The sequence below is a fragment of the Lampetra planeri genome, chromosome 4 (assembly GCF_965212315.1).
Source record: "Lampetra planeri chromosome 4, kcLamPlan1.2.h2, whole genome shotgun sequence".
In the NCBI taxonomy this organism is placed as follows: Eukaryota; Metazoa; Chordata; class Hyperoartia; order Petromyzontiformes; family Petromyzontidae; genus Lampetra; species Lampetra planeri.
The window spans coordinates 32299740-32431429 of NC_136110.1; the positions used below are offsets into that span (position 1 = coordinate 32299740).

General features: G+C 52.0%; 1 protein-coding gene across 5 annotated transcripts; it reads left to right on the plus strand.

The window, feature by feature from the left end:
* Positions 1 to 4015: 4015 nt before the first annotated feature.
* On the plus strand, positions 4016 to 96436 carry LOC144717975 (collagen alpha-1(XII) chain-like). 5 transcript variants are annotated; one of them, XM_078593830.1, is made up of 55 exons: positions 4016 to 4124; positions 4744 to 4817; positions 9472 to 9581; positions 14488 to 14607; positions 16553 to 16699; positions 18287 to 18370; positions 20760 to 21026; positions 22800 to 22982; positions 23271 to 23444; positions 23691 to 23984; positions 24645 to 24806; positions 25098 to 25259; positions 26119 to 26409; positions 26738 to 27076; positions 27748 to 28020; positions 30847 to 31122; positions 31238 to 31433; positions 31573 to 31700; positions 34163 to 34315; positions 34902 to 35021; positions 35364 to 35528; positions 39246 to 39407; positions 40964 to 41124; positions 41916 to 42045; positions 42440 to 42585; positions 44242 to 44371; positions 48013 to 48126; positions 48269 to 48391; positions 55820 to 55969; positions 56558 to 56674; positions 58055 to 58201; positions 58936 to 59010; positions 60037 to 60176; positions 60594 to 60717; positions 62140 to 62283; positions 63619 to 63783; positions 64259 to 64297; positions 66261 to 66399; positions 66515 to 66657; positions 66853 to 66962; positions 67755 to 67913; positions 68077 to 68154; positions 69816 to 69902; positions 74470 to 74523; positions 74960 to 75055; positions 75622 to 75675; positions 76352 to 76405; positions 76727 to 76780; positions 77235 to 77306; positions 80011 to 80046; positions 81216 to 81282; positions 83433 to 83624; positions 84422 to 84499; positions 86905 to 87060; positions 95918 to 96436. In XM_078593830.1, the coding sequence occupies exons 3-55, from the start codon at positions 9503 to 9505 to the stop codon at positions 96196 to 96198; spliced, it is 7590 nt and encodes a 2529-aa protein (XP_078449956.1). In that variant the 5' UTR covers positions 4016 to 4124; positions 4744 to 4817; positions 9472 to 9502; the 3' UTR covers positions 96199 to 96436. The 5 variants fall into 5 exon arrangements, with proteins under 5 accessions (XP_078449956.1, XP_078449955.1, XP_078449957.1 ...); XM_078593829.1 differs by lacking the exon at positions 4016 to 4124 and having other exon boundaries at positions 4693 to 4817; XM_078593831.1 differs by lacking the exon at positions 4016 to 4124 and having other exon boundaries at positions 4693 to 4817; positions 48013 to 48069; positions 95918 to 96435.
* Positions 96437 to 131690: the final 35254 nt, after the last annotated feature.

The following is a 131690-nucleotide window of genomic DNA, read 5'->3' on the forward strand; positions in this document are numbered from 1 at the left end:
GCGGGAGCGGTGGGGGAGCGGTTAGCGCGCTGTGTTACAAACCTGGCGACGCGAGTTCGATTCGCGCTCACGGCCATCACTAGTGCCTGGTGCGGTATGTTAACATCGCCACTAGGGAGACAAAGGCGGCCGAGAGTGGTGCTGGCCACCCACCCCCTCGTATGTTATGCAGGCCATAATAGGTGCTACTCACTGACAAAACTTGCCCCAACAGTCTTTTCAGGCTATACGGGGAAACTTTGTATTTGTTGTTGTGACCTACAATGTGGTGGCTGATGAGACGGAGCAGTGAGAGTCTGGCAGACCGACGCCTCAACACGGGAGGAGGACTGAATGGACAGGAGTCAGTTACACGGAGAACGAGGCAGAGAGATGCTGATTGTGTTCAACATTGACTTCTATTTGTAGTCGTGGCACATCGCCAGAAGGGGAGTCAAGGATGTAATGCATGGGGAAAGGATCGGAAAGAGGGGAGAGAGAGAGTGGGGGATCAGAGGAAGAGGGATGGAAAAGGGATGGAGAAACGTGAGCAGAGAGGGTCGGGAGAGACGAGGAGGGGGGAACGGGGAGGCTGCGTCAGGGCCTTTGCTGCTGCTGCACGGAGCGGCGTCTGTTTCCACAGTGGGCGGGGGGAGGAGAGGGAAAGGAATCAGAATGAAAAAGGGCCACTGCATGAAACGTCGCCTATTATATGTTTTTCCTTTGAAGGCCACACACAGTGTTGTTCCTGACAGGCAGCGTGTTGAGTTGTTATTGTTGGTGATTGTGCACCACTGCCAACGCAATCACCACGGCAAGGCGACGTTTCTTTGCCGGTTCCCCGTCGGATCCCCGTCGCCTCGTGGGGAGCGATGCGGGCAGTGGCCACGAGAGGGCGAGCTCGGCCCGCGCGGCCTCCTGGGCCCTGTAGAGGAATCCGGTCAATTGAGAATAATAATAATAACGACTTAATACTTTCGTGATATATCGAGGAGAGTCACAGTAGTCGGGCTGCAATGGGTGTTTGTTCGTAAGACGTTTTCACGTGGGGAAGAGGAAACCGGAGACAACCCACGCCTTGCGCGAGGGGTATCAACGCTCGGTCCCCGTACAGATGGAAACAGATGGAGATTAGTCCACTTGCTGTACTGCCTTCTCCTGACTCATAAGAGATGTGCGGTGATCCACCAACCCTCGCTGCCTCCACAGTGCTGGGCTACGGGCCACGTGCCACCACCGAGGGCGAACTGTCCATGGACCCTCAGCTGCGCTCACATAAAGATCACACAATGATAACGACAACTCAGCAATGCGCTACCTTTCGTTATTCCACTGCTGGATGAAGGCCTCCCCACGCCGTGTCGGTTGTTTGATCATACTTCACCACACTCGGTCAGTGCGGGTTGCGAGAATGCGGGGAGCATCGACGTCAAAGCACAGCAGCACGACAGTGCGGCAGTGAATCTTTGCTGCTCTGATCTCCGCTGTCCCATCACGGAGCGGTGCAGCTGCAGCCTGCAGCAGCAGCCTGTAACAGCAGCAGCCTGCAGCATGTAGCCTGTAGCAGTAGCAGCAGCCTGTAGCAGTAGCAGCAGCCTGTAGCAGCAGCAGTCTGCATTGAGCAGCAGTTTGCAAGAGCAGCTGCCTGTCGCAGTAGCAGCAGCATGCTCCTTTTGCGAGGTCATCTGTTCAGGCACCACCCACTCAGCCAGGCTCATCACCGCTGAGCTTGCACCACGCACGTCAGCACGGATTGCTGAATGGTGATGTTAGCGAGCACCTATTAAGTCCGGGACGGTGCACGAGGTGGTGGTGTGGCCAGCAATCACCCCGACCGTCTTTGTCTCGCCAGTGGTGACGTGTATAGTTTATATATCGTAACATGTACAGTAGAACCTCTGGTCACGAATGCTTCTGACCACGACCAAATCGGGTTCCGACCAATAAATTCACGACATTTTTGAATCTGGTCACGAACACAAACTCGGGTGGCGATCAAACACGGCCGAGTTCCCCTTCCGCGCCATTTTTTTTGTTGAATTACACAAAGCGTAACAGTTATGTACATAACTTTTGTTATATAAAATTCCTAGTAAGATATTTATTTTGTGAGTGTAGTCATACCCATCCCCCCTCATCCAAGCCGTAATTTCGAGAGCGAAAGCGCTGAGTACGTAAATCGCTAACATAAGAACCCGTTAATCTCTTCTTGCATCATTCATACGATGATGCGGTGAAGTAAACGTTCATACGATATTACGGTGAATGCTTCCAAAAACAATACTGTACCCAAATATTACTGTTAACTTACTTTCAATAGAAACATGAATTGTTCATACGAATATTATCTCTCTCTCAGAATCGACCGACTGATGTAGCAGACGAAAAAATCATCTTGTTGAACGATTGTAAACCTTGACGCGGCAATGTTAGTTTTCTCTGTTGTTCAAGGTTTTCTCAGTGTTATTCAATGTGTTTACATTTAGTTTACTATTACGCTGTGAATTCTATGGCATAATTAACTATTTTTGTGCATTAAAGTCTTTAAAAAACAATATTTATATACAGTTCGTAGGAGTTTGGAACGGATTGATCATATTTACATACAATCCAATGGCGAAATTAGGTTCGAGTCACGACCAAATCGGGTTGCGACCAAAGTTATGGAACGAATTATGGTCGTGACCAGAGGTTCTACTCTACTAATTTTCAGGCTGAGTCGACCTAGGCAGGGACCACGACCAGCTAATATATCACTGGCCGCAGATGTTAGCCGTGGGCTGGAATTGAACTCAGGATTGTGAAGGGGGGGGGCTCATAGTGCTCTCACCATTGCTCAATCGCTTCCCACAAGTCAAATTAGCATTTACTCGGTGCAGTTAACGCAGCTGCTTTACAGCGACGATGTTGGCCGCGTGAGTGATGATGGAAGTGTTTTTGTGCACGGGCTGGAGAGCGGAGATCTGGTACAGTCGGTGCCTCCTTCTGCTCGCCTGTAACCAGAAAAACTCGAAACCCGACATATTTCCGATTTTGTTCCACAACCATCGGTGCTGCCCGCAGGCGGGTAGCGGTCTGATTTGTTGCGGTATAGAGAGCGGCTCGCGGTCGGGAGGGTGTGAGTTCAGATCCTGGCTGGGGGTTCACTCAGCCCATAATTCTTCTGGGGTCGGTTAAATAAGTACCACTCGGTGGGCGAGAAAACAGTGATTGTTGTTTCACAGATAGATGTTCCCTCCGCCAAAGGAATGTGGAATTTACGGCGTCGGAACTGGAAACACTTGGGGTAAACGTATTACAACACCAGCAACCGCTTTCTGATGGAGCGCGACTCATCCATCCACCTCGGTTCGCCTCCCAGCCACGGCGAACATCAGTGGCGAGCGTTATCCCAACCGGGTCCCACACTTCATCAAACCCGGCACTGGCCATTGTGGTGAAGTATGGTCAAAACAACCCCCTTGACAAGGGGTCAGCAACCAAAGTAACAAGAAGAGACTTTTTTCCAATTCGGCAAAAACCACCATCCGCAATAATTAACGAGCCGCAATGTGCTGTGGTGCACACGAGACGGCGGCGTCCTCAATAAACGACGTCACGAAGCATTCTTTAAAGAGCCACCGCGCATGCTGCTCGGGAGCTGGAGGCTGCCGAGCCCTGTCCTTGACACGGCTTTGCTCATCCAGCAGTGGATGCACAAACAAGAGGCGAATGCTCATGGTGACTGCGGCTGCGAACACCGTGGCGACTCGATCCGCCTGCTGAGTGATCAGCGAGCAGCAGCAGCGCCACCCGCCGCCTCGGAACAGCGGCACCACGGCTCCGATTCCAAATCATCCTCCACGGCCCCGCACTACCCCGCTGTGCAGGCTTTGTCATCCTGCATCGCTTCTCACCCCCTCCCCCACCCCTTCCCTACGTCCCTCCTCCCTCTCAGTCTCCCTCCTATTGATTCGGCACGTGATGCCGAGTGCCTGAGCGGCGTTTGGATCTGTACGTTGCGTGGTGAATAGGAGTGGGTGGGGGGATAGGGAGTAGTGAGGAAGAGGAGTAGGGAGGAGGCGCGGGAGGGAAGTGGGAACGGACTGGGGATACGGCGGTCTGGGTGCACGCGTGTGTGTACAGAGGAGGGGTAGGGTGGGCTGGTGAGTGGCTGTGTGGTTGGGTGGGTGTGTGTGGTTGGGTGTGTGTGGTTGGGTGGTTGTGTGTGGTTTGGTAGGTGGGTGTGTGGTTGGGTGTGGTTGGGTGGGTGGGTGACTGTGTGGTTGGGTGTGTGGTTGGGTGGGTGGGTGATTGTGTGTGGTTGGGTGGTTGTGTGTGGTTGGGTGGTTGTGTGTGGTTGGGTGGTTGTGTGTGGTTTGGTGGGTGTGTGTGTGTGGTTGGGTAGGTGGGTGTGTGGATGGGTGTGTGGTTAGGTGGGTGGGTGATTGTGTGACCGGCTGGCTGTCTGGGTGGGTAGCCTTGGTGTGGTTGGGCGGCCTTGATGTGGTTGGGTGGATGAGTGGCTGTGTAGTTGCGTGGGTGAGTGGCCGTGTGATGGGGTGGGTGTTTGGGCGGATGGTTGTCTGGGTAGGTGATTGTGGTGTGGTTGGGTGAGTGGCTGTGTAGTTGGGTGGGTGGGTGAGTGGCTGTGTAGTTGGGTGGGTGGGTGAGTGGCTGTGTGTCTAGGTGGGTGGATGCGTGGCTGGCTGTCTGGGTGGGTGGGAGGTTGTGTGAGTGGGAGGGAGGCTGAGCGAGTCGGCTGCTGCTTTGTGTCCCGCCCAGTCCGTGCTGTTGGAGGCACACGCTGCAGAGGCTGCTGCTGCTGCTTCGCCCGCGCGTCTGTCTACCCCGTGCAGGTACAGGATCAGGTGTCTCTGCGGCCTCTCTTTGTCTCTCCGTGGCTGTCTCTGTGTGGGGAGCGGTGGCGCAGTGGTTTGCGCGTTTCGATACGGACCCAGCCTGCCACGCCATTTCGTTTTGCAGGCACGGCTAATATGAGTGGCGAGCGGTATCAGTACTTGGACTGGTCCTCACCATCTTAAGTCGACGCCGCCTTAAACGAGTGCCTTGGTGGTGAGGTGTGTGTGCGTACATCGGCAATGGGGAGACAAAGACCGAGGGCGGATCCCAACACCGCCGTCCACTCGTGCGTTGTGCCGGGCGTTATAGGTGCTCGCTAACACAGCACGTGCTTGACTGTTCATGGGATGCACGTGGGTATTGATGCAGTGAGGCTGCATCACAAGGCTGAGTGAGTGGTGAGTTTGTAAGCGAGAGAGTGGTAAGGTTTACGACACGGTGTGCAATTGTGGTGAGTGTGCAATTGTGGTGAGTGTGCAATTGTGGTGAGTGTGGAATTGTGGTGAGTGTGTGTGAAAGGGTGAGTGGTGAGTTTGTGAGCGAGAGATTAGTGAGGTGTACGCTGCGGTGTGAGCGAGTGGGTGAGCAACATGCGGGGACCACACGCGTTGCGTCAACTTGGGCGCAACTTCCACCGTCGCCACAGTCCGAGGCTCCCACTCAATCCGTCGCTTCGGGGAACGAATCCGTTGAGCTCCGAGCTCTCATCCACAGCTCCCTTTCTATTCATCACCACGCTTCACCTGGATAACCCCTGGAGATGGAATATGCCCGATGCGAGGGTGTCCCGGGATGTCAACTAACGCTCAGCGAACACGCAGTGGGCACGTGCACGCACGGTTGAAATTACTAAACCTTCCACAATAACTCCGCCGCTCGTCATCATTCGCCGTGGTCTATAAACTGCTGGATGAAGGCCTATTTTCACACCGTCGCCATCCCTCACAGTCCAGCGAATGCCACGATCCATCTCCCTTCTTGCGACGTTTCATAACTTACGTGGTCGCTCCATCTCGGCGGTGGTCATGCCTCTGGAGGGTGTTCCATCACCCACCAATATTGTTCGCCATCCCCAACCCGAGCTCCCCTTGAGCTCCTCACCCATGAGACTCGTGTCGATGGTTACTCGCCTGGTTCTCAACAAAGTCGCGTGTCTGTGTGCGGTGAGCGGTGGCGCACTGGTTAGCGCACTCTGCTATGAACCAGGCCCACCTGGATCCGATTTGCGTCCGCGACCACTGTCAGTGGCGAGTGATATTTTAGCCGGTCCTGGACCCTATGTCGACTCAGCCTGAAAGTGAATACGTGGGGCGCTCCGATTAGCACGGTTGACTACGTACGGCGCCAAATAAATTAAACTCGCATAGCACTGGCGAAACAAAGACAGCCAGGCATGAGTATTGGTGAGTGCGCCGTGCCTGTATTGCCAAGTGCTCTCTAACAGCACTTTACCCACATAGATGGCAAGTTATATTCGGGTGCTTGTCGCAGCGAGCGAGGGGATTAGTCAACGTGTGGTATCATTCGATCGCTACGTTAACGCACGAGGCCTTGTGAGACAAAGGCGGCCGGGTCACGCCACGCTCGGTCTCTCCAGTTTGAACGAAATTATTTGTTCGCGTGTCACATCGCCGACGATTGTAACCCCAGCCGTTGGCAGGTACTATACTGTACGTGGTCCCGTCATGTGAATGGGGAATTGCTGTTACTGGCTTGGGCCCGCACACCGCGCCGTGAGAGGGGAGTCAGGCGAGCTGCGATGAGCGCTGTGAAGTGCCGCAACGCAAGTGCCGTTGCAGCGCAATTAGCGGCTCGACATCAGCCACGATCAAGCCACTGCTGGGTGAAACCTCCCCAAGCCGTCGCCGCCTCTCACAAGCCTGCCACGTAATCATCCATCTATCGATTTGCGCTAGAGCCCGATTTCATTGCTCCATCTCCTCGGCGAGCGCCTTAAACATCAAATCGGGTGACCGGGATGAAGGGTCCGACTGGAGCTGCCGTGCCACGCGGTGTCCGTGTCAGCGCGGCGTGCGCGCGAGCGCCCATTGGCTGCTCGCGTCGACGCTCCGCGTGGGCGAGCGAGGCGAGGAGGAGGAGGAGGCCTCGGGCGACGACGCTGGGGGCGAGCGGGGAACCCGGCCACGTGGCGCAGCGGTAGCGCCAGCGGCTCGCAGCAATCGGAAGCCTGCGAGTACAAATCCTGGATGGCATGGGTTGACTCAGCCCCACCATCTCTCCCCTCCGGAGTCGATACAATAACTACCAGCTTGTGTTGAGATGCCAACAGCGGTTGCGAAATGGATAGATTCGCCTCCCGACATAGGAATGTGGAATGGTCATCATTGGATCTGCAGGGTTGTGAACGGGAGATGAGTACAAATGACTCAATGCTCATTTGAGCCGGAACTCGCGTTTTTTATAACTTTCCACAGCGTTTCTGGAGGTTTTTTGTTATTCATTCGTGGAAAAACCCGCACGGCTCTGGGCTTTGTAGGCAGCCACTGCGCGTCTCCGTGTTCACCAATCAGTGTGGACCAGGCAGGGCGCCTGCTTAACTTCTGTCTCTCCACGTACACACACGCGGTATATATTTTACCCATCCCATCAGCCAAACGGCCTTCTGGGGAGTCAATCTTCTCAGCAAGATCGGTTTAGCACAAGCTAACTCTGGACCGGTTTTGATACTCGGCGAAGAAGAAGGACGTGTTGCTGATGGGATGTGAGAAAACTCTTAATTGTATCATGTAACGAGAGGCAGATGTGTGAAGGAGGCGAATTAATTGCATATTTATTTTGTAACATTCTTCACGACCACGCTGATGATGATTGTGTGTGGACCAGAGGGTCACGCGAATTAATCTAAGCATTTGCCCTGTGATATCCGCTTCTGTGGGTCTCATTGCTCTGCTCTGGCACCGAATGGATTCGGAGCACGAGCGGGGCAGCGTTGATGGAGACGATTTGAACAGAACTACTCGCTTTCCTTTTAGCCGTGGGGGAGGGTGGGTGGGGCTCGCCCCGATCCCCGCTCACCCCCCGTGTGAGCCTCGGCTTTTGTCAAATCAACACCGTGCCGCGCATATTTCGGCACGTCCAGACCGGGTCCTCGGGCCGCACCTTGGCCTGCCGAGGAGCCACGCGGAGTGGGGGGGGGGGCTGGATGGGGGGTGAGGACGGCCGAGGAGCCATGAGGGGGGAGGTGGGGGGATCGTGGGGGAGCCACGAGGGTAGGTAGACAAGGACCGTCGATGAGCCACGTGGAAGAGAGAGAAATAGACGAGGACGGCCATGTGGCCATGACGCAAAACAGTCATAGGCAGCAGCAGCAGCAGAGAAGTCAATCATTGACGTGCCGGTTTTCTGTTGGCGCTGGAAACCAGCTTCTGTGAGGATGATAGAGGCAATGATCTGTTGGCAGCAGCAGCAGCAGCTCCTGTTGGTTTGGAATCCTCCGGCTCTTTCGGGAGGCAGTTGAGGGTCAATAATGGGGGTGTGGCGAGCACGGCACGTTCCACGCGCGGGGAGGTGGAGGACGCGAAGGATCGTGGCCTGGAGCTCGAGGGCGAGTCTTGTGGCTTTCCGGGTTTCAGGATGGCAATGACTTTGACTTCCATGCTTTCAGGATGTTGCCTGTCTTGTGGATGGCGCACCAAACCCATAAACATCACCAAGACTAATAACCCAAACTAAAACCCTAGCCCTAACCAATAACCAAGACCATTAACTCTCACCAAAACCCTACCCCTAAGACCAATAATCCTAACCAAACCCTTCGAGCTAACAAAGACCCTTAACATAACCCTAAACAAGATATCTCATCATTAAATCTCCTTTGCCAGTACCAAAGTTTAATAATAGAGTTTTCCCCCTTTTTTTCTTGCAATAAAACTGAAACCTTTTTACAAGGAATCATGTGTGCATTAACCACAATACTTGTGGTCAAAATGCAAACAAAAAACACACTCCCTATTGTAAAAAGGTTTCAGTTTTGTTGCCAGAAAAAAGGGGAAACCCCCTATTATTTTACTTTGGCACTGGCAAAGGAGGTCTAATGATGTAGATGCTTACCCCGAGCCCTCATTACTCTGATAGTGCATTGTCTTTGAGCTGTACGCCATTTGGCGTGCTCTGGTCTAGCACCAATTGAGATGAGGCTCAAAAGAAAGCCGTCTCTGGTGTGGACCAATCAGTTTCAAGGACAATGCCAATATATTATTAGATATCTTCATAGGGGTTTTCCCCTTTTTTCTGGCAACAAAACTGAAACCTTTTTACAAGGAATCATATGTGCATTAACCAATACATGTGGAGAAAATGCAAAAAAAACACTGATAATATATTTTCTCCACAAGTATTGGTTAATGCACATATGATTCCTTGTAAAAAGGTTTCAGTTTTGTTGCCAGAAAAAAGGGAAAAGCCCTTTTAAGCTATCTAATGTAACCCTAACCCTTACTACTGATGTCAGCCGTAGCCAGACATCGAAATTGGATAATTTCGGTGTAACTGCCATTTTGCAGTCACCCCCAAACACATCCCAGTGGATGATATAATTGCCCAGGTTGATGTATCCCTCAAAGGCTTGGGACACATCGCAGCAGATCCCACACCGGCACTGAACTTGGCTTTGTGCTCTGGCCATGGCAGGTCGGCCTGCGTCGACCTCCCAGCAGCGACCATGAGACTACACGTGGCGAGTTTCGTGGCCTGGGCCTGTCTCCTCTCCCTCCACCTCACACCGCCCACCACCGCTCAAGGTAACATGCAAACACGTGGACATATAATGCATGCACACATGCCCACGTTCGTGGACAGTGCATGGACAACACTGGCATACGAACACGCAGACACATGAATGCACACACTCATGCGCGGACAAACACGTGAACACGTGATTCAACATGCGAACCCGTGGAAACATTCACAAATGGACACACGCGCACACACACTTCAACACGCGCACACACTTCAACACGCGAACACACGCGCGCGGGCACATGAACACGCGCGTTCATTACCCATTGGCCGTCACGCTGGCACGAGCCACAGGCGTCAGGCCCCGGCCACCCCGGGGCAACTCGACTCCCTCAGCAGTCACGTGGGTGGCGCCCGGAGGTTTCAATGGTTGGTGGAAGTTCACGCGGCTGCTGCCCACTGCTCTCGTTGAGCGTGGTGCTCTTTGTGCTTTATTAAAACGTTGACACTCCACTTGGGCTCTCAACGCCACGAGACGGCGAGAGGTCACAGCTGCCAGCAGCGAGCAGTGAACTGCCCTGCGTGAGAACATCCTACAGAAGATGATAATGGGGCTCCTGGGACAGACGCGTCACTCGGCCTCTTCCTGCACATGAGAGGTGTCAACAAGCTCGCGTGGGTCGTGTCACACGTCATTGTAGTCGACTTAAATCCAAGGAACAAAAGCAAAATGAACACAATCGCAGTTGCTGAGCACAGGTCCAGTGGCCCCAAAACGCCTCGCGGCAAGCAACAAATAGCACCCTTGAGGTTGAAATATATATATAAATAAAGACCTTCATCTGTAAACCTCTAGGGTGCTTCCCGACAAGGTAGAAAGCTGAAATTTGTTACATAGGTAGCTTTTAGAATAGAAACGACTAGAGAAATCTAAACATCCGAGATTATTCATTTTAAGGCCCCCAAATATCGATTTTAAGTGCCCCATGAGCATGTTTGTGCCTGGTGTCATTCGGACACCGTTCAAAATATAAGATTGAGTGTTTTTGTTTGACAGAGCATGAAACATCAAATCACATTTAAGCGAGAACCATTGTTCTATCTTTTATTGTTTGACATGTTTCGGATTCAAACGGTTTTGAACGAAAAAAAAACGCATTTTATGATATTTAAATCTGAATAATTAGAAAATGGTAAAAGGTAGAGAAGCTTTCCCTCAGAGTATTAAGTTCATACATTTTTTAGATTTCTAATAAAAAAGAACAGAATCTTTAAATCGAGCAGTTTCTGATGGGTATGTCTTTAAATATAAGAAGTTTAATCAAGTCGTCAACAATCTTTGTGTTTTTTTTTTGTGGAAATGTTTTTTAAGTAGTTGTTCGTGTCTGATCTTAGATACTAATTTTAAAAATCATATCAGGTCAATTATTATATTTGTTGAAAACTTTTGCCGAGCGAAGGACAGCCTTTATGAACAAGTTGAATAATAAGAGTGATCACACTTCTTGAATTGAGCAAGGCTTTACACAGCTTGTAAGGAGAGACGGCGGTGAGGACATTCCAGAGTCACTTAGAATCAATAGATGTGGTCGCTTGCAGGCCTCCCATCATCACGTTTAGTTTCCTGCTGCAGTCAAATAAAAACCAAGGCCGTAAAGCGTTCCCCTCACCCCAAGACGATTCCCCTCTAACTTTTATTTTCTACGCTTTTGAGTTGAATATTTAACAGAGCATTGATGCGTTTTTAATCGCCCGCCGTGGAATATAAAACAACAACCACCCACACAGCACGGAGCCCGAGCCAGGCACCGACTCTGCCAGGGGATCGTTGGTTGACGGAGATCCAGCCACGAGTCTGGCTCCGCTTGCCGTGACTCACGCGTAATCCGCGGGGCTGCATCCACTGAGCCGAACCAACCGCACTGGCGTCGCCGAGATGGCAGCTGGCAAGCTCAAACTGCAGATGGGCCACACGGGTGCAGATCGACGACTGGTGGATAGATGAATGGATGGACAGGATTAGATAGACGGATGGACAGACAGGAAAGATGGACACGATATTTCCCAGGCATAGCAATAATGGCCACACCTTGTGAGCCGAGTAAAACTGATTCAATTCCTCACCCAGAGAGTCAAACCGAACCGTAGACTGGAACCAGATATATCAGTTCTAATTTTCTAAGTTTGAACGCAAATCAAATTTGTTGCCCCGGAACGAAAATACAATTTGGTTGCTGGGTGTATACTAATATCTGGAAACTGGTTAAATGAACTGTACTGTTCAATGGATTTTCAATTAACTCTAACCGTAGCCAAAACCCAATAGGTTTGACTCCCAGAATTGAATACTCACAGTGCCTCATGCTGGGTGGGTAGAAAGGCCTCGTGCTGGGTGGGTAGCGATACCTCGTGCTGGGTGCGTCATGGCCCGGCCGGAGAGAACAGACCGTGCCCACAAGCGGAACTCTCAGCTCGGCGAGACGCCGTCAGGCGAAGATGCCAATAGACGGAACACTCGCAGAACACAGCCACGGTGAAGCGACGTTCCCCACGGCCGAGAACGGAAGCTGCCCGGAGCGAACTGAGAGACGGAGCCACGCGCCACGTTCGCGGAGTCGGAGAGATGAGACGTTAGGTGCAGTGGCCGTGAATCCAGCGGCCGCCCGGCGCTGCCTGGTACCGCGTGCTGCTCACGAGGGGGCAGGGGGCGTCGCGTGCGCTTCGCGGGGCGGGGGTCGCGCTGCGTATAAATCCATGGATCCACGATGGTCTGGACCCGAGCGCCACGAGGGGGAGGCGATGCCGGAAGAGAAGAGGCGGCGCCGAGTGATGCCTTGAGCCACGCCGAGTCGGGCGACTCGCGCAGAGGAGGACACCTCGGGGTGACAAAGCTGCTGCTGCTGCTCAAGTTGGTGAGACAACAGTGGGTGGTGGTGGTGGCGTGGACCATGGTGGCGGCGGTGCTGGCTATGGTGGTGGTGGTTCCGGCTATAGTGGTGGTGGTGCTATAGTGGTGATGGTGGTGGTGTTATATTGGTGGTGGTGCTCTAGAGGTGGTGGTGGTGGGACCTGCTGATGGCTCTACATCACGCATGCTGCTCGCTCCTGGTTGCTATGTTTGATTCTTTAAATATGGTTAATTTTCAAACATATATTTAATAAGCTTAATAATAGGGGTTCCCCCCTTTTTCTGGCAACAAAACTGGGGAAATAGGGGAAATCCCTATTATTATATTTTTGTACTGGCAAAGGAGGTCTAATGATGATTTAATAAGCTTATTTAGTATATCCTCAATTATCGACAACATTAAATACGTAACTTAATTTTGCCAAAAATGTAAGATATATTTAATACACACTCAATATATTACTTTAAGTCAAACATGTATAACTAATCCAACATAGCAGAAGTTATGCAATATATGTTTCCATTAATTTAGTATCTGCAAAATACATGTATGAAGAATATTCATGAAAATCAAAGATATACAGTACTAAAAATCAAACGAAGCAACATACATATCTCCATACACGGCCATCCACTGTCACGCGTGGGAATCATCCATGATTCAATATTTTCGGCGTAATGCGTCCATGTGAAAACCTTTAAACAGCCACTAGAGGCCGCTACAATTCCCCACAGTGTAAAGAAAATAATATATTCTTCAATCGATTCACGATCACGGATCGAGATAATTCTTCGACAGCCCCCCCACCCTAACCCTTGATGAACTGTAACGCAGGGTCACAATTCAATCCGGTTCTTGTTTACCCCGTCCCATTTCTAGAGTTGCGTCCAACCCCTCCCCTCCCTCGGGCAAGGGCCTCCTCGCTGGGGCGCTGTGCCAAGCTGGCAGAGCCTCGCTACGCTCCGTGGGCAGCAGGGGGAGGGATTCGTGCCCAGTCTGTTCGGGTCAGCAGGTGTCAACAGTTAGCAGGCGGCGGCACCGGTGTGTGCGGTGAAGGGGAACGCGTCCGGAATCGCAGCGGCGCTCTCCCGGCCACGCGACGGGCAGAGCCGACGATGACGCGAGGCGCCTCGCCACGTCGAGGCAGCGGGCGAGAGTGGTGACGTGGCTGGCCAAAAAATAATTTCGCGAGTTTGCTGAGCAAAGCTTTTCCGACTCTCAAGACCGTCTTTCAGGAGGGCCCTGCCAAGTTATTGCAGTAGGGGAGGTGGGGGGTGAGCAGCGACGTTGCTGCTGCGTGTGGAATCCCAAGTGTGTGATTAGCGGGTGATTTTTCAACATTGGGATGATTTGGCCAATACCAGTTCCACTGTGTGTGCACGTTTAGCTATGGGGAGGAAACCCGAGAGCCCGGTGGAAACTCATGCAGAACAGTAAAAAAACAGACAAAGATCCCCCTATAGCCTTGAACAGATTGTTGTGGTAAGTGATGTTAGCGGGCACCTATACAGGCCAACACCACGCCCGGCCGCCTTTGTCACCCATTGCTGATGATGGCACATCACACCAGATGCTTTTTTAGACTGAGTCGACCTAGGGGAGGCAGGAGAGATCCAGGACCGGATCAAATATTACGACTGTTATTGGTGGTGAGTGGGAATCGAACTCGGAACCCCAGCCGTGCGGTAACCCACTGTGCTGCCGCTCTCCGTGTACACACACACGGGGAGATGTGTGAACGGCCTCGTATGTTTACTCCGGGTTCTCTAGTTTACTTCCATACAAAGCCAAACTGGAATTGGCCAAACATCCCAATGTGGCAACACCCTCATGACAAGGAGTCTTGAGACTCAGCGAGGCTATCCCAGGCAAATTAAGGTCCACCTTGATTTGTTTTTACAACTTCGCTGAGAAGGGAAATCGATGGGGAGGCATCGCCGCACTTCTTGGCTCATCACTCGCAATTCCAGCGCGGGTGCTGGCGCACGCCGTTTGTATCACCGTGACCTCCTCATCCCCGACATTGCGGCTCTCTCCCCCTGGCTGTCGCTCCACACAGCGGTGCCGGCGCCGGCCAACATGCAAGTGAGCGTGCTGTCCAAGAGCAGCGTCAATGTGTCGTGGAAACCAGCGCGTGGGCGGTTCAAGGGGTACCGCCTCATTGTGCTGCCCAGCTCGGGTCAGTACCCTGCCAATCTCTCTCTCTCTCTCTTCCTCTCTCATTTTCTCCCTTCCCCTCTTCTCGTCATTCCCCTCTCTCGCTGCCCTCTGAACTCACCCGACCGTGACCTCTCTGACCACTGGGCTATATGCGAAGGGTTGTATCAACTCCTCGACGACAACTGATTCTTCCGCTTAGAGGTTTGTCTGATCACGTGCGCCCAAATCGATTATTTATGATTTACGTTTATATGATTCGCGATTATTTGCTAATTTCTTCTTAAGGACAACGCAGTGAGAAAAACTGCACAGATGAGAGAGAAAAATATTTCAATGTTATTGCTTGTGCGGATAATAGGAGTAGATGTGGCGGATATTAGGATCTGTCCTGAGTAGATCTCACATCGGGGAGGTGGAGAGAACCCTCACTGCCCGAGCACGTGCAGAGCGGAGAGAGGGGGGAAGTTCTTCAGAGGGAAGAGAATTCTTTGTTGCACATGAGACTTGAGCAGGGAATCATAGAGCAGCGCACAAGTCGTGCTCCATGGGTTTTGGCTCAGGGAAGCAAAGAGAAAATAAACTTGAAAAAAATAATATAATTACACTCGGGCGGCATTACAGAACGCCAGCACGGATTTGTTCTGGGCCTGGGGGGTGGGTTTCTGGCTCGGCTGGAAGCGTCTGGCTCTGTGCCCCCCTCCCCCGCCCACCCCCCCCCCCATTTCCCCCCACCCCGCGCTGTAATCGCTGTGTCTCGCGGCGCCTCCTCCATCGGTCGGTGTGGGCGACTCGTGCGCCGCCCGCTCACGGGGCATCCCTCTGAGCAGCCTGGAGTTGGTGTGGGGGAGCGAGCCCCCCCCCTCTCCTTCCCCTCGCCACGCGGCGACAGAGCGGCGTCCTCGGCTCCTCAACCTTCTCTGGGTCACGGCGCTCGCTTCCCATGGCTCCCCACGTTTCTCTCTGCCAAGTCTTCAATCCAGCAGTGGAATGACCATGGCCACTGCTGCTGTTGCTGCTGCTAATGATGGTGACATCCTCTTCGCGCTTCCAATCCTCCTCGCGCTTCCAATCCTCCTCTTGCGTGGCTGCCCCCTACATCTCGGTCTCGCCACGTGGCAGTGCAGGGTCACCGATGGTGGTACTCTAATGCCTTCCCTTCTGGTCGCATGTCCAAGACACGGGAGTCGGTGTCGTTCTCTGCGTCTCGTGCTGACCCAATCTGTTCAGCATTTGTAGTCTCAACGCTTCTAGGATCAACCTCAGCTGCATCATTGCGAACAGCGTTGGTTCAAGCAAGTCTGACTGCTGATGAGACATGTTGAATCCAGTCCCGAACTTGCATGTCTTGAACCAATGCTATTAAAATGATGCACTCTCCAAACGAAGGCCGTGTGGCTGATGGGATGTAGAAAAATAATTTTAAATGTTTCGTGTTGGGCCAGATATGTGAAGGAGGCGTGGTGTCCCATTATTAAAATGTTCGCTTACGTTCTGCACAAACGACGCTAATGATTCAATTTCGACCGCGAGTGATCGCCAGTGCCTCCTAGAGCCTGGTCTGGCTGCTGGTGCTGATGCTGAGGTTCGAGCGAGCGGTGTGGATCTCGCCAAGAGAAGAGCCGCCATTTTAGCGAAGTGCACATCCATCGCTGGTGTCGCCAATCAGTGCCCCCCCACACACACAGGAGGGTTCTAGAACCCCAGCCATAACAGTTGCCCCTCCCCCCCCCGTTTTGGCCATGCAACGGAAGACTCGGGTTGTCACCAGTCTGGGAATTTGTATTGTGTGTGAGAGTGTGCCAATGTGTTCTACATTCTATGATGGGTGCCCAGTAAACATGCATCGTTGGCCCAATGTCGGTCAGAAGTTGGCTCAATGTCGGTCAACATTGCACGTTCACTGTGCGTGCCAGTGTGCTCGATACATCTTGACGGAAAGCGTGCATCTGCCGCTCGCCGAGCAGGCGAGGGCTCCCCACAGGAGATGACGCTGGCCCGCGATGCCACGGGGGCGGTGGTGCGTGAACTGGAGGCCGGCGTTGAGTACATGGTCAGCGTGGCCGCGTATGGTCCTCACGGGGAGAGCACGCCGCTCGTCAAGCAGATCGTCAGTGAGTCCGCAACCTCCTCCCCAATGCAACGACTCACGCACACATGCACGCGTGTAAATATGCACACGCGTGTAAATATGTCTTCACCTCGCACCCTGTGTCTGTGCATTTGCTTGGCGAGGCTGCGGCGCAATGGTGAGCACACTGCGCTATGGACCCGACACTCCGAGTTTGATCCTCGCCGACGTCCATCATTGGTGACAAATATCCGAATTCGACCTGGGCCTCCCCTAGGTCGACTTAGCCTTAAATAAGCACCTGGTGGGGTGTGTAAACATTAGCACTCTGGAGGCCGGGCGTGGTGGTGGCCACACCCTCCTCGTATGTGTTCTGCCGGCCTTCATAGGTGCTCACTAACAGCACTTGCCCCAACAGCCTGGTAAAGGTTATACAGGGGATATTTGTCTTTTGTGGGTATGTGAGACAACCCCCTTCACAAAAGTCGAAAGCCCCCCACGCCTTGTGGAGGAGTGTTTTTTCTGGCTCTGAGGCCAAGGCTAATGGCCCATGGCATGCCTGGGGAGGCGCATGGGTGAGTGGGTTGCTGTTGTTCATGAACAATTCGCTGTGCCGTCTGTGTTGGTCTTTGTGTATAAATGTTCACGTCACTTTGTGATAGTTGTCTGTGTATGGTTACATGTGTTTCTTCGTGTCTGTGTCACTCATGGCCCTTTACCTGTATGCCCCCACGGATTTTCATCTTCAGTAGGGACGCAGGCCACCACCTCCACCACCAACATCGCCATCACCACAATCATCATTATCATCACCACCATTCCTTGCCTGCTATTGATTGATGGGGAGGTGAGCCTACAATAGACTCAGACGCACGGCTTCCCTCACCTCGTCGCCACGATCCTTGTTGTTTGGCAGTTGCCTGTCCCAAGTTAAGAACTGGTCCACTCCTCGGGCTGACTGGAGCCAGAAATCGCCCTCCGGAGCTCCCGTGTTCCTCAGGTCCAAGCAATGCTGGTCCAGCTTCTGAAAGACGTATGGCAGCCTCCACTGCTCCCCAGCGAACGTTTGGCTCTTCCACGTGGCCAGCCACAGTGGTTTATTGCTGTTTCTGGAGAAACCCCAAGGGGCGAGGGGGGGTATGGGGGGGGGTATTGGGGGGGGGAGTTGTCTCCTGGCTTCAGAATCTGGGGTTTGACCAAGAGACGTCATCGACCCACGTTCCCTCGGGGTCTCCGGCACAAGCTCAGTTTGTTTTTTCCGTGGTTCTTTGGTCAATAATTACGGCTCCTCGTGCCCGCGCCCCCCGTGAGCCACCTCAGTGGCTGTAAGCGCCATGAGGATAAACGGCTATTTTCAGCCTTTTCCTCCGATGGCTCACAGCAGCACACACCACAGTGGACCTTCAGTCCCCATTCCTCGCGTGATGTACGCATTACAACACCCCCCAGAACCCTTCGGTAATTCATCAGCACGTTCCACGAGAGGGACCACCTTATGAATGTTCTTGAGAAGTCATCGAGCGGTGTGGTGGGACGAGCAGGACGTGGCTGACATCTCCCTCACGCTCCCTACCCCCCATCCCTCCCCCTCTTCCTTCCCCCTCCACCCCTCCCTCCCTCCCCTCTCCAGTTGAAACAACATCAGCCTCTCTGGCAGAGGCGCCGAAAATTCAGAAGGAAAAAGAAGAGAGCAGCAGCCCCACGCACATCAGAGGTACACATGCGTGGGTACACGTGGCAGTGTGTGTCAGCTTTGTCTTGTGAGTGTGGGTATGTGCGTGTTAAAAGGGCATGGTGCAGGCCACCCACTCCCTCGCGTGTCCCGTTCAGGCCTTCTTAGGTGAAACTCGCTCACAGCACTTGCCCCAACAGTCTGTTAAGCCTATAAGTTTGTATTTTTTACACCGAGACGGCAGGGAACGCGTGGGGCAGAGGAGAGGCGCACGGCCGAGGTGGGAGCCTGGGCAGGCAGCGGGAAGAGGAACACATGGATGTGGAAGAACATGAATAACAACCCTTCCCATCATCGACCAAGACCTCGACTGTGAACCTCATAACCTCCGGCAATTCAAATCCCGATGCCATCCCATGTGGGATCGCGATGCTGCTGTTGTCGCCATCCTCCTGGAATGTCACCACCCAGATCCAGAGGAACGTTGCTGCTGCTGCTGCGCGAACAGAGGTAGAACAACGCGGTCGTCCAGAATCAACTCCTCATTCAAGACGCAAACATCAACTCATCTCTTCATGGCTTTGGCATTCCTCCTCCTTGAAGACACTGGTGGAACCATCAACTGCATCTGCACATGAGCAGACTTATGTCCACATCTTCTTCCTAAATTGAACATTCCAGACAGGAGCCACAGCGGTGCGATGATGGCCATGCAACACAAACTATGGACCATGCAGTAAACCCACTTTGGTCTGCGCTCCTTCAAAAGAGGAGGAGGAACAGGAAAGTGACACAAACCCTCTGCTGAGCCATCTCATCGTGGCCGGCACCGCACCTCGAAATTGGCATCGAGCTCCTGAACCATCTTGCGGCTGCCGTGCGCAAGAAAAGATTAGGAGAGCACGTGGGTTATTCGGCATTGACGGTGGTGCACAGGGACATAATCACACATCAAACAAGTCCCACCGCTCTGTGTATTGTCTTGCTCTACGTGTTGTATACACGTGTACAGTTGCACACGCATATATAATACTAAGCTGTGACATACGGGGCATTGACATGACCGCTCATGCATGAGGGAAGGAGGGGGGAGGGAGCAAGTGAGTGAGGGGGAAAGGGGGAGGGAGGAGGAGGGGAAAAAACCCCAAAACGCGGAGCTCCCCCAGGAGATTCCTCTCGTCTGGGCTGCTGCGAGGTGGCTTAAGGTTGAGCAAGACGCAAGGAGGAGGAGGAGGCGAGAGGGGAGAGCGAGGGTGGGAGATGTGAGTTTGTGGAGTTTGGGGTGAAGGGGGGAGGCGAGGCGGGGCCGGTTGGCCGCGTGCTCTGCCTGGGGGAGACTCGGCGCGGATTGCCGCGATGTGTTCGCGGTCACGGAGCCATCTGCCGCCGCTGCTCTTGAGTGGCGTGGGATTTGCCGATTCGCGAACCCCGGTCCATTACATCCGCTCGGCCCGGTCCGGGTCTTGGCTCTTGCCGATGGCCATCCCACGGGGATGGGGAGCAGAATCAATGCAGGACATTGTGAGATTCCTCTTCTTTAATTTTGCCTCCGTGGTTAATACAGTAATGTGGAATCTTCACCTATTGATGGACTCGCCATGCCACTTAAGGGGGTTGTTAGTCCGTAGATCACCACTCTCATCAGCGCAGGTTGGAGAATTGAGGGCCCAGGACCGGCACAGATATTACTTACCTGCCTCACCTCAACCACCGCAGCCTCCTTAGCTCACCCTCCTCACCTTACCCTTATAATACCTCGCAATCACCTAGGGGGACAAAGGCGGCCTGGTGTGGTGCTGCCCCCCCCCCCCGCCCCACCTTGTGTGTCGTGCCGGCCTTCATAGGTCCTTGCTAACAGCACTTGCACCAAGAGTCTGTTACAAGCTATACGGGGAACATTTCTATTTTACGAGTGAGGTGGTGGGAAGAGGAATCTCAGGAACAGGTCGATGAGGTCACAGTCCGCACTGCCGGTCAGGGAGAGGAGACAGTGGCTTTATAAAGGAGCAGACGAGGACAGCATCTAGCAAAGAGAAGCCGGCCACAGAGGAGGAGGTGGGAGATGAGGAGTTGTGGGCAGTGGAGGCAAATTGGGGTCACGTGGCGGTGAGAGACACGAGGCGAGTCCGCAGCTGAAACGTGGCGGAGTATCATGCACGGCGTGTCGACTCGGGCGTCCGTGAGAACACGTGCTCAGCGCCACGGGAATGATTAGCTGGCCTTGACGCGCGCACGTGAAGCCAACCCCTCCATCTCCCCGTCCCTCTCACCACCTCCCCTGTTTCTCCAACCATCTCACCATCTCTCTCACCATCTCACCATCCCTCTCACCATCTCCCCATCCCTCTCACCACCTCCCTGTCCCTCACCACCTCCCTGTCCGTCACCACCTCCCCATCCCTCTCACCACCTCCCCGTTTCTCCCACCAAGGCTGCCCGCCGGACGTGCCCGCGGAGCTGGTGTTCGTGGTGGACGGCTCGCAGGGTGTGAGCCGCGCCAGCTTCCAGCGCGTCAAGGCGTTCGTGTCGGCACTCATCTCCGCCTTCACCTTGGGGCCGGACCGCGCGCGCGTCGCCCTTGTGCAGTTCTCGGGCGACGCGCGCCTCGAGTTTGCGCTGCACCGCTACCGCAGCAAGGCGGAGATCTACAAGGCCCTGCGCGCCGTCACACTCAAGGGTGGCAGCGCCACCAACACGGGTGAGCGGTGCCACGGTCGCCCCGGGCCCCCCCCCCCCCCCACCCTTCGTTGACTACGGGAGATGTCCAGGGCCCCAGGCAACCATTCGCCCGGTAAACACGCAACGTTGGACAAACGTTGGCTTGTGGTTGAACCATAATATTGGTCGCTTTCGCGACCAATATTATGGTTCAACGTTGGCCCAACGTTTTACGTTAATTGGGGAAGTTCACGATGTTCATCTTAACTTAATTTTGTAGTTATTCACGTGAGTGCTCGTGTTTACGCAGGAGCATTTCACCGAGTCTCCACACTCCCTTCTCAAGAGGGTGCTGCCAAGTATTTGCAATAAGCAGGGGCCACGATGTTGCTGCTGCTGCTGCTGTGTAAATCCCAATTGTGTCATTTAGATGTAATTATCCTGCAGTGGGATGTTGGTTTGACATCGTATGGCTCTTTGTTTAGCCCTTAACGTCAAGATGCGCGAGTCTCTTGGCTCGCTCGTAGCAACTCTTTGCTTGTGCCACCTGTCGAGTTGGGTCCATGCCGACCCTGACCCCAGGGGGCCCCCGGTGGTGCCCTGAGGCTCTGTCCAGACCCCCTCGGCCTCGCCTGGGAGGAGGAGGAGGAGGGGCACAGCCCGTCGGCTCCCGGGGCCCTGAGGGCACGTGCTCTGTGCCCGCTGTCCTCCTAGGGTGGCGGCCTTGCTGTTGCTGCTGTTGTTAATGTTGTTGCTGCTGTTGGTAATGTTGTTGCTGTTAATGTTGTTGCTGTTGGTAATGTTGTTGCTGTTAATGTTGTTGCTGTTGGTAATGTTACTGCTGTTAATGTTGTTGCTGTTGGTAATGTTATTGCTGTTAATGTTGTTGCTGTTGGTAATGTTGTTGCTGCTGTTGGTAATGTTGTTGCTGTTAATGTTGTTGCTGTTGGTAATGTTATTGCTGTTAATGTTGTTGCTGTTGGTAATGTTGTTGCTGCTGTTGGTAATGTTGTTGCTGTTAATGTTGTTGCTGTTGGTAATGTTACTGCTGTTAATGTTGTTGCTGTTGGTAATGTTATTGCTGTTAATGTTGTTGCTGTTGGTAATGTTGTTGCTGCTGTTGGTAATGTTGTTGCTGTTAATGTTGTTGCTGTTGGTAATGTTGTTGCTGCTGTTGGTAATGTTGTTGCTGTTAATGTTGTTGCTGTTGTTGCTAATGTTGTTGCTGTTGGTAATGTTGTTGCTGTTGTTGGTAATGTTGTTGCTGTTAATGTTGTTGCTGTTGTTGCTAATGTTGTTGCTGTTGGTAATGTTGTTGCTGTTGTTGGTAATGTTGTTGCTGTTAATGTTGTTGCTGTTGTTGCTAATGTTGTTGCTAATGTTGTTACTGATGTTGTTAATGTTGTTGCTGTTAGTAATGTTGTTGCTGTTAATGTTGTTGCTGTTAATGTTGTTACTGCTGTTGGTAATGTCGTTGCTGCTCTTGGTAATGTTGTTACTCGTAATAATAGCAAAGGTTTTTGTGTTAGTAAATCGACAACATTTTAATCGAAAACATTTGCTCTCCAACACACCGGTGGGCTGAAGTAGTCACTATTTGGTGTTTTGTTTACGTGACAAATCCCTTACAAATTGGCTGTGCCGGGTGGTGGAGGGTTACGACGCATTTCTACTTTTATTATCAATAATATTGGTCGCGAAAGCCTACGTGTTAAAATGTTGTTGCTGTTGTTTGTAATGTTGCTTTTGTTGGTAATGTTGCTGTTGCTGCTGTTGGTAACGTTGTTGTTGCCATTGTTGCGACGGCACGCAGGCGAGGCGCTGCGCTTCACCCTGGCCTCGGTGCTCACGGCGGCGTCGGCGGAGGGCGGCGGTGCGCGGCGACGCGTGCCGCAGCTCGCCGTGCTCATCACCGATGGCCCGGCCGACGACGGCGCCGACGTCGCCGAGCACGCACAGGAGCTGCGCGACGCCGGCGTCGAGCTTTTCGCCATCGGTGCGAGCACTCGCCTTCTCGCTGAACCGCTCGCTCGCTCAACTGCTCACTCGCTCAACCACTCGCTCGCTCAAGGACTTGCTCGCTCGACCACTCGCTCGCTCAACGACTCGCTGGTTCATTAATTCATACACTCTCTCACTCACCCATTTACCTGCTACCGGCATTAGTCTGCTGGGAGTGGGTAATGACTACTGCTGCTGTGTGCGAACTCATTTGATCTCGATCTTCGTGCCATTAAAATGAGTTTGTTCCGCTGACCGCCTTCCCGTCGCCTCTCTGCGTCAGGCGTGGCCCAAGCGAACAAGAACGAGCTGCGTCTGGTGGCGTCACCGCCGCTCTCCACGCACGTCTTCTCCGTGCGGGGGTTCGAGCAGCTCGAGTCGTCTCAGGGCGTCGTCATCGGCCAGATGTGTGCCGGCGTGGAGGCGCAGCAAGCGCGCATCGAGGAAGAGACCAGCCGTGAGTGACCCCGGTCACCAAACGTCGCTTGCGGCCGACCACCGTCGGCCAAGGTCGTCTGCCATCGACCGCAATCGCCAGCGATCCCGCGGAATCGCCTAAAGCTTATCACGATTGCCCAAATGAAACCGATTGCGAACCCTTAAGATCACCGCCATTGTCTCGTTTCTACCTCTCTCCCCTCACTGCCCCCCCCCCCCCACCCTTTGCCCCCCCCCCCCCCACCCACCTCACCGCCCCCCACAGAAATCCTACCTCCCCAGAACCTGCGCACACTGGAACGGACGGGCGACTCGATCCGCCTGGGCTGGGACGCGCCGGGCCCCGAGGTGTCGAGCTACCGTGTGTTCTACCAGCCTGTGGGCGACGACGAGGGCACCGCGCGGCGCGAGGCGACAGCGCCCGGGGGCGCCACGCACGTGCAGCTGTCGCGCCTGCAGCCCGACACCGAGTACCAGGTCAGCATCTACGCCGTGTCGGGCCAGCGCTCCAGCGAGCCGCTCATCGTCACCGAGAGCACCACCGAGGACCATGGACGAGGTGAGACACACACACTCGCATAGAGACACACAGACTAATGTAGAGACACACAGACTCGCATAGAGACACAGACTCACATAGATAACTATAGACCACTATAGACCAATCCTGAATGTATATAGCCATTCCCACCAGGTCTATGATCACAAACTGTGCAGTGCAGTATTATATGGTAGAGTTCAACACCGCTACCAGACCTCGAACAAATCAATTCCTTGCCACCCACGCACCACTCCCACCCTGTCTGGGTCCAACCCAGAGAGCTGGTTACCCTGGTGTGTGGGGTGCTGAGGGTAGCGAACTGGCAAGTGATGAGCATAGCGGACTGGCAGGTGATGAGGGTAGTAAACTGGCAAGTGATGAGGGTAGCAGACTCGCGGGTGATGAGGGCAGCAGACTGGTGGGTGATGAGGGTAGCAGACTGGTGGGTGCTGAGGGTAGCGAACTGGCAAGTGATGAGCGTAGCGGACTGGCGGGTAATAAGGGAAGCAGACTGATGAGGGTAGCAGACTGGTGGGTGATAAGGGCAGTGGAATGGCAGGCGATGAGGGCAGCAGAATGGCGGGTGATGAGGGTATCAGATTGGTGGGTGAAGAGGGTGGCGAAACTGGTGGGTGAATGTTCTGCCTGTGCTGTGGGGCTCTCCTTCCGCTGCCTCAGGGGAACTGACCCCGCCAGGCGACGTGGTGCTGACGGAGGCGTCATCACGCAGCATGCGAGTGTCCTGGTCGCCCGCGCGCTCCTCTGTGCAGCACTACCGCATTGAGTACCGGAGCCTGGTGCCCGGAGATGCCAGCGACGAAGACGAGGAGGATGATGAGGGTGAGGACGGGAGTCATCGCCCCATCCTCCTCATCCTTTTCCCTCCCACCATCAACATTTTCCTCCCTCTTCCTGACTACCTCCCTCCTTCCTCCGCCTTCTTATCCACTTGCTCATTGTCTCTTCCTATCTCCTCCTCCCCCCCCCCTGCTCCGGCTGATTGTGGTGATGGTGGTGGTGGTGATGATGGTGGCGACAATAGCGGTGGTAATTGTGGTGATAATGATAATTGTGATGATAGTGACGATTGTGATGATGATCATGATGGCGACCTCTGCCTCAATCACGCAGACCGGGAGCGGCCGAGCCTGCAGGAGGCCGAGGTGGATGCGGCAGTGACGATGCTGGCGCTGAGCGACCTGCAGCCTGAGACGCGCTACCGCGTGCACGTCGTCGCCGTGTACGACGGGGGCGAGGTCGTGTCAGGGGCCGTTGAGGAGACCACGCTCGATGGTACGGCCACTGCCTCCACTGCGGCACCACCACTCCCTATGCCGCCCACACGAGGCTCCGGCCGATTGGCTGGGCGGGTGCAGCAGAGGTGGCCGGGCGCTCGTGCACCGGGGACACATAAACTTGTGGGGAGTGGTCAGCACGCTGTGCTAAGAATGCGCTCATGACCAACAACAGTGGCAAATATTTGAGCCTGTCCTGGGCCTCCCATAGGTTGACTCAGCCTTAAATGAGTGCCTGGTGCGGTGTGTAAAACATCGCCACTAGGGAGACAAGCTCGGCTGGGCGTGGTGCTGGCCACCCACCCCCTTAGTTTAACACGTAGGCTTTCGCGACCAATATTATCCAGCCAATTAGTAAGGTTTGTCACGTTAAAAATAATGCCAATTCGTTACTAGTACAGCACACTGGTGTGTTGGAAAGTACTCGAATTGCAAATGTTGTGGGTTTACTCTCCAACACAGCGGTGTGCTGTACTAGTAACGTGACAAACCTAACTAACCTTACTAATTGGTTGTGTCGGGTGGTGGCGGGTTTAACGACAGATTTATATATTTACGTGATCTAACCCACCCCCTCGTGCGCTGTGCCGGCCTTCAAAGGTGCTCGCTGCTAAAGGGTTAGGTTTTAGGTTTTATTGCGGCACAGGTAAAACCCTTTGGGCAATAAGCACTCATTTATAACCTGGTTACAGCAAAAACACGAACAAAACCTGGTGAAGTTCTTGGTGGCAAGGTCGTGTATTGACACGGTCCGACCAGCACAAAGAACATACCGCGAATAGAATGCATTGCATACAAAAGAAAGATTTATAATTGCAAGATTGCAAAGCGGCTACATGGGGCGTCTCCGTGTGCAGAGCGGGGCTCCCCGAGCGGCCTGGAGGTGGAGGAGCGCTTGTCGGACAGCGTGCTCGTGCGCTGGCTCCCCTCGCCGGGCCGCGTGCTCTCCTACCGCGTGCGCTACGCGCCGCTGGAGGGAGGCGCGGGGGCGGCGGAGGGCACGGGTGGGGAGCGTGCGGTGAGCGGCGAGCTCGTCGGCGCGCGGCTCGAGGGCCTGGCGCCCGGCACGCGCTACCGCGTCACGGTGATCGCCGAGTACGCGACCGGGCTCAGCGACCCACTCGTCGCTGACGTGGAGACGCTGGGCGGTGAGGGCGGCCGCGGCGTCATCACCGTCGCCATCACTAATTGTCGTTATCATCAATCATTGTCATTACCAATCATAATGGTCATCACCAGTTAGTGCCATCATCATCGTCGTCATCATCATCACCAATCGTCGTCGTCATCATCATTACCGTCATCGTCGTCATCACCAATCATCGTCGTCGTCATCATTACTAATTATCGACATCGTCACCAATCATCGTTGTCACCTTAATGATCATAAATCGTCATCGTGAGATGAGAGGGGAGAGACAGGCAGTGGCCAACATGCAGCAAATCCCCGTTCTCTCTGCCCCTCCTCGCACACAGAGACGGGCGGCGTGACGGAGCTGCGCGTGCTGGAGGCCACATGGGGCAGCCTGCGCCTCACCTGGAGCCCTGCGCCGGGCCCAGTAGCCCGCTATAACCTGCGGTACTCGGCATCGACGGCGGAGACGGAGACCGCGGGGGGGGAGGAGGCCGGCAGCGGGCTCTGGGACGTGGGCGCGGGGCCCGGGCTGGGCGAGCAGCAGGCCATCCTGCGGCCCGATGCCACAGGGGCTTGGATACGAGGCTTGAGGCCGGAAACGACGTACGCCATCTCCGTGATGGCGGAGTACGCGTCGGGAGAGGGCGAGAGGGCCTCCGTGGAGGGCACCACGCTGCCAGGTGTGGGCCCTGGACATCTGTGAATAAGAACTTTGTATCTCATCAGATTCTTCCAGTCTGAATAAAGATTCTGATTCTGATCAAGTCTCGCTCTGCTGACGTGGTGACACTCGTCCCGCTTTCGTCAGCTGTCATCTACTCAGTTTAAAATGTTCTGGCCTCATACTCGACTTCCTACCCTTGGGGTCTAGCCCCCCCCCCCCGTCCTTTGATCCGTCACTGCCATCTATTCTGGCCACGTATCCATTGTATAGGAGCCCGCTGTCCTTGACCTGGTGGCCTTGATTTTCTCCTCTCTATCCAGGACTCCGGGATTTTTTTGTCACTCTTTATTGATAACAACAACAAAAACGATGAGTCGCCGTTGTGGTTGTTGTGGTAGTTGCTTCTTTTGGTATAAACGCCCTCCTTTACACCAGGGCATCTTATCGGAGAGCTTTACACGTGATAAGTGACTCACATCATCACATCTCATCTTCAACACATTAGGAACGGGTACACCCCGTGGCAGCACTACCTGTGTGACACAATTTTATTCGTGGGCTTCTTCAGCCGAAATTAGGGGTCAGACTTGGTGTGTTTCAAGGCCACACAGGGTTGGTCAGATCGCTTGCGAGTCGCAGCCAGGACGTCTTGGATTTAACCCCACGGCTGTGGCGTTACACTTGCAGAGATGGGGCCGGTGTCACTCCTGGAGGCCTCGGACGTGGCGGCAGACTCCGCCACGGTGTCGTGGGCACCGGCGCCGGGCCGCGTCGAGGCGTACAGCATCGAGTTCCGCTCGGTCGCCGGGGACGAGCACGGCGCTCGTGACGCGGTGGCGCGGGCGACATCCGGCGCGCTCGACAGCCTCACGCCCGGCACGGCATACCAGGCCGTCGTCACGCCCGTGTACGCCGATGACGAGCGGGGCCCTCCCGCCTCCGTCAACTTCACGACCGAAGGTGGGTGCCGGCACCGTGCCACGATTCGTCAGATAAAAGTCGAGCTCATAAAATCGTTTCGTTTTTCGCATTACTAGTGTTGAGTAGTGAAATACGCGGTGCGCACAATGAACCGAGGGCAACTCAGGGCAAACAGGTGCGCGTGAGGTTTACACGGACAAACCGCCAGTTGTTAAGGGGCGAAGCAGGTGCACACGGGGTCGACCGGTTGTGCACGCTGAGACCGGAGGTGTTGCCAAGGAGACGGGAGATGAGGGTTGATTGATGGGCCAACAGGCGCCAGCCTGGTGAGAGCTTAAAGAAACGCGTGAGAGGTCTCGGATAATTAGCAGCTGAATATAAGGGCGTGTGCGTGAGCGGAGCAGGGAGTTGTTGCCCGGGACCAAGTGTGAAGACATTTCGCCGCTGCCGCTCCAGCCGTCAACAGGACCTCAACCCTCACGCCGTCGCCGGGCGGGTGGTACCTGACCCCCCCGCCCGGACCAGATGGGTGAGCGGGTCTGAGGGAGCGTAGGTGAGGGCAGCGGTGGCAGTGTAGAGTTGCTGCGTGCGGAGACGCTGCGTGGGGAGACGCTGCGTGCAGAGACGTTGAGTGCAGGATAAGCGAGGTGAAAGGTAGATAAGAGTGGGGAGAAGTTACCGTATAAATAGCTCTAGGAGTACCTACAACTGGTGCAAGATTATGTGAATAAAGTGTAAGCAGGTGACATGTTACAACGTGTCGGTGTGAGTAATTTTTGAAGACACTACATTAGTAACCGCGTGAGAGAGAAATAAAAAAAACGGTTAATACTGGTTAAGTTTTCTATCCGAGAAGTGTAGGGAGCTCCCGTGGTGCACTGATCAGCACCACGATGTTCAGCACCAATCTAACAGCAATGTTTGTGGTCTCAATTTGGACTTTGGCACAGCTGGTGCCTGACTTTTAGCACCAGTTATCGATTCTGCAAATGGTTACCGGTTTACCATTTGGCGACCGTACTGGAGAGCGAAGTTCACAGATGGGGAGGCGGTGACGTGGCGGGGGCAGCGGGGCTAAGGGGGTCCCGCACGCTGGTGCAGCCACGCTCCAAACGGCACCAACAAAAAAATATCCCAGAGCGTGGACATTCTTTTGGCAGCGAGTAAACCACGTTTTGTTTCACACGCGTTCCCTGCCTGTGCAAAAAGTGAAATCCAAGCCGTACTTGAGTTTCGCGAAGTGCACCATTTAGCGCTTGTTGACTTTGAGATGGCTGTGAAGATTTGCTGACCAGCGGCGTAAATCACAGAACCACTGTGACATCCAGACCACCTACCCAGGTTCTCTCTCCCTTCTACTATCTCCCACTGTCTCTCACTCTCTCCACTCTCTCAAACCCTCTCCTACCCTCCCTCTTGTAAGTTTTCTATATTTTGTAAAATAAATGCACACGTATAGTATTCGTGATTGCGGTAAAGTTATGGATTTGTGTTGCTACTAGAGTTAAAAAGTATCACGTTCACTTTCCCGCTCTCTCTCTCATTCTCCGGCTCTCTCACTCACTCTCTGGCTCTCACTCTCTGGCTCGCTATCGAGCGGCGCATTCCACCACGTCCGGTGCGATTGTCCCTGGAGCGTTTTCTGTTCCGCCAGTCGGAATGCGCCTCATCCCGCGTCGCTCGCGATGGACGACATGCGGGTGAGCGATCGTGTCCTCGAGTTTGATATTTTCTCTTCGGCGGGGTGACGGCAGTATGTCCTGGCAATGCGGCCGCGTGAAGATTTCTTACTTTAAAAATAGTTTGCGCAGTAGCGAAATCAAGACGACAGTGGTAAACGTCGGGGAGGAGACTCCTGTGCTGGAGGAGGCCTTCGTTAGCTGCGAGAGCCGCAGCGTAGGGGATGATGCCACACGGCGGGGCTGGATGTCGTAGCAGGGAACCAATTGTGACGTCGTTTGTAATGCAATGAGAAAGCGCAACGGGTGGGGTGCTGAGTGTCGGGTCCCATGCTGGGAGCCCTAACTCAGCGTTGCCAAGCCTTTGAGCCTGCATGTCAGACCCACAACGTTATCCTAACGCAGTTTTTGCATTCACATTCGTACAAAGGCAAAGGTTCCCCATGTAGCTCCCACAGACTGTCGGGTGAAGAGCTCCCCAGGCCATCATCATCTCTCAATGTTGTAACGCACCACTCCGTCTCGCTCCTGCATACGAGTCATTCTATTGCTCCATCTCCGTGGTAGATGTCCTGTTGGTCGTCACTTCGTCGTTAGTATCAACCAATGGGCATTGTCCGTTACTGTCACAACGTGTCCTGCATAGACACGTCCCTGTCATAGTAATGTGGAATTCCCACTGCTGAATCTGTAGGGTTTTAAATGCTCATTTGGCCAAGATGGCATTTCTGATTAAGTTAAATGAATACCGTGAGTGTTATATCAAAAGTGATAGAAAACATTCCTAAAGCCTATAACATATCTGATTGGTGTATTGCTGCTTGGCCTGAATTCTCACTTGGGGAATTCAGGCCAAGTACTTTGAAGCGAAATTGCCTAAAGGAGAATTTGGGCTCTGCGCCAAAATGACAGCCAACTGATGATGACGTTGTGCGGGACCCGCCAGATGTCTCGGGCGGAAGAGTGGGCGCCTCAATCGGAAGTTCGCGAGTTCAAATCCTGGTCAGGTGGTATAGACTCTACTCTGGGCTCAATAAAATTACTACCGTCAATCCATTGCTGGATGAAGCCCTCCCTAGGCCGCCACCGTCACCACTCGCGGTCCCGCGGAGCAATATTCCTGAGCTCTCGTACGCGATCTGATCTCGTCGCTCCGTCTCCGCGACGGGCGTCTCTCCCTCCACAGATTCGGCAGAGGCACGCGCGCTCCGCTTCTCGCACATCACCCCGGCGAGCGCGCGAGTGCTCTGGAGCGCCGCCCGCGGCGCCGTCACGCAGTACCGTTTATCGTTCCGTGCCGCCAGCGGGCCCGGCAAGGCGGTGGTGCTCAAGGTGCCCGGTGATGCCACGGCCATCCCGCTGCGTCGCCTGCGGCAGAACACCAACTATGACGTGCTGGTGTACCCCGTGTACCGCTCCGGGGAGGGCCAGCCCATCAAGGGCCGCTTCTCCACCGTGCCTAGTACGTGACCGCGCCTCCGTTGCGTCCACCACCGCCACCATCGAAATCGTCGTCGTCGTCATTGTCGAGGTGGTTTGATGACGTCTCCGCCCTCCCCCCCCTCCCCATCTTCAAGCGGTCAAGTTCCGACCCCCGCGCGACCTCCGCGTGACGGACGCATGGGCGAGCAGCCTGCGCGCGTCGTGGCGCCCGGCGCCAGGGCCCGTGGTGGCGTACCGCGTGGCCTACGCTGCCGAAGACGAGGACGCGGCCTTGCCTCGTGAGGTGATCGTCGGGCCGCACGACTCTACGGCCGTTATTGATGACCTCCGGTAAGAGGGGAGAGGGGGTCATAGGTGGAGCAGGGGGGTTTGGAGGGGGTCAGCGGCTGTCCATCGTCGCATGGAGCCGACGGTGTCAGTTTTGGCGTGAGTGTTTCTCACCGAGTGTTTTTCCGGCACTACGGTGCAGGCCTGACACGGCGTACGTGCTGAGCGTGCACGCCATCTTTGCCGATGGGGAGAGCCTGGGCCTCGAGGGGAAGGCCTCGACTGGCGACATGGAGCCGGAGCCACCGACTATGGAGCCGGAGCCCTCAGGTAAACCCAGGGCCTGGACCGTGGCCTGCACCTCGGGCTGGACCATGGGAATTTATCGCAGGAAGATGCAGCATTGTCAGGGGAATCGTTTGAATAGGCTGCATAATGTATTGAACAGCTGCACTCTTGCCTTGAGTGAGGCATCGTGTCTAACCCACAGGAGGTTCTCACAGCCAGCTTCACGATCCAAGTCTGCATTAACCACACGTACTTGTGGTAAAACATACAAACGTTCTTTGATAATGTTTGCATTGTCCTTGAAATTGAAAGGCTTACACCAGGGACAGACTCCTTATGGTCTTGTCTCACCAGTCTGAGACCAAATGGCGCCAAAAGATAAACGGCACACAGATAGGCGCAAATATCAAAGCATTAATGGCTCGTGTTGAGCAGTTTATATGACGTGTATTTTCTCATCGAAAGACATCTCTGACCTTTTTTTAGGCCAGTGTGATCCAGCGGTGTGTCCAGTGATGCCAGCTTGACTCACGCCCCCAGGGATTGGGCATGCAGCGCTGAGTCTGTCAAATTCTGTGATGAAGCCCGGAGCAATTTAAATCGGGCAATGGCGGTGCGAGCAAAACGCTGCCTTTCAGCCGAGTCGTTTTGTCCTCTGCGCACTTTAACAGATCGCGTTTGACGCTTTGAACAGGGATTGCTCTTGAGTAACAGCATGTACTGCATGTGTTGCATTAATGTAACGCGTGTGTGTCCGTCTGTGTCTTTGTTTGGCCTTGATAGGTGCTCCACTAACCGCACATTACCCAGCGGTCTGCCGGGCTGCGTGTCTTTGTACCCTAACTGAAGTTCACACGCTGTGATCGTTACACGCGTGCGCATAACGTGTCGCGACTAGAATAAACGTGCGTGCATGCGTCGGTGTGTGCATGAGTGCATGCGTGCCACGGGTGAGAGCGTCAGCAACAATTAAAAACCGAGCAAGTGACCCCACGTTGCGCCCCAGTGGACGTCTGACCCTCACGTGAGAAATGACCGCACGCTTGCGCCAAATGTACATTTATGCCGAGTGTCTGGGGAACAATAAACGTGATGACGCGCGTGTGATTTTATTTCTGTCGCGTGTGTCAGCGGACGTGTATTTTCTTTTTTAAACCCCAATTTTCCGTTGTTTCCTCGCGCACGGCCGATCGGTGCCGTCGCCTTGGTTATGCGCACACCACGGTGGCACTCGTTCTAACCGCATGGCCACCGCCTGACCAGTGAGTACCTCCACTCAGCCCCGCCACCACCGCCACCACCGCCACCACCCCGCTCCCCCATGCATGGCCACCGCTGTCATCAGCGCGGAGCGGAATGGCAGTAACAGCAGCAGCAGTAACAGCAGCAGCTCGCTCATGCGGTGACCACAGGCCCACCGCACACACAGCATTGCACGTTCGTCGGGTACCGCATACACACACACAACACCGCCGCACCCCACACAGGCACAACATCGCACACTCACATCATCACACATTGCACACGCAACTTTGCACCATTGCTCTATACAAACAAGACCATCACACGATGCCATCAACATCAATCGCATGACATTCTACCCTTTTGCGCTTATTTTAAATGGTCAAATATTTGTTTGTTGTTGTGTTTGTATACAACTCTTTGTCAAATCAAATCTGTGAATTGCATGCCTCATATTGCCTGTCATGTCTGCATGCATTGCATTCAGAGTGCCCCTTTTCTCATGAAATTGAATTAATTCATGGGCCCATTCACGAGCCCATAGTTTCCCTAGCGCATTCTCATGCACGATAGGGATACCTGTCTCCAGCTCAAAATACAAGTTGCTTCACGTTTGTGCAGTTGGGAATGCGGTACAATGTCTCTACTCGGCACAATGTCTCTACTCGGCACAATGCATCCATGATGAGTCTGCTGCATTGAGGTTGCTTCACTTACAATCTGCACCCAGTTCATCAATCGCAGTACCAGTCATCCAGACATTTGAATATTGTATAAACCGACCGTGAGGTGCACAGAACATCGCACGGGCAGCTTAACACAACATCTTGAAATGCATTACAATTTGGCCGATTTTAGGTTTCACAATTTGTAGTTCTGTACTTATTTTGTGTGACCAGGTGAAAGCTCAGGAGATCAGGTTCGGGGTCTAATTTGCAAGAGCGAATTGGGTCACCAAAATGTCAAAAGCGAAAACATAAAAGTGCAGTAATGAAGCAAATAGAAGACGGCGCAAAAACAACGGCGGTGCAGAATCATTTGGGCAGACTTCACAGACCGCTCGTGTGCATGCCTGCGTGTGAGCCTGCCTGTCTTTGTGTGTGTACTCGTGTGCACGTCTGGTGCGTGTGTACATGCATGCATCTGTCTTAGTGTGTGATCGCGTGCGCTTGCGTGTGTGTACTCGTGTGCACGTCTGGTGCGTGTGTTCATGCTGCATCTGTCTTTGTGTGTGTACTCGTGTGCGCTCTGCGCTGGCGCAGGCGGGCGCTTTGCGTGCTCGGCGCCACATGCTGACATCGTGCTGCTGCTGGACGGCTCGTGGAGCATCGGGCGCCACAATTTCCGCCTCGTGCGCCAGTTCCTCGAGGCGCTCGTGCACGCCTTCGACGTGGGCGCCGGCCGCACGCGCGTCGGTGCGATCCTCCTCCGGCACCGCCGCCACCACTGCCGCCACCACCGCCACTACGGCCATAGAGTAAAACTTCTGTGGGCTATGGTGCTTCCTCGCCTCTGGAGGATGAGTCGCCGTCGTCACCTGCGCGAGAAGAACAGCAGCCGATTCGTGTTCGATCTATTCGAATCCATCTACCGGCGCAGAAATTGCTCAATTTTTTTTTTTAATCCTCAATCCACATCGCAATATTATTGCTGTTGATTCATCGACATTTTTTACCAATTTTACCCCCACCCCACATCCTGCCTCTAGAAGGCGGGAAACCCCTTGCGAGCCACGCAGAGCGTGGCATGGCTAATGATGTTGATGGGCTCGCCACGCCCTGTCTCCCACACCTCCCATCCAGCAGCACACGTGGGAAGATGGTTGAGACTTTTTGTTAACCGATGAGTCCAGAAAATAAACCGATAATCCGTTGAGTGACGTGTATCTGTAGCTGTTAAAATCAACTGTGGTGTAATAACTGGCAATTGATTCGAAAAACGGTTGTTGGTTGTGGTTACGGTGTACGAGCCATAATTGTAATGGCACTTTCTCTCCCACAGGCCTGGTGCAGTACAGCGGGGACCCACGCACTGAGTGGAACCTCAACTCGTACCCCACCAAGGGGGCCGTGGTGCAGGCCATCAGGGGCCTGCCCTACAAAGGGGGCAACACCCTCACCGGTGGGAGTCACAGCGGCGCACTTCCACACGCTCTCATTCACACAAACACAAATATCTCCCATATAGCTCTTTTAGAAAGCACCTTCGGAGACCGGTGTTTGTAGTGAGCGGGCATCGAACTCGGGTGGCCGAGTTTGTAGCACAATGCGCCAACTGCTCCACTGCCGCTGCCCACGCTACATACAGAGACACGCACAGGCACGTGCTCACGCGTTCCTATTCCTGATTTGTATTGAGGGCCCTGCTCCATTTGGTCCTTTGCCGAATCCGTTACTGAATGTAGTCTCGTGTTTCTGTGGCGGGTTGGGGGGTGATGCGGCGGTGGTGGTGATTGTGGGGCAGGCCTGGCGCTCTCCTACATCCTCCAAAACAGCTTCACGGTGAAGGCGGGAGCACGGCCCGGCATCCCCAAGATCGGGATCCTGGTGACGGACGGCAAGTCCCAGGACGGTGTGAAGGGGCCCGCGAGCAGCCTCAAGGACGCTGGCGTCGAGCTCTTCGCTATCGGTGAGCAGCCACCGTGCGGGGTCACGGCCACAGCCACCTTGGGGGGTCACGGCCACAGCTACTTTGGGGGATCACAGTCGCAGCCATCGCACGAGGTCACGACCGCAGCCACCGCATGAGGTCATGACCGCAGCGCTCTGGGGCGCACATTGTCTCAAGGGATCGTGACACTCTGATTGTGTGTGTAACTGTACACAAACACGGATGAGTGCACGTGCTTCCATACACGCTTAGCTTGCCCACTTTTGAACGTCGACAGCACGGGAAGATGACGTCAGTGCAGTGTAGTCTTGACGGGCGAGCTCGTGTAAGCAGCTGGTGCAGTGAGTTATCTACAGGAGGGCTTTGTGCTCCTTCCAGGTACACAGAGCGGTGTTACTGGCTGTGCTGTAGAAAAGGACATTGAGTCAAGTGTTCGGATATCTAGAGATGTCTGCTGGCCTCCTAAGCTGGGGAAAGAGAGGAACAGGCTACTTTTGCGCAAGTGTGTCACCATCGATGGGAGAAAGTTCCGCACGCCTGGACAAGTCCAGATGCGTGTTCATTACATCTTGAGTGGCACCAGACGACCCCCTGGGGCCACTGGATTTCACTCTCGTTTGATTCACGAGCTCCGCCCCATGTAGAAACCTAATTTGATGGCTCGGAGTGGAGCGGAGTCGGTGGAGAGTAGTGAGTGGAGTGAGTGGAGTGAGTGGAGTGAGTGGCCATGCATATCGAGCTCCAGGTTTGTCTTTAGGATGCAACAGCAGCCCAGGCCACAAATGGGGCTCCCTCCCGCAGAGCGGTGCTCTGGCCGTTCTGTTGTCTGTGGCGAGGATTTATTTGCCTCTCATGGTTTAGCTGTCGGGCGAGGTTTTCTGTCACTGCTGCAACGCTTCTCTCTCACTCACCGACAGCACTCCGAGCTGGTAAATACCTGTGATGCCGTGCGTTTGGAATGCCAAGCCTAGCGATGATTATTTTAAGCGGGCTCTTATGTAACCCTCTTTCGTGAGCATCTCTCAAGCCTTCACAATGTCTGTGCTCCTCCGTACGGGTCAGAGCTCCCACTTGTTAGCTACGCGAAGAGATGGATGGGACTCTCCAAGGCACAGAGGAGAGTCCTGTGTTCTGATAGATTAGGGTCACTTCTGGTCGAGCATCCTGCTTCGAATGTTGCAACCGACCGCCCGGAAAGGTTTGAGTCCCTGGGGTTTGTCCTTTGCTTGTGCGAGCAGGTTATCCCCCCTCAGCTCCACGGTTCCACAAAAGCATCATCCCATTCTCCCCACGTCCCTCGCCTCGGTGGATACAACCAGTCCCTCAGATTAAACATTCCAGACGCTGGGCAGCAGCAAGTCCGGCAGAGCCACGCCCCCTCCCTCTTCCCTCATGTCTGAGTCATCAGCTCTGTGTGTGCTTCCCGATGAGCGAGGTAATGCAATGTTGGTTGGGATAGCCCTAAAGTGATATCCTGTTATAGAAAGCTATCATCATATGTACGATTATTCTGGGTCTCAAGGGGGGAGGGGTCGATTGCCCCCATTGCCCCTCCCCATGGATCAGGACACTACCGACTCGCTGAGCTGGGCAGCAATGGCAGTCGGTCCGTGGTGTTCATATCGTCATGTGACGAGGACGTTACATTCAGAACTCTGCAGTGAGCAGTGTATCACCTTGTGACAGAGAACAGCTCCCAAAATATGACGTTGCAGAGCTGCTTCTGAATTGGTCTCTCGGGGCACAACGTGCATATGCCCTGCAGAGTGTTCATCGTCATGCCAAAGCGGACGTAAACTAAATTACACGATGACCTAAACTTCATCATGGGACCTCCTTTGCCAGTGTACCAAAATATGAGAATAGGTTTTCCCCTTTTTTCTGGCAACAAAACAGGTGTTAAGATGTTAAAACACCAAACTGAAACCATTTTACGAGGAATCATGTGTGCATTAACCACAATACTTGTGGTCAGAATGCAAACAAAAAACATACTCTAATAATATTAGCATTTTCTTGGTTCTTTCGGTAAAGTCACGTAGAAGGGAAATAATAAAATAATAAAAATAAAACATAATAAAATTATTCTCACGACGTTTCGGCCACAACGCAAGCGGCCGTCCTCAGGTGAAGGTGAAGGTAAATATACGCTGCCAAGCCTGGTGGTGCCCATTCAGACGCTGTCTTTCCAACAGACCTGTTCTTCACCTGAGGACGGCTGCTTGCGTTGTGGCCGAAACGTCGTGAGAATTATTTTATTGTTTTATTTTTATTATTTTATTATTTCCCTTCTACGTGACTTTACCGAAAGAACCAAGAAGATGAATCCCTGCAGTCACGAAAGCTTTAAATCGAAATATTAGCATTGTCTTTGAAACTGATTGGTCCACACCAGAGACACCTTTTTTTCGAGCCTAGTCTCAAATGGTGTTAGACCAGAGGACGCCAATAGGCGTACAGCACAAAGACATTTCACTATCAGAGTAATGAGAGCTCAGGGTGAGCAGCTTACATCATGGGACGCCTCTTGGCGTCCTCTGGTCTAACACGCCTCGAACACAAAGCTGATGGGCCTCGAACACAAAGTGACCATCTGGCCGGAGACCCCAGTGAAGCTGGGCTGGCCGTATCACAGCACAAGGTTTGTATTCAGGTCTAGCAGCAGCAGCCGCAGCGCCAGGGTCACCGTGGGGTGCGGATCATAGACGGCATCGATCGTGGCCCATTGAGGCCGCCGCTGTGCACTGCGTCGCGTGGACAGCTACCCTGGCTGGCGGTGCACGACGGCCGGTGAGCAGTTGCTAGAAGCACCGTCCGGTCAAACGCCTGATGCGAGCGGCAAACGTCGCCTCAACGTCGACAAGGACGCCGAGATGCGTTACATCAGCTCGACGCTTGGAGGATGTCACAGCTGTTCACGTGAAGGGACCTCAAGATCGTGGTGTTCTGGAGGAGAGAGGGAGGGAAGCATTGCGTACTGCAGTGTAGTGGTTGAACAGATTGTTTGAGGAAACTGCCCGTCTGGTAGAATGGCTGCTTGACGTGGCTGAGGTTTTAGGGTTAACGCAAGGGTCGGCGGAGTGAAAGGCGACCCCCCTCTCATGCCGCTGCTCCTGTATTCCCTGGCTGCATTCCAGCGCACGCGTGGCGTTACGTCACGGCTGGCAGCTCCTGGAGGAGCGCTGCCGGCCCAGCAGCCGCCCTCGCGGTGCAAAACTTTATCCTTTCCTTAGTTAAACCATGAAGCGAGCCTTTGTGCTTTCGCTGCTGACACTAATGGCTTTTAGCATTGCGCTCCGGCATGTTCCGGTTTCATTGTTATTACGATTATTTTACCCAGGAAAGCCTCACTGAGTCTCAAGACTCTTTTTCAGGAGGGTGCTGCTGAGTGTTTGCGGCAGGCAGTGACGCGTTTCCCAGTCAAGTAATTAGCGGTGACATTTATCATTGGACCGTGTTGCCAGCACAAAATGGCTGAATGTTTTAAAGCGATGTCACGGGGACCTTTAATATCCACCCCGTGACAGAAAGATTGTTACAAGTGAAAACCTTCACGGTGAACGCAAACGACCCCGAGAAAAATTACAGCACACCGCATCCAGTATACATGTCACTAAGGCTGCGACTGTGCTTCTTAGCCACCTGCCACCTACTCCAGTCTACACAGTGACCTGGAGAATATTTTCGCACGCAGCACACCACATCGAGTATATATGTCGTTGTGGGCGTGTGTAGGCGTGAAGGAAGCGGACGAGGCGGAGCTGAAGGAGATCGCGTCGGAGCCGGACGAGATGCACGTGCATAACGTGGCCGACTTCGCAGCCATGAGCTCCATCGTGGGCAGCCTCACCAAGACCGTGTGCACGCGCGTCAGCGAGCAGGAGCGGGAGATCGTCGGTGAGCGCCCTGCCACGGGGAGCTGGGGACAGCGAGGGGGGGCACGCGAGGTGGAGGGGCTTTAGCTGACGGGTAGGACATGAGGTGGAGGGGCTGTAGCTGAGGGGTAGGACACGAGGTGGAGGGGCTGTAGCTGAGGGGTAGGACACGAGGTGGAGGGGCTGTAGCTGAGGGGTAGGACACAAGGTGGAGGGGCTGTTGCTGAGGGGTAGGACACGAGGTGGAGGGGCTCTAGCTGAGCGGTAGGACACAAGGTGGAGGGGCTGTAGCTGAGGGGTAGGACACGAGGTGGAGGGGCTGTAGCTGAGGGGTAGGACATGAGGTGGAGGGGCTCTAGCTGTCGGGTAGGACATGAGGTGGAGAAGCTGTAGCTGAGGGGTAGGACACAAGGTGGAGGGGCTGTAGCTGAGGGGTAGGACACGAGGTGGAGGGGCTGTAGCTGAGGGGTAGGACACAAGGTGGAGGGGCTGTAGCTGAGGGGTAGGACACAAGGTGGAGGGGCTGTAGCTGAGGGGTAGGACACAAGGTGGAGGGGCTGTAGCTGAGGGGTAGGACACGAGGTGGAGGGGCTGTAGCTGAGGGGTAGGACACAAGGTGGAGGGGCTGTAGCTGAGGGGTAGGACATGAGGTGGAGGGGCTCTAGCTGACGGGTAGGACATGAGGTGGAGAAGCTGTAGCTGAGGGGTAGGACACAAGGTGGAGGGGCTGTAGCTGAGGGGTAGGACACAAGGTGGAGGGGCTGTAGCTGAGGGGTAGGACACAAGGTGGAGGGGCTGTAGCTGAGGGGTAGGACATGGGGTGGAGGGGCTGTAGCTGAGGGGTAGGACACGAGGTGGAGGAGCTGTAGCTGAGGGGTAGGATACGGGGTGGAGGGGCTGTAGCTGAGGGGTAGGACATGAGGTGGAGGGGCTGTAGCTGAGGGGTAGGGCACAAGGTGGAGGGGCTGTAGCTGAGGGGTAGGACACGAGGTGGAGGGGCTGTAGCTGAGGGGTAGGACACGAGGTGGAGGGGCTGTAGCTGAGGGGTAGGACATGGGGTGGAGGGGCTGTAGCTGAGGGGTAGGACACAAGGTGGAGGGGCTGTAGCTGAGGGGTAGGACAGAAGGTAGCGAGTTCAACTGTATGTCAGTGCATTCCTATCTGCTCTCGTGTACTTACGTCCGTGTGTCTGTGTACGTGTCTGCGCGTGTCGGTTTGGATGTGCGTACCTCCCGCCTGCGTGAGTGCGTGTGTGTGTGCGCGTGTGCGGCTGCGCTTGGGTGTGTGCGTGCGTGTGTACGTGTACGTACATGTGCGTGCGTGTGCACGTGCATGTGTACATGTATGTACGTGTACGTACATGTGCGTGCATGTGTACGTGTACATACATGTACGTGCGTGTGTACATGTACGTGTGTGCATTTGTGCGCGCATGTGTGTGTGTACGTGTGCGTGCATGCGTGTGCGTGCGTACGTGTGTATGTGTACGTGTGTGTGTGTACACGTGTGCGTGCGTGTGTGTACACGTGTGCGTGCGTGTGTGCGTACTTGGTGGCTCGCCCTGCACCGTGGGCGTAGCTGCGGCGAGCATTGCCGATGCCGGCCCCCTGGCCCCGCGTGACCTCGTGACCTCGGAGATCACGACCACGAGCTTCCGCGTGTCCTGGACGCGCGCACCGGGCCGCGTGCTCATGTACCGCGTCGTCTTCTACCCCACCAAGGGCGGCCAGCCTGACGAGGTGCGGAAAAGGTTCCCTGCGTAGTCCACGCAGGCCGTCGTGGCAAGTGGCGTCAGCGAGCGCCTATGAAGGGCAACACGGCGCACGAGTGGGCGGGGTGGCCGGCACCATGGCCGGCGGCTGCCTTTGTCGCCCCAGGGCCAATGTTTCAGGCCGAGTTGACCTAAGGAAGACCTGGAACCGGTTCAGATATTCGTCGCCGATGTTGGCCGTGAGCTAAAATCAAAATCGGGTCGCCGGGCTCGTCGCGCATTGCGCTCACCACTGTACTACAGCTCCCCACTCGGACACATGTGCGCACACACGTAGATACGCATGCACACACAGATATGCATACATTTACCCTATGTCCAGGAGGACATCCCAAATACACATGCACATGCAGACTGTGCTTGTATTAACTTTTGTGTGTTGGAAAGTGGTAGTGTAGTGGTTAGCATGTTTCACGATGAAACCCATGGCCCAAGTTCAATTCCCGCCATCTGAACCATTCCTAGGCCTCCCCTAGGTCAACTTAACCTCAAATAAGTATCTGGTGCATTACTTAAACATCACCACTCTGGAGACAAAGGCGGCCAGGCGTGGTTCTGGCCACCCAACGCCCCGTGTGCCGTGCCGGCCTGCACAGGTGCCAGCTAACAGCCCCAGCCCCAACAGTCTTGGGGCTGCACGCCGGATCTCTGTCTGTGTGCTCGTGCATCCGTGTGCTCGTCCCGGCTCGCTTACCCGTGGCTCGCTTACCCGTGGCTCGCTTACCCGTGGCTCGCTTACCCGTGGCTCGCTTCCTGCAGGTGGTGGTGGACGGCTCGGCCAACTCGGCCGTCTTGCACAACCTCCTGACGGCCTCCGAGTACCAGGTGGCCGTGTTCGGCGTCTACGCCAGCGCGGCAAGCGAGGCCCTCCGTGGCTCTGAGTCCACCCGTGAGTCCTCCCCCCCCCCCCACGACTCCAGCCGTGAGTCCCCCCCCCCCACCCCCCCCCACGACTCAACCAGTTAGTCCCCCCCCCCCACCACGACTCCACCCGTGAGTCTTCCTCCCGTGACATTTTCCTTTCCATGAGTGACGATCAATCCACTGCTGCATGACGAACTTCCCATTACGAGTGTGTGGCTGTACCGTGTGTGTGTGTGTCCAGTGTGTGTACTATGTGTGTGTGTCCAGTGTGTGTACTATGTGTGTGTGTGTGTGTACAATGTGTGTATGTACTATGTGTGTGTACTATCTGTGTGTGTGTACTATGTGTGTATGTACTATGTGTGTGGACTGTGTGTGTGTGTACTACGTACTATGTTTGTGTGTGTGTGTGTCTACAGTGGACCTGCCCCCTATTCGGGACCTGCGGATCTTTGACGTAACGCACAGCAGCATGCGCGTCGCGTGGGAGGCGTCCCCAGGTGCTACGGGTTACCTGCTGCTCTACTCGGCCAACGCGGGCGGAGAGGAGGGTGATGCCAAGGAGGTGCACAATCTCACCACCACCATCATCGCACTCCATGCTCTATTCACTGCTGGACGAAGGACTCCCCAAATCGCCACCATCTCCCATGGCCACGTGATGCAACTGAGCTCCTACGCATCAGCTGATTTCATCGCTCCGTCTTCATGGTGGACGCGTGCTCTCTCATTTGGCTGCCGCTCCATTGTTAGTTTCAAGCACCGACCTCCAGCGACGCATCATGCCCAGAGAGCCAGGGCAACATTGGCGTCGGCTCTCTGATCCACATGTTCCCATTCCCGTCTCTCAGTGTCATTCCAAGTGTCTACATCTCCCAGCGTCCCCTGCCTGCCATTGGGCGTTTAAGCGTGTTTACAACTCGGGTTTGCTTCCGCGTGGTTTCGCTGTCAGAAATTGAGCAATGTTAACGGAATGTTGCTTGCGGAATGGCGATGATCTCTTACCTGGCACTGCGTGTAAGGGGGCCACTGAGCAACCACAGTGGGGGGGGGGGGGGGGGGATTTTTACCAACAAAGTTGACAGGCACAAGATCAAAGGCCCAAGACGCCAAGCAGCCAGCAAAAAACAGCACCATCAAAGAGTGCAACAGGTTTTTTCAATTGATAAAGATTATTATATATCGTCCGCTCATCTTGCTGAGCCAGGCACCAGCCACTTCATTGGCTGCGTGGAGGGAGGGTGGGGCCGGTCAGGGGCCATCCGTCGACAATGAGCGACAACCCGGCCTGGCGCTGAGCACAGCCGGAGTGGGCGGTGGTCACGACGGCCCCGAATGTGCAGGGAGGGTGGCCGCACGTGGACGCCCAGACCCCATTGAGCAGCAGGGCCCGTGGCCAGGGAGACGAACAGCAGCGGGGTCGCCAATGAGGAAGGGGTTCTCAATATTTGGATGAAATCATTCCTCACGACGCTACCTCGAGGAACCGGCAGCCGAGGAAGTGGGGTGACTCATAGCGTCGTCCATGCAACGGTGCGCGCAGTTGAGCCTAGTGCTTGCGCAACACTTGGCGGTTGAAGAGCGGAGGGCGATAGCAGCAGCAGCAGTGCACCTGCACCCCAGGTTGAGCCGGCGGGTGTTTAAGGTGATTCAGAAAGAGAAGTTTATTTTCCAAGTAAAGCCCATTGAGCTATTTTTCAAGGATGACTCGGCCGGAAGAGCTGAGGAAGAGAGTTGATGATGATGATTCCAAAGTGGATCAGTGAAAGGGAAGAAACAGAAAGAGAATTGAGGTGGCCTGCAGTGTGGTGAGTTGATGGGTGAATGAGTGAGCGAGTGAGTGAGAGAGAGTGTTGTTGTGACCTGCAATGTGGTGGCGGTAGTGGTGGTTGTGGTTGAACACTACGTGGTGGACGAGACGAGGCAGTGAGTGTCTGGCAGTCCGAGTCGCCAACGTGCTCACCGTTCCTGGAGAGCACCTTGGCATGCGGTCACATTCAGTCATCTCAGTCAGTCTCTACATGATGGCCTCAAAGTGCACTCAACCTAACACAAGCAATGTGGTGCCATACCTGTCGCTAAGTGGGACGAGTGGCATCTTGGAGTCGTCGTTGCTCCGTTCGTTTAGTCCTTTTGTGAATTGTTGTATCTCTGCTCTCTTCTCCTTGTGACCCCACCCCCCCCCACCTCGGTGCCTTCGCCCCTTCACCACCATCGGCAGCAAAAAGTGGGAGCGGGGTTCACGGAGATCGAGCTGAGCCGACTGACGCCGAGCACGGAGTACACGGTGACGCTGTACGCCATGTACGGCGAGGAGGCGAGCGACCCGCTCACTGGCCAGGAGACCACGCGTGGGTCCCTCTTCCTATCGCCCCCTCCCTCCATCCCCCCACCTCCATCCCACCCTCCCTTCATTCCTCCTCTACCTTCAGGTCACTCTACTGGCCTCTATAGAGTTCTCACCTGGTTACACAAAAACAACTTGAGGTTAAACTCTGACCCCTCTCTCTCCTGCCTTTCCCCTCTCATTTCGCTCCAGACATCTCACTCGCTCCACTACTTCCCTCCCTCCCTCCCGTCTCCTCCTCCCTCACCCGTGATGAGTGAGCGAGTGACCGGAGTGATTTGATGAGTGCTGGGTCATCAATCACCCTGACTGCTGCTGCACCATGCATCCTGTCTGGTACAGCAGTGAGGTAGGGACTGGGCGCAGCAGGCCAGACGAAGTAGCAGCAGCAGCAGAAGGTCAGCAGCAGGAGGTCAGCCGAAGCCGGGTTTGTGCTGAGTGCTGTACCTGCAGCAGTGGCAGTCGTAGGGAGATTGAGACGAAGGCAGGGATGGTCTGTCCAATCAGGACATGCGCGTGTTGTGTGCTCGGTGTGTGTGCATGGTGTGTGTGCATGGTGTGTGTGTGGTGTGTGTGTGGTGTGTATGCGGTGTGTGCGGTGTGTGTGCAGTGTTGATATTCGTTGTTGTCACGCGGATTGTGCATGGTCAGTGCCGATGTCCGGAGCTCAGAACTTGCACTTCTCCTGCGTGTCCGAGTTCGATGAGGGCCAAGTGCCGCTCGTCACCGAGGCGACGCGTGGGTCCCCCCCCCCCTCCTGTTTGCATGCACTCGCAAGTTCCAGATACCCGTGGGCATGTCCGCGTACATGCCACTTGAGAAAAGCTCTCTTACAATCGGCCTTGCCTTTTGGGTCATGCTGCTCCAAACCCCGCAGCTCACCGGGGCTGCGGCACGTGGGAGACGGATCCCAGACTCCCCAGCAATGCGTGGCAGGAGGCGGTGCCGACACTCGTTCTCACCAACTACTGGCACGGAGATGAGCAGGGGAAGAATCTGCATTGGGCGACCATTTGAAATGTTTTCAAATTTTACTTTTTCATGCGCAGAAGCACTTCTCCCATTGGGTGGGGAGTCTGGAGGCAGCCGTAGGGTTGTTGGTTTTGGCTCGCTCAGCTTCCCGTGCCCGGGGGGCGGGGGGGGGGCGCCAACGATCATGAGCCCAGGAAGCCTCCCACCTATTTTCCAACCCCCAACCACCACTACCAGCACCAATAACCATCCCCACCACCACTACCACCACCACTAACCATCCCCACCACCACCACCACCACCATTCCCACCACCACCACTACCAGCACCACTAACCATCATTACCATCCCCACCCCTGTATAAGCACTACTGTCGACATCACATTGGGGAATCGTCAGGGTTCTGGTAACATTGCTGTGCCACCGTCAAAAGCTCAGTGAAGCCTCATGTGCGTAGGTGAGTGGAGCTATGGGTGAGCAATGGGGCTATGGGTGAGCGGGGCTGTGGGTGAGCGGGGCTGTGGGTGATAGTAGCTATGGGTGAGCTGAGGCTTTGTCGAGGTTCACATCAAAGTGTTATGCTTCCCAAATAGGCATCGTGTATTGAACATTCCACGTTCGTATGGCGTGACGGGTTTTTCCATGGCCCAACCACTGCCGTGTGGGGTTGCAACTGAATGAAGAAGCCTCCCTTTCACGAGTGCCAGATGTTCCCTTGCTTGTGTCGAATCACGTGAGGCAGGCTGCCTTCTGTCCCACTTTTGGAAAAACGTCTCCACGGCAAGCGGAGTGTGGAGGGGTGGGGGGCGTGGGCGGCGGTGTGGGGGGCGGGGGATATGGGTTGATCTTCATCTTTCACACCATCCATCCGCCGCACGGCCTTCTGGCAATGAATTGTTTAAGCAGCATTGGTTCAACTCAAGCAAAACTCTGCACCGGTTCACACCTTCAGTGGGTCATTGGTAGAGTTAGACTCGCTTGAACCGATGCCGCTGAACAGAAATGTCCAGAGCGACAAACACAACGTGTTTAGCGTTTACTGAGAACCGACTCGTCACGTGCCGCCTCCAGTCTAACTAGTGACGTGGAGACTATTCCCACACCCGGCACACCGCATCCAATCTAGCGCGAGTCATGGCCGTGGCTACTAATCACGTGCCACGTCTCAGTATACCAGCGACGTGGAGAATATTTTGTCAGAGATTGATCCCCGGTGACGCCATGAGCACAGGGGCAGGTTACGATTGCTCCGTTTCAGGGGCACTCAGAGGTAGGCACGCGGATGTCTGCACCATCGATTAATAATGATGATTTAGTACATTTGGAATTAATTCCAAAGGCGCAAGGCTATCGTCCTGAAGGCACTGTTGTGTTTCAGATTTGTAGTAGTTTGACAAGAGGGGGCGTTGTTGCTGCTGTATGCGATGCCATTTGATTTTTTTTTCTAATTTGTCAAATTTGGACCCAACTGCTGCTGCACTCTAAACCCTATTGGGTGCAGCAGTGAGGCAGGGACTGAAGACTCCACCCCAGATGTGGCAGAAGCAGCAGCTGTGATAATTTATCCAAGTTAAAGACGAAGGCATTGCCATGGACAAGAAATCCAAGCTTCCTCAATGACTCCTCAGCCAGATGAGTGACACGGCCAATGTTCCTTAGCCGAGACAGAGGAAGGACACGGTGGTTGGGTAGGGTGGGGGTTCTCGCAGCGCAGAGGCCGATAGGATTCGGCGCTAGGATTCAGATTCGGAGTTAGGATTCGGCGCTAGGATTCAGATTCGGAGTTAGGATTCGGCATTATGATTTGGCAATTTGGCGCAGCTTCGCTGGCATTTCCTGACGTTGGCAGCGGTCCGAGGTGCCGGGAGCGGAACGCGCGACTTGTCTCGGCCAAGACAAACGGCCGTCGCCGGCGCCGCAGGCTCGCCGCCAACACACCGCGCTAACTGCTTGCAGGCCACCTGCTTGCGGTGCAGCGCCGGAATGTGTGACGGGTTTGGAGTCGGCGCACACATTGAGTAAATATACTGCGTGCTTGCGTGGATGCGGGGGAAATAATAAAAACGTAACTAAGAACCTTTTAACTGGTTGGTTTTCGTAGAAAATATTAGGATTCTTAATTTAAAGTTTTGGATTGGGCCATGTGATGATCTGGATAAATTTGTCGTTAATCCCCTCCACCATCCGATGCCGCCAAATAAATGTAATTGCCCCCCGTGTACACGAGCATTTGAAGCCTGTACATGCGGCACGTTCGTTTGTTTGGCTGTGTTAGGTGGTGGAGGTTCTTATGACATAAATTTGAGTAAATACGTGGCTTAATTCAAAAATCGTTATGATTCTTATGCTTGTAACCACATTGGTGAGGAAAAAAGCCTTACATTGACTTTCAGGCGCCCCGTCAGGAGACTGCATCAACGTCCAATTAAAACTCGTCAAGGACTTGGCAGTGACGTTGTGGTGATGTCACCAGCATAAAGAGCCGCTTGGCGGTAACTTTAAAATACTGTATCTTTTTTTTGCTTATTAAGGAAGTCTAAACAAAACTATGATTGTAGGAGCCGGGACACGGGCCGCGTGGCACAGCGCAGGGGAGCAGCTGGGTGAGAGAGGAGCCGGTCGCGTTGTTGAGTGGCAGCAGTAACCAAGCCTGTTGCACTTTGTCATTGGCAGTTGCACGAGGAGCCGCTGCAGCCACGCCAAAGATGCCCACAGGCAAGATGCCCACAGGCAAGCCCTCCTCGTTCCACCTCGTTAAGGAAAGAGTCGACGTTAGCTCATCATCGGGTAGGTCGGTCGCTGGGTGGCTCGGGGGGGGGGGGGTAGGTGGGGTCACAATTCCCAGCCTGAACAGGTGCTCGCTAACAGCACTTACCCCACCAGTCTGTCAAAGGCGACACGGGGAACCTTTGTCTTTGTGTGTTTGCAGCCGGCCTGGCGGCTCCCAGCAACCTGCACGTGTCCGAGGAGTCGTACGACCGGTTCCGTCTCTCCTGGGAGGTCCCTGGGGACTCCTCCGTGCTGGGATTCCGCGTCGTGCACCGTCCCTCTGGTACGCACCGCACACGCGCGCTGCACTCACGGCAGCGCCCGGCGCCCGTGGAGGGATTGCTTCTGCCATAGGAATGTGGAATTTCTACTAAACTCACAGCAGCACCCATTGCCTGTCGATAGACCTATCCCTGTCATAGGAATGTGGACTTTCGAACATTGGCTCAGGGCCGCCAAGAGTACAATAGAAAATCGTGCAGATTAATACGGCGGCGTATTAAAGCGACGCCTTGTGAAGGCGCTGGGCGGACACCGTGGGGCGTGTTTATTGCACCCAGAGAGAGGTGGTGCAGCCAGTCGTAGGTAGGAGAGACGCGTGTGAAACATGCACACGTATGCTCAACACATGTTTGTCCTTAATTGTATGTAATTAGCAGTAGCAATGATAAGCACCAGCCACACAGAGATGCACTCTGCGTGCAAGCGTATGTATGTGTTATTCTTAGGTTTTTTCGGTAAAGTCACGTAGGTAAAACATCAAAATTAATGAAAATAAAATAGAATAAAACAAAAATCACGACGTTTCGGAGGCAACACAAGTCTCCGTCATCAGGTGGGACCGTCACAGCCAGATTAGCTGCATCAAGTGAGGCAATGATTCAAGATGTAATCCCTTATAAGCAAGTTTGGAGGGGGGAGGAGAGGGGGGGGAGCTCATCAGAATGTGGTAGCCAATGAATGGAACGTATCGGGAGGGAGGGGGGGCGGGAGGGGGAGGGCCAAAAAAATGGGCGACGGCTTGGACGCGGTTGCTGCACACGCCAACACAATGGACAGAGAGGGGGAGGGGAGGTCTGATACACATGATAGAACAAAGGGACGAAAATGCCCATGTTTATACCAATGCTGGCTGAACAATGAAGAGAGTACTGTTAAAAATAACTGGGGATGTTAACACTCGGTAAAGTAAAGTAAAATAGTGCTTGTCAGATAAGATGATCCAAAAAAGTGTAATTAAGTCTTTTTTGCGTGGTTGATAACATCTTTCCAATGATTACTCAGTTTGTACCCATCATCACGGTTGAAATTATGTCTGTGTTTGTATATTTGTATGGCTTCGTGTACAAACCTTTGATGGTAGCCGGGAGGTTTGCAGAGAACCTTGGTCTCGGAAAAGACAATTTCATGAGAGCCCACCGAGTTGTAGCAATGATCGGCAACGGCAGAAGAATCAGTTCTGCCGTGTTTCAGATCTGACTTGTGCTCGCGGACACGATCAGAAACATGACGTTTCGTTTCTCCAATGTAGCAATCACCACAAATGCAACTCAATTTGTAGACTCCAGAATACTGTAAGTCAGGAACGACATCCTTCACAGATGGAATCAGATCACGGATTTTATGCACTGTACTGAATCGGACTTGGATCTTATGTTTGTTTAGAATGTTGGAGATCTTTTTGGTCACGCCTGCTATGTATGGTAACGTGATGGTTTTGGTCGGAGTTTCATGTGGCTGTTTCTGTGTGGTGGGAGAGACAGCTTGGCGGATAGTACGGTCAGAGTATCCGTTCATCCTGAGGGCCCGATGTACATGTCTTAATTCACCGGTCAGGTGGTGTTTGTCAGAAATGCCATGGGCTCTGTGGTATAGCGTTTTGATGAGAGAATTATTTTGAGATGGGTGGTGGTGGGAATCCGGTTTCAAGTAGGAATCTGTGTGGGTGGCTTTCCTGTAGACAGAATGTCCCAAGGATCCGTCAGGCCTCCTCTCAAACAGAATATCCAAGAATGGTAGTTTTCCGTCTTTCTCCACTTCCATGGTGAATCTGATGGATGGGTGTCTAGAATTGATGTGGTCCAAGAAGTGGTTCAATGCTGAGAGGCCATGTGGCCAGATGATGAAAGAGGTATGTGGATGACACTTTCGTCATCTGGAAGTGGAGAAAGACGGTAAACTACCATTCTTGGATATTCTGTTTGAGAGGAGGCCTGACGGATGCTTGGGACATTCTGTCTACAGGAAAGCCACCCACACAGATTCCTACTTGTAACCGGATTCCCACCACCACCCATCTCAAAAGAATTCTCTCATCAAAACGCTATACCACAGAGCCCATGGGATTTCTGACAAACACCACCTGACCGGTGAATTAAGACATGTACATCGGGCCCTCAGGATGAACGGATACTCTGACCGTACTATCCGCCAAGCTGTCTCTCCCACCACACAGAAACAGCCACATGAAACTCCGACCAAAACCATCACGTTACCATACATAGCAGGCGTGACCAAAAAGATCTCCAAAATTCTAAACAAACATAAGATCCAAGTCCGATTCAGTACAGTGCATAAAATCCGTGATCTGATTCCATCTGTGAAGGATGTCGTTCCTGACTTACAGTATCCTGGAGTCTACAAATTGAGTTGCATTTGTGGTGATTGCTACATTGGAGAAACGAAACGTCATGTTTCTGATCGTGTCCGCGAGCACAAGTCAGATCTGAAACACGGCAGAACTGATTCTTCTGCCGTTGCCGATCATTGCTACAACTCGGTGGGCTCTCATGAAATTGTCTTTTCCGAGACCAAGGTTCTCTGCAAACCTCCCGGCTACCATCAAAGGTTTGTACACGAAGCCATACAAATATACAAACACAGACATAATTTCAACCGTGATGATGGGTACAAACTGAGTAATCATTGGAAAGATGTTATCAACCACGCAAAAAAGACTTAATTACACTTTTTTGGACCATCTTATCTGACAGGCACTATTTTACTTTACTTTACCGAGTGTTAACATCCTCAGTTATTTTTAACAGTACTCTCTTCATTGTTCAGCCAGCATTGGTATAAACATGGGCATTTTCGTCCCTTTGTTCTATCATGTGTATCAGACCTCCCCTCCCCCTCTCTGTCCATTGTGTGGGCGTGTGCAGCAACCGCGTCCAAGCCGTCGCCCATTTTTTTGGCCCTCCCCCTCCCGCCCCCCTCCCTCCCGATACGTTCCATTCATTGGCTACCACATTCTGATGAGCTCCCCCCCCCTCTCCTCCCCCCTCCAAACTTGCTTATAAGGGATTACATCTTGAATCATTGCCTCACTTGATGCAGCTAATCTGGCTGTGACGGTCCCACCTGATGACGGAGACTTGTGTTGCCTCCGAAACGTCGTGATTTTTGTTTTATTTTATTTTATTTTCATAAATTTTGATGTTTTACCTACGTGACTTTACCGAAAAAACCTAAGAATATGATTCCTTGCAGTCACGAAAGCTTCAAATCTGGAACGTATGTATGTGTGTATGTATATATATATGTTGAACTTGAACTTCATTCACACCTTACGGAGCCAACCGTGCTTATCGGAGGTGCAGGGGAAGGACAACAAACTAAACACATCGGTTCTAAAGAGATTCGTTTTCAATCTAGTATCTATTTATGTATGTTGAACTTATTTCGCACTATAGTGGTGTGAGCGAGAACCTACTGTTCAGTCACCACACTGTAGGTCATAATAACACACTCGCTCACCCACTCACCCACTCACCCACACACTCACACACTCACTCACCCACTCACTCACCCACTCACCCACTCACTCACACACTCACACACTCACTCACCCACTCACTCACCCACTCACTCACCCACCCACTCACCCACACACTCACTCACTCACCCACTCACCCACACACTCACCCACACACTCACCCACTCACCCACCCACTCACCCACTCACACACTCACTCACCCACTCACCCACACACTCACCCACACACTCACCCACTCACCCAGACACTCACCCACTCACTCACTCACCCACTCACCCACACACTCACCCACTCACCCACACACTCACCCACTCACACACTCACTCACCAACTCACTCCCCGCACTGCAGGACACCTCACTTATCTTCCTACTTCTCCTTGCCACAGTTCCTCTCTTTTCCCCAATAACCTTGCTCAAACTCAAGAAACGTGTGACACCGTCATCGGTTCCAGTAAAAGTGCTGTTTGTTGCTGGCCGCTTAACGTGGCCCTTTGGGCTTGCGCTCAGAAGCGGCGTTTAAAGCGTGAACGTGGGACCGGCGTTCCCGGCTCCGGCACTTGGCTCGACCGCCCCCCCTCCCTCTCTGTGTCATGATCTCATTCACCACTCGACGCGCTCATTATAATCACCGCTCATAGTTTCCGCCTGACGTCAGCTGAGGTCACTCGGCGGCCGCACCGCTGAGAATCTTCCCCCCCCTCCCCGCGCGGCCGCGAGACGTGGGACATCCCCCGTGCTGCTGCCGCACCCGTCTGACCCACTTTCCATCGGCACCGTTGCAGGCTCCTGCCAAGAGATAGTTCCCAGTGGCGCAGAAGTTGTGGCCCTAATCCAGATGGTGGCTGGTTCGATTCCATCTCTCGGCACAGTAGTTTACACATTGGCACAAGCTTCTTAACTCCCCCCACCCCCCCCCCCCCACCGTGGGCTCTGTCCACCGAGCAGAATAAAGGGCTCACGACTTTAAGTCGTTTGGCAGGACACCTACGGTTGGGTCACCGTGGAAGAGTAGACCAAGCACCCTCCGAAAGCGGGTTCTCTATGGGTTCCTCTAGTGCAGGCAGCTCTACCAGCAGTTGCATGAGTGAGCGATTGCAGGGCTGCCCCTTTCTCTTCCCCTCGCGTCTCCTCCGTGAGAATTCATGTTGAGGGGCGGGGTGGGGGGCTGGGTAGCAGGCACTCTCCCCCCCCCCCCCCTTGAGCAGCGAGGAGGACTAGACGAGCCGTGACCCCCCCGGCCCACTCCGCGCTGGGGTGAGGTTCTTCATCTCGGAGACTGCCGTGCCGGCTCATGACCGATTTGTGCAGCACCATGGGAGTTCCGGTGCGAGTCCAGAACAGGGGTCGGGTTACTCGCAGAGGGCCAGTGCTCCGCATCGCATCTTTTGCACGCTCGCGCGAGCACACGGACACCCACGCATACACATACATACACATACATACACATGCACACACGCACAAGTATGCACACACATAGGAACCGCATGCACGCACACACAGTAGAAACAGCACACACGGACGCATGCTCTCCCTCCATACACAGATACACACACACGTAAAATCCCCGCGCAAGACACACGTGCACACACACAACCCCCACATGTGCACTGTCAGCATCGGTGTAGAACTAGCCTGGAGATTTGCTCATTTCTGAGAAATATTTGCCTCCTTCCCATATCTGTTCCTCCACATAAATATATAAAAGTATTATTTTACACATCCCATCACGGACCTATGTCTGGGAGTGCATCATTTCAGCAGCATTGGTTCAACACAGGCCAAACTATGGACCAGCTTTGACAATCAGTGTCTCATCAGTTTAGCCAGGTTCTCTTGAAACATTCGCGGCAAGTGACATGTAAACGCTCATCATCATCTAGTAATAGGTTTTTACCCTTTCAACTGGTACATCATCATCATTGTGAGCCATGGTCTATCCGCCGCTGGATGAAGGTCTGCCCACGACATCGCCATCTCTCACAATCCTGCGATACCACAATCCATATCGCTCCTGTACATGAGCTCACCACATCTCTGCATCTCCACGGTGGCCGTCATCTCCAGTGTGTCTTCTCCATGAGCTGCCATTCCACGACGTCTCACTGATGGGCCGTCGTCCCTGTTGGCCACGATGCGTCTCACGCCGACCCGCTCTGCGTTCTGAGTAATGCGGCTTCTATCGCTCCAGCCCGTTCCTCGGTCCAGGTGCCCCTATTTCCATCTCCCACCTCTACTCGTTTCTCTGCGCACGTTCTCGAGCTTGCGGTGTTTCGATCGCTGCAATCCCACGGCTTTGGCACGCGGGTCAGAAACGCGGAGGGAACGAGGGGTGAGCCCAGAAGCCTGGGTGGGGGCATCGTCACCAGGCAGTACCGTGAGCGCCGGTTCGCCAAGCGCTTAGAGCGAGCGCCTGGGAGGAGTGATCACCTTTCATTCCGGCGTCTTTAGGAACGTAACTCAGATCAACTCGGAGGAGCCGTCAACAGTTTTCCGGTCGTGGCTCCCACACTGCTCCCGTCCCCTCCCCGCTGGTCTTGGCCGTCCGCAGGTGCAGGTCACTCCGGCAGAGCGCCCCCTCTAACCCCGTGACCCCCGTGACCCCCGTGTGAATCACGCCGAGCGGGTTTGCTCCTTGGCCTGTGCCCTCCCGGTGCTGTGGCCGTCATGACGCTTATTTCAGAATACTTTTTTTTAATACAGTTGATGAGCACAGAACCCAGTTACCAAAAACGTCAAGCATCTCGAAACAAACAGCACTATCACAGTTTAAATATATTAGTGAATACATTTCTTGAGGTTGGGGAAAAGGGACGATTATTGGAAGAAATTCCGAAGCGGAGCAGTGCAAGGGAAGAAGCAGAAAGAGAAGTGCAGTGTGGTCAGTGGGTGGGTGAGTCTGTTTTTGTGACTTGTGGTGGTTGAACACAGTGTGGTCAGTGGGTGGGTGAGTCTGTTTTTGTGACTTGTGGTGGTTGAACACAGTGTGGTCAGTGGGTGGGTGAGTCTGTTTTTGTGACTTGTGGTAGTTGAACACAGTGTGGTCAGTGGGTGGGTGAGTCTGTTTTTGTGTCTTGTGGTGGTTGAACACAGTGTGGTCAGTGGGTGGGTGAGTCTGTTTTTGTGTCTTGTGGTGGTTGAACACAGTGTGGTCAGTGGGTGGGTGAGTCTGTTTTTGTGTCTTGTGGTGGTTGAACACAGTGTGGTCAGTGGGTGGGTGAGTCTGTTTTTGTGACTTGTGGTGGTTGAACACTGTGTGGATGCGACGAAGTAGTCGGTGTCTGCTAGAGGAGTGAAGTTCTCGGCAATAGTAACCATGGTGGTAGTCGCGAAAGAATAGTGGTAAGGAGGGGACTGGCAATCAACACCCTGGGCAACTTTGCAAACGAGATGTTCCATCTCAAGGGATTACCCACGTGGAATGCGTTCATAAGCAAACAGAAATAACCTCGGCCAGGTTTATAACAGTTGAGCTCCTCCTGTGGCCGTGCTCGATGTCGAGGCTCCACCACCCTGGGCTCCACCACCCTGGGCTCCACCACCCTGGGCTCCACCGTGGTCGTCCTGCGGTGGTCTTGCCGTTGCGTTGGCTCCCTGCCTCGGTGGGACGCCAACGCGTCGTTTGTGTGACGATTTGCAGCAGGAAACATCGTGGAACGCATCCCTACCCTCATTCCCCGTACATGTCTGTGTCCCTTGCACACACGTGCTGACAAACGCACACTCACTCGCACACGTACACACTCACATGCACACTCACTTGCACACATACACACAAACACACGCACACACGTACACACAAACACACGCACACTCACTCGCACACGTACACACTCACATGCACACTCGCTTGCACACATACACACAAACACACTCACACGCACACTCGTACACATACACCCAAACACATGCACACACTCGCGCGCGTGCACAGCGGGAGGCGAGGAGAAGGTGCTGTTGGTGGGAGCGGGCGTCAGCTCGGTGTTGCTGCAAGGCCTGCGCGCCGGCACGGAGTACAGTGCCCACGTGCACGCCACCTACAGCACGGGCGAGAGCGTCGGACTCACGGGGCTCGCACGCACACGTAGGGGCACGCACGAACGAGAGCACACACATTTGGGCAAGCACACGCACGCACGAGCCGACACACGCACGAGCCCACACATGCGCACCTCCACCATAAGAGTGAGGAATGTCTGCCACTGGCCACTGCCTGGGGGCTGCCAGCAGGAGATGAGTACCGCTGCGTCCATGTTCATTGAGCAGGAAATCACTTTCGACTTCCTTCATCTGGCCACCCGCCCGTGGTGGCCCTGAGTGCTGTTCGCGAATAGGGCCTCTGAAGGCCGACACAGCACATGAAGGGGTCGGTGGCCAGCACCATGCCCGGCCACCTTTAACTCCGCAGTGATGCTGTTTTCACACCACACATCGGGTACTCATTTAATGCCGAGTCTACCTGAGCGGGAATTAAACTCGGATTGCTTGGTTCGTAGCGCGACGGTCTGTTTACTCCAGAGGGGAGGTGCGGGACCGATGTTAGGCTATCCGTGGCAGGAGTCGAATCCGGGTTCGTCGTAAGGCGCGCGCTCCGTTGCTGCGCTCCTCCGCGTTGTGCCGGCCGGGCGTCACTGGCGTGCCCCGCGTCTTCGTCCCCGCCTCTTTCTCGCAGGGCACCTGGGCATCAACCACCTCTTCGTGTACGATGTGAGAGCCACGGGGTTCTGCGTCGAGTGGCAGCCCCAGCGCGACGCCACTGCCTACCGCGTCGTGCTGCAGGAAGCTCTAGGTGACACCTCGCACCCTCAACGAATCGCCTGGCGATGCTGCCAACAATGTCGTCGTGTTGGCAGTGGTGCACCAGCACAACCAACACAACAACTCGATAACTGTCCTGTGTGCGTGTGGCCCTAATAGCTCTTCTTGAGTGAGAGCACGAGCTTTTAAAATATGGCCCTGCATTGATATGAAAATAAAACTTAATATGTATTTGCTCTGCTAAAATATCAATTCTAATTTGTTTGGTCTCAAGGGGTAGGGGGGTCTGGGGGAGGGGGCATCAGCCCATCACGTGGCCCCAGCCCCCCACCTTGGCTCGGCCACTTGAGAAAATATCCTTGGGGGCGGCCTCCGGCCTCTCAGGCCCCTTGGGTCCATGAGCCTCGCATCCTTCACCGCTGTCTCCTGCAAAGCTCTCTCAGCGGAGGTGCCAGAGATGATTTGTGGGCACCGTGGTCACAGACATCGGTCGGACGAGCACAGCCAATGTCAGGATTCGTAATGGATGATTTTGGGCTGGGCCACGTGGTGGTCGTGTAACCCTCCACCACCTGACGCGACCAATCAAGTTAAATAGTCATATTTCGATTTAAAGCTTTCGTGACTGCAGGGATTCATCTTCTTGGTTCTTTCCGAAAGAACCAAGAAGTTAAATGGTCATGCTCACAAGAACAATTTTTACGGCCACATGCAGTGATCATGGGCAGCTGGAACAATGATAATTGGCACATTAAATAAAAGCCTGCGCTAGTGACAATTTAATTGGTTTCACTGTGTCTGGTAGCGCAGATTTACACAACACAAATTTGGCCAGGTTATTACATAGCCTAACCCAATAAATGTATTAAGAATCATTGGACAAGCTATACAACTTTAATACATCACTATCGTCTGCAATCGAACCGAGGTCCTTCTTGCTCTGAGGCACAAGTGTTACCACTGCACCACCACCAATTAAACTACTCTAAACCACACTGGGTTAGGTCGCATTTTGATCTGGCAAAATTTGTGTCTCAACCCTCCACCACTCGACACAGCCAGCCAAATCAAACTGTCGCCGGTATGAGCATCGACGAAATGTATGCAGCTTTGTAAGGAATTCAACAGCTGTTATCATATAGATAGACTTGCCCCCGCCATAGAAACGTGTAATTCATAATATAGTTTTTTTTAGTTAGATCGCGTAAAAAAACCTTATGGATGATATTGGTCGCGAAAGCCAACGTGTTCAACAGAAAATTGTAACGTCCACCATTGCCCCTGCCCGCCTTTCAACAGGGCATGAGCATCAATAATGCTCTTGTGTATGGTGCAGGATAGAGTGGAGTTGAGATGTGTATGGTGCAGAATTGAGTGGAGTTGAGTTGTTGGGTGTTGCTGCTGGCCTCAGGCGGTCCCCAGCAGGACGTGACGCTGTCCTCCAGCGTGAACGCGCACTGCTACTACGAGCTGCTGCCTGGCACCGAGTACCGCGTCGGCGTCCACGCGCAGGTGCGGGAGGCGGAGGGCCCAGCCGTCAACGTCACGCAGCGGACACGTGAGTGGCGCGGCACGATCCACATGCGGCACTGGCACCAGCAATGGTGTCGCGCTGCCAACACGAGCACCGCCATCACCACCACTACTACCACCACTATCACCGCCACTATCACCGCCACTATCACCACGAGCAGCGTCACCACCAGCACCACAGGCAGCACCACCAGGGCTGCGCCAGCTCGCGGCAGTGCTACCTACTCGATACAGGCTCATGATGGGCCGCGTCACGTGATCCATGATAGCTCCTCACGTTGCCAGGCGCTGGTGGCACACAGGTGGCCTGTGATACAGCACTGTGGAGGTGGTAGTGAGAGCTGGTGGATCACTGCACATATGGCTGTGAAGTTATTTTCCTACCCGTGGGCATCGAGGAGATGCTGTACCCTAGCTTGCCAGGAGAAGGTGGCATGGCAAAAATATGGTCTCCACCTGTTCTCTCTGCATGGGATAGAGTGTTTCCCCCTTGCATGCATGGGTTTTCTCCGTGTGCTCCGGTTTCCTCCCACATGTAATTGGTCGATAACACCTTAATATATAGAGGACCGCAGAGCTTGGACAATCATTGGCACCGGCTCGCCGCGTGGCTGCTTCCCTGCTTGTCTTTTTCTTCACACTTCTGAGTTGTCCTCTCGTTACACGAGTGAGTGAACACTGCGGCGGCGGCGCATTGCGAGTTGACAATGTTACGATGATTATGATTGTTGTTATCGCTTTGTGTTTGTGATGGACCAGGCTCTGTGGTGACCGAGGCGCCCTACACGACGCCCATCGGGGCTCCTCCCACCACCGCCCCGCAGCCTCGTGAAGGTGATCCTGCGTTCGTGTGTGCGTTTGTGCGTGCGTTCGTGTGTGCGTTTGTGCGTGCGTTCGTGCGTGCGTGCATGCGTGCATGTGTGTGTGTGCGTGCCCTCGTGGTGGCGAGTAGTAAAGTGCGTTGCGCTACAAACCCCACAAACCCAGATTGCAGCTCACTGCCAAAGAATTTCTACAGGCTCATTATATGTATATATGCATTCATAAATATTCTCTGCGCGTGTGTGTGTGCGCATATATATGCGTGGGGAGCAGTAGTGTAGCGGTTAGTGCGCTGTGCTGCAAACCCGGCGACCCGAGTTCGATTTCTCTCTCGGCCAACACCAGTGACGATTATCTGAACCGGTCCTGGGCCTCCCCTAGGTCGACTCAACCACAAATTAGTACCTGGTGCGGGGTGTAAACCTTGGCACTGGGGAGACAAAGGTGTGGTACAGGCCACCCACCCACTCGTGTACCGTGTCAGCCTTTATATAGGTGTCAACTCACACCACTTGCCCCAGCAAATTAATTATTAAAGGTATACGGGGCATCTTTGTATTTCTCTTCATGTGCCCTTGCTTGCCCCTGTCAACTGGGTTCATTGTTACTCAGCACAGGCCCCGATGCCCGAAGTGACAAGTGGCCAGCAACAAGCAGCACCATCAATGTTGTAATAATAATGGTATAACATGTCTCTTGAATTGAGATCAGTTATTTATTGCAAGAGGTTGGTGGAAATGGATAGTAATTGGAGGGCATTCCAAGGTGGAGCAGTGTGAGGGAAGAAGCAGAAAGAGAAGTGTTGTGGCCTGCAGTGTAGTGGCTGCAACTCTGGGGACGAGTCAAAGCAGTCGGTGATTAGCAGACTGAGTCCTCAACACAGCAGGAGGAATTGGCGAGTGAGGTTTAGGGTCACAAAAACTGCTGCACTAGCAATTGAAGAGCGACAAAGAGGCGACTGGTGACCGGTGAGCGAGCGAGCGAGTTCCCGGAGTGGATCGGTCACGGGGGCATCTCTGTCTGCGTGGGTGCACTCAGAGTGCCGCTCGGCCCGCGCCGACCTCGTCTTCCTGGTGGACGGCTCGTGGAGCATCGGGGACGACAACTTCCACAAGGTCATGAGGTTCCTGGGCAGCCTGGCGGGCGCGCTGGAGAACATCGGCCCGCACGGCACGCAGGTGAGGGCCCGTAGCGGCCGTACGCTGCCGCTCGCCGCCCGCTCGGCTCGTCGCCAATGCTGTGCCGTGGCGTGGTGTGACGCGGTGTGACGTGGTGTGGTGTGGTGTGACGCGGTGTGGTGTGACGCGGTGTGGTGTGACGTGGTGTGACGTGGTGTGACGTGGTGTGGTGTGACGTGGTGTGGTGTGGTGTGACGCGGTGTGGTGTGACGTGGTGTGGTGTGACGTGGTGTGGTGTGACGTGGTGTGGTGTGACGTGACGCGGTGTGGTGCACCGCCGTGTGGCGTGGCGTAACGCGGTGTACTGCTGCGTGGCAGGTGCGGTATCAGAGACGCCAGACAGTGATGATCTTGGTCACGACGATGATGCCTTGGCATGACTTGTCACCGCACGACGTGCCGTGGCGTGCCCTTCAGGTGGCCATGGCCCAGTTCAGCGACGACGCGCGCACCGAGTTTAACCTCAACGTTCACCGCAGCCGGGAGTCTCTGCTCGACGGGATCCGCAACGTCCGCTACAAGGGGGGCAACACTAAGACAGGTGCGACCAACACCCCCCATCCCGCTTAGCCACAACTCCCGTAACAAATGTAATATTGAGTTGGGTTTATTCAGAGCGTCATCATTTAAGCAATTAATGATGGGTGTTTGTTATACATGTGGGAGGAAACCGGAACAGCCGGAGAAAACTGACGCATTTGAGGGGGCAACACTCTATCCCGGTATGAGTCTGTGGGTTATTTTAAGTGAGTCCATAAGTCTCAATGTGAGTCTATGGCTGTCTATGGCAGTGTGTGGTTTCTATGTTCATGGATCTCTATGTAGCACTACAGGTCTCTATGTTAGTCTATGAGTTTCGAAATTATGACAGTATATGGCTTGTCTAAGTGAGCCAGTGGGTTTCTGTGTAAGTTTATGCGTTCTTATGTGAGTTTCTGGGTCTCTATAACAAAAGACAGCGCCTTGGCACCATTTCCGCGCCATTCCTCTCTGGGAGTTGTTGGAAGATGACTTCGTGGTTGCGGGCTCGGCTGAGCGCCGCCAGGGCAGGGAAACGCGAGACGAGCCGCGTCCGCTGGCGTCCCCCGCGTCCCGCACGTTCTGCCAGGGGGGTGGGTGGGGGGGGAGATATGAGAAACTTGCTCCATAGAATTGTTCTGATTTCCGCGCTGGGAGATAGAATCGAATCATTGACCCCGGGGTTGCGAGCCCAGTGCGCCACTCACTATTGCGCCGCCAATGCCAATGAAGGTCACGAGTGTGGTGTTTATTTCTGTAAGAGCGACTGGATGTCAACATGCAATGCGGTAGAGCGTGGTGGGCTGCAGTGCTCCTAAAGTTCATTCCCGTTGTGTAAACTCTGCTTGTTGATCTTTGTTCTGCTCAATGGAGATGTTTGGCTTTTTACATCCTCATGCCACGTTCAGGGCCTCGTTTTCCAGCAAGCAGAGCTCGTATTGATCCAGCTCATAACCCACAGCTCCCTTCACCAGTAGACGCCACAGTCACATCATCAGCATCATCAGCAGTAGCAGCGATGATCTATCCATTGTTGGATGAAGCCCTCATCATCAAGCCGTCACCATCTCTCACGGTCACGTGATGCAACAATCCACCTCGCTCCTGCACACGAGCATCAGCTCTCAGTGCTCCAGCTCCTTGGTGGGCATCTTCCCAAGTGTTGAAGTGTCCGCAAAGGTGGCGTGTGGAGATGGACGTGTGTGGAGGTTCACGCGTGTGAACTGCACATACACAAAGGGGGGCACGCGGATTGGGCAACATAGCGAGTGGAGACGCCATCACCCTGTGGAGGGGCATGTTGATGAAACCACGCCTCCTTCTCAAGGCCCAAGACTGGAGCAGATGTTCACAATTCTGGCCACTTGCCTAATCATGCTTGCTATATAACTAACAAGACAAACCACATGTCCACTGAATGACCGGTGAGTTGGTCACCCCCCAGGGCGGGCCATGAAGCACGCACGCACGGAGATGTTCGTGTCGGAGTCTGGGATGCGCCGCGGCGTTCCCAAGCTGCTCGTCGTCATCACGGATGGGCGCTCGCAGGACGAGGTGACGCGCGTTGCCAAGGACGTACAGCACGAGGGTACGCGCGCACACACACACGCACACGTGCACACAAACGCACACGTGCACACACACGCATGTCTACAAGCACGTGCACACACGTGTCTACACGAACATACGTATTCAAACAAACACTCGCGCTTCACCAGGGGCGTACAGAATGAGGGTACGCACGCACGCACACACATGGGTTATTCTAAGCAACAACGGCAAGGATCGCCCACATAACCTTGAAAAGACTTTTGGGTCATGCGCTGCTAGCGAGCACCTAAGATGAAGGCCGGCACGGCACACAATGGGGTGGGTGGCCAACACCACGCCAGTCCATCTTTGTCATCTCCCCCCCCCCAGTGCTCATGTTATACATTTCCGCACTGGTCCTGAGCCACCTCGAAGTCAATTCAGCTCTAAATTGAGTACGTGGTGCAGTGTGTAAACATCATAATTGGGGAGACAAAGGTGGCCGGGCATGGTCCTGAACACCCGCCCGCTCCTGTGCGGTGCCGATTTTTATAAGTGTTCGCAAACGGCACTTACTCCAACAATCTAAGGCTGTATGGAGGAGCTTTGTTTTGGTGGCATAAGACGAATAAATGCATCTTTTGGGCTGCAGTACAACTGCAATTGTTAGAATTGTGGGCAGTTGGAAGCGATTTGGTGAAAGTATTTCTTTAATTTGTTTCCAACTTTGCCAAGAGTTGAGGAAAATCTATATCGACAGCTGCGCTGTGGCGCACGGAGGAGAGGTGTGCGTGCCGGTGAGCGCCAGAACGCACCGGGGCATGCCGCGGTGTACCGGGGCATGCCGCGGTGTACCGGGGCATGCCACGGTGGTCTGGGAAGCGCTGCCGAGAAGCGCGGCCACGTGTCCCACAATGCAGTCCGGCTCCGATTGCTCCAACTGTGGAATCCTGGTTCCTGTACTGGCTGTAGTGTTCCAGTTAGAGTGTACTGGCTGTGGTGTTCCAGCTGTAGTATTCTGGATGTCGTGTAGTCAGTTGTGAAAAAGACCAGACAGGGAGAGGAGGGGTGAGGAAGGGGGGGAGAGGGGTGGGGATGGGGGGGAGGCATCATAGTACTAATGACCAGGCCAAGATGTCGGGGTTGAAGGGTGATGATGAGGGGAGGGAAGAGCGGGAGAGAAGGAAGGAGCTAGCAGCGGTGAGCTGTATGGAAGAGCGGAGTCTGTTTTCGCAGTGGGCGGTGGGGGGGGAGAGGGGAGGGGTTCTGAGTGAGCGTCACCACAACGAAGCTGCGTGCTTTATGGGGGGAGGCTCGAGCCACTTTCTGCAGCTGGAGAGATGAGGGGGACACGGATTTCTCTGTGTGGTGGTGGTGGCGGTCGCGGGCGCAGGCTACAGCGTCTTCTCTATCGGCATCGCGGACGCCGACGTGGCAGAGCTGACGAACATCGCGAGCCGGCCCAGTGAGCGGCACCGCTTCTTCGTCGACAGCTTCGACGACTTCAGGAAAATCGAGAACGAGCTCATCGGCTTCATGTGTGAAGCGGCCTCTGCAAGTAAGTGCACCCTCCGTATAAATGCACATGAAAGAAATTAATATAATTTTTTACACGCGCAGTTTTTTGTTCACTCGCAGAAAGAGAGAGTGATTCAGAGGTGCGCGGAAAACCACAGAGACGGGGGAAAGCGGCCAGCACCCGGCTGTGGCCTTAAAAAGATAGAGTACACAAAAGATGGAAATTAACCCGCTTGCTGTACTGCCATCGTACTGTGCTGCTCAGACAGGAGAGGGCCACCTCGATATTCACCGGTAGGGAGGGAGTTTCACGTTCCAGGCGGCACGCAGCAGGGCCACCGGGCACGCAGCAGGGCCACCGGCGCCCCACCGCAAACGACCGCGGCGACGCAGCAGCATGCGTCGCCGCGTTCTGCCCATATGTGGGACGTGGGGGGGGCGTCTTGTGACGCCTGCACGTGTTTCCTGCCTTGTGACGCCTGCGCGTGTGTCCATGTTCCCTGTCTTCTCCGCAGCCTGCCCTCCAGTCTACCTCAACGGATACTCCGTGGCAGGTGCGGTGCCCCGCCCCCCTCTCGCTTCACGATGGATTCTTTCAAGAATTAGTCGCTGACCACAGGCCCAACAGTGGCCAACAACAAACAACACCTTTGTGAAAGCCGCGATAGATAAGAGTGTAACGCATGTCTGGAATTGAGCAAGGTTATTGTTGTAAGAGCTTGGGGAAAAGAGACGATGACGACAATGATGAATTCCAAAAGAGAAATAAGGTGACCTGCAGTATGGTGAGTGAGTGCGTGAGTGAATGAATGAATGAGTGGGTGGGTTAGTGAGTCGGTAAATGAGAGAGTGGATGAGTGAGTGTTGTTGTGACCTGCGGTGTGCAAGACTTATTATAATCACCCAGGAATGTCCTTAATGCTCGTGACATCACTCCACGTCGACCAGCCCCCCTCATTAATATTCATTAGCAGGTGCCGTCCTGAAAATGGACACCCCCCTATCCCTCCTCATTAATAATCATGAACGGCTGACGTCACTCCATATTGGGTAACCCCCCCCCCCCGCGTCATTATGTGACTCCACATGTTTTTGCTGCTTGGCGGCCATTGACTCCAATTACAATTGTTTGCAACTCTGGCGAGCTAAACCGGAACATCACTACGTCTCGGAGCACTGCACCTCAAGTCTTTGAGTGTCCGTTTAGTGCAGTGGCACAGCGGAATTGCGTCAGCTGTTTCATCACATTGTTGCGTGCAACAAACACTGCTATCACTGCAGTGCTGCAATCTAATGCAGTACAGTGTTTTATGATTTTTTTTTTGCAAATATTCTCCGCCATTACATTCAGCGAAATAATCAACGTTAACGACTGAAGTCACTCCGCAAGGAGAAACGTGGAGCGGAAATGAAAATTTGTTTAGGCACAAATGACATTTTCTAACGTCCATTGTCCCCAATTTATCTAGAGCTAACCAGACAATTGATTCCACGCCACATCCCACTGCATTTTCTACCTTCGTTTATTTCTTTGCCACGTCAAACAATAGCAAGGTCAACTTTACGCTTGCAAATTATGCTAAAATCAACATTTCTCTGCTGTTTTGCCACTATTGCCTCCTATTCAAATTGTTTGCTACTCCGGCGAGCTCCAGCACACCACAATAAGTAAGTCGCAGAGCACTCCACCTAAAGCTGTTGAATTTGTTTAGGCGCAAAGGACATTTTATAACGCAACTTGTCTCTTCTTTATGGAGACATTTCTCAGTGATTTTCCAGATATTGTATCAATTTCCAATTTATTTTAAACACAGCAACCGAAAGCAGAAGAGAATAAAGTATCAGAGCAGTGAATTTGAACAAATTGAAGGTCAGTTATATACAGTGCCGCAGTGACATGAAGTAAGGTGTTTTATGATGTAGTTTCGTGCAATAATTACTGCCATTAAAACAGTGATACAGTGAACTGCTGTGAAGTGTTTGATGACTTCGTTTTGTGCCAGATTCACTGCCATTAATACAGTGCTACAGTTAAATGCAGTTAAGTGTTTGATGACATACTTTCGTGCAAGATTCACTGTGATGAAATTTACACAAGACGCAATTATACTCTGCTCAAATTTTTGTATATATTACAGCTTCTGTCCTAGGTTGGGCAAAGATGCTAGTGTCTGTATGTTTGTCGATCTTCTTTCGTACCGTATGTGTCTAACCGTGCTAATCGGAGGTGACCGCAGTGTGGATGTGATGAAACGGTGAGCGTCTGCTAGAGACCGAGTCCTCAACATTTCTGGAGGAATCAATTAGTGAAGTTCCCAAGAACAGTAACCACAGTTTGTCATTTCTGATAATAGCCCCACGTGGAGATGCCACATGTCATGTAATCGTCTTGGCTGGCAAGGCCCGTGCTCTTGACGCCAGTTTTATCACTGGTGCCTGGAAACGTGGCCTGCGCCGCTGACTTCTCCCATTTTCACCTTTGTGCCTCTGTGTGCCCCTCCGGGCTGCTTGCTGCAGGCTTCAAGATGATGGAGGCGTTTGGGCTGGTGGACAAGCTGTACTCGTCCCTGAGCGGCGTGTCCATGGAGCCCGGCTCCTTCAATGCCTTCCCGGCATTCCGCCTGCACAAGGACGCCATGCTCTCTCAGGCCACCAGGTGCTCGCTGCCATTCCTGCATTGGATGCACAGAGAGCCCCGCGTCTCTCCGCACATCCCCGTGTCTCTTTGTGCATCCCCGTGTATTTCTGTGGTTCCTCTGCGTGTGCTGCAGGGAGCTGCACCCCGAGGGGCTGCCGCAGGAGTACACGGTCTCGTTCATGCTACGCATCCTGCCCGACACGTCGACGGAGCCGTTTAGCGTGTGGCAGGTGCTCGACAAGGACAGCTCCTCGCAGGCCGGCGTGCAGCTCGACGGTACGGTCCGCACCGCTCGCCGCGCCACCGTCACCCGCCCGGGCCCGGTTCGATTTCCCATACGGCGTCACGGAGAGGTTGACGGGGAACACTCGCGTATCTCCCGTTAAGGGCACGCCGCTCCGGTGCATTGTAACGGTCGGAGCACTGGGCTCGCAAGCTGTTCAATCTCCCGGTTTGTGCATGCGCACGCAGTCGGCGGTCGCACCCTCACCTACTTCACGGTGGATGAGGAGGGGAAGCCCCAGTTCATCTCGTTCGACGGCCCCGACGTGCAGAGGATCTTCTTTGGCTCCTTCCACAAGGTATGGACATGCAGTCTCGCAGGATCAAAGTGGCCGTGTCCGGGGCACTGAGCCGCCATCGCCCAGCACCTGCTTTCTGATCCAAGGTTTTAGCCGCCCGCAGGTAATCCATTGTTTTGGAGCGGTGTGAGTTGATAAGCTTCGGGCTGCTGGCCTACGGCCACGTAACCCAGACCGTGCTCGACCTCATCAGATAGCGGAAGCTAAGCGGTTAGTTCTTGGGTGAGTTGCAAGGTGGGCTGCCAGATGTTGCAGGCATGATGTGGTGTGGCCAGGAGGTATACAGCACTGAGGTGCTGGGTCTTTTCCGTGACAATCCGGCCATTTATCGATGGCAAAGGGCACAATTGTGACTGTTGGATCGGTCCTCGCCTCATCCCTTGCCAAGCCACGTAACGTTTCACCCTACTGCTTGTGCTTTTGATTTATGAATCTGAGCAGTTGTATGTATGTTGAACTTCTTTGCACTGTACATAGCCAACCGTGCTAACGTTCCAGTCAGGAAAAGTTCTGGTGTTATGTGAAGAAAAATAATCCTCGTGTCTGCAAGAGCATCGCCGATCGCAGGGTGAGAACCACCGCTCTTGAAAAAGAGTCATATAATGTGGGCACATGGGGGTTATACGTGGCTGTGTGGGGCTGGATGGGGAGGCAGGAGGAGGAGTCGGAGTGTGCAAGGGGGTGGGGGGGCGATGGGGGGGCTCGCGTAATCTCTCGCGGTCCGACGAGGACAAGGGGCGTCGTGCAGCAGGGCGGGCGGTGGACGCGCGCGCGACGGCTTCCCTGCCGCAGGTGCACGTGACGGTGGCCAAGCAAAGTGTGCGCCTCTTCGTCGACTGCACGCTCATCGCGGAGAAGCAGAGCCGCGTGCCGGGGAACGTGTCGCTTGACGGCAGTGAAGTGCTAGGCCGGCTTGCGCGCTCCACACCCAGCGCGCCCAAGTCCGCCACGGTACGCGCATGCGAGCCGTGCGCACAGACGCATGGACGAGATGCGCACGTGTACACAGACACGCACAAACAGAGATGCACGCAAGCACGCCTGCGCGTGCACCTGCACACGAACACGCACGCGCACGAATGTGCTCACACGCTCTCTTCGGTTCCCCCTACAGTTCCAGCTGCAGATGTTCGAGATCGTGTGCGGCACCACCTGGCCCGCCAAGGACAAGTGCTGCGAGCTGCCGGCGCTGGTGAGTCCCGTTTGGTGAGGGCGTCTGTGAGACGCGGGGTGGGGGGGGGGCACTACTCTGCCAGTTGCTTTGCAGCGGGCGTTGAATGTCCCTTGATGTCATTCTAAAGTGAGGAGGCCATCGTGTCCCGGAGTCACAGTTAAAACTTGCAAGATTTCGAAAAAATAAAACACTGCAAGTTACTCAATTTCAATCTTAATTTGGAGCTTTCGTGACTGCAGGGATTACTCTTTGGTTCTTACCGAAAGAACCAAAGAGTAATCCCTGCAGTCACGAAAGCTCCAAATTAAGATTGAACCACTTCTACGGGGAAGTTTTAAGCTCATCTTTTTTTCTCTCTCTCTGGGTTTTTTGTTTTCTCTCTCTGCCTGTGTCCTCTCTTTGGAATTTTCACACTTAAATTCTAACTTAGCAATCTTTGAAATACGTAATCAACCAGGCTATGCGTTAATTGTGTGTTGACCGACTCTTTGTGTTGCATTACATTACATTTCGATATTTTGCTAGGTTATGTAATTTTTGTGTGTTTCTCTCCCGTTCTCCTAATTTTTCAAGCTTGCGTGTACCGTACCACGCGTTGTCCTACCCATTGACATGCTAATTTTTTCTTTGCCCCCTCTCTCCGCCCCCGCCCCCCTCTCTCTATTTAAGGCCTCGTCACAGAGACAATCTCTCTCTTTGTGCTGATGCGTGTTCTCTCTGTGTGTATCTTTGTGATATCTGTCTGCTTATATGTCTGTCTATATTTTTCTGGTTAGATTTTTGTTGCTATTTCTTTTATGCCTGATGATGATTGCTTGTGTTGCAATTGAAACGTCGTAGTATGCTATTATTTAATTTATTATTTTATCTTTATACGTGACTTTACCGACAGAACCAAAGAGTTACTCAATTTCGATTACACACTGAGCAACGTCGCTGCCTCCTGGCAGATGGTGTCTTCATCATAGCCCTGTGCTATAATTTGCCATTTGTTAGAAATTCTACATTTTAATGGTGGGAGGGGGGAGTAAGTCTATCCATTAGACAGCTGCTTTCGACATCCGCACAAAATGATACTCATTTTATAGATCAGTCGGGATGATTTTCTGAGTGAACACCCCCCCCCCACCAACTAGGAGTTGAACTCGCAACCTTGCGATTGCGAGGCGCTCACTCTACCACTAAGCCGCCATTAGTGTAACAAGCGACGACGTTGTTGTTCTCTGTGTTGTTGTTTAACGCAGAAAGCAGTCCTGGACAGTGTGGATGTAGGGGGTGCAAGGGGTGTAGGGAATACAGGGGTAGTAGGGGAACACCGTGGGGTGGGGATAAGAATTGTTGTGGACACTGCCGGTATTTGCACATGTGGTGTTGTGAGAAGTGCCGGTGTGCCGTGTACTGCCGTACACCACACGGATCCCGGTGTAAGACATTCACCTTCGACTCTGCAACACGCGGGAACTCTGTTTTAGAAATAGCATTTGATGCGTTTTCACAAGCAGCACGAGCTCCGATTGGCTGGTTGGGGTCACGTGGTTCTGCTGCTTGTTGCTGGCCACTAAACGTTTTGGGCCCTGGGACCTGCACTCGGCGGCTTCGTTTAAAGCAAAGGAAGGTGCCGTGGAGTGTGCATCGAGCTGTGGCCAAGAGCCCCCCTCACGTCCTCTTTGCACTTGCAGAGAGACGAGGCGACGTGCCCCACGTTGCCGCTCGCCTGCTCCTGCGCCCAGGACAGCAAGGGGCCCCCCGGACCTCCAGGGCCCCCCGTAAGTGCCCCATGAACCTGTTACCGCTTGACACACTATCTGTCTCTCGGTCTGCTCTCTCGCTTTCTCTGTGTCTGTCTCCGTGTCTGCTTTCTTGGGAGAATGAGAGCCACGTCGACAGACAATTAGCCATACAAACCCAGTGACGTATAGACACATAAACACAGACTCACGGATGCGCGGACAGACATACAGACGACACAGACGCATGGACACAGCAACAGAGAGACACATAAAAAGAGGGACACAGAGACGCAATCTCCATACAATATTTCCTATGTCCACCCATGCGTGGTGTTTTCGCTACGGTGCCGTTGTGCCAGAGGTTTTCCTGCTTTGGACGAGGTTGCAACGATTGGACCGCTGGGTGGTCACGAGTTAACAGACCCCTCCAACCTGCTCCTCGCCCACTCCTCAGAGTTTTTGCCCCTTCGTCTTCTTCGCAGTCTGTACAGGAAGTGGCCTCCCCCTCCCCCGCGAGAGAGATGGATGAGTCGGAGCAGAAACGTATGAAATGAGCATAACGTCGATAAGAAACACGAGCTGCCCACAGATCCTGCGCAGTCGCCTCCGTGGGTCCCGCTGGGCCCCGGCATCCGTATCTCATGGTGATGGTGGTGGGATTCTTGGCGTGCGGTTGGGATAGGACTCGCGTGCCAAGAGCCAGTCCGACAGATCGGTATTAATGATCATGAATTGTGTTGTTGATACTGCCGCCCTCCTTTATGCCGCGCGGTCCCAGAGAAATCTTTACACGCGATAAGCGGCTTACGTCACAAGGGGACTCAGCATCCGGCCTGCAAGAGGTCATCAGTCTGCCAGTAGGGGAGGGGGAGCGATAATTGCCGTTGATTTGTGTCATCCCAGTTTATTCATTTGTTTTGTAAATTTTCGAATTTTTTAAATTTGGACGTTGACTTTCCACAAAGTCCAATGTGAAACAAACGGCAGGTTTGTTTTTTGGTTAAATCACCCACAGTAATAACTAGGGTGCCCTGCTGGATGCGAACCACAAAGTTCTGCAACAAGGGCAGGGTCGTGACGCCCGATTCGCCCTCCCTGGGTGCCAGGGCGGGCAAGATGCCCCCAGGTGCTGAGTGAGCACTGCAAATAAATCAGACACCCCCCCCCCCCACCGCGTGAATCAACAAATCGCGTCCACGCGCCGTACAAACGAGCCTGGTCTGTAGATTAATGCCGTCCAGATGGGCTCGTGTGTGCGGGAAGAGGGGTAATCACGGAAGTCTTCCGGCGAGCTGCTCAGCCTCGAGCGCCTCCTCCACCTCCTGGCCAAATAAGCAAACGGCAGAGCCAGCGAGTGCATCTGATTTTGGTCAGATACCGGGCACCTGGTCTATGGAGTTCAGTGTAGAGTAACGAGGGCTGTGTCAGTAGGGGGTTGGGCTGCGCCCTGTCCTTCTCCCTCGCCGCGTGCGTTCTCGTGTCTGCGAGCCTCGTCTGCCTCCGTACGTGTGCGCGAGTGTGTGTGCTACGTGTGCGTATGTGGGGGACGGTGGCGCAGTGGTGAGTGCTCTGCACTATGAACCCGGTTACTGGAGTTTGATTCCTTCTCATGGGCAACATTGGTGACGAATATATCTGTTCACGGCCTACCTTAAGTTGACTCAGTCGTAAATTAGTACCTAGTGCGGTGTGTAAACATCAGCACTGAGAAGACAAAGGTGGCCGAGCATGGTGCTGGACACCCACCCCCTCTGTCATGCCAGCCTTCATCAGTGCATGCTAACAGCACTTGCTTCATTAATATAGGAAGGTTCATATGGGGATTCTTTTATCACAGTTAAAATATTTTGTTTGGATGACTGGAACATCCATGAAAAAAAAACAATGGTAAAACCCGGTGAATACTGGTCTCGTAACCAAATAACAATTCTAACCTTTTTAACTGATAAGTGAAGGGAGCTGCCACAGTGGTAACAATTTCATCTTCCGGCATAGTTCCAATCGCTGCATTCGTGACCAGGATTCCGCTGGAATCGGTTGCCAGTTGCCGCCAACCTGCGGTGATCGAGTTTGAACTCCGGTTTCCCGGTCACTCGTGCCGTGCGCAGGCAACCATGCAGGGGGGGAGGGGGGGGGGGCGTCAGGTGAGCCGTAAGTGGGGAGCTATGCGGTGCCATTCAAGCACCACCCGGCAGACATGCCGACGTTGTCCCAACCCAGCATGTGGTTGGAAGCGTTTGATCGACGTCGGCCCAATGTTGGGGTTGACGGGGAGTCTACAGACGCCACAGAATGCCCCACTCGTGTTGGTCATCTGGTTTGTGGGCTTTTTTCAGTGGTTATTTTTGTTACAGCTGTGGCTCATTGGTTATTTATTTGCACAGATGCGTCTGCTTGCCGATACTTTTTTAAAATATTTTTTTCTAAATGTCGTTCTGTGCCAATTGTGCCATCCCGCGAGCATGAGCAAACGCCGGTGGTTTTCTGCTGTCATTGCACTGGTCCTCGCGATGCACAAGCTGTTAGAAAGGTGTCCTCAGGATCACGGATGTGTAACTCCACTTGGCAGTCGAACTATGTCTCTGATTATTTAAGGAATCAATTACTTACGTAAAAAATTAAACGCATAACACTTGAAAACCTGACTTAATCTCAAAACAGTCTTTGTAAGTCTGTGGGTCTTCATAAGAGTCTGTAGGTATCTATATGAGTCTATGGGTCTCAGTGTGAGTCACCAGTGACCGGACTGAGACTATCGCCTCACGCCTGGAGAGGCCAGTATAATCACCGTCAGTGGCTGAAACCTGGATTAGAACCCAGATTCCAAGTATTGTTGGCTCGGTGCGTTACCTCTGACCCACCCGGCCGCCCCCACCCTCGCTCTTCTCAATTGGCGTCTCCTGACCCGGAGTGGGGTGTCCTTGACACGGGCGTGACGCGGGGTCACGGGGTCAGTTGTCCGCGACACGATTGCTCGATCGGTTTTGGATCATATTGCCAGATGCTTGGAGCGAGCGCCCGCAGTCAGGGCACGTCGTGCGCACTCCCACGTGCAGATCGTTAAATCCGTCCATCCGGGCCGTTAACAAGTCGGCGGTGGGAGCCGCGGCATTCCCACGCCGGGCGAGAACCGCGTTGCTGCCGATGGTCTTTCATGAGTCAAGTCGCAGCGGAGCATTGAGGCATTGGTGCTCATCTCCCGTTCACAGCCCGGAGCCAGCGGTGGAAATTCCCACCGACCTCACGAACTTCCCTTTGAGCCGGCGCGTCTCATCTCACCGCCGTCGATCTTGATAGTGCCGCGTGGAGCGTGTGACCGAGCGGGCGGGTGAATTGAAGTGTTGGTTCCAGACCGAGCGAAATCTCTTAGAGATGACGTCACTTTGAGTGATTGGCCAAGGATAAGTTCAGGGTAATAAATAATAATACGAAACAACAGTCACAATAAACACCCTCAACGTTTATATAAGAACTAGCTTCTTTGCCCGTCCTAGGACGGAAGCTGTAATATTTACGAAAAAATTGAGCAGAGTATAATTGCATCTTGTGTAAATTTTATGGCAGTGAATCTTGCACGAAAGTATGTACTTAATCACGTCACTGCATTTCACTGTAGCACTGTATTAATGGCAGTGAATCTTCCACAAAACTATGTCATAAAACACCTCACTTCATGTCACTGTAGCACTGTATATAACTGACCTTCTATGTGTTCAAATTCACTGCTCTGATACTTTATTCTCTTCTGCTTTCGGTCGCTGGGGTTGAAATAAATTGGAAATCGATAAAATATCTGGGAAATCACCAATAAATGTCTATTTTACCATAATGTAGGAGCATAAATGAGACTTACCTTTTGTCTCAAGTGTTGAATAAATAAATAAATCCACGTTGTTGCTGCGTAGAATTATTTATTAGCTGCACTTTCAATAAAGAAACGTCAAACTTAAAGCGAATTTACGAAAAAAAAAAATTTCCGCTCGACCTTCTTTTGCGTGAGTGTAAAAATCCACCCGCTCATGAATATTAATGATGGGGGGGGCATGTGGAGTGACGTCACGCACGGGACACAAACAGACTTTCTTGGCCCATTATAGGAGTAATATTTAACATACCGTCGTTCGGGTGGAGCAGTGGCACAGCGGTTAGCACCTGCCATGCTCTGAAGCCGCGGCGAACATCAGTGGGGAGCAGGAACTGAACTGGTCGTGTGCGTCTCCCACCCGCTCCTCCCACTTAATCAATTCGCATTGGCCAACATGGGGAAGCATCGTCAAACAACTCCATGGTCGTTGATTAGCAAAGGTACGTCAATTAAGTATGACTGGAATGTTAACTATTTCAACTCAAACAATTACCCACACTGCCAATTAATGTCGTGAAAAAACTCACCGTGGAATGTAACAAAAAGATGTTTAAGCACACCACTCCAGTGGAAGGACGTCACACACATGCGACAGTGCAGCTCGTTCAGTACAATTCCCATCGCTGATTGCAGCCCTCTGTCATCCCAATGCTGGCTGACAGCTTCCCCACACCACGACTGTCACGGGGGTTGTTTGCCCATGCTTAACCGGGCTGGTGCGTGCGTCATGGTGCGCAGGGAGGGACTGGCCCCAAGGGTCCGAGGGGAGAGAACGGCGGCATCGGGCCCCAGGTGAGCGCCCAGCGTCCACTACTCCATCCTGGAGAAGCGCGTGCGTGTGCGTGCGTGTGCGTGCACGTTCGTGCTGGTGCATGCTTGCGTGTGCGTGCGCGAGCGTGCGTGGGGAGTGTTGTCTCTGTGCGTGGGGAATGGTGGCACAGTGGTTAGCGCACTGCACTACGGACTCGTGACCTGAATCAGATTGCCGGTCACAACTAACATCAGTGGCGAGTGCTGTCCGAACCGATCGTGGGCCCCGTCTGGATTGGTTCGGCTTGAACAGACTGTATGGGGAGACAAATGCAACCCGGCGTAATGTTCGCTTTCAAAGCACCCTCTCGTGTGCAATGCCAGCCTTAATAGGGGCTCCCTAACAGCACTTGCACTTGCCCCAGCTGTCTGTTAAACGCTACATGGGGGATCTTTGTCTTTGTTGTCATGAGCACAGGGGGCAACGGGTCCACGGGGGGAGCAAGGACCCCCTGGCTCTCAGGGACAGCCTGGACCTCAAGGCCCCAATGGAATATCAATGGAAGGAGAGCCGGTGAGTGGGGGTTCTATCCACTGCTGGATGAAGGCCTCCCCAATGTGTCGCGATCTCTGATGGTATTGCGATGCAATGGACCATTCATCTCCAGCTGATTGCCATCTCTCCATCTCTGCGCTCGATGTCTCTCGAAGTCGAGTTGCCTCCTTTGGTTGCCACTCCATTGTTAGTCTCGACCACCGGTCATCGTCTTTTCTTGAGTCAGAATTACACCGTAGTTTACGTGTGTTCTCTAATCCTGAGCAAATGCTGGTCTAGTTTTTCACATGCATTGTCTCATGAGCATAGTCAGGCTTGTTTGAAGTGCACAATTGGCATAATTTAATGAGACACTGAATGTCAAAACTGGTCCAGAGTTTTCTCGTGTTGAACCAATGCCGATTAAATTATGCACTCACATAATGGCATGTGATTGATGCAATGCGTAAAAAATACTTTCTTTATTTTTTATTTGCCAGGACTGATATGTGAAGGAGGCAAATTGTCTGCATAATAATTTTGTTACCAATATTCTCTGACGCAATACTAACGATCGTTTCCTCATCATTGGTGTCTGATGGCAGGGCCGACCGGGTGAGAAGGGAGACCAGGGCCCGGCCGGACATGCAGGGCCCATGGTAACACCGGCACCGAACTTTCAACTTGGCAGCCTCGATCCCTTGCCCGTCTCGCTCCCTCGCCCGTCTCGCTCCCTCGCCCGTCTCGCTCCCTCGCCCGTCTCGCGCTCCGCTTGTGTTCCTTCTGCCGCACACACCAACAACGTGGCGATATGTTGAGATTCCAGACATTGCCACACTTTCCATTTCAATCAAAGCATACGTCCGCACCCGACTCGTGGCCGTGCAGTTTAGCTGTTTGCACCACCCTGCCTCCCTCTGATTATTTTGTTTTATTTTCCCTCTCTCTTTTTTTTTACGATCAGAGGAAACAAGAATATGCTCGGTGTAGTCGGCACTTTGCTTCGTTCATCATTTAGTTTTTTATGCTTTGCTTTATGTAAATCCCCCCTCCCCTTTTGAAATGAAAATATTTCACGCTCTGCTCTCCTTACCCCTTCTCTCCCTCTACCCCCTCTCTCTCTCTCTACCCCTCTCTCTCCCTCTACCCCCCCTTTCTCTCTCTACCCCCTCTCTCTCTCTCTACCCTCTTTCTATCTCTACCCCCTCTCTCTCTCTCGAACCCCCCTCTCTCTCTCGAACCCCCCTCTCTCTCTACTCCATGTCTATGTTCCCCCTATGTTTTCTATGTAATATTTGTAATATTCTTCGCCATCTCTGAACGTTGTGTCTGCAGGGTCCCTCTGGCCCTCCCGGGCAGCAGGGCAGGGAGGGCTTGCAGGGCCCGCGGGTGAGTGGCTCCACGACATTAGTACTCTTCAAGTCAGTGTTTAATTACAACTTAAGAGACTTTTAACTCGACATGTGTGTCTTTTGTGTGCACGCACGAGTGTGTGTGAACAGCAAGCAAACCCAATAACCTTCACTTTATAACTTAGAAATTATTTTGTAAAGGAATGTGACGTGTAGATTCTACTTGTATTCCGTGAACATATAAACTCGGACCGGTGGCCACCCCGACCTCGGCTCCCTGACCGCTCGCCACTCACGCTGCATCAACCGCACCCCTCGCTGTGCCCTCACGCGGATCGCGGTGTGTTTTCCTGTGCAGGGCCCTCCGGGGAAGGAAGGTGGACCTGGATTGCCGGGTCAAGCGGGGCCCATGGTGAGTGGCGAGACCCCTGGGTGGTCGTGCATCACGTGGCGTGGGCCGACGAATTCACCGACGATCGCAATCGACCGCTCGCTGCACTCGATTGTTCAGCCCCTTTAAAAACCGCGGCCACATCCTGCCTCCCATAGGCAGGAAACCCCCGTCAATCTGCACCCAGCATAGCGCCACTGATGATGTTAATGAAGTCGCCAAGCCCCACCCATCAGCACCCATCCAACAGCACACATGGGAACAGAGGCGACATTTCTTATTTTTCCCAATTGTGTTTTCTGATGGAGTGATGAACTAATAATTGGTAGAGTAATCGATTGCTTAAATCAGCAACTCGCCAAGCTTGAGCCGGCTGCGTGCGGTGTGCCTGTGCAGAGGTGCCGTGTGTCTAAGAGGGGCACAGCGATAGAGGCTGCGTTGCCCTTGCTCGACCCATCGTTGTGTTGTCCACCAGGGCACGTCAGGAAACCCTGGACCCCCGGGGCCGAGCGGCAAACCTGGCTTCAACGGCGAGGGTGGACTTCAGGTGAGCGGCCCCGCAGCATGGACATTACCAACCTGGGCAGCGCTTGAATGGGCCCCACTCCGGGCCATCTGGTTCTTGTGCACGGATTCCCGACATGCTGGTGGCTGTTGCTGTCTCGATGTTCCGCCCGTCTGCTCCAGCAACTGAGAGCTCACTCCATTAATGCTCCAAAGCATTCACGCTTTGTATGTCATTCTCCTTGTTGCTCTCATATCACTATGGCCATGGGTACGGTGTCCGTAAGCTTTGCTCATTGTTTCCTCCACCCACATTGAGGAATCGGGCTACCAGACACTGTCTCGTCTCACCCACACTGTGTTCAGCCACCACTGTGCTGCAGGTCACAAGAATACACTGCCGGCGTATTAACTGTACGCATAGCGAACGTGAAAGATCCCGTGACGTCGTTCAGTATAAGTAGGCCTTTGTCTGCCAGGGTCACGGTCCAAATCATGTAGAAGCAATTATCGCCCCCAACTAGTGGACTCGTGCCTGCTTGCAGGCCACGTGATGAGCACTTCGTGCCGCACAGGGACAGCTGCCACTGGTGGTGTCCTTATCAAGGGTTGAGATGAGTTTTGATGCCAGCTGGTTTTGAGTGCTGAGGTTTTTAAGCAAGCACCATATTAGTGCAAAGATGATGATGATGAGGATGATCATTAAACGGCAAACTCTCGGCAGAGCGTACGGTGGTGGGTAGCGATATCTGAAGCCTGGGGAAGCCTGCTCTAGAAACATGATGCATAAGCATGGTTTTGTGTGTCAGCTGTCTTTAAAACTGCAGCTGCCCAAATACGCGCACACGTGCACAGAAGCATAGATCATCCTTCCCATCAACGATGGCGCCTTGCAGTGCAGATGCTGATGACTATTTCAGATGAGCTGGCACAAATCGTATTATTTTAATATCATGATAATATTTCATTTTGCTTGACCGTTGGTGTTTGTGTGCACGCTCCTGGGCCCTGGCGGCAGCGGAGGCGGTGCTGCACGGCAGGCGGAGAGCGCCGGGGGCGGAATTCTCTCCGCGTCTTAGGGACGTCCGATGATGGCCCAGCAGGGGCAAGAGAAAGCTTGGGGTGGCTCGTGAGGTGCAGAGATGGGTTCAGATGGCCCAGCAGAGGGCAGGGAGGGCTTATAATGTGCTATGAGGGTTCGGGAATGCTTACAATGACGCATGGGGTGGTGGGTAGGGAGAGACTGACTCCACAGTTGCAACCAAAGGAGGGAGCACAGCTGAGGCCGGGAGGACGCCCACGGTAGAGATGGAGCGACGAAATAAGCTCTCGTGCAAGAGCCAGACGAGTGGCCTTCCTCCAGCAGTGGGTAGATCAAGGCTTAAGATGATGAACGCGGTGCGTTTTATAGTCGGGGTGACCCTGCACGGGGGGTGGGGTTGGGGTCGTGTTTTCCTTGAAGCAGAGTTCAGCTGTTCACTGCAGTCCGCTCGCCGCGTGCATGCCCATCCCCAGACCTGCCATATTAAGACTACGACCGACAGCAAGTGTCGCTCGCTCATGCTGCCCGGTGTTTTGTGCCAGTCTGCACACCTCCACACGTGTGTGTTTGGCAGCACCAGCAGCTGTGAAAAATGCCCTTTATTTCCGCCCAAGAGCGTGGTCCACAAATCAAATTTTTAAACGTAGCCAATATTTATGTATATATAATCATCATCATCAGCAGCCATGATCAATCTATTGCTGTATGCAGACCACCCCAAGCCATGGTGTGTGTCTGTCTGTCTTACTACAGTTGTGCTGCTGATGTCGTGGCATGAACTCTGAACTTTGCCAGAGTAGTGTGTTAGTGAGCGGTCTGTAGAAGGAGACATCGCAGAACTACTTCTGAGGCTGTTTTCAGTGATCACTTATACACACAGTACCGGGGTGCCACACTGCGCCACATGCGCTGCTACGAAGAAGCGTTCATCATATGGCAATTAAACAATCTTGCATTCTCACAGCCGTCAATTTTGCCAAAAAAGGTATTAATCCCAATGTAGCATCGCTTATTTATTTATTTATTGTTTGAACAGCCAGTGGTGACCTCAGTTGAGATCAACTTGGTTTGAGCCCAAGCCTGGGTTTTATCTATTCTGTGCCGACTCGGCCTCCCCTGGCTGCCGAGCCACCCGGTCTCTGCCATGTCACCGTCTAGAACCGGGCCGCAGGCTTTTTTGCCGGGTGGATTGAGAAACCTGCCACTGTAGGGGTGAACGGCGGGGGCCGGGCAGGGGATGGGGGGCATGGTCTTAAAATCCCAAACTAAATAAACAAGGCTCTATATTAATAAATATAAATACAATTTATATTTTTTGGTTCTCAAGGGGGATGGGGGGGAGGTGGGGAGCCCCTGCTTTAGAAGCGATGGGGGTAGATTTTGTGCATTGTGTTTGCCTAAGAAGAAAACCCGTGTGGATTTTTCTATCAATATCGAGTCACACCACTCGTTCGCTCGCTCGCTCACAAGCTCGCACAGAGTGCGAGTGAGTGGCTGCTGTTTGCACCGCCGGATCCTGCTCTGGGCAGTGCCGCTCGCGGCTCTGGGCTCCCGGCTTCGGGGAGTGGAGCCAGCGCGGTTCCACGCTCGGCCTCCCTGCCTGGAGCCCGGCGATCTGCGCGTACGCGACGCGTGTAACTCCCGCTTGGCACTGATTCACAACGCGTGTGTTATTCTCTGTCCGTCTGTCTCCCCACCACGTCAGGGCCCAGCAGGAACGAAAGGAGAAAAGGGAGAGAGGGTGAGTGTGTACGCAACGCGAGCACCGCTGGTGTTCCGGGGATCGGGGGTCAGAGAATTGGGGGATTGGGATGTTCACTCCTCGGCTTCAGGATTACGCAGTCCAAGGTTTAATGTCTCACTGCCACATCCATGGTCGACTAGAGCAGCCGCGTGACTGGTAACCACAGCCAAATCGAGGGGTTTATTTGGTTGTGGTGTGCCGGGTGCTGATATATTTTTCGGGCCCAGCTGAAACTAAATTTTCCCCACATGCCCTCACCTGCTGCAGTCACAGCAGGTGAGGGGACGTGGTAGGGCCGACTGAGCGCATGGACCGAACTTGGTGCATGATGGGCACCCCACCCACACCACCACGTGCCGCAAGGTCACAAACTCGTGAGCGTGGCGCTCCATTCCGTTCCCTCCGTCACCCCGTCTCCCGCAGCCTCGAGCCGTCGCTTCAATTCCCGACGGCTCAAATCGAGTGCTACAGCTGAGCTCGCGATTTCTCCTTGCGGCCCTCACTCGCTCCCCACACGTGAGCCGGCAGAATGGCGCTCCGGTCATCATCGCGTTGCGTGGTAATCTGGCCCGATACGAGCGCACGTTACCAATTGCCCTTTGACCGGAGCACTCGCGGGAACAGCAATCTCGCCGTCAGGACTCGTAAATATGTAATCATGACCGCTGGCACGGCCTCTGCAGAAGTAACGCATCGACCGCGCAGCCAGGTGGTGTCCACCCTGCAGAGGAGCCGTGGTGGGCACTGGCGGGAGCAACGCTACAGTGATGGTTAATTGCGCTGCAGCCAATCGATAGCTGATCTCGATCGTGAACCTTGTAGCCTGAACCCTAACCCTCATCCAATCCCTAAATAGAACCCGAACCCAACTTTAACCTTAAAATCTTTAATTCCAACCGTATCCACATTCCAAACTCTAGCCCCGACCCTAATCCCAACCCCAACCCTAACCCAACCCTGATACCTGCCCCTAACTCTAACCTCAAACCTGATATAAACCTTATACCGAACCCTCACCCTGTTTCCCTAACCCTTGTTTCCCACACAAGGTTACGTGGTGCCCATTCACTCCCTCATTTTCTTGCACGGCGCCATGGTGGAGACTCATTTTGCTTCCCCCCCCCCCCCATCGATTCCACTGACTCCCCCACCCCATGCCCCCACAGGGCGATGCTCAGGGACAGAATGTGGTGCGGATGCTCGCGCGGCAGGTCTGCGAGCAGATGATCAACAGTGAGTTCCTGCTGCTGTACATTCGTAGAGTCGTGCCAGAAAATAACACCAGTGGTATTCGTAGAGCCAGGACCGACTACCCACATATTATGCAGGACATTACTGTGGGTCTCTGTGTGAGCCTGTGGGTCTCTGTGTGAGCCTGTGGGTCTCTGTGTGAGCCTGTGGGTCTCTGTGTGAGCCTGTGGGTCTCTGTGTGAGCCTGTGGGTCTCTGTGTGAGCCTGTGGGTCTCTGTGTGAGCCTGTGGGTCTCTGTGTGAGCCTGTGGGTCTCTGTGTGAGCCTGTGGGTCTCTGTGTGAGCCATTGGTGGTGACTCGGCTGAAACCATCAACGCACCACCGCTGAAACTCAGATTCGAACTCCGGCTCTCAGGGGTGCCAGATCAGCGCTCCACTTCCCGAGCCACTCGACCACCTGGGAAGTTACTCGACACTGGGGTAGTGGCAGTGACCAGGCGCTTTTGAAAACCAAGTTATTACCTCGGTGAGCTTTGTCTGGTAGCATGGGGATGGTTTAGTGTTGTATTTGTTTCGTGTTTGGGTGATTGTTGACCTTTCTTGTACTTTGCACTCCTATCATGTTATTTTATTGTTTGTTGTAACGTTCTTACCCACCCCAACTGGACATTCGTGGTAAAGAGCATTATAGCTCATCGGATTCCTCCAGTTTAATGAAATATTCTGATCACGATTTAACGACCGCCATCAGCGCTGCGGGGCTGCAGTTGCTGTCGCTCTTTGGCTCACATCCATGCCCGGGAAACGTCTGTGGAAAGAATGACTTCGTATTTCAGCGCGAGTCATTCTTTGTTGTTGTTGTGTAATTTCCAGCGTGTTTGTGAAATTTGCTGTAAACACGCGCAATCATTTGGGGAGCGCGCAATGCGGAGAGTTTGCGTGCTGGCGTGTTCACGTCCCCGAGGCTCGCTGCCGGACCCGGCTCGTAAATTAAACGCCGTGATGCACGCCGGCACGTTTTACTCTTCTTTTTGTTAAATAACATCCCGGTGTGCCACCTGTAGTTGGAATTGTGGAGCCATCGCACGTGGCGTAATTTCTTAAACATCGCTACCTGCGTTTCCATAAAACCCCACGAGACAGTGGCTTCTAAAAGATGCAGCGATTAAACAGAACGTGCCACATATAAACCACGTGTAAATCTCTCGGTTAATGTGCGGTTGCCATTGCTTTATAGACTTGGCACGAGCAAGAGGCCCTTGCACGAGTGGTTTCTGGTACAAAGGGTATTAAGAAACGCGTTTTGCAGTTTTGCAAAGGCGCACGCTCTCAGGATCGTTTAAGAGAGAGGCTTGTCGTCACGCTCTCCCGGTGAGCTGCGTCACTGCTCACACTCGCACAACCTGCAGCACTTCACGCCGACGGACGTGAAATTTGGAATTCTCCGTTCCGTCTCCGCTCCGGCGGTGGGAGATGTGTACTACTTATCTATGTCATGCACATCTCTGCGGCTGCAGGTGATTCCAAAAAAATGTTCCTCAAGGTTTGGCAGCAAGTAACGCACGTTTGTCGAGTCTAGCGGCCCAGTGCATGGACTCTGTCAGAATGGTGAACATTCAGAAATGCACCAAACTTTGCATTCAATTTGGGTTACAAATAAATTGGCTTCCATTCAATCATCTCTGCAGAAGCCTATCTCTTAATCCTCTCTGCCTCTTGACCTCCAGTATCGCTGGTCTGATTGCCTGAACGATACTTTATGTTAACGTGGCCATTTGGAACTAAGAGCGAGTTATTAAAACATTACCCACAATCCTCCAATTATTTAAGGCATCATGATATGTGTCGCAAGCATTAAATATATTTTAATCGATAAGTCGACATGTCGTTACAGTGATGAAACGAGTAACTTCTCAAGGTGGGGGGTGGTCGCAAAATGTCAAACTTTACAAACAGGCCACCCCGAAGTTAATAAAAACGTGACATGCATGTTCCAAGAAAATGCTTTTTACTGATGTCATTTCTTGTTTTTTTCTCATAGAAAATTTTCGGTTACAAAACTAGTCTTGGCACAAAGAAACGTCAATAAAACACAAATATTTGGGGTCTCAAGGAAGGGCCATCATCGCTCCCCCCGGCAGTGACGTTGCGTGTCCTCTGCTCTCACCACTGTGTCCGTATCCCATCTTCAGGCCACATCAGCCGATTCAACAGCATCATAAACCAGATCCCCAGCAACAACCACCACCATGTCCGGGCCCTGCCGGGGCCCAAAGGGGAGGCGGGACGCCCAGGGCCCCCCGGGCCGCCTGGGGAGCCGGGGCCTCTGGGTCGCCCGGGTTTCCCAGGGTCCCCCGGTATGCCTGGTCGCGGCGGGGAGAGAGGTGAGGCGGCTCCACTCTCGAGATTGTCTGACTCCACGTGCTCCATGAAGCACCCTCCCTCCCCATCTCTCCCTCTCTCTCATCCCTCCCTCCTCATCCACCTCTTCCTCCTCCCCCTAATTCCTCCTCCTTACTCCACCTCTTAATTTTCATCCAAAAGTCCACTTTCTTCTCTTCTCTGCCTCTTGCTCATGTCCCGCTCATTGCGGCCCTCTGAGCAGCGGTACTCTCCCTGCCGCGTGGCGCATTCCACGTGTGGGCCCGCCGGGCATCTAAGGTATGGCTCTGCTAAATTATAGAATGCGTTGACAAAAGTTTGCGCTTCAAAGTGCACGATATATTATGGCAGCCGTCACTCCTTTGTTTTGTTTTGCTGGGGTTGTTGGTTATTTATTCATTGAATGTCTCGTCCCATGCGTCACACTGCTTGGCGGAGATTAACTCATCCTGGGGTGGAGCGGTGATGCAGTGGTTAGCGCGCTGTGCGATGAACCCAGCGATAAGAGTTCGATTTCCGCTCATAGCTAACATCAGTGAGGATTACCTGAATCGGTCCTGGGCCTCCCCTAGGTCGACTCAGCCTCTAATGAGTACCTGGTGTGGTGTGTACACATGACCACTGGGGAGACAAAGGTGGCCGGGCGTGCTGTTGGCCACCCACCCCCTTGTGTGCTGTGCCGGCCTTCATAGGTGCTCGCTAACAGCACTTGTTCCAAAAGTCTGTTAAGGCTTTACAGGGGATCTTTGTATTTGGGGGACGTGGGGTGACCGTGGCGTGGACTGTGTGCGTCCCTCAGGCCTCGCTGGAGAGAAGGGCGAGCGGGGATCCACGGGCATTGGAAGTTCAGGACTGCCCGGCCCTCAAGGTTCTCCAGGTAAATGCCCCCCACCCCCCCCTCCCCCTCCCTATAGTCGCACCCTGCCTCTCCGTATGCGCGCATGCACACACGCGCAGCCTGCAAGCCTCTCTCCTGGTCTCACTGCGCCTCCCATTCCTCCCCGTGCGTCTGCGTGTCTGCGCGTGTCTGCGCCTGTCCCCGTCACCGCATCTGTCTCGCTGCGTCTACCTCGCGTGTCAACGCGAGCTTTTCTTTTGTTCCTTTGCTCACCTCCCGCACTTCCTCTCTCACTCACCTCCGTGACTGTGTCTGCACTGGCGTCCTCTCTGATCCGTTCCCCTGTCCCTACCCATCTCTTTCCGACACCTCCTGCGTCTCTGTTGCTCGCTCCTCTCTCCGGCTCTCCACCCCCCTCCCTGCCGTCTCTTCCCCGAGCCCCCCTTTCTCCGCGCCCCACGGCTCCTGCCCCGACAGTCTCCCCCACCCAGCCCGCAGAGGCCTGTCTCGGCTGGCCGGCCGAGCGTGAGCATTTTCCAGTGACGCTCGCAGCCCCTGACCCCCATTCCGATTCTGCTTCTCCGCTTCTCCGCTGCGCCCTCCACTCTCGCACCGGAGCGCGCACTTGGACTCGTGCCCAGAGGGAGAAAATATAGAACACATGCCTTCCTCCATGGCGGGCTTCTTGAGTTCCTTCAGAGCTGCCAACTATTTTCCACACAGAAGAGAAGAAGAAAAAGAAGAAAAACACGCAACCCTTGCCGCTTGATTTTTTTTCCATTTTTTCATTTTCCATATTCGTACATTTTTATGCTAATGGGTATTCTGTGCAGGCACTGATTCGAATGCAAATGGTTCTCTGCCATTTGGCTGGGGAATTGGAAGCGAATGGTCGTGTTTTTAAACGAATATTTATCATTTGTCGTGTTCAGTGAGTCACGGGAAAATAAAGTGTGGTCTGTCCGCACGGCTAAAAACAAAGCTTCTCTTACAGCCATGCACGCATTGGGCAAGTGCTTTTAGAGAGCACCTATTAAGGCCGGAACAGTGCACGAGAGGGCAGTGTCACCAGCACCACGCCAGCCAGCTCTGGGTTGCCGTAGCCAGGTGATTGCTGTAACGCAAGACTGGGAGGAAATGCGATTGTCATCATCCAGCAGTGGATAGGTCCTGGCTGTGGAGAGATATTGCCCATAACGTAGCGCACTCGTGCAGTGTCAAAAACACTCCTTGGTCGATTTCGATGCGAGGTGGCCAGGAGACAGAAGTGAATTCTTAAGTCTATCTGTGCGGAGGTTTGAGTGTTATCCCCTCGTGTGTGTGGTGAGTTTTCCGGTTACTCCAGTTTCCTCCCACAAGTAATTGGCCAGACATCCCAATGTAGTGGGACCCTGAAGAATAGTCTCGACACTCGGCGAGACTCTCCCGGATAAACAGAGTGACGCACGACGTCATTTTTGACACCTATTGTTTGTTTCATGAGTCACATACCCTGCTGATGAGACTCGGAGAAAGTGAAACTGGTCTATGGTTTGCTCCTGGGAAATGCGAGCACAGCGCTCGTGGCTCTGGAGACTGAAACGTTACTTCATGTGAGCAACAAAACAGACCCGGCCCTGTGAGTTACTCCCCCAGATGTCGATTGCTACTGCCGTGGTATCAATGTAGTGACAGACGAGCAGCTTTTACACAATAAAGCATTTCACCCTGGTCGTAAAGACAACATTCTTGAGCGAGTGCCTCATTGTGCAGGTACTCGCAACAAAGGGTCATTGGGTTTGCGGTCCCACATGGGGCTCACGCTACAAAGAGATCCCTCGTGCATGATACCGTACGCTGAACCATACCTCTAGGTAAAATTATAAATACATATTTACAACGCTTTGCCAATCCACTGCTGGATGAAGGTCTTCTTATGCCATGCCGGTCGTGGAGGTTGTTTGACCATACTTCACCTCGTTGGCCAGTGCGGATTACCAAAGGGATGGGGAGGGATGGGTGGAGCCCAGGACCAGTTCAGATGTCACTCACCACTCACGTTAGCCTCGGCAGTGAATCAGACTCCGTGTTGCCTGGTATATAACGCAGTTCACTAACCGCTGCACCACCGCTCCACCTTCGCACATGCGGTTGTGTGGAAGGCAGCCGAGTGGGGGGATTGAGAGAGGAGCTAACGGAGCGCTTGCCAAGGCCCCGCTTGTGTCGACACCTGTCCCACATTTGACCTGCAGAGTCCGCAAAATCCGGCATCTGTCTCCGGGTGCCCGGAATCTATTTTCCCTGAGATCTGGCACCGGCGTGGTGCTGTGCGCTGGTGCAGGACACTGCACAGGTTTGGTGAGAGACCAGTGCTAGAAACGCAGACGAGTTAGGGGTTGCCATTAAGCAAGGCTAAATTTGTCCGAAATTATAATTATGGCGACCGATCTCCTCTCTGTCTTCAGGGTCCCCTGGAGAGGGTCGGCAGGGTTCTCCGGGCCCTGAGGGAATGCGAGGGCCCCCGGGGCCTCCAGGCTCCTTCGGTTCGCCTGGGTTACGGGGCTCGCCGGGCCCCAACGGCTACTGCGACGCATCGATGTGCGGCGGCTACAACATCGGAGGTAACTACTGACGCGGGCACGCGTCACCGCCTCCGGCAGTACCGGCACTGCCGTTCTCGGCCTGCCGTTTAAACGCGGGCCCTCTCCTCCTCCGTTTGTTTGATGCCGAGGTTTCGTTTTTGTGGTCAGTCATTTGATATTCTCACATTTTACTTTTATGTTTTTATTTACTCGCCCGTCACGATATCGAACACTCGTCCCCTCTCCCATTCGACCGTTGCCCCTCTTCTTGTCTGCCCCCCTTGTCTGCCCCTCTTGTCTGCTCGTTGGCCCTCTTCATAATAGTTGCCCGTCCCGTTCGTCCATTGCCTCTCTTTGAGAAAAAACATCCTCTCGTAATATATTCATACAGCTGCAACACGCAGCCTCTCGTCCCGCATTGCGGAGGCGGCAGCCAGGGTTGGTGGGTGTCCAGGTGCCATACCCTGGTTCACTTCCTGGCTGTACAGCTAAGTGTAGACTAAAGTCCATCTATTCCATCTGTACAGGATAGAGTGTTGCCCCCTCACACACGTGGGCTTTCTCCAGGTGCTCCGGGTTCTTCCCACGTGTAAACACTCATTAAAAGGCTGATAACACCGTCGATATATAGACGGCCGCAGAGCTTGGTGGGAATGTGGTGCTGGATTACTCCCTGGCTGCCTCCCCACTCGTCTGCGGCGGCTCCTCACGCCTCTGAGTCGTCATCCATCTTCTCTCAGAGCAGGCAACTACTGTGCGCATTTTAAGTTGACATTGTTATTTTGATTGATGTTTTGGTCAAGCCATCTAAGGGTCTGGCCATATATGTGTCGTTTAGACACTCCACCACATGACAAATAAATGCATTTGTCACTTGCTGAATTTTTATTCTGACTGTCTGTACCTTGATGCAGTTTCAAAGTAAACGTTATTTATCTTAACGCCATATTTGGCTGTGAGAATTGCTCTTCAACTCACCGGAGAGTGAGCTGAAACAATCAGAATTGCCACGTAAATGCTTGTGCGTGAAAATCTGACTTGTGTGGCCATGTTGGGTGGTGGTGGAGGGGCCTTCACGACACAGATTTGACCAAATAATTTCGTGGCCTGACACAAAAATCAATTACGGATCTTACTGTTGCCTGTGGAAACCCACTCTGTGTTATATTTTTCGTGACACTCACATTCTTGTAAGCAATGGACTCAGAAGAATGTTTATATCGCCAAAGGCGTTTTTATGCGACCAACATTACCGATGGCTAAATGACGCCACCGATGCCATTCTGAGCCACAGTCAGAACGCGGTTCACTCGTATCGGTGAAGGACGGCTCTTGACGTCCCACTGGTCGGTGACGCCCTGCGTGACCTTGAGGACTCTGCAGCAACATGATCCCTTCTTCAACCGATCTCGGTCTTTATTCTGGTGTCAGTCACCCAGAGTGATACGAGCTTGTGATCACATGTCTGACCCCGAGCGGAGCATTGCTGAGAGGAGGAACCGCGTCTCTGCAAACCCCAGTGTCGCGCTGGACCAGCGCGGTGATGCATGCTCGCTTTCAGCTTGCGCACGGAGTGGGGGGGCACTCACATGTTGGTCCCCCCGCCCCCCACCGGCTTTACGAGGCATCCCCATAATGCTGCTCTCTGCCTCTCGCACGCCCCCCGCTGCCTCTGGGCATCGGCACGGTCGCCTCCTTGGGTGTGCCACGATTTCTCGCCGGTTAGCCGAGGGACACATCGATGGCTGTGCATGGCAGATTTCTTCCATTCCCACCTTATCGCCATCATCGTTATCTGCAGCCATTATCTATCCACTGTTAGACGAAGGCCTCTCAGAGCCGTCGCTTATTCAGTCATTCCACCCTAACTTCGGTTAAAACCAGCCATGCGCCTGCAGCTTGAGAGGAGAATGGTGACCGTACGGGCACGTGTGTGCGCACACGTGCCCGTACGTAGCGAAGATAGCCGCGAGCTTCGTGTGGCTTCAGCGATGCCGTCGCTGTTCTCACTCTGAGGAGCTTCCACCTGCGCAGTCGTTCTGTGTGCGGCATTTGGCATGACAATAATAATGATAGAATGATCAATACTCACATTTATATAACTACTCCAAGGCACCTTGCAATAAGCGTACACATCGTACACCATAACAATCGTCACACTGCTCTCAAATACTTATCATAGGAATTCAAACATTTGTCATCTCAGAAATGCTGCCAATTATTAGAGACCTGACATAAAACAAAGACGGGCACAGGCAAAGTTGGAAAGGAAGACATTTTTACAATTCCAGAGATGATTTGATACAAGCATCAGTCAGACGAGGTTGGTGGGACACCAAGAGATGGGAGCTGGCTGATGGTAGAGCCAGAGAGGGGCCGTGCTGGATAATGCGTTCCATGCGGTAGGCTGGTGGAGATGGTCTTCAATGTTGGTGTCAGGGATGTGATATCGACAAGTTTCTTCACGAGGGGAACGCCTTGGTCACGTTGCAGCTCCAGCGATCGAGTCTACGACAGCGGGGGTAGGCGATGACCGGGCTGGCTGTGACACTGCTGGCTGCAACACGGCTGTCTGGATCAAACACTTGCAAATATTGCAACAACAACAAATAACGAAAATTCCCCAAACCCATCGATAAATCAAAGTCTCCGTTCAATTACGATCTGGAATTTGAGTTTTTATTCCAAAAGCTATGATTGTAGATATTTAAAGCAAACTTAATATATTGAATAATTAAAATTTGACTGCACTGCACCTAGCAGTCGTGCACAACCACAGGCAACAGACTTGCCGTCCGTCACCGTTTCCACTGCAGTGCTGCAATTGGAGCACATGTGGTCGGTCGCCTATTGGCAATGCCCAACTTTACGATGAAATCTTAGCCGTCCAGTGGCAGTTCCATAGATTTGGACGTACATTTCAGACACTCTGAAGTTATTTGTATGTGGTGAAGGATGTAAACCAATGAGGAATTCTTTAATGCAGATTTGAATCATTTGTCCGCCTTCCTTAGCGAGGGAGAAGCGCTCGTAAAATACCGCGGCGGTGTCGGGCGTACCCGGAACGAACTCTGGACGAACTCAGCTTTCCCATCCGCGTGGGGAGGGTGGCGATGGTGCTTTCCATTTCATTCGTTAGACCTTTCACTTATTCCTTCTAAAAGTACAGACGATTACCTGCAAAACGACATCTCCTGTGTGGTGTTAGGGTCAGGACTCGGGTTCACCCGGGTCTGTCTAGGCCAATTACCATGAAAATGTTCACGCGCCCTGCACATCACATCCAAATATACCTCTCGCTCTGGCCGTGGCCTCTGATCACGTGACTGCCTACTGCAGTGTAGCAGCGACCCAGAATGCACCGATTGAGAAATGGAGCCCTGGGTTAGGACGACGATGTTGAGATCGGGAAAGTGACGTGGGACGGTGATGTGGGACGGTGACGTGGGACGGTGACGTTGGCCAATCTGCGGCACTGCCCAAGCGAAGCGTCGTTCTGTGAACAATCGAATCGCTGCCCGGCCAAGTTTACCGCGTGGCGGTCATGTCACGTAAACGCCTGTTCGCATTGTCAATGGCCCCGATTTGACTCGGGCGTGAACCCAGGTGACCTCGAATCTCGTGATTTCTGGGTGGCTTTGCATGCGCTATCGCGGCACAGCGATGCACTAACCTGGCGCCGCACGTGCCCCTAACACTCCGTGTATCCCGAGCTGTCCGATGAGCGACTACAATTAATACCGACACACCAATAACAATTACACTTCTGTGGAGAGCCGTGTGTTGAAGGTGCATTGTGCAGGCCTACCTCCTTGTGCCTCGTGTGTGTTGAATGCATTAAACCTGCCTGTGAAATTAAACGATGGATCTCACTGACAGCGTGAATCCTTGTCTCGCCATCACCGCCGCGCTCCTCTTTCGCATGCGACCGTTCGCGACGCCTCGAGGCGTTTAAATCCACGAAACGTTTTGGCAAGGTAACCTGAGGTTTCCTCCGCGTGTGTGCGTGTGCGCTATTAACTCCATCAGCTGTAGGCGGACTCTCCGCTCTGTCGCGCCTTTTATTCGCTTTACGTTTGGCTGCTCCTCACTCGTCGAGGGTCGCAGACTTGGCACCCACGTGACCGCGGACGCGTCGCCTTCTACATCTGCACACCGATTGTACCGACAAGAATTATAATTGATAGTCTCATTCACTCAAGTCTCACAATTGTCTTTTGGATTAGGCCACGTAATGATCTTGCAAAATGTGTTTCGTAAGACCCTCCACCACCTAACACAGCCAAACAATCAAAGTGTCGCGTGTACAAGCGTTGAACTACGTGCCAATTCTCATTGTTTCAGCTCACTCACCAGTGAGTTGAGAGCAATTTTCATCGCTCAAATTTTGGCTGTGTGCATTGATTTTCAACTAACTGGTCAGCTGAAGCAACATATTGATTGGAACTTTAAAGGCTTGCACACCAAGTGACAAATTCGATTTACTTGGCTGTGTTTGGTGGAGGAGGGCTTTACACCATATATTTGGCCAGATAATCGCGTAGCATCACCCTAAATTAACCTATCTATCATCATATTGGCTGCGAAAACCTCCTCCGAGTTGAGCTAAGTTTACTCTTGACAACGACTTATTTCTGTTTCTTTCTGGCCATGCCCCCCTCCCAGCCCCCCCGCCCTCCCCCACCCAATACCCTGGTGAATTGGGAGTCTGCTCTGTGTGTTTGTAGGTCCGTTTGTGACGTCAAGTTCTTCTTTCAGCGAACTTGTACACAAACTAAGGTTACAGAAAAATAACAAAAAAATAATCTTTCCAGTCACCGAGAGGAAAGGACCAATCATCCACGCTTCAGATGGCTACTATTTTTATGGATATTTAATAAACCTCGGTTTGCTTCTCTGGAAGCAACGTTGCTGAATTAACACACTCCCAGAAGGCCATATTTTTACGTGAAGGAGACGTTTTGTTTGCTAATTTATTTTGTTATTTTATTGTTTCCATTCCACGTAAGATCAGTTAGGATAATAGGGTCAGTAAATTAAAAGTTAACCCATTGGCTGTAACGTTCCATCAAGTAATTGTTCGGCGCTAAAACCCTCGGTTCCCATCCCACCCTGGTGGGGGACATGCAGCAGTAGATCCTTTGCCGGGACTCTGTGGCAATGAAGCAACGCGTTGTTATTTAAAGTTAACCGACAGTTGTGTGCATACATAATGCATGCGTATGCAAATGTTAGCAACGTGTGCGTTTGTGTTTCTGCTTGCACTGTATTCACGTCTTTTTTAGGTAGAAGGGCCAGTGAAAGCGTTTTGAGGATAGGCGTCTAACGTTTCACACCCAGTGTGGTGGGCGTCTAGCGATCCGTTGGTGACCGTCAACACTAGTGTGCTCGTCAACACTAGTGTGCTCATGGGGACCGATTCGAGGGTCAAGCATAATGGAGTGGCAGCCGAGGAATGGAACGCGCCTCAAGGCGACGGCCGTCGAGGAGATGGAGCGATGAAATCCATTCGTACGCAAGTGCGGCTTAGAGAGGCCTTCATCCAGCAGTGGAATGATCATGGCTGATGATGATGATGTGCCTAGTATAGGTGCATAATAAAAACAACTTGGTTTGTCCACTACTGGATGAAGGCTTCCCCGAACCTTTGCAGTCCATCGCGGTTCCGCCATGCAACAATCCGCCTTGCCGCTGCCGCACGCGAGTTGATCCGTCCTCTCGGTCTCCTCCTCGTCGACGTCTCCTTTGGCTACCGCTCACTCTGCCGTTCGTTCAGGGCGTGCGTGCACCTCGGGAGTTAATACCCCAAATGTGCACTTCCCAGAGTGAGCATATCACAGTCTTAAAAGACTGCATTCTCAAAGAATTTCTACAGGCTCATTATATGTATATATGCATTCACAAATATTATCTATGCGTGAGTGTGTGCATATACATGGGCGGGGAGTGGTAGTGTAGTGGTCAGCCCGCTGTGCTACAAACCCGGCGACCCGAATTCGATTCCCCATTGCGGCCAACACCAGTGACGATTATATGAACCGGTTCTGGGCCTCACCTCGGTCGACTCAGCCTCAAATAAATACCTGTGCGGTGTGTAAACCATCGCCACTACGGAGACAAAGGCAGTCGGGAATGGTGTTGGCCACCCACCCCCATAATGTTCCGTGTCCACCTTCATAGGTTCTACTCACTAACAGAACTTGCCCCTACAGTCTGCTCAAGGCAATATGGGGGATCTTTGACAGTGATTCAAATCGCTGCTCTCTATATGACATGGGACATGTTTACCAATCATCAGGCTCAAGTAGTGTGTAACAACCTGGATTTGAAGCTTTCGTGACTGCAAGGATTCATATTCTTGGGTTTTTTCGGTAAAGTCACATAGGTAAAAAATGTAAATTAATAAAAGTAAAATAAAATAAAACAAAAAAAAATCACGACGTTTTGGAAGCAACACAAGCCTCCGTCTTCAGGTGGAACCGTCTCAGCCACGACAGCTGTATCAAGTAAATGAAAGATCACAAGAAATACCACCCCGTATATATAATGGTTGAGGGGGGAAGGGCCAGGAACGGCACACTTTTTATTAATATGGTAAGGTGAGGCTTAATACTAAGAATAGACTGCATCACAAAGGACTGAGCCTTTGTTATGGAGAGGTGCGGTTTGTAACTAACACCTAGCATACATAACAAAAGTGTGAAAAAGAAAGCAAGTAAAAACTAAAACTGGTAAAACAACAAACTGGCTGTCTATCAATAACCTGTAATAGTTGTCTGTCAAATAAGATGGTCCAAATAAGTGTAGTTACATCTTTTTTGCATGGTTAATCACATTTTTCCAATGATTACATCACGGTTGAAATTATGTCTGTGTTTTTATATTTGTATGGCTTCGTGTACAAACCTTTGATGGTAGCCAGGAGGTTTGCAGAGCACCTTGGTCTCGGAAAAGACAATTTCATGAGAGCCCACAGAGTTGTAGCAATGATCGGCAACAGCCGAAGAATCAGTTCTGCCGTGTTTCAGATCTGACTTATGCTCGCGGACACGATCAGAAACATGACGTTTCGTTTCTCCAATGTAGCAATCACCACATCTGCAACTCAGTTTGTAGACTCCAGGATACTGTAAGTCAGGAACGACATCCTTCTGATTCCCTCAACCATTATATATACGGGGTGGTATTTCTTGTGATCTCTCATTTACTTGATACAGCTGTCGTGGCTGTGACGGTTCCACCTGAAGACGGAGGCTTGTGTTGCTTCCGAAACGTCGTGATTTTTTATTTTGTTTTATTTTATTTTACTTTTATTAATTTACATGTTTTACCTACGTGACTTTACCGAAAAAACCTAAGAATATGTAACAACCTGGTTTGTATTGAAACTGAGAAATTCGGTGAGCGCGGAGAGGTGGGCCGTGGTGGGTGCCAGGGTGTGGAGTGCCGCCTCCCCCACGTCGCGGTGGTGACGATGACGATGTGTGTCTCTGCCCTTGTGTGTGTGTCTCTGCCCTTGTGTGTGTGTGTCTCTCATTCTCTCCCTCTCTCTCCTCTTTGTCGGTGGTCGCCGGCGTTTGCGTTCACGTGTGGCCGACTCATCGCGTAGTCCACACTGGGGTGGAGAGGCTTGGGGAGGCGGAGGAGGGGGATTATGATGGTGGGGATCGGCACTATGATGGATGACGCGCCTGCCATCCCGCCCGAAGCACGAACGCACGCGCACGCATGCACACGTCCAGGGGTCATACACACCGCGACAGACACATTCTACACCACAGAGAACGAAGGGTCAGCATGGGGCTGAGCTGTTGTGATGCCTAAGGCGCAGAGCTGCCGCCAGTTGCCGACTGCGCGCCGTCGCTGCGGCGTCGACCGACACCGCGCGCCGCAGGGGCCGGGCGGAGAGCGGTGAGCAGCGTCTGTGCGCTCACCCTCCTCACCATCGCATCACCACCCGGCAGCTCCTCCCACTTGATGGGGGAGTGGGGGGCGGTCTTGGAAGTTAAAGATTTTTCATCGGGCCCACTACATTAATGAAATAAAAACATTCTATGCGGTTTCTACAGTAAATATCAAATATAATACCGATATTACAGATCTCAAAGGGCGGGGGTGGGGCGATTGACCCCCGACTTGGACCACCACTGGCCGCACTCGACACGACCTCTGGCTTCTCTTTCATCCACTCGTCTTACGCGAGAATCATGCCTCGTTTTGAAACGTTGCATTCACACGCACACCGACACACACATAGACACGCGCACAAAGATCACCCGATAGCCGAACAGACTGTAGGAGCAAGTGCTGTTTGCGAGCAGCACCTTTGCAGGCCGGCACGGCACACGAGGGGGTGGTTGGCCAGCACCACGCGCTAATCGCGACGTCTGCACACGGGGGGCAGTGTAGACACAGCTGGGCGCTGTCAGTGGCGTGCCACGCTCCACTCGGGTGTTTACCCTTTGCTGATTAGCCTTCGTCATCGTCGTTGTTCGGGAGCAGCCTGCCACATACCGTTCCCTGTCTCCCTGGAACATCGAACGCACACCACACGTGACGCTGAGGATGTCACACGCCGCATGTCAGAACATTGACGGGACAACCCGCACACCGCCTCAACAGCACCTGTGGAACAGGTGTTGCAATCACCGTGGCCTTATTTGGTTCTGTGGTGAATGATTTTTGATACGTTTTGTTTTCTGATTGTACATAAAGTGTGATATTAAAACAGACTTCTGACAGGTCTAACACGCGTTCTCCTATTCTGGTGGTGGGGGAACGGCCGATGCATTGCATCGTTGTTTGCGAAACAACAAACAACCGCGAAACGCACACACGAACATAAACACACGAATATAAACACACACGCAACAACCACCACGACAACAACAACAAGGTGACCACAACTCCGAGGGAGGAGGAGGAGGAGGCCGCCAGCAGCCCGCGGCGCCGCCGCCGAGACGGGGCGACTCGCCCGGCGAGGAGGGAGGAGACGAGGGCGGCGAGGAGGACGCGGAGGAGGAGGGGCGCTACGGGGACTACGCGGGGCCCTACGGCCACCACGAGGGCGCCTACGGGGACGCGGCGGACGAAGCAGCGGGGCTGGATGAGGAGGAGCAGGTGCCGTCTCCCGGGATGACTCGGTGGATGGCTCGTTTCCGCCGCTCGCCACGATAGCGCCCGCGACCGCGTGATCTCGGTTATGGCAGACACGGGAGTTCATTAGCTGCACTGTGATGAGTCGTCTTGCACCGCACAGTGCCTTCCGTTGCTGCGAGTTGCTCCTACCTCTCCCCTTCAATCCCCCCTACACTTCCACGTGCACCCTCTAGTCTCACTCTACTCCCCCCTACACTTCCACGTGCACCCTCTAGTCTCACTCTACTCCCCTCTACACTTCCACCTGCACCCTCTAGTCTCACTCTACTCCCCTCTACACTTCCACCTGCACCCTCTAGTCTCACTCTACTCCCCTCTACACTTCCACCTGCACCCTCTAGTCTCACTCTACTCCCCTCTAGTCTCACTCTACTCCCCTCTACACTTCCACCTGCACCCTCTAGTCTCACTCTACTCCCCTCTACACTTCCACCTGCACCCTCTAGTCTCACTCTACCCCCCTCTAGTCTCACTCTACTCCCCTCTACACTTCCACCTGCACCCTCTAGTCTCACTCTACTCCCCTCTACACTTCCACCTGCACCCTCTAGTCTCACTCTACTCCCCTCTACACTTCCACCTGCACCCTCTAGTCTCACTCTACTCCCCCCTACACTTCCACCTGCACCCTCTAGTCTCACTCTACCCCCCTCTAGTCTCACTCTACTCCCCTCTACACTTCCACCTGCACCCTCTAGTCTCACTCTACTCCCCTCTACACTTCCACCTGCACCCTCTAGTCTCACTCTACCCCCCTCTAGTCTCACTCTACTCCCCTCTAGTCTCACTCTACTCCCCTCTACACTTCCACCTGCACCCTCTAGTCTCACTCTACTCCCCTCTACACTTCCACCTGCACCCTCTAGTCTCACTCTACCCCCCTCTAGTCTCACTCTACTCCCCTCTACACTTCCACCTGCACCCTCTAGTCTCACTCTACCCCCCTCTAGTCTCACTCTACTCCCCTCTACACTTCCACCTGCACCCTCTAGTCTCACTCTACTCCCCTCTACACTTCCACCTGCACCCTCTAGTCTCACTCTACCCCCCTCTAGTCTCACTCTACTCCCCTCTACACTTCCACCTGCACCCTCTAGTCTCACTCTACTCCCCTCTAGTCTCACTCTACTCCCCTCTACACTTCCACCTGCACCCTCTAGTCTCACTCTACTCCCCTCTACACTTCCACCTGCACCCTCTAGTCTCACTCTACTCCCCTCTACACTTCCACCTGCACCCTCTAGTCTCACTCTACTCCCCTCTACACTTCCACCTGCACCCTCTAGTCTCACTCTACTCCCCTCTAGTCTCACTCTACTCCCCTCTACACTTCCACTTGCACCCTCTAGTCTCACTCTACTCTCCTCTACACTTCCACCTGCACCCTCTAGTCTCACTCTACCCCCCTCTAGTCTCACTCTACTCCCCTCTACACTTCCACCTGCACCCTCTAGTCTCACTCTACTCCCCTCTACACTTCCACCTGCACCCTCTAGTCTCACTCTACTCCCCTCTAGTCTCACTCTACTCCCCCCTACACTTCCACCTGCACCCTCTAGTCTCACTCTTCTCCCCTCTACACTTCCACCTGCACCCTCTAGTCTCACTCTACTCCCCTCTAGTCTCACTCTACCCCCCTCTAGTCTCACTCTACTCCCCTCTACACTTCCACCTGCACCCTCTAGTCTCACTCTACTCCCTTCTACACTCTCTCCGCTCCAGCCATCACGGCTGTCTTGTCTTGATTCGCCCAGTGGGAGGTCGCTCATTCTCCTCTGCTGTCCACAAGGCCTTGAGTTGTCTTCCCCCAGACACCCGTGCTGTCAACTCCCCCAAAGTCCGGATAGAATTCTCCGTTCCTTGACCCCTCCCTGTCCAATGGGTGCGCCCACCGCTTGTGCAGAGCGCTCGATGTCCGGCTGCCTGCAGGCGCTGTTCGGAATCACCCTCGGTGAGACCCCACTCGCTCTCCCTGTGCTGTTCGGAATCACCCTCGGTGAGAATCGCTGTCCTTCTGCCGTAGCCGACGTGACGAGTCTGCGGAATCGCCCTCAGTTTTTAATTTTACTTTTACGGGTGTTTTTAGTCTGCAGAGGAAACTTCAGCTTTGCCTCCGCCTGAGAGCGGCTGTGCTGTTTATCCGGACTGTGTCGGGGTGTCACCTCGTGTTGTTGATGTTCACGAGGGCACGAGTTCTTCATTGGAGTGAAGTAACGCGCTCCGAAATTGGGACTAATTAATCTCCAAACACGAGATACAGAGGGCGCCACCACCCTCCCGTTCACCAATTACAATAGATTTGCTTACAATGCAAATCGAAGCCATTATTTCCAATGTTTGCAAATAACAACTTGACTAATCACGTGGCATGTGTAAGGAGAACACTTCTCGTTTGCCCCACCCGCCTGAGAGATTCAGAGAGGCCCAGGGAACCGCAGACGACACCGCATGGCGGCAGCCAGAAGCTGTGCCGACCAACTTGTGTAGTCCTCGATGTTTCAGGGTTGGCCAACTCCAGAAATTATGATACGATATGCTCACGTCACACTGAGGCTAATAGAGTGAACAAGATTCTTACAATGGTGCTTACTAATAATGGTGTTAAAACACAGGGGAGGACAGGTAACTAAAATTCCGTTATTGGTTTAACAATTAACTAAATGTAATATGAGATTAACTGTCGTGTTATTTTCTCCAGGTCTCTGAGATGAGCTCGTTTTACGCGTTCTCTAAAACATGGAGATCTCCAAAATCGTTTGGGTCGAACCTGTAGCAAAGTGATTGCAGCAAAGTGATTGTAGCAAAGTAATTGTAGCAAAGTGATTGCGCTTACCGGACCTGGCGCGCAGCGTCGTCTCCGTGTCTCTCCAGCCCAAGGGATTCAGCGGTGCACAAGCACAGACAGCAACAACTCAACACATTCACCAATAACACTCGCCTTGAATGGAAATTAATATACAATAGGCGACATTTTTGGCAATGACACTAATGCATTGCATATTAAGAAGGGCTTTGGCCCAAAACGTTGCCTATTTTATGCATATATTATCCTGGTAAGGTGACGAATGTGTTAAGTTTTTACGTCCACGGCTAAAGAATGATGTGGGGATAATTACTATTCTCGTAACGATGAAGTCACGGTGTAAGCTGCGAGTGGCTTGGGGAGCGAGTGTTCTCCCAGGCTGGGCCATGGGGCACCCACGGTGATGGTGGTGACGATGGCCGCGTGTACGGCCCTTGAGGGCGACCCCTGCAGCAGGACCACGGCTGCGTGAAGCCACTCGCCGTTCTCTGTGTAGGACCACGGAACTCTCTATCAGCCCTGGCACTCCCATTCACCTGCATTCTGAGCCAGTTCCACATCAGGGGCCGAAACGCATCGCCCATCCTTAGCAATGGACAAATCCGCATCGGCACGTCGTAGCTAAAGTCGGACGACTCAGAAGGTTGTCCAACACTTGGCCTGTGTTCTAAGTCTACCTCTTACACCTGAGCTGAAATCTCATCACAAAGTTCACAACTTGCCATTGCGAGTGGTGGACGTTCTGAGATCACGTTCCCTTGTTGGAACCGTGTGCACGTGTCCACAAGAGGACGGGTTTCTCAGTGGCGTGCGTTATGAGATGTGCTCATTTTGTTCGACTAGCTCTGATCATTACCAGTCCGAGTACTGGCCGATAACGATTCGCATCTCATATCCAATGTGATCGCGCGCATTCAGGGTGATTTGGTGCTAAGCTGGGCCACTGCTTGCCCAGCTCAAGGGGGTTTCGTACCCGGTGCTTATAAACGTGAGCAGAGAGACCTTGAGTGTCGCTGGTTGCTACTGAGCCACCTCTAATAGTCCAGCAATCAGTCTTAAGTTATTTCCTGCTCATAATAACGTTGGGATGGTGCTCATCTCCCGTTTATAGCCCGAAGCCAGAGGGTGAAATTCCAAATTTCTATGGCGGGGGCGAGTTTATTCGCATACAAATCACTATCCACCTCGGGGGGGATGGTCGTTTGAATCGACTCTCAATCAGGATGTGAACTCACAACCTTCCTATTGCAAGCCGATCGCTCTACCTCTGCGCCACCTTTCCAGTTAATTTATTCTAAAGCCAAGATCAACGTCTCTACAGAATCAATTGAGCAATGGGACAACACAATATATTCGCCGGGATAGTGTTGGAAAATCCACATTGTCATGGCGAGGGTCAATTCATCCTCGGGATGACCCTTGCAGACGTCACACTCAAGTGATAATGACGTTAATGACCGCCCCATCACGAAATTGAAAGGTCTGTATGATTACGGCACACGTGTTCTCACTCGAGCAGCGGTTCTTAACTTTCACTGCAGCCTTTGGTTCTCAATCGTAAAAAATATATAATGTTAATAAATACATACATAGTTTTTTTTTATAAAACAAAGGAAGTTGTTACTTTACATGCCCGTGTTTAATTTGTATTTCGATGATTTACCTTCTAAACAATTCTGACACGTCTCGCACCCACTGAAAGGGTATTCCACACCCCCAGGGGGTGCGTGCACTCCAGGTAAGAACCACGAGAGACAGGCAGGTGCACGTTGTAAACGTTCCGACAGACGCATGCGCGTCAACTCGTGATATGCAACCCCCTGCTCCGCAAGGCTTATCGCGTTCCTGGCGTGGAGAGGAAAACAATGCCTCCGTCTCCTGCTGGACCAGATTTTCACGAACGTAGAGGCATTCTCAATCAGCAGTTGATCAGCAAAGTCCATGCATTTAATTGGTCTAATTAAATGCACTCTAACATTGGTATTCGTGACAACAACCGGTGTGACACCAGCCCGTTCATCACCGCGTGAGATGTTGACCGTAACAAGGAGATTGTAGTCATAATTGGATTGATATCTTCCCACGGTCACTCTCGGCTTAGGTAGGCACAAAACCCATCGAGAGAAGGGAGGGGAAACGACTGCTAATGAGACCCTGAAGTTTTAAAACCTGTTGGTTGAATGACTAATTGAAGTGTCTATTCCGACCCAGAGGCCCATTGCAGATGCTCGACTTTTCTTTTTAAACTCAGGTACTCAGCGAATACCCAAAACGTCAAGTAGCCAGCAACAAACAGCACTCTTATCAGTCGTCATTGATAAGAGTGTGGCACGTTTGAGAAAGGTTATTATTGTCAAGGCTTGGGAATTGAGACGATGGCAGGGAATTCCAGAGTGAAGCAGAGCGAGTGAAGAAGCTGAAAAGTGAGGCGACCTGCAGTGTGGTGGGTGAGTTGGTGGGTGAGTGGGTGGGTGAGTGGGTGGTGTTGCGGTCGATCGCGGTGCTGGCTACTCACCCCCTCGTGTGCCGTTCGGGCCTTCAAACAGCACTTTCCCCAACAGTCTGTTGAGGGCTATACGTGAGATATTCGTCTTCGTGTTGGCCTGCAGTGTCGTGGTTGAATACAATATGAATGAAACGAAACAGTCCGGTTAGAGCGACTGGCCGCACTGCCGGTACGCACGCGAAATCGCATCCACAGAGCTGCGATGGAGGAGGAGGGTGACCGAGGAGGGTGACCCGGAATGTGGACCGAGTTTGTTCATCGCGTGCAGTGTAGCTGTGGGCCACGTGATCTCTGCTTCACGCTCGCAATTGCCCTTAACGTCACACTAAAGTATCCGAAACCCCGAGTTGATATAAAGGTTATTCCACGTATGCGGGTTAAGCCCCATATTTACAATCTCCAGGGAGGTCAAGGGTTCAAAATAAAATGTGGAGTTCGCCATTGTTGTCTGACGTGTTCTGAGAGCCGAATTGTAATAGCTGTGGATTTTAGACTTTCAAATCTCACATTCACGTAGATTATCAACGTGACTTTACCGAAAGAACCAATAATATGAATTCCTGCAGTCACGAAAGTTTGAAGTCCAAATATCAAATCTCAATTTACGTTTTATTATTCGAGCACCATTCAGATACCAGATAGTGTGTAGGCCTAAGTTGACAAATAGTAATGTTAGTATTACGATTAATTTGAAAAAAAAATATTATTTCGAATACTTGTACAGTATCGCAAATTTCACCTTCCCGGCGAATGGTTCTGTGCCCACGTTTTCTTTCCGATGGCCAATGCAGAGCAACTCATCGAGATTCCGTTGTAAGTGACTTAGCCATTCGATTGCTTTGAGAGTTGGTGGATTACAGACACTGCCACCCACTCACCTCCTCGCTTAACGCCTGCGCGTGTACATTTGAGGCAGTGCGGAGTGAAATGGTGTGTGTGGTTTGGTGGTCGTGGTCACAGTCGCGCAAGGGAGAGAGGGACACGTATGCCAACTGAGCCTGCAGCGTTGGTGGGGAATGTTTATCTGGAGTAACTTACAATTACCTCGCTATCGTCGAACCTCTGTCGTGTTCTATAAGACGCTGCTGATGTGCCCAGACCTGTTACGGTCACTCCGCATTGCGTGGCGCCATGCACGTGCGCGGGTTGTGGAGGATCAGAGCCCCTGGGGCGTGCAAGGGAGCGACGAGCAAGCTGCTCACCACGATGGATGTTGTTCCTCTTCATTTTGTTACTGTTGATTTTGCTTTACACTTGTTAATTTGTGTCGGTCGCCTCGATGAATAAACACTTAAGGGTCGCATAGTTTACTGGGGGTATTGCAGTCGCATTAGTGTCCATGTGTCAAATTGTGTCTTCCCTGCCATGATTATCTTGATTGTGATGATGGGTGGTGGCGTTGTTGTTGCTGATGATCGTCCTAAAGGTGATGTTAGTGACATCGGTGTTGTCGATTGTAATCGTCGTGGTGTTGCTAATGAAAATAGTAGTGGTGGTGATGTCGGTGGTGGTGTTGCTGCTGCTGCTGATGATGACGAGAATGACGAAGGCAGTGTTGATGGTGGTGTAGGTAGTTCTAGGTCGCGAGTGAAGCTGCGCCGCGGAGTCGTCTCCTCTGCAGGTGAGACGCGGCGCCTCGAGAGCATTGCACTGTCAGCAAACTCATCATCCATACTCGTGTCCTCCACTCGCCTAGCCCGCCCACCCAGCCGCCTCCCATTACACCCACCACATACGCAATGGACTAAACGACGACTTATATATATGCATGCGGACTTAGCAAAAGTAATACGAACGCGAGGGTCAAGACGAGCCGTGGCAGCACGGCGCGCAGTCACTTCGCTCGTCACACCGCCGTCTCTGGGAGCCGCGTGCCGCCCACGGGCGGTCAGAGTTGACAAAGTGGACCCCCCCCCTCTCGGAGTTGAGGCGAAGACGTGAACAATGGTCCCCTGTGTGGGCGCGGGTACTCCCTCCCCCTCCCGTGGTTCGCAGACGCACAAAGGCAAAGATCTCCCATTTAGCCTACACGTGATCTTTGAAGCAAGTGCTTTTAGCGAGAACTTGTTAATAGAAGGCCCGGCACTGGGGCACGAAGTAGTGGTGTGCCCAGTATGCCCGGCCGCCTTTGTCTTCCCAGTGCTGATATGTTACATTACGCACCCGATACCAGGCTAAGTCGACCGAGCGGAGGCCCAGGAAATATTTAGATTTTCGCAGCTGATGTTGGCCGTGGATTCAAAAACGGAATCAGGTCACCGAGTTCGTAGCGCAGTGTGCTCACCACTACGCTACAGCTGCCCCACAGACACACAGACTCACGCAGTTACACACAAGACAAAGATCCCCCGTATAGCCTTAACATACCGTTGGTGCAAGTGCTGTTAACGAGCACCTATGAAGGCCGGGACGGCACACGAGGGGGTGGTGGCCATGACTCCCGGCCGCCTTTGTCTCCGGGCGGCGATGTTTACACACCGCAGAAGGTACTAATTTGAGGCCGAGTCGATCTAGGGAAAGCCCAGGACCGGTACAGATAATCGTCACTGGTGTCGGATGGCCGGGTACGTAGCGCAGCTCGCGAACCACTTCGCTACCGCTCCCCAAAACGGACTCGCACACCGACGCACAGTCACACAGACACGCACACAGGCGAGCATGTCTGTGTTTTCTTAAGCAGAGGAAATGTTTGCTGAGCCGGTCGGGGGCTCCAATCCTTGCAGGAGGGGGGAGTAATCACATGTGTCATTTTAGCAAAGGTTTTACATTTTTTGAATTTTTTTTCTAATTCCGAGGAACAGATTAACTCTGCAGTCGAACCTCTCCGTGCAGCAACAGCCTGCAACAGCTCCAGGGGATCGTGTGCGCGTGTCTTTGTGCGCGTGTATTGGGGGTGCGGTAGCGAAGTGGTTAGCGCGCTGAACTTTGAACCCGGCCACCCGAGTTTATATCCCTTTCACGGCCAATACCAGTGACGATTATCTTGACCATTCGTTGGCTTCACTTAGGTTGACTCAGCCCTCAATGAGCATCTGACGCGGCATGGAAACAGCAGTCCTCGGGAAGCAAAGGCAGCCGGGCGTTGTGTGCTGCCCCCACCCAACCCTTCGCGTGCCATGGCGGCCTTCATTATGTGCTCGCTTACAGCACTTGCCCCAACACCCTGTTAAATGTTATACGGGAGATCTTTATATGTTGTGTGTGCACGCGTGCATTCGCTTAACACGACGCAGGAAAACCCCGGCACACGGAAACTCAATTAATCCCCCGCCCCGCCCCTCCGGGTCGAGCACCTCCTGGACTGCCCGTCGAGTGAAGCCGCGGCGTCGTCAGCTGCGGCAGCGTCAGCGGGTGGTTCGAGCGCCGTGGCGGTGGTGGTGGTGATGAGAGAGTGGAGCGGAAGAAAGAGGAGGATGTGAAACCTGCGCTGAGCATGAATTAAATAAATAAAGATACATTGCTGCCATCCACAATCCACCAATGGATGGAGGTCTCGCGGTATGTTGTCCATGATTTTTTTTAAATGCCATGCTTCACCAAGCTGGTCAATTCCGGCTGGTGAAGAAGACCGGCTGTGATATAACGTGCCACTGATGTTAGCCGCGGCCTGGGAAATCGTTCTCGGGTCGCGAGCGGTTCCTGTCGTGCGGCGCGCTAACCACTGCGCCACCGCTCCATCAGCCACTGAACAGGCAGCATGGGTAGATGGAAAATGCGTCGAGACGCCGCTGTCGTCGCTTCCAAGTGGAGCAAGGCAGAGCTCGGCACTGAGCCTGGGGCGCTCGAGACTTGACTCGTCTTAATCACAGAGCTCGAGCGGGCGACAGTGTTGGGCTTTCGCGGAAATGTTTGAATTCGCCACTCAGCTCTCGGTTGCCGATAAGAGCTGAGTGGAGCTATGATCATCAGCCATGATCTATCCACTGATGCATGAAGACCTCCCCCAAGCCATCTCAATTGCAAAAATGGAAATATCTTCGTTAGAATTTATCTTCGTCACACGAGCGGATGTCATCGCTCCATCTCTTCTATGTGGACGTCCTCTTGGCTGTCACTCTGTCATCAGCCTCAGCCAATGGCCATCACCATTCTAGCCCAAGCCGAGGGACCCGTCGTCTCGGCAGTCCCCATGTTGTCTCAAGCCTGCGTGTGTCCTCTTCTCTTCTCTCAGCGTCATTACAAGATTGCTTCTTGGCACTCTTCTCATCTTTTGTTCCATTTTCTTTGTCAATCTTTCTGCTCCATACATCAAAGGACGTTCACCGATTTAAAACGTTCTCATGTACGCACTGTGATATATACAGTACTCTCCATCGGCATTCGAACCTCCTGCCTATATTGTGGGGCGTCTCACCCAGACTCCATTTCAACTAATCCACTAACCCGGCGATCATCTCTTCATCGTCGATAAAACGAGTACTACATTGTGAGCCTGGTTAATACTCAAATGTGAAACCCCCTGGATATGCCAGTTGTTGTAGGCTTGGGCCACGAGGCAGGGATGAGATGACTCCAGCAGATTGATTGTATGTACGTATGTTGAACTTCTTTCACACAGTTCGTAGCCAATCCATCTGGGTTGAACTTGGAGCGTCACCCCCTCGTTTGCGTCCTGGGGTTTGTCAGGATTATCGGATGTCCTCCCAACACGAAGCCAAACTCATTACTGGAATTGTCCAAACATTTAAAAGCAGGACCCTGCTGAAAAATATTCTTGAGACTTAGTAAGATTTTCATGAGTAAGCAAAGGGAATTTATTTTTTACTATTGTAATTATTTTCATTTGACCTGCCGAGTAAAGCGTGGAATTATTGATTTTCCATTATGCCAAACTATTATCCGAGTCCTTAATCCAGCAGTGGATCGATCATAGCTTCTGATTATTATTTGTTATATTAACTGAAACCGACTCTATCTCCCGCCTCCACTACGTCCCGTCCAGATTCAGGAATTCATTTTGCACCTTGACTTTATTCAGAAACAAACAGCCGTATTAGAAAATCGTTGAAATGTCAGGTTCAACACGCACACATCTCACGATATATTAGCAGAAATGCATAAGGGAGGGCATCGTGGCTGCTCTGAACAGATTCATAACTCAATCCGTCACCCGCGCCGCGAGGGGAAATAACGAGGAGGGCGTCAGTGAAATAAAATGCACTTTAAAAACACAACACACTTTACATTTATCCAAGACCTGCAATAATAATAATGATGTAAACTTGTAACGCGCTCAGTATTCGCTCACTTTCGGAGAAAAAGGGCTACTAAGAGGCGCGTGGAGGAAACACAGACGAGCGGGATTGCAGCAGCTACGCTGTGACCTGGCGACAAATTCTCCCCAAGCTCTGCGATCCTTTCTATATATGAAGTTGTTATCGGCCATTTAGTCCTTGTTTATACGTGGAAGGAAACCGGAGTACCCAGAGAAAACACACGCGTGCAAGGCGGCAACACTTCACCCCATACAGACGCAACCGATGGAGTACACACCCTGCTGTACCGCATTGTCCTGGCGAGCCAGGGTATGGCACTACCTCGACGCCACAGGGAGTTTCGCAACATTTGTGTGATCCACCAACCCTCGCCTCCACAGTGCTGATTGCAGGCCATGTGCATGGTAACTACCGCCGATAAAATATGCGTAATGAAATTTTTGCTTCTTGTTTTTGTGGTTATTGATATTGTGTGGAGCGGTGACGCATTGGTTAGTGCTCTTCGCTATTTACCTGACGTCCTGACATCGATTCCCAGTCACGGTTAACATCCGTGGCGAGTGATATCTGAACCTGCATTGGCCAGCGTGGTGAAGTATGGTCAAACATCCATGACCGACACGTGGTGGAAGAGCTTTCATCTCGCCGTGGATTGACACATGGCTGTACATTATTTATAATGATTTAATATCGGCACTCTGAGCGAGTCAATGTTTTCGTTTAACAAGCAAAAATTCTCAGATGTTTAACCAGAAAGACTTCACTGAGTCTCAAGACTGCATCGAGGTGTTTGGCCAATTCCATTGGAGGAAACCGGACACCATGGAGAGGACTCGCTACGTTGCATCGGAGGGCTTTGCCACTCAAAACTGCCATCTTGTGGTCATCTCGCAGAACATCTAAGATTAACCATCTGGTAGTTCTCCGGCAGTGATTTAAACAGCCCAGCGCTGCTGATAAAACGCTGAATGTTGGCACCGGTCCAGAGTTTGTTAATATAAAACCAATGCTCCTGAACAAATTAACGCACTCGAGGCTTTGTGGCCGATGAATATGTGTATACACCTGTTTATTTACGTCCAGGGACAGAGATGAAGAGGCGAATTGTGTGCGGTGCTATTTTGCGTGAAGATGGCAATAGGGAGACCGGTAACACGTGGGGCAATGAGTGCGAATGGATCATGACCCTCATACCCGTCTCCCCACTCTCTCCCCACGTACTTGACCCGGCCTCAGGGTTTCTCATCATCGCTCTCTCACTCTCGTCCCCACTGCGCGCCTCACAATGATTCTCCAGGAATGCGTCCCGGGGCCTTTGCGGTGGTGTTCTCTCTTTTTTTTCTCACGCAATTCGTACATTCCTTGCTCTGTGTCGACCGCCGCGCCGATGCAGACCCAAGGCACAGCTACTATCCCCACCCTTCCCCACCACCACCACCTTGGTTTCCCACGAGAGTTGAAGCAACTGCCGCTGTTGCTGCCCAGTGGCTGTCCCTCTGCAGGAGCCACGTGGTGGCAGAAATGAAACCTTGTCGAGATGGTGACATGGCTTTGCGTTTGTCGCATGTTCGTGGTTCTAGACGAGCGACCGCCTTGATTAATGCTGTGATTGTATTGACCATGATAATAATAATAATACGCGGCGTATGCTGCTTACGGTGGACGTTAAAAATACATTTATTTGACGTTATATGAAATAATTGGCAATGTATGCTGGTATCACGGTCCGAATTTAGAAATTTACTTAAAAATTGCTTAATTGGACAAAGCCACATATCAAAATCGCCTCCTACTGGTGGAATATTCTGATGGGCTATACTGGTGGACTATATTTGTGTGGAATCATAGCGCCTTCGCAGCAGCTGTGCCGCATAAGAATGGCGCGAAAACCAACGCCACTAAATTATCTCTGCTACCAAACAGGGACCATAGAATCGTCCCACTCGCAATATTCAATGCGGAAATTTATCCTAAACAGTGACCCACATGGCTACGTGGTCAGGCGAGATTTATTATCCGGGGTAGTGGCACACCGGCAGAAAAGGCCGCTCGCAATCGGAAGGTCGCGAGTTTAAATCCCAGTGGGGTGGGGGGGGGTCGACACGATTGTCGCTTTGCGGAGAAATCAACAATAATCAACGTTGGCTGTCCTGTGAATAGTACTCGCCTAGGCTATAGCAATGTGGAATGTCCTCCACTGGTCTGTTTAACAGGGTATGAGCACGAATGTCTCGATGCCCACTCGAGTAGGAAATCGACTTTGACTCTGAGCGCTGTCGCTAACAGTGCCATGCAGACGCGACGACTTACAGAGCAACAGCGCCACCTCGTGAACACACCCCGCACGTGACACCCGCGTCGATAATTATATAATTCAGGTTTATAGATACAGAATACGATATCAATGTTGGCAATATGACGATATCAGTTTCCCATAGCTTCGCAATTGCAGTTCGCTGCATGTTTATTGTGATTTGGTGTACATCCATATTATTATATACCTGTGTTGTGTAAACGTTATCCAGCTACAATTGATGAACCCGGCTGAATGTGACAGCTGGATTCGGTACCAAGATGTGGGCCACCTCTCTGTGGCTTGCAATTCCGTAAACACGAATTGGTCGCTTTCAAGTTAAATCGCTGGCGCTGTAAGCGGGCGCCATGGCCTACGTAGCGAGAGTTAGTGGATCACCTATAGATTTGTGGTACTCACGAACCAGCTGGGCTGCGAAGTAACCATACGATTTCAGTAGAGGAAGCGGATTCGTGGGTCCATCTATGCGCTATAATGTGTATGTTTATCTCACAGGTGACACACAACTGTCGTTGTTACACGCGAGAAGTCGCAGCTCTGATCTCGGCTCGTGACGTCCCAAACCTGCTGAGAGGTCGCCATCTTCTGGCTTGCCACGAAATGTCAGTTCGGCCCTGGACGATATTCCACCGGCACGTGGGCTGATTGTTACACCCCGCCCCTCCCCTCGCACGCGTCGGGGCTCCCCGCGTTCCTTTTCCTTCGTCGGGAAATGTGCCGCGTCTGATGGATGTTTGCTGTACGATCCACGCGTGCCTCTCTCTGGCCATCAATGTAATTCGCCTGCGTTCTCGATACACACATACATGTGGACAATTGGCTAACAACGGAATTACAAAATCAATGCAGGCGCATTACACACCGTGACGAAAGGGGTGGCGGGGGAATGTTATATGTACTGCAATGCGAGATCTATAAACTATGAAAGCCGAACGATGTTCACATTACGTTCTGTGATAATCATATTATCTGTCCCCATGCTGTAATTTCGGAGTTGACCACGTGTATAATCCCATGGAGGAGGCTGAACATTATTATTGCACACGTACTCCTCGTCGCTGAGGTGATGAACGTTGCAGTGAGCGTCGTTGGTGCGTTGGGGCGGTCACTTCATTGAAACAATACAGGGAGAAGGCCGGAGAATGATATCCACGTATGAACGCGGAGAGGACAAGTGGCGAGGAATGGTTTCTTGACAAATAGACGATGTGAAATATGTCACGGCAGTCAGCCAGCCAGTGGCAGAGCTCACGGCGGTGTCTGCGGCGACCGTGAGCGGGGAAGTCGAAGGGGGCGGAGAGGGGCGCACGCACGGAATGCGCAATGTGGCGCGCGCACGAGGCCACCTCGCGTGCCGCTTGCTGCTGCGTCGCTGCCGCGTACCTGCCGCGAATCGCAATGACCGCGGACCACACTGCAGCTCACGCCCACGCAGATCTGCGAGACGAATGTGGGACGTGCGCGAATGTTGAAAACCAGATCGCAGTTCGCTGCGTAAAACGTGCCGAGCGGCTCCGTGGGGGAGGGACGGGGGTGAGTCGGTATAACTGAGGACCTCGGTTATAATCCGGGTATTAGCCAGCAGTGATCAGATTCTACAATTCTTGCGAGTTGATGGCTTCAGCTTTGTTGTCGGTGACTACACAAAAGAAGATAACTACAAAAACGGATACATTCAAGTTCTGATCATTTTAAAATATTAAATTTGGCTATCGTGCCACGAACAATTCTCCGTATCAGGCATGCGGCAAATTCCAGTAGCCCTAGTGTGAAATAAAATACGTCACTTTGAGGGGTCTCAGAAGTCGCTATTTGTTATATCTTTCCGCGGGCCGTTCACTACCAGAGGGATGACGCACTGCTCTGAGAGAGTTGCACATGGAGGTATCTGCTGATGTGACGATGTCAGTCGCGAAATTGGAATAACATTTGAAATACACCAATTTTAGTGCACACACTATGGCTTAAATAAACCTGGATATGTCTGAGTAAGTTACCCAGATAATATTTATACACCTTTCACACCCATCCAGTATACGTCTCGCTGTGACTGTGTCTACGAGTCACGCATCTACTCCAACCTACCAATAACTGGAACATATTCCTCCTTGGCACACACATTTGCTCCTGTGCCGTGCGCGCGAGTGGACATAGCCTAGGCAAGGGAGTCACGTCTCAGAACGGGGCGGTTCGCACCGCGGTCTCCACTCGGCCCCACCTCCTCTCGTTGGGGAGAATGTATCTGCGCCGCCAACTCCCTGCTGCCCGCATTTATGATCTCAGCACAGTAAGATAAGTTTGACCCCTGACCAGCAGCGACCAAAACACAATTATCATGTTCAACCATGGCCACGTGGCATTGTGCGGACCTCTGGTGGTCGACCATGGCCCAGATACTCGCGCGTCTGTGTTCGTCGATTGGGATTTTGTTGTTGCTGAGGATGAATGTTGTGGATGGATCGGTGGGGCAATCATCAGCGCGCTCCTCTATGGACGTGGCGAAGATAGAATCTGATTGGGTGGAGGAACCCAAATTACATCCTAAAATAAAATTAAGACTTCGCCATGCCGTGCCCAGCCATGTGGGTTGATTGACCATACTTCACCACGCTGGTCAGTGCGGGTTGGTAAAATGAGGCCATCCAGAACTGGCAGAGAGACCACTCGTCGCTGACGTTAATTCTGGCCGGGAATTGAACTTCAGTCACCAGCTTCATAGAAGTGCGCTAACTGCTATGCCCCCACTCGGCGTCGGGTAAATTCTGAGTAAAAATAAGATGTAGGCGAAAAACCCAAAGCGAGAAGCCATCAGAGAGGCCGTGATCGACGAAGAGACGCCGCGTTCTGCATGGGGCATTGGGCCAAGGGGCAGTGGGTCCCGCTCAATTATAGACGCCGCATTCCCCACATGGGTGTTGAGTTAAAAACATTCGAATCTCAGCTGCGTGAACCTTCACAGAGGTGCCTTTTAATCGAAAAAAGCGGCATCAAACAAAACGAGCGCCGTCCTCTGTGCTGTATTTTCATCATCTCCACTCTCAACGTTCTTTGTATTTGCTCAGTGTTGTGCTGCGCGTTAGCAGCATCGCTTGGGATATTTGTATTCCGCCCTCGCCGAGAAGCCCCGCGTCTGCTGCACAAGCCGCGGTGACGCGGGTGCTAAGAAGTGTTGAATTGTGGGTGCGTGTCTGTGTGTGTGGGGGAGGAGCGGTGCTGGCCACCCACCCCTTCCTGTACCGTGCTGGCCTTCATAGGTGCTCACTAACAGCACTTGCCCCATACGTCTGTTGAAGGCTATATGGGGGATCGTTGTCTTCTTGTGAATGTGTACCCCAGTTTTTATTCACGTGCATGAGCGGGTGAGTATACAGCGGAGATTTCTTATGAAGAGCTAAGCCAATGCCTACTGCACTCTGTTAGGAGGAGAAAACTACCACGAAGGAATGGCAATATAACAAGCACCCTGGGAACGATGCAACGTGCAACCTCCAGCAGCTCCAGTCACTGTCGCAGCTTCCCGGAGCCCTTGCGGACTTTGTCCGTTTCCCACCATGATCGCTTTTGTACAACATAAATAAGCAGACAATACGCCTCCTCCACACATCTGTTCTTCCACATACCTCATGAAGTACAACAGTATTTGACGCATCCCATCAGATAAACAGCCCTATCGGAGTGTGGAATTTTAGCTATTAGTTCAACACAAGTAAAATTTCTGGACGGGATTCGACATTGTTTCTCCATCAGCCAGGCTTGCTTTCACCAATAATGATGGTGAACCCACCAGATGTTTTTTTGGCAGATATGGCTCCGAGTTTGATCTCATACCTGCAGCATTCGCAATTTGTGACGTGGTCGGCGTTGAGAAGCGAACACGTTACCCTGTCGATCTCTTTTCTTTCTTGGCACCACCCTCCCGCTGGCGCTCCTTCTCGGACGGCGGCGCGACGGTGCTCCTGCAGAGGCCACTCCACGTTACTCGCCAGAGACCCTCGCGCGCGTGCACAAGCGGCTGTGTCGTGATAGCCCCCGTCCTAAAGATGACCCAACGTGAAACAAAGCTGGAATTAAAAATGTGCGTTGCTCTCGGGGACTGAAAACCGGACAATTCTTCTGCTTGTTTACCCAGGAGAGCATCGCTCCTTCTCGATCCTCTTTCAGCAGAGTCCTGGAAAGTTTACGCAGCCGCCGGCGATGATTTCTATGTTCGGCGCAATTGAGTTGATCAACGGGTATCCCAACTTGGAGATGCATTCACATTGAATTGTAATTGATGGAACGGCCGAGAGGGCCTCTGGGGACTCCACATCATCCATGAAGACCCCACGTGCTGCGCACGTGACGCACAAACACGCCGCGTCCTCGGTTCAGTATAGCGCGGCTCTCTGGCTTCAAATTGAGCGACCCGCGCTGTTTATTCATTCAAGCGATCGGCAATGACGAGCATTGCTTGTAAAAGAGCGTTCGCCATTTGTGAGGCGGGGCGATTAGACAGCGATTATTCCAAGGAGCTTCCTGATCTTTGCGTGAAAGTTGGTGGTGGAGGTCGGATGCGGAGAGGGTGGAGGGAGGGCGTGGGGTTCTGGTGGAGTCCGGGGGTTGGAGGGGCCTCCCCCTCCACCCGGTGCTGCCAGCAGCTGCTGGCCGAACTGTGCAGTGGCTATCGGGCGTACATGAGGTGGATCATCTGCTCATTCCTTCCTTGCGCCGAGGCCCATACCAACCACGCTACTTCGGCTCGATGAGGCTTTGACAAATAAACGAGATTTTATTCACTTCGAATGCGATCTGTCGAAAGAAAAGCCAATAGAAGGGAGGAGTAAAAAATAGGTAAAAAAAACAAGCTTTTCAATGCACGCATTTTTGGGGACTCAAAAGTGTAAAATACATTCTTTTGACTCCGGAATTAATTAAATTTGATGTGCTCAATAAAAGTTGTTGGCTTGCATAAAGGCATTTTTTAAAGGCCAAAGGAAACTCTACCGCGTCGGTCGGGCCCCGCCGGGCCCCCGCCGACCGAGTGACGCCCCCCTCCCTCCACGCTCGCGCCCTCTCTCGTAGCGGCACATACGGGCGTCGCACGGACGCCGTGAGAGGCAGAAGAAGGCAGGACGGGCAGGGGGTCTTGACAGCCAAGATGTTGAAGATTCACTCTTTTGAACGCCCCCCGGGCTCCCCTTTATAATTCGTATTACACGCTGTTATTTAACTCACTCTGTCTGTTGTCGTCGTCGTTGTCGTATGCTCAAATATTGTCACTCAATTTTAACCCACTTCCCAATGTGGTATCGACTGTAAACTTGGTATACTTATGTCATACTGATGGCAATACTATATTTTATCATAAAAAAAAATGAAACCCTCTTTTTTATATGTTATGTTTCGCCTTGGCTCTAATTGTCCACGCTCAACTGACGTTGGCTGTAAATCACCACGGTCCTTACGTTATGGCAAGCCCCGGGGCTACTTCCTGGAGTCGTGGAGTTCTGCCATTACTCGTACGGTACATTTCATTAAAGAGTGTTTTTAAAAAAGTATCTTTAAAATAATTCTTATTATCCCCCTGACCTCAAAAGCCCGGGGTCGCGTCGTACAGCGCGGCCAATCGTGCCGCCTGCCTGTGGGTGCTGCTTGGTCTGTCGCCGTCACTTGGATCCCCGCGTGGCTGGTCACCCCGTGGTGCCCTTATATAACTCAACGTTTAACCTCCTCACGCCGGCTTGTGCCCGCCCTCACAGTCGGGCATATTTGCGGAATACACCACGCCGCCGTTGACCCTGGCCATTGACCCAGCAACCCAACGTCCCTACCAGCTCCCTCCGCAGGAATGTGTTTACGCTACTCATACGAGAGAAGAGTGCGGGAAATAAACGGATCGATCATCGGACTGAAATTGATACAGGGGATGTGGCGAGAGGGATTTTAGTGAAAATCAAACTAAAAAGCTACGTAGTTTTACGTAATTTTAAGCTAAGTAATGTTACGTAATTTAAGCTAAGTTATTTTATTTTCCTAGGTAAGCCCACTGAGCTTTACCTGCACGGTTTTAAAATACCTGGGCTGACCGAAAAATATGTTCGGGCTTGGCCTGCAATGGAAAATGTTGCGACCCGATCCGTGCCACAGGAAACCCATTGCATCTCCAGTGACACGGGTCGTAGTTCCTGGCTATCCGAGTCAGGCCCGTGCTTCCTGAACCGGTTTGGAGCTATCCGAGCCCGGTCGTGCCGAGGCTATCTCAGCTCTGTATCGTGAGTATAAGTAGCAGCGTCTGGCAGTGAAATCAACAACAACCGCCATTCAGTGGCGGTGACGTCATTGAGTGGTGCCAGGCTATGTGCACGTTATGATCACCGCCGGTGTCTCCCTCCACCTGCTGTTGTTGATATGGCGACTTGCTGCTGCTGCTGGAGTGTTGTTGCCCGTGTCCGAGTCAAACCATCCCGCGGATGCGGTGAGCGACCACCGTGCAGCTGCCCAACCGGTCTCGTCTCACCCATCAACTCGCTCGCCCACCTACTCACCCGCTCACTCACCCATTCACTCACCCACTCTCACCTGCTCACTCACTCACGCACCCCACTCACATACTCACAAAACTGACCCACTCGCCACCGTGCATGCAGGTCACAACAACACACTCTGTTCCACATTGGAATTTCCTCCCGTCATCATCGCTGTCCCAAGCTCTCGACATATAATACACACTTCTGATACGAACCACCGTGCGTAGCCAACAGTACTCGTTGGAGGTGCGGAGGGGGCGCAACCAACTAAACACCAGAAGCAGTAAAGAGCAACGTGTTCACTCATCTCTTGTAACCCTAATCGTGCTGTTTGTTTCTGCCCGCTTGATCTTGTGGGCCTCTGGGCCTGTGCTGAGCAACACTTAAATGAACCTTTCCAAATCATGGCAGTGCGCTTACAAAGTGAACAAGTGATTGGTGATACTGCGTTAGCTGCGGTGCACAAGCACATGTAATGAAAAAGAGCCATTGCCCGAAACGTCGCCTGCTATTGTAGTATGTATCCGTTGAAGGCCACGCATTGTTAATGACAAACGTGTTCAGTGTTCTGATGATGCAGTGCGATGGTGCACTGTGAAAATCACACCTCGATACCCTTGCAAACGAGATGTTCAGTATCTTCTCACAACGCTCCCCGTCACTGCTGGGGGTTTCGTTAACGACTCGTGAACATCTGCGGTTGGTTTTTAAAAAATACTTTAATGTTGATATTCTCATTATTCAGCTTTAATAATCATACACTAGCATGACAGTTCAGATTTGGTAGAACATCAGGGCTTCATAACAACATTCCGACAGATAAACAGACGGGACAGGCACGGATACATCACCTCCTCCAGCGTGACCCCTCCACAGGGATCCGGGACTTAAATTTATTTGAATTTTCATTTTGTCTAGATTTGAAGCTTTCGTGACTGCAACGATTCATATTCTTGACTTTTCCGAAAAAACCTAAGAATATTTCATTTTGTCGTTTGTTTTATATTTTGACCTGCAGGAGGCAGAGATAGAACAAAGTGCGAAGCTCAATTTGCACATTCTACCTTGAGCGTCATGAACACTGAACACAGGGAAAATAACGAAGAGTGAAAAGCGGCACTTTTGTGGTTCGAATCAGTGGTGGAGCTGTGACTCGTGGTCAGTCGGCATGCTGGTAAGTGGTAGGGCTAGGATTTGGTTAACCTGTTCACTATGTATGTACGTTGAACTTCTTTCACACCGTACATAGATAACCGTGCTAATCTGTTCGCTATGTACAAGAAGTCGGTTGGCTCGTGATTTCGGGTCAGACACTGCTCGTAGCTGGTGAGCTAGGTTTGATTGTCTAGGGCTGGACTTTGGAGGTTGAAATGTAGGAATAGATTAATATCTCCACATGTACATTTATAATTGTATGCAAATGTGATGAGGCTGTAAGGGTCAGAACAAACGAGGTGGACAGTTACAGAGCAGACGTTCAAGAGCAATCGAGATGGACTAGACGCACGGTACAAAGGAACGCGGCACGCAGCATTGCAAGAGACACCAACGCACAGACGAGGCAGACAAAGCGGACAAACTAGAAAATACAAATAAGATGAACAACATAGTTTAGCCAGTACTAATGAGACCATGAGAACGAGGCAGTACAGTGACATGCAGTGTGGATGAGACAAACAGTACCGACCAGACAGGTACAGACAGCACTGTCTCAACCAAACAAGTGGCTAAGAGGCAGAGTGAGCGGCTTGAATCCAATGGTGGCGAGTTCAAATCTTGGTTGGGGGCTGACTCAGCCGATCACCCCTCTGGGGTTGATAAAATAAGCACCACGTTGTGGGGAGGTCATCAGTGATAGACTCGCCCCTTTCATAGGAATGTGGAATATTCCCACTAACTCAGGGCTGTAAACAGTTGATTAGCTCCACCCCAGTACCAACTGAGCCAGAAATCACTTTAACTCTGAAAGACAGCACAATGAAGACAATACAAGTGACATGGGCAATGAAGACAAGACACTACGACCAATCAGAAAAATAAGGAATCGATTTCTGAATCAAATAATGACAAGAAATTGTGACATTTGAATGGTGTGCATCGGAGAATGGTGACATGCCTGGACATCAAAGAGACAGCGCCTCCACTGGTGATGGGGAATCTGTGAGATTATCCGCGTGGGCAGCAAGCCCAAGCCACCACCACCCTGGCTTTTACGCAGTGGCCTAGATTCATGATACACACGCTTGACTTTGGTGGCCTCAGCAATTATATTACTACAACGTAATTCTATGAATAATCTGGCTGCAAGGTGGTGTCGCTGTAAGAGCTCTTGACTTACAATTACAAAGTTGAAATTTCACATCCCTGTCAGAGAGGGATTTAGTCCATCCCCCCAGGGGCATTTTAAGTTGGTACCACTTCATGGGATGTAGTGGTTGATCTAACGTGGCCACGTGTGACAGGCCAAAGGCGCTGTGTTAGCGGCTGGAGTTTGAAGAGGAAAATTGCGCCTTGAGAGATTACTTGGTCGGTTGTTGGTTGTGGATGTGTTGATTGTGGTCTTGTTGATTGTGGACTTGTTGGTTGTGGAATTATTGGTTGTGGACTTGTTGGTTGTGGACTTGTTGGTTGTGGAATTGTTGGTTGTGGACATGTTGGTTGTGGAATTGTTGGTTGTGGGTTGTGGAATTGTTGGTTGTGGACATGTTGGTTGTGGAATTGTTGGTTGTGGGTTGTGGAATTGTTGGTTGTGGACATGTTGGTTGTGGAATTGTTGGTTGTGGACATGTTGGTTGTGGAATTGTTGGTTGTGGGTTGTGGAATTGTTGGTTGTGGACATGTTGGTTGTGGAATTGTTGGTTTTGGACATGTTGGTTGTGGAATTGTTGGTTGTGGATTTGTTGGTTGTGGATTTGTGGGTTGTGGAATTGTGGGTTGTGGATTTCTTGGTTGTGGACTTGCTGGTTGTGGAATTGTGGTTGTGGACTTGTCGGTTGTGGACTTGTGGGTGCGGGAGACGTTTGAAATAGAATAAACACAATGAATTACACAGTGTAACAAAATACAACGCACAGAAATACAATAATAACACAAACAGGATATAAAAACAATAAATGAAATAAAATACAGCCGGGAAGACCGATCACGCATATGGGTTCTGTAATGAATGTCAGCATGCGTGTTGTCCTCGGGACTGTTTAATCAGCGATAATGACGCTACCCTCTCAGCCGCACCACGAGACCTCACACATAATGACTTCATCACCTTGGCCGACAAGGCTTATCTTTTAAGCGCTGGTTTTGATCTCTAACTTTTGGAGTCGTGCCATAGAGTAATTCAAAAATAGCAACAAGGCTTTAAATATGTAAAAAAAGGATTTATTCATTTGGGATGAACTTGATGCTGATTACTGCGACTCCAAACCCCAGCCCCCGCTACACACAGATAAACAGACCAAGATGAAGCATTAACACTTTCAACCGTAGTTGGAAAACTAAAAAAAAATCATCTATATTACTCCATGACATGATTACATTGAAATCACGCATTATTGTATGTGTGCCGCGTACACAGAAGGTGCAATGGCTGACCAAATTAGCTGCTTTGTGCGGCTAACTTGGTCAGCCCGGACACGAGTGGGGTGTGTGACATGACCTCGGAAGCACGACCCAGGAACACGTGACGTGTCTGATGGATGACCTGACCGAGTTCCCTCCAGCCAAAATATTATTCTCCATCACCAACTGTCAAAGCCACGCTCTCAGGCTGTCACGCGTGAGAATGTGACATCATGGACCTCACGTGAGAGAACGTGACATCGTAAACCTTGCCAGCCTGGAAATAGACCTTGGAGGCCGTGGCTGTGGTCCCGTGGGACTACTGAGCTGGTGTGGTTGTTCCACCGAAGGGAGCCCTCCACGAAACTTCCGGACACTAGCGGGTGGCGTAAGCACGGTTACCTCACGAGTACTTCCAGTGGCTGGAGGGGTGACCTGAAGCCATTTACGTATGAATCAAAAATCATTGGTAGGTTCCAGCACGTGCGGTTGCTCCTTTGCTCCATCTGAAATCAAAATCTTTATATTTGCTGGAGAAATTTGATGAGCTATGAAGCTCTTTTCACAGATGTCCAGTAATCATCATGCCGCCTGCTGGGCTCCGCCAGACCAGTTCTCCACTGTCTCCGCCAGTGCAGGCCAATTACTCAAGGGGTCTCTTTGTGAGGCTGTGGATCTCTGGCCAGTCACTGCCAGTTCATTACAGTTTCGCAGTGGGTCTGCATGTGAGGCTATGAGTCTTTTTTTTTGCCTGCAGGTATCTATGTGAGTCGATGAGCCTCTGTTAGAAAGTGCTGATGATGAAGCCACTGTCTGCGCATTCAAGTGTATCAATGGGTCTCTGCACGTCTGTGGGTCTCATTGCGAGTTTATTGGTCTCTTTGTCAGGGTATGAGTCTGTATGTGAGTGAGTCCTGTGTGAGTCTATCTCTATGTGAGCCTATGGGTCTCTGAGAAAGCACCTATGATAACGAAGCCACCGCCAGTTTTCGGAATTAAATTTTCTCAGTCGATCCGCCTACACACGTTATCACCCGAGGCCGGGAAAACCGGAGTGGAGTTTGTTTACACTCAACCTAGATCCGAGGGAGAACCAACCTCGCCAGCGGCAGTCCACGCTGCGTTACGGACGCCGTGGCGAGCAGGCACATATAACGAGACGGAGGACGGGAGATGGGGGTCACGACGCGGAAACAACAGCCGTTAAAAGGAGGAGGCATGCACCTTGCCGAGTGGCACATTGACAGTGAACCGAAAGCCAAAACGGGAAAAGAACACGTTATTGCTTTTAAAAATGGAGAAAGTTGAAGCAAATTCCCCACTGACACTCTCACGAGCTCACGTGTCCACGTGCATGGCCCAAACAGAACAGCAATGCACAGCGAACAGAGAACATCCACCAAGGGGGGAGGGGGAAGGGTTCACGTAAGGTGCAAAATTAGTAATTGCCCAGTTTATAAATTATCGTATTAGTTTAATTATTAATTACACAACTATAATAATTTCACTCTGTATAGTACATATTGTATCTTTACCGTTTCATACATTGGCCTCTGTTGTATGTTTTAGTATTCATTTCTGTACAATAATACTTTAAATAGTCTGTGCCTTTACATTCAGACATTCATTAGTACATTGCATTACCATCTTCTTGGTTCTTTCGGTAAAGTCACGTAGAAGGGAAGTAATAAAATAATAAAAATAAAACATAATAAAACAATTCTCACGACGTTTCGGCCACAACGCAAGCAGCCATCCTCAGGCGAAGAATGAAACACCCCAAGCTTGGAGCGTATATTTAAGCTGGGTTAGAGGGGGGGGAGGTGGGAAGAAGAGCGCCTAAACAAAATAATTTGCATATCAAGAGGAATTCAGCATATGGAAAATGCGTAGGAGGTGGGCGGGGGGGGTTCCAAATCAATACTATGCCCGTGCATTATGCAGGATTAGCAGCATCAAAGGGGGGGGGGGGGGAAGGGGGGGAGCATTAACAAAGGAAAGGAATGTTAATAGTATGTAGCTGTAGTTACTAAACAACCACGTAAAAAACTACAGTATAAACTGCATGACAAACTAAAGTATAAACTACATAGCATCATCAGTAAACTTACTATACTCTACAATAAGCTGAGTTACTAACAGTAAGTAATACATGAAAAATTCTACGTTGTAAAAAATTATATAATATGCTTCCATCTAAACTTTATTCTCTTACATCACACGCGTCTATACCGTACTATATACTTCCATAGGCAAAGCCAACATTAAATTACATACTGTATTGCTATAAACCACCCTATACCTTATACATTTTTAATATAACACTATGTATTATTCTACCCACCCTAATGTGTATCAAAATGGTTTATTACGTCCTTCCAGTGATTGCTAAGCCAGAATCCATCTTCTCGGTTAAAATTGTCTCTGTGTTTGTAAATGTGGATCGCCTCATGTACGAATCTCTCATGATAGCCAGATGGCTTGCAGAGAACCTCTGTCTTGGAGAAGTCAATGTCATGTGAGCCCACTGAGTTGTAACAGTGATCTGCCACGGCTGAGGTGTTTGTCCTACAGTGTTTCAGGTCAGCTTTATGTTCACGGATGCGGTCCGAGACATGTCGTTTGGTTTCCCCAATGTAACTGCTACCACAGAGGCAACTTAGTTTGTAGACACCAGGGTACTGTATGTCTGGAACCACATCTTTTACAGACGGTACCAGATCACGGATTTTATGTACTGTGTTGAATCGGACCTGGATCTTGTGTTTAATCAGGATTTTGGAGATCTTTTTTGTGACCCCAGCAATGTAGGGTAAGGTGATGGTCTTGAAAGGCTCCTCAACAGGATCTTTCTTGGTGGTTGGAGTGATGGCTTTGCGGATTGTGTAGTCGGAGTAACCATTAGCCTTAAGAGCTTGGCGTACGTGTTTGAGTTCACTGGAAATGTGTTCATGGTCGGAGATGCATTGGGCTCTATGATATAGAGTCTTGATGAGAGAATTCTTCTGGGATGGATGGTGGTGGGAATCCGGTTTTAGATAAGCATCCGTGTGGGTGGCTTTCCTGTAGACAGAGTGGCTCATTGAACCATCAGGTCTCCTTTTGATTAGGACATCCAAAAAGGGTAGCTTGCCATCATTTTCGACTTCCATGGTGAATCTGATGGCTGGGTGTATGGAATTGATATGGTCGAGAAATTGGTCTAGAGCAGGCCGGCCATGTGGCCAGATGACAAAAGTGTCGTCTACGTACCTCTTCCATAAGGTCGGGCGTAGAGTCGCAGTCTGGATGGCGTCCGTCTCAAATTTCTCCATGAAGATGTTGGCTACAACCGGAGATAAGGGGGAGCCCATTGGGGTGCCCTCAATTTGCTTGTAGAAGGTTCCATTCCAGGTGAAGTATGTATTGGTTAAGCAGTGTCTCACCAGGGGGGGTACCCCAGCATTCAGTCCTTGATGAACCAAGTCTTCAATGATTGCGATGGTGTCAGGCACAGGCACCTTGGTGAACAAGGAAACCACATCAAAACTGACAAGCAGGTCGTCTGGGGACAGGGCAATCCCCTTGATTGTTGATACCAGGTCAGTAGAGTTTAGTACTGCAGAGGTGGTTTTTCCAGTGAAAGGCCGTAGGATTTCGGACAAAAAACGAGCCAGTTTGTAAGTCGGGGAGTTGATAGTAGAGACAATGGGACGAAGAGGTGTATCTTCTTTATGTATCTTTGGCAAGCCGTACAATCTTGGTGGCCTGGCTGCAGAAGGTTTCAACGAGAACTGTTTGGTCTGATCAATTAATGCGGTTGAAGCAGAAATGATGTTGTTGGTTTTGGAGACGAGGCTGTTGGTGGGGTCTCTTTTTATTTTTGTATAGCTGCCATCGGTGAGTAGTTCTTGAATTTTGTTGTTGTATTCTATTTTGTCCATGATGACAGTGGCATTGCCTTTGTCGGCTGAGAGGATGACAATGTCATCCCTCTTTTTTAATTGAGCTAATTCAAAACGCTCATCTTTGCTGATGTTGCTAGCTGGCATCTTAGCGTTTTTGAGGGTTACAGAGATTTCCGATCTTGCTACGTCTGCAGCGATGTGACTCAAGCCCTTGAGAGCTACATCTACTCGAGCAATTATATCATTAACTGGTATGTGTCTAGGTGTGACTGCAAAGTTTAGTCCTTTAGCTAAAACGGATTTCAAACCTTCAGAAATAGGACTGTTACTGCGATTAATTACGACTTTGTTAACATCTAGCTTTTCAATGTGTGGGTCCGGTTTCTTGTTTGAGAGGCGGTTGAATTTGGAAATCAAGTTATCCTTACATTTAGTCGACATAGCGGCAGCTGAAGAGGCAGTCATTTTTTCCACATGTTCCCAATCCGATGTGGACATTGTTGCACTCAAGGATAAGTGTGATTTGTAGAGTGTCTTGTCTAACTGATCTAGTTCGGTGCGCGTAAGTCTGATTTTCTCTGAGATAAGAGCTAAGCTAGTTCTAGACAGAATTCGTTTCGCATTAGAAGAAGTTACAGCAGCAGATGTTAGTGTAAATGCGTTCGGTATTACCTTAGAGTCGCGGCATCTCTTCAGAAAGGTGAGAGACTCGATTAGCTGAGCCTTCTTGTCCCGGAGCTTGTTGAAGGATCTCAAAGTTATGTGGAAACCCTCCCCGTAGAGGCGGTTAAATTTCGATTTAAAGCTTTCGTGACTGCAGGGATTCATCTTCTTGGTTCTTTCGGTAAAGTCACGTAGAAGGGAAGTAATAAAATAATAAAAATAAAACATAATAAAACAATTCTCACGACGTTTCGGCCACAACGCAAGCAGCCATCCTCAGGCGAAGAATGAAACACCCCAAGCTTGGAGCGTATATTTAAGCTGGGTTAGAGGGGGGGGAGGTGGGAAGAAGAGCGCCTAAACAAAATAATTTGCATATCAAGAGGAATTCAGCATATGGAAAATGCGTAGGAGGTGGGCGGGGGGGGTTCCAAATCAATACTATGCCCGTGCATTATGCAGGATTAGCAGCATCAAAGGGGGGGGGGGGAAGGGGGGGAGCATTAACAAAGGAAAGGAATGTTAATAGTATGTAGCTGTAGTTACTAAACAACCACGTAAAAAACTACAGTATAAACTGCATGACAAACTAAAGTATAAACTACATAGCATCATCAGTAAACTTACTATACTCTACAATAAGCTGAGTTACTAACAGTAAGTAATACATGAAAAATTCTACGTTGTAAAAAATTATATAATATGCTTCCATCTAAACTTTATTCTCTTACATCACACGCGTCTATACCGTACTATATACTTCCATAGGCAAAGATAACTTGATTTCCAAATTCAACCGCCTCTCAAACAAGAAACCGGACCCACACATTGAAAAGCTAGATGTTAACAAAGTCGTAATTAATCGCAGTAACAGTCCTATTTCTGAAGGTTTGAAATCCGTTTTAGCTAAAGGACTAAACTTTGCAGTCACACCTAGACACATACCAGTTAATGATATAATTGCTCGAGTAGATGTAGCTCTCAAGGGCTTGAGTCACATCGCTGCAGACGTAGCAAGATCGGAAATCTCTGTAACCCTCAAAAACGCTAAGATGCCAGCTAGCAACATCAGCAAAGATGAGCGTTTTGAATTAGCTCAATTAAAAAAGAGGGATGACATTGTCATCCTCTCAGCCGACAAAGGCAATGCCACTGTCATCATGGACAAAATAGAATACAACAACAAAATTCAAGAACTACTCACCGATGGCAGCTATACAAAAATAAAAAGAGACCCCACCAACAGCCTCGTCTCCAAAACCAACAACATCATTTCTGCTTCAACCGCATTAATTGATCAGACCAAACAGTTCTCGTTGAAACCTTCTGCAGCCAGGCCACCAAGATTGTACGGCTTGCCAAAGATACATAAAGAAGATACACCTCTTCGTCCCATTGTCTCTACTATCAACTCCCCGACTTACAAACTGGCTCGTTTTTTGTCCGAAATCCTACGGCCTTTCACTGGAAAAACCACCTCTGCAGTACTAAACTCTACTGACCTGGTATCAACAATCAAGGGGATTGCCCTGTCCCCAGACGACCTGCTTGTCAGTTTTGATGTGGTTTCCTTGTTCACCAAGGTGCCTGTGCCTGACACCATCGCAATCATTGAAGACTTGGTTCATCAAGGACTGAATGCTGGGGTACCCCCCCTGGTGAGACACTGCTTAACCAATACATACTTCACCTGGAATGGAACCTTCTACAAGCAAATTGAGGGCACCCCAATGGGCTCCCCCTTATCTCCGGTTGTAGCCAACATCTTCATGGAGAAATTTGAGACGGACGCCATCCAGACTGCGACTCTACGCCCGACCTTATGGAAGAGGTACGTAGACGACACTTTTGTCATCTGGCCACATGGCCGGCCTGCTCTAGACCAATTTCTCGACCATATCAATTCCATACACCCAGCCATCAGATTCACCATGGAAGTCGAAAATGATGGCAAGCTACCCTTTTTGGATGTCCTAATCAAAAGGAGACCTGATGGTTCAATGAGCCACTCTGTCTACAGGAAAGCCACCCACACGGATGCTTATCTAAAACCGGATTCCCACCACCATCCATCCCAGAAGAATTCTCTCATCAAGACTCTATATCATAGAGCCCAATGCATCTCCGACCATGAACACATTTCCAGTGAACTCAAACACGTACGCCAAGCTCTTAAGGCTAATGGTTACTCCGACTACACAATCCGCAAAGCCATCACTCCAACCACCAAGAAAGATCCTGTTGAGGAGCCTTTCAAGACCATCACCTTACCCTACATTGCTGGGGTCACAAAAAAGATCTCCAAAATCCTGATTAAACACAAGATCCAGGTCCGATTCAACACAGTACATAAAATCCGTGATCTGGTACCGTCTGTAAAAGATGTGGTTCCAGACATACAGTACCCTGGTGTCTACAAACTAAGTTGCCTCTGTGGTAGCAGTTACATTGGGGAAACCAAACGACATGTCTCGGACCGCATCCGTGAACATAAAGCTGACCTGAAACACTGTAGGACAAACACCTCAGCCGTGGCAGATCACTGTTACAACTCAGTGGGCTCACATGACATTGACTTCTCCAAGACAGAGGTTCTCTGCAAGCCATCTGGCTATCATGAGAGATTCGTACATGAGGCGATCCACATTTACAAACACAGAGACAATTTTAACCGAGAAGATGGATTCTGGCTTAGCAATCACTGGAAGGACGTAATAAACCATTTTGATACACATTAGGGTGGGTAGAATAATACATAGTGTTATATTAAAAATGTATAAGGTATAGGGTGGTTTATAGCAATACAGTATGTAATTTAATGTTGGCTTTGCCTATGGAAGTATATAGTACGGTATAGACGCGTGTGATGTAAGAGAATAAAGTTTAGATGGAAGCATATTATATAATTTTTTACAACGTAGAATTTTTCATGTATTACTTACTGTTAGTAACTCAGCTTATTGTAGAGTATAGTAAGTTTACTGATGATGCTATGTAGTTTATACTTTAGTTTGTCATGCAGTTTATACTGTAGTTTTTTACGTGGTTGTTTAGTAACTACAGCTACATACTATTAACATTCCTTTCCTTTGTTAATGCTCCCCCCCTTCCCCCCCCCCCCCTTTGATGCTGCTAATCCTGCATAATGCACGGGCATAGTATTGATTTGGAACCCCCCCCCGCCCACCTCCTACGCATTTTCCATATGCTGAATTCCTCTTGATATGCAAATTATTTTGTTTAGGCGCTCTTCTTCCCACCTCCCCCCCCTCTAACCCAGCTTAAATATACGCTCCAAGCTTGGGGTGTTTCATTCTTCGCCTGAGGATGGCTGCTTGCGTTGTGGCCGAAACGTCGTGAGAATTGTTTTATTATGTTTTATTTTTATTATTTTATTACTTCCCTTCTACGTGACTTTACCGAAAGAACCAAGAAGATGAATCCCTGCAGTCACGAAAGCTTTAAATCGAAAAATTGCATTACCAATTAACAGCTTCACAAATGCCCGTCCCAGTGCCACGCCGCAACAAGCCGCGAGCTAACGGCGTCGCCTCGCTCCTGTCAGGCAATGAGAGTCTGTCCTGCTTCCACCAACCACGAGCCGACCATCGTTTCGCCCTTGGCCCACAAGTCTTAGCTTTGTCGGTCTAGCGTGGGTGGCACGCCACTCCCCGAGTGTTTAATTGTGCACTGCCCCAGTTGTGGTTGGGGGGCGATGCCCTACCAACTTCTTTCCTGTACGGAGGTTGTGATATAAAGCAGCCAGGTTGAACATATTTCGCACCACTCTAAGGACCATGATGGGTGGGTGGGTGAGTAGTTGAGTCATCGACAGGGTCTCTAAAGCAGCCTTGCAGATGAGCGGTGATTGAGGCTGAGAGTTCAGGTTCTGACCCACGTCCGTTCGCCGCCCTGGCGCGCTGGCGAGCTCCCGAGGTGGGGCACCTCCGCCACAAGTGTGGCTAGGAGGGGTGGTGTGGTCGTCTTGGCTCGTCACGGTTATGTATAGGTCCACACACGCACGCGTGCGCTGGTTAGGTTGAGACCCACCGTTGGAAGTCCTTGCAGCGGAGGTAAAACATGCGGCAGGAGACTCGAGCGATGACGCACTATTGAAAGCAAAAATAAATAATAATCATAATACGCGTGTAGAGACAGATATATATATATACACATTATGCAAAGTTCACGAGCGAATTGGAATAAGCCATCGCTGAAATTTCCGGGACGTCTACTCATCTAGCGAGGAGGGAGGAGGCTGCGTGAAGTGGTTGCAGGTGCGACAACACGGTCCCTGCTGCACTGATCACAACGAGTTTGCTGACACGAGTAGACCAGTGCGCTGCCGCAAAGTGCGGTTCTCTGCCATGGAAGGAACTTTTGCTGGCTTTGCAAGCAGAATTTTAATTCCAATAAGTGCTGTTTATTTCAATACAAGTACTTTGTAAAATCGACAGGTCTGACAGAAATCGCAGTCCACCACGCCAGAAGTGACCAATCAAGATCGGGATGTGATCGTGAGGTCAGCCGCTGCTGCCACCACCAGCTCCTTGCTGCCAACGCTCTCTCCCCTTCGCCAGATCCCGCAACTTCACCACAGTCGACACGCAACATCCAAGATATACCCGAACAGTCTCTGACCATCCTCTTCCAGGTCTCTATCATATATATGTGTTTTTCTTTAAAGGCAGTGTTATTGACGAATTTTTTTTTCAATCCAGAGGTCACCAGTTTCATTTCATCTCCAGGCGCGGCAACTGAAATGTTGGTGCGGATTTCCCAAATCCCTCCACCCAGCAGAATAAATGGATGCATGACTGTTAGTCGATTCGCGTGTGGCGAGGTAAAATGTGGATACACCCAACGTTTTCAAGACGCGCGGTCAACGTGGACGAGTAGACCAAGTGCCATCGAGAGTTCGCTCGAGCGGTGGTGTGCGCGAGCGGGCGTAGCGCTGCCGTACGTTTGCCTCAATGGGGAGTCGGTGATTTCGTCGGTGGTGATTAAACCGGGTTACCAGCAGCTGCCCGCCTGAAACTCGCTTACTCGCTCATGGGCACAGCTAAAATTAGCACTGGGAAGACTTAAAAACAAAACATCTTTCACCATCACAGCAAGGTGTGATACGGGGACAGGGAGACATGCGGACACGTGCAGGCTACACCGGAGACATCGAGACAAGCCCACAGAGACACGAGCAGCACACAGACAGACAGGACGCATCGGAGTCTGTACACCCGCACTCTGCGCCCATTGTATTCACGAGTATTTAAAACACGGCTCTAGTTTGATACGGGCCATGGCAAAACAAGGACAGACACGGCTAAACATCACTTACTGCTCTCCAAGAAATGTTGACTTGCACGTTATGTAAAGGTCAATGATCTCTCGGATAATCGCGCGATACTTTATTGCACCCTACCATGTGTCCCGTATCGCACACAGCCATCCATTCAATTCGCTACCTCCCTCGCGTAAGGCGAGTCGGACCGTTCATTCGCTACAACTCTCATTGTTCTGTTGGCTGGCTGGAGGCCACCAAATCTTTGCAGTGTCTTCCTGATTTTTTATTTAAATGACCGTTTACTATCAGTAACTTCTCAGCCCAGTATTTTCATATTGGCTCATATTGCACTCGTGTTTGATCATTCATTTTGTTACTCTGGAAAAAAAGCCTCTGATGTGTCTCAAGGTTTCTGCACTCAAAACTCTGCACAGATGACCTATCAGACACCTACTCCTGCCAGCTCAATTGGGTCGGAAATCACTTTGCCCATTACATGTCGTTAATTGCGCATCGCAGCTGTATCTTGTTGTGGCTGCTGTTATTGGTTTACAGTTTGTCATTACCACGTCGTAAAAGTCTGCAGACTTCACAATTGCATTATGGCGAGGGGTAAGAAGTCTTCACCGCCTATCTGTGTACGAGGTCACGGCGGTGTCACTCCTGTCACAGCCACTCTGCCCTGGTTACAATGATCCCTTCATCCCAGCGATGTAAAAACTCAACCTGAAAAGAGAATAAAAACTGACAAGGGGATTGCGCAGAGCCCCGATGTGGGGCTCGTGATAGGAATGGTTTCAGTAGTAGGGCCAGTGATCGGGACTGGTTCCGTGTATGTATGTATGTATGTATGTTGAACTTCTTTCACACCGTACGTAGCCACCCATGCTAATCAGGTGCGGGGGAAGGACACTAGATTAAACACAAAACGCAGTTCTAAAGAATTGAGTTTTCAATGTAGATGTAAAAGTGCATACCTCCAGTGGCTTCCTAATATTGGAAGGAAGAGCGTCCCAGACGGCCGGTAGTGTGGGTAGGGTTCGGGGCTGGTCTCATCTTAGAGGCTAGTTGGTTCGTGTGCTTAGGACGAGAGAGTTATGTCAGCAAGTGTGGTTGGGGTAAGGAATAGGAGTACTGTTTGGAGCTGCTTGGCCAGCGTGCTAAGTGCTATGGGTAGGGTTATGGGTAGGGCCAGTGCTTGGGGCTGTTTCGGGTTACTGGTGAGGGCAAGCGTTTGGGTAGAGTACGATTATGTTTAGAGGTGGTATCTAGTTATTGTGGTTAGGGTTGGGAGCAGGTGTAGAGTCGAGTTGACTGTCGTGGTTAGGCTCTCGGCAGGGCTACTGGATATGTGTGCTTAGCTAGTTAGCATCAAGAGTTGGGCTAACGTTTATGTTGGCAGTGCAGTTTGGGTCTGGGGTTGGGGTCACGGTCAGGGGTGGTGGCCTCGTGTACTCCTCCTACCCCTTACATTTGGCAGGATTTTTTGTTTTACCTTTTTGTTCGGTTTTCTCTTTTGGCATTCACAACAGCATCATCATCACCACCACCATGACCACCACCATCACCATTATTAGCATAAACACCACCCCAAGAAACACAACCACCGCCACTGTTATCGGAGTCGTCTCGACAAGAGCTCGGCAAGCGATGGGCGAGGTGAACCGTGAGCAGACCACAGGCGGATGGGACGTATGATTAGCATACTCGGAGCAGGGGGCGGCTTTGTTGTGGGGGCATGGAAAGTAAAATAAATAATCGTTACAAACGGAAAGGAACCTGCGCGTGGATCTAAGCGTCTGTGGTGTGAGTTTTTTTGTTTTCGTAGCCGGGTGCCAGAGCCTCGCGTCTCCGCCGTGACGGTGGGTGAACGGTTGTGAAGGTGAAGCGACCATGGAAATGGTCGTTAGGTCAGTGTGGGATGGTGGAGGGGAGGAGGGGTCGAGACTGAACGAGGGGTAGCGCGCACGAATGCGAGTGTGGGTATATGTGTGTACATGTATGATAGAGAATACAGATGCATGTGTGTGTATGCATCTGAATGACTGAGCACCAGTGTGTGTGTTTGTGGAGGGCAGTTGATGCGTTCTACACCATTATAACTAGTATTTAAAACGAGCATTAGCAATGCATGAGATTGATACTTTAACGATGTTACAGGACCTCCCGTTGCGACTGGTATTCGGATGAACCACCATTGTGGTAACAGAGCGAGCACGCCGATATCCAGGACCCGATCATCTGGGCTCCTGGGAAGATCTTGCGGGAAGCTTTTCCATTTGCCGTTCACTCTCGTTCATTATGAAACGTATCCTCCACAAAGTGCTTCCTTTTTTGTCTGATGAGGAATGGAATGAGAAGAGGAGAGGGCTGATCGCTGGCTGCTTGCTTTGGTCAATTTTCATTCCCATCCGCTGCCGGCGATGGCCAGGAATGACCATCGGGAGCGGCGGTGCAAATGCTTGTGAAGCTTGTTTTCGGCGTATCTCTGCGGAGCCAATGAAATGAAACAAACCAACACAAAAAAGCCCAAATGTCCCATTTACATATGCATAATTTGCAGCTTCGCTGATAAAAGTATGAAAGTAAAGTGTTTACATTCTGCTTGTGAGTTTTGTGCGGCTGGAGTAGGTTTTTTGTGTCGATTATTCCTCCTGACGGGACGGGTTATTGCACGCTGTCGTCATTCCAAACCAGCAAAAAGGCATGTCGCGACAAAACTAAGCATCCTCAAGTGTGAAACAAACAAATGCGGGCGACAACAGCGGCAATT

Coding starts and splice junctions, on each gene's coding strand:
- LOC144717975 (XM_078593830.1), top strand. CDS start 9,503: ATGAGACTACACGTGGCGAGTTTCGTGGCCTGGGCCTGTCTCCTCTCC. Junction 58,202..58,935: donor CAACGTCACGCAGCGGACAC/GTGAGTGGCGCG, acceptor GTGATGGACCAG/GCTCTGTGGTGACCGAGGCG. Junction 59,011..60,036: donor CGCCCCGCAGCCTCGTGAAG/GTGATCCTGCGT, acceptor GGGTGCACTCAG/AGTGCCGCTCGGCCCGCGCC.